The sequence below is a fragment of the Neofelis nebulosa genome, chromosome 9 (assembly GCF_028018385.1).
Source record: "Neofelis nebulosa isolate mNeoNeb1 chromosome 9, mNeoNeb1.pri, whole genome shotgun sequence".
Classification (NCBI taxonomy): domain Eukaryota; kingdom Metazoa; phylum Chordata; class Mammalia; order Carnivora; family Felidae; genus Neofelis; species Neofelis nebulosa.
The window spans coordinates 12,907,445-13,051,623 of NC_080790.1; the positions used below are offsets into that span (position 1 = coordinate 12,907,445).

The 144,179-nt window shown below is 39.4% G+C and overlaps 2 long non-coding RNA genes across 3 annotated transcripts; one reads left to right on the forward strand and one right to left on the reverse strand.

The window, feature by feature from the left end:
- Positions 1–15,562: 15,562 nt before the first annotated feature.
- On the reverse strand, positions 15,563–89,813 carry LOC131484397 (uncharacterized). Of its 2 annotated transcripts, none has more exons than XR_009248224.1 (3): positions 89,707–89,813; positions 51,989–52,079; positions 15,563–15,627 (listed from the first exon to the last, which is right to left on the reverse strand). It is a non-coding gene; the product is annotated as an uncharacterized LOC131484397 (long non-coding RNA). The 2 variants fall into 2 exon arrangements; XR_009248223.1 differs by lacking the exon at positions 89,707–89,813 and adding an exon at positions 53,433–53,635.
- LOC131484396 (uncharacterized) lies at positions 72,115–78,833 on the forward strand. The gene is made up of 2 exons (XR_009248222.1): positions 72,115–72,503; positions 77,448–78,833. It is a non-coding gene; the product is annotated as an uncharacterized LOC131484396 (long non-coding RNA).
- Positions 89,814–144,179: the final 54,366 nt, after the last annotated feature.

Sequence of the window (144,179 nt, forward strand, 5' to 3'; positions counted from 1 at the left end):
TCTCTCTTTCCCTCTTTCTCTGCCCCTCCCCTGCTCAAACACTCTCTCTCTCTCTCTCTCTCTCTCTCTCTCTCTTTCCCTCTCAAAAATAAATAAATAAACTTACAAAAAAGTGGGAATTGGGAAACTGAATGTGTGAAATGCCAAGCATAAGTGTGAAGCACTTATGTAGTAGTACCATATGGATTCTATGTCCGTATTGTTAACGATGCACACTGTTAGCCCTGGGGCATGACTAGGATAGTTGAGAAGCCAATGGAGAAAATCAAATGGAATACTAAAAAGAAAAAAAAAATTCACAGTGGGAAGGAAGACCAATACACAAGTAAAATGTGGATACCAAGACTCTTATAAGGCTCTTACAAAAAAGACAAAGGAGAATGCCAGAATGGATTGAAAAAAAAGAAATACTCAACTATATGTGATCAGGAAATGTATTTTCAAGTTGAGGAAAAAACTAATAGTAAGAGGATGCAAAAGATAATCCCATAAAAATAAGCATTAGAAAAATGGTTATATTTTTAAGAAACTAAATAGACTTCAAGTCAGCATTAAAAAAATAAAGAAGGCATATCACAATAATACAAACAGCCATTCGTTTGGAGGGAATAGCAATCATAAATATGTATGAATCTAAAAATAGTTTCAAAATTCCTGACTGCAAAAGTTATAAAATTAAAATGAGAAACGGACAAATTCACAATTATAGTTTTAGACTTCAACATTCTTCTCTCACTAATTGATAGAACAGACAATCACTAGGTATACAGAAACTCAGACAAATCCTCTCAACTAAATTTACCTAGTTGAAACTTTTTCCTTCTCAATTTATTGAGGAATAACTTATGTAAAACAAACTGCATCCATTTAAAGTGAGCAATTTGTGGAGTTTTGGAAATTGCGCATGTGTGAAGCCACTGCCACGCTCAAGATGGGGAGTGCCTCCATCACTGCGGGGAGTTTCACTGCAGTCTGAGTCTGTCTTCGTTCCAGCCCCCCCATTAACCACGGATCTGCTTTTTGTTCCTGTAAGATAGACTGCTTCTTGTATAACTGGAATTGCTCTGTGTGTATGCATGCGTGTTTATTTTTGCATGATATAAGCATATGAATTTTTTTCATATGTTTTGATGTGTTAAATCTGTTATGTCTGTTATCAATTTGGTGTACAAATTGGTCCATGTTGGGCCAGTGGGACTCTCTTGAAATTGGCTATTCTGGAAAGAATAGGATCCAGTTAAAAGATCCAAAAAGATATCGTCAATTGATTTTCTTTCTTCTTTTCTCCTTCCTTCCTTCCTTCCTTCCTTCCTTCCTTCCTTCCTTCCTTCCTTCTTTTTTTAAATTATTTTTTTAATGTTTATTTATTTTTGAGAGGGAAAGAGACAGAGCACAAGCAGGGGAGGGGCAGAGAGAGGGGGAGGCACAGAATCCCAAGCAGGCTCTAGGCTCTGTGCTGTCAGCACAGAGCCCAACACTGGGATTGAACTCGAAAACCAGGAGATCATGACTTGAGCTGAAGTCAGATACTTAACTGACTGAGCCATCCAGTGCCCATCTTCCTTCCTCCCTCCCTCTCTCTTTTTTCTTTTCTTTTCTTTTCTTTTCTTTTCTTTTCTTTTCTTTTCTTTTCTTTTCTTTTCTTTTCTTTTTTTTCTTTTCTTTTCTTTTCTTTTTTTTCTTTTCTTTTCTTTCTCTTTTCTTTCTTTCTTTCTTTCTTTCTTTCTTTCTTTCTTTCTTTCTTCTTTCTTTCTTTCTTTCTTTCTTTCTTTCTTTCTTTCTTTCTTTCTTTCTTTCTTTCTTTCTTTCTTTCTTTTTCTCTTCTAATTTATATCCAAGTTAGCATATAGTGCAATAATGTTTCAGGAGTAGATTCCAGTGATTCACCCCCTGTGTATAACACCCAGTACTCATCCAAACAAGTGTCTTCCTTAATGTCCCTTGCCCGTTAAGCCCATCTCCCCCTCATAGCCCCTCCAGCAATCCTCTTTGTTCTCTGTATTTAAGAGTCTCTTATGTTTTGTCCCCCTCCCTGTTTCTATATTATTTTTGCTTCTCTTCCCTTATGTTCATCTGTTTAAATTCCACATATGAGTGAAATCATGATATTTGTCTTTCTCTGACTGACTTGTTTTACTTAGCATAACACCCTCTAGTTCCATCCACATTTTTGCAAATGGCAAGATTTCATTCTTTTTGATTGCCAAGTAATACTCCATTTGTACATACATATACCACATCTTCTTTATCCCTTCATCTGTCAATGGACATTTGGGCTCTTTCCATACTTTGGCTATTGTCAATAGCACTGCTATAAACATTGAGGTGCATGTGACCCTTTGAAACAGCATACCTATATCCCTTGGATAAATACTTAGTAGTGTCATTGTTGGGACATAGCGTAGTTCTATTTTTAACTTTTTGAGGAACCTCCATACTATTTCCCAGAGTGGCTGCACCAGTTTTCATTCCCATCAGCAGTGTAAAAGCATTCCTCTTTCTCTGCATCCTTGCCAACATCTGTTCTTGCCTGAGTTGTTAATTTCAGTCATGGTCAATTGATTTTTAACAGAGTTCTGATTCAATGGGGAAAGCAACTTAAAAAAAAACAACAATAAGTTCAGAACCAACTGGATATTCATGTGGGAAAAAAAATGAAGCTTGATCTCTAACTTTCAGCATGCCTCCCAAAATAATAATTAAAAATGGATCATAGACCTAAGTATAAAATACAAAAGTATGGATTTTCCAGAAAAAAACCAGGAAAAATTTCTTAGCAACTTTGAGGCAAAGATTTCTTAAAACACAAAAAGCACTGATCATAAAAGAACAAACATCGATAAATTAGACTTCATCAAAATTGAAACCTCCAGCTCTCTGAAGCATTTTTAACAAAATACAAAGTCAAGTCAGAGATGTGAAGAAAATATCTTTCACACGTACATCTGACGAAGGAACCTTATCTATAATATATAAAGAAAAATATATATATAATAAAATACATATATAATAAAATATATATATATATAATATATAATGTATTAAAGAAATATATATATAAATATATATAATATATTAAAGAAAAAAACACTGCAATTAAACATGGACAAAAGACTTGAATGGACACTTCAAAAAAATATACAAATGGCTAGATGAACATATGAAGAGTTGGTACTCCCTCTGTAAAGCACCAGACAGTAAATATTTTATACTTTATGGGCCACACAGTTTCTGTTGCAACTCCTAACACTGTCATTGTCTAGCTATCGATAACACATAAACAAATGAACATGGCTGTGTTATAATATATCTCTATTTATGGATGCTGAAATTTGAATTTCTTATAATTGTCAAGTATCGTGAAATATGAATTTTTCATTTTTAACTATTAAAAAATATAAAAACCATTCTTGACTCATGAGCCATACTAAAGCAGGTGTTGGACTGGATGTGGCCCACAAGCAAGGCCAGGTTTAAGTTCATGTGCCCTTCGCAATCCACGGGGTCCTGCACTTAGAAAGGCTTCTTGCTTGGTTTCATGTTTTGCTGCTGTCATCTTGGAATTTTTCTTAACTTTTATGCAAATGTCCCTGTGTTTTTATTCCCTGTATTCTATGCAGCTGGTCCTGCCCATAGACCTCCCTTGCAGATGCCTGCTTTATGAATTGTTCATTAGTCATAAAGCAAATGCAGATTAAAACCACAGTGGGAATATCACTTCACACACACTGCAATGGCTAAATCATAAAAAGACAGTGCTAAGTGTGGGTGAAGATGTAAAGAATTTAGAACTAACTTTTAAGGGTGCCTAGCTAGCTCGGTCGGTTACACGTCCAATTCTTGATTTCAGGTCGTGAGCTCACGGTTTGTAGGACTGAGCTCTGCATCACGCTCTGTGCTGGGCTTGGAGCCTGCTTGGGATTCTCTCTGCCCCTCTCCCTCTGCCCCTCTCGGTCTCTCTACAATACCCCAAAGAACAACCAACCGACCAACCAAACAAACAAAAACCCTAAAACCCGAACAAAAAAAACCCCACAGAAAACAACAACAGAAAAATAAATGAGAACTTTAGCATATTGCTGGTAGGTATGTAAAATGGTATCATCACTCTGGAAACAGGTGGTTTCTTAAAAGTTAAATATACACTAACCATAGAAAAGCCAGTAGTCTCAATCCTAGATATTTACCAAGACAAACAAGTGCTCATGAACAGACTTGCATAGACATGGTCATCCATAGGTAAATGGATAAACAAACTGGCATATTCACACAGTGGAATACTTATCTAGTAATAAAAAGAATGGAAACGTGATACCCACCAGATGATTGGGATGACAAACATACTGTTGCATGGAAGACGCCAGGCACGAAGAAATACATCCTGCATGATTCCTTCTACTTGGAAGTCTGAAACCAGCAAAAAGTAACCTATCAAGATGGACATCAGGGCCAGAGGAATGAGGGAACTTCTGGAATGATGCACATGTTCTATGTCTTGATAAGGTAGTGGTTGCCTTAGGTACACATTTGTCTTTTCCCAGTGTTTGCATGAAACAACCCTCAATGTGATGAATAGCATCAGAGGGGTGATCTTGGGGGGACTGGCATATGCCTGGTCTGTGCTTCGGCACAGAATGTTCATTAACTGCCGTGGCTTTTAATTTCTTATGTTTGCCATACTTAGATTTCACTATCCTTTTCAAATATTAGCCAACATTTCTTTTAGATATACTGTATGCCAATAATTTCTCATTCCACTTCAATTTTTTTTCTTGTTTACTTCTAATCGGCCACACATTTGGATATCAGTAAACATTATTTCAGACCTTAGTGTAGACTATGGGAATAGACTCCCTGTCCCCATCAAGGAATTGAAAGGTCCTCCTGAGTGTAATGAAGAGACTTTGAAATACACATTCCTTTGCCAGACATCGGTTTCGTTTTCCTTCCCCTAAAATTTTGGGATAAAAAATTCCACATTCTCGCCTCTGAAAATGGAATAGCTGTGACTCTCCAAATTACAGTTTTCCTTGACGCCAAGAAAATACCAGATAGCTGGAATATCAAAAGGAGATACTTCCCAGCCCACCAAGACTGCAGGATGGGGGTCATTTGCGCTGGAAAATAGTGTTTGCAGTTTGCATGGTGATAGTCAATCCAATTTCAGAGACTGAGGTGAGAAGAGTTTGTTTTCTTGGGAAAGAGCTGTTCTTTCTTTAAAGGTTTATGAGAAATAGGTTTTTGTTAATGAGATGGAAAACTGCATATGGCCCTCACAGGAGCTGAGTCATTGTAAAGCTTGGAAAAGTTTTGTTGTTGAAATCATGTCCCAGTAGGGGTCAATCTGCTTGGGAGAATTCCAGGGCATTTGAGAACCTTCCTGCTTCTGGGGGCACTTCCAAATTCACACCCATTCTCTGGAGGATATGATCTCCAGGTAATAATATAAATTTCTGAGAAGATGGCACCAAGATTCTTGACAGGTATTTACCTGAAGGAGCAGATATTCACTGGGGAGGAAGGCAGGGAAGGAAGGAAGAGAGAGGAGGAAGGGAAAGGGTGCAGAGAAAGAAAAGAAAAAAAATAGAATCCAGAAAGTTTCATCGTATAATATTATAAGCATTTCATAGACTTGTTTGAATATTTTATTTTATTTTATATATATTTAAAAAATTTTTTTTAACGTTTATTTATTTTTGAGACAGAGAGAGACAAAGCATGAATGTGGGAGGGTCAGAGAGAGAGAGGGAGACACAGAATCTGAAACAGGCTCCAGGCTCTGCACTGTCAGCACAGAGCCCGACGCGGGGCTTGAACTCACGGATGTGAGATCATGACCTGGGCCAAAGTCAGACGCTTAACCGACTGCGCCACCCAGGCGCCCCTGTTTGAATATTTTAAAGGAAAGTTTCATCTTCTCAAAAATCTTTCGATATAGTGTTGCTAAGTTTTTAAAAAAATCTTTTCTTTTTCTTTTATTTGAGAGAGAGAGTGTGTGTGAGCAGGGGTAGGGGGGGGTAGAGTGAGAGAAAGACTCCCAAGCAGGCTCCACACTCAGTTTGGAGCCTGATGCAGGGCTTGATCCCACAATCCTGGGAAGAGTCCGATTCCACGACCTAAGCTGAAATCAAGAGCCACCCATGTGCCCTGCTAACATCTTCTAATGAACAAAAAATACAAACAGGAAGCCATGAAGCTCAGAGAAGTTAAGTAACTTGCAAATGGTATCAAACTAACCAATGTTGGGTCAGCTCAAAGCCCAAGTTCTTGCCCTACTCTTATGAGGGAAAGCTCTGGACCCTCTGCTTCCCACCATGGAACATGTGATCAATACATCAGGCTTGGAAGACAGCACGGTAACAGATGTTACAGTCTGAGCTGGATCTAAAAACCTAATTACCTGAGTCTGTATTTTTCTCCTGCTCATTTTGAATAGAACTCAGCAGCAGTGACATTTCCTATTTGCCTCCAGACACACTTTTATGAAATCTTTTTCTGGTGCTTACACATTTAAAAACGAGATGATGTGAGCTTGGTGGAACTGTTCATTATTTCAGCTTGTGTGTATTGACATAAGGTGTGTCATTGTCTGACCCAATTGAGACTTCTAGACCATCTCCCTTTTTTTTCTTTAATAAAGTTTGACAAACTCTGCACCAAAGGCTGACCACACTTTCACCCCCATTACCAGAAGGCATCTTACTGCTTCTTCTGCTGGATTCCCAAAGTATGGCCTCCCACTCAATGTGCTGCGTGCTTGCCAAGCAAACGTAAAACACGAATGAATTATACATCTCCTGCTTTCCCTTTGCTAAGATCAGAGGCCCCGGGAAGTCTCAGCACAAAGGATTTCCTTTTAATTCTTAGGAAGAATTGACACTTTATAGTGAAATTTGCCTAATGGCTGAAGGACATACTCAATACGTGCCCTATGATGACATTTACAACTCACTACAACTAGCCTCTGTGCTCACCTTTCCATGGAGCTACTCTCCTCCAGGTCCTCGATGATCTTATTTTTGCTAAATCCAAAACAAATTTTCATCCTCTTCGTAGTTAATCACTTTGCTGATTACTCCTTCCTTCTGGCACTCTACTAGGGCATCTATGGCAGAACTTCACCCTTCACCCTTCACCCTTCACCCTTCCTCCCCACCCCCACCAGTGCAGGCCCTTTACCTTGCTGTTCTCCAGGTCTCTTCCTGAGAGCTTTCTAATTAAATTTTCTATAGAAATTCTTATCCCAACCCTCAGATTTTAGGTAAAACCTATGTGCTGATAACTTTCAAATTGACCTTTTCAGCCCATTTCCCCCCATCCACCTAAGATCCTTGACTTTAATGACTCCTGGACACCCCAGTGCATGTCTGCATTTCACATGCTTCTCTGAGCTTGTCAATCCCCTTAAAAACCACTGTCCTATGCTTTCCTATCTTAGGGAATGCCCACCACACTATCCCCCCGAGCCAGAAACCTGAGAGCCATGCTGAACTCTTCTTTCTCTCCTACTCCCTTCTCTTACAGGTTCTCTCAATTTTACCTCCTATATATGTCTACTCTCTTCAAGCTTCGGTGTTTACCAAATGCTTTATTAAAATGTCATTAGAACTAGGTCTCTCTCAATTGCATCTTCTCTAAGTTGTTAACCCTTTGGCCGCCCGGAGAATCACTCCACATGCACGTCAGCTGCATGAGGGTCCTCCTAAATACTTTGATGGCTCTTTAGCACCAGCAGATAAGCTGCAAGCAGAATGAAGCAGACAGGATCCTTTCTCATCTGCCTCTAGCCTCCACCTCCACCTCTATCTTCATCCATACTCTGCTTCTCAACTGTATGAAGTTAATACTTCGAGCTGACCTCATCTTGTTGTTTGGGCTCCTATTTATACCAGTCTTAACTAAATCTTGTGTGAGACAGACCGAGTGGAGTTGACTGATCCCAGTGCCTGCCGGTCAGATGAAGCAAAGTGGCTGAAGTAGTGATGAACTCATGGGAAACTGAGCAGGAACCAAGATGGTACAAGAAGGAAGCAGGGGTGGCTCTTGTTGAGACACAAATACCTATGGGTTTCTTGCATTTATGCACGTCTTGTGAGCAATGACGCACTGACAACTTTTGATGTGGATGACTTTTTCAAGCTTGTTTCCATAGCAATAATAGACCTTTCTGGGGCAAAGGTCAGGCAGAATTGCAGAGACCATCATAAAATACTGGGGTTTCCTGAGTGCAGAGTTTCTTGCAAACAGCCATTTGCACATGCAGGCACCACCCACATCACCCACATCACCCTGTGGGACCTGGGGTCTGGAGGCTGGTCAAGAGGACGATGACATGGGCTACTGCTATTGCCATGAGTAACAAGTCAACCTTTGCATCTGACTCAGGAGTCTCTTATCTTCCAACGTGTCTATGAAACTATAATAGGATAACCTGTTCATTTGCAAGAAGGGCAAAATCTCAGACCCTTAGCAGTTCTTGACAGTTAAAAACAAATCTCATACCATCCATGGTTTTTGATGAATGTATTTTAAGGAAACATTTGTTTGAAGACTTTGGAGCACTACTAAGATCGAAGATTATCAGGTTCCAGATCTTCGAGGAAAAGGACACACAGAGAGGTGAGGTCACTGCAGCACTTTACCCTTTGAAATTGTTTGGATCCATTTGCCTCAGTTCAACACGTTGGGGAAAAATACAATAAGATTAATTTCTCTTCAAGGTGATTGTACATTCTGTCTTTGAAGATATCTTCCATGTATGTCCTGAAGCTTCTCGTCTCTTGATTAATCATTCCAGTTCCTCCCATGGACCTTCATGAGAAATGATTTGAGTCCATTATCTGTCCTGGTTTGCCCTTCCCAAAGTGAGTTTCGGTTTGTTATTATCCCATGCAGAACGTGGCACTCAGAAATGAAGGCAGTTCTTCTAGTGATATAACCGATGCCTCGGTAAGTATAACAATGTGTTTCCAGTGAAAAGAAGACATAATTCTGCTAAAAACATACAACAAAATATTATACAACGATGGAAATGGTTTTGACAAAGGTTGTTTATCTGTCTATCCATCATCTACGTACGCACCTACCTGTCTACCTACCTACCTACTAATACATACTGTATTGAATAGTATCCTCCCAAATTCATGTTCATCTGGAATCTCAGAATGAGATCTTATTTGAAAATAGGGTCGTTGCAGATGGAATTGGTCAAGTTCAGATCATACTGGCTTAAGGTGGGCCCTAAATCCAATGACTGGTGTCCTTACAAGGCTGTGTGAAGACACAAACACACAGGGAGACTGATGTGTGATGATAACGCCAGAGACTGCAGTGATGCATCTACACGCCAAGGACTGCCAGCTACTATCAGAACTATCAGAAGCAAGGACGGACTCTTCTCTGAAGCCTTTGGGGAGATCATGGTTCTACCAACATTTCATTTTGGAATTCTAGCCTCTAGAACTTTAAGGGACAAATTTCATTGTTTTAATGGTAATTTGTTGGGACAGCCCTAGGAAACTAACATAGTTTCTGGTAGTTTTATCCCTCTGCTCTAACAAATTGCCACCAACTAGTGGCTTCAAACAATATGAATTTATTATGTTATAGTTCTGGAGGTCAGGAATCCAAACAGGTCAGCAGGGCTGCATTCCTTCTGGTGGTCTAGGGGAGGATCTCTTCCTTGCCTTTTCCAGCATCTAGAGGTTTCACTCATTCTTTATTTCGTGCCTGGCAGCACTCTAGCCTCTGCTTCTGTCCTTAGGTCTCCTCCTCTGAATCCATGCCTCCTGCCTTCCTTTTCTAAGGAGCCTTGTGATTACGTGAGGCCCACCCAATATAGTTCAGGACAATCTTCCCACATCAGGTTCTTAATCACATCTGAAAAGACCCTTTTGCTACGTAGGGTACCCTATCAACAGAGTCTGGAGATATAAATGTCAACATGTCTTGGGGACTATCTTTATCTAGCAATCTAGCTATTTACACACATTTGCGTGAGAATGGGAACAAAAATGGGAAGGAAATGTCCCCAAACGTCAAAGTAATTATTCCTGTAAGATAATAAGGTTTGTTTTTGTTTTGCATATGTAGCAAATACATCAAATGTATGTGGTATCATTTTATGTGCCACATGTAAAATGTTGTGCCGGCATTTTTTAAAAAATGGAGATGTTGACCTGAACGCCACAGAGAATAACCCACATTCTCCCTGCACTTCAAATTCCACTTAGATCAGTAATATGCTAACTCAGGGGCTTCAACTTTGGGAAAAATCCCTGGGCCTTGGGCTAGGAGACCAGCTTTCCCATCGGACAGTTCAGCTGTTCTTTTTGATTCAATTCCATTGGATAGATCTTTATTTTTTCACTGGACTGCTGATTTCTCCTTTACGTGCTTCACAAATGCATTGTTGTCTGCTCAGTGTCAAGCACTCGTTTTCTAGGTGCTGCTGACGCAGAGATGCGTAACACATTCTTCCCTTGCTCTAGAAGACCACAGTCTAGCCAGGGACACAGTTGGAGAACAAAGACTGTGCCATAATATAGTAAATGTTGTGTCTTGGGCCGTTATAGGAGCAGAAAGGAGGTAGTGACAGCATGGCCGACCACTGATGGAGAGTCAGTGGTAAATGAGCAAGGTTAGGTTTATTTTTGATGAAACTAACACTAAAAATTCTGGAAGACACAGACACATTTCTACAGTTGTAATGATGACGCTCTTAGAACTACACAGGCTTTGAGGGATTTCAAGTGGCATAATTCACTAGGTGGACACACACAAGTAAGAGCAGACCTACCTCCTGGTCTAGTTCCTCAAAGTTGGGACTTGCCCAAGGCTCTCTTCCTCCCTCTTTCCTGTGCCTACTGAGTAGGAAGCACTCACCTCTTGAGCTGCCTGCAGAGGAAGTGCAGGTTGGCAGGAAGGCCGTGTCTTGTGCCTGTTTAGGTGAGTCCCATGTGGGCCTGGCTCTCAGAGGAGCGTCATGCAACAGGGGTGCCTGGGATTGCCACCATCCTCAAATTGTAGGTCACTCGCTTCACTGAGCATGTCTCTACCCCTGGGGCTTCCTGTCCACCTACTGAAAGGGTGAGAAGTTCCCTGGTGCACGTGCAGCTGGACCTGCTGAAGGAAGTGACCCACGTATTCTAAATCTTTGAAGACATGCTGCAAGTCAGCCGAGTTCAGTACAATACGTGCTACCCTTTGTTTCCGCCATGCAGCATAGTAATTAAGTCAGGAGCCAGACTACCTGGGTTCAAGTCCCGGTTTGGGCATATTTACTAATCTCTTTATGTTTTGGTACAAGCACAAAATAGAAGTAGGCTTGCGAAGCAGATTAAATTATGCGACGCATGTGAAGTGATCCGCAGAGTTTTGAGCACAGGATAAAGCCCCAATATGTGCAATCTAACATTTAATCCTCTATTCATTCAATCATAGCTGGATACGGAGCCCTTCCTATGTGCAAAAGATAGTGCTTCACACTTCGTAGGAAAGAGAAGATTTTCAAGGCCAGAGCACAAGTGTTCCATGAACACAGAATTTGATGGGAAAATAAGACACATACTCTAGAAATGGTGAAGAAGCAAAGGAAGGCATTTTACAAGGAAGAAATGAAAGCAGAGAGGTGAAGTGATTTTCCTGTGCCTGAAGATCCCTCCCAACTATATCTTCTCTCTGATTCCAGAATTGTGTCAAAGACTGCTATCACAGATAAGAGAGGCTACAGGACTTTAGAGAATGAAAAGGCCAGGGTAGTGCCTGTGGCCGGGGATGTGGGGGGCAGGGGGGTGTGTGGCTGGGAGGTCCTGGAAGGAAGGGGTGCAGGCAACAGTTTTAATGGCTCTGAGGTGATCCTGATATCCTACAATATAGTATTGATTTTGTGAGTACCTACTTTGTGACGTATGTTGTCCTAGCATAAGAAATGTATAAAGGTAAGAAATATATTCATAAATAATTCATATATTTATATGTGGAGGTAGAGAGAAAAATGAGATTTGCTATGATTTCCATTTCCTTTGTTGTTGCTCCTGCTGATTGTGTGTGTGTGTGTGTGTGTGTATGCAGTTCCTTCAGAAAAGCTGCACAGTTTATAATATACTCTTGGGTCTTGTGGTTACCACAGTATTCATAAATAATATACATAAACCTGTATTTCTTGAGGTATATACTTTTATCAGTATGCTGAATTTTTTTCTGAAAAACAAGGAAATCAATACAATTACACTTTTTCTTAATTTCCTCATTAAGAACATTGATGTCCTAATTTCTATTAATTATATTGTCTCACATCGTGTTAGTTTACAATGGTTATGCCTTTTCTGCACCATAATTTCCGTATTGTTTTTAACTCTGGTTCTCAATTTAAACAGACGTGATGTGAATTTAGTTCATTCACAGAAATGACATCAAAGTTCTGACTTCTTTTGTTTGATTAATCTTTCAAGTTCAGTAACTTACCAGGATATTTCTTGGCTTTAGAGGTATGTATCAGTTTTCTGAAAAAAAAAACAAAAAACAAAAAACAAAAAAAAAAAACAACAAAACAAAACAAAACGACAAACAATAAACAACAGCAGCGGCCTTTAAAACTTCACATGCAGATTTTCTGTATTTTAGGGAAGTATTTTCACATAATATATTTGAATATATTCTGTTTCATTTATGCTATCCTTTATTTTTAAGAAAAACAAACATGCAGAATTTCCATGTTCTTTTTTTTTTTTAGCATAGATTTCATTTTCTCTCCAATAATGTTGATCTCTTTGTAATTTTCCAATTACTTTTGCAAAATTTTTTCTTAAGCTTATGTTCTTCCATTTTGACTCTATTTAAAGCTGTTCTATTCTTGATGCTTTTAAGTTGTTTTTATTTCTGTACTGGCTTTCATTATTATCTTTTTTCTCCCCTGAGGTATGGAGTTAAATGTTACCACCTTCTGTGATCCTGAAATTTCTTAGTCAATCTGTTTTCTCTCCTATCTTGGGAAAGTACCTAAGAGTAAAATCTCTGGAAGAGCATATGAGAACAACATCTAACATTTAAGATAATGACAAAACATTTTCCCCCAAATGTTTCTGCCAAACTGCACATTCTAGAGCAATATCAGAGATCAAGTTAGTCCTGATCCTAACACTTGGATTGTATGACTTTTTTTTTTTTTTTCAAATTGAATAGCTCTTATATTTTCTACTTGGGTCTTTAATTTTGATATTTAAGTCCTTAATTCATGGGGAGTTGATTTTTGTATGACACGAGAGAGTCCACTGTTCCTGCACATGTATAAATAAACATTTTTTTTATCGCCCCGTGTCCATTTATTGAACAGACTTTCTTTCCCATGCACATCAGTCATACCACCTCTGTCATTCATCAGGGCTCAACATCACGTCCCATTGATCCAGTTGTCTACAACACCAGGTTGTCTTGATTACTTTTGCTTCTCAGGAAGATCTAATAGGAGATGGGGTGTATTCTCCATTCTTCTCCTTTTTCGTCTCCTCCTCCACTTCTTCCTTTCCTTTCTAAATGTCTTGGTTATTCTTATTCTTATTTATTTATTTATTTATTTATTTATTTATTTATTTAATTTCTCTAACATGTATTTTAGAATTTCACCTGGAAAATTTCTCCTCAAAACAAAAAAGATACCTCACATATCCAGGCCAGGAAATCAGAGAACAAATTCGACAAAGTATTTTCTAAAGGCAGATTCAGGGGGTACTTGATGATGTGGGTTAGCATAGGAAACAAGGGGCCATCCTGCAAAGGGCTTGAGAAAGCATGCACAGGGGATTATATTGTAAAGAGAAGTGGAGGTTTAATGAGAGGGAGCCTCAAGTGACAAACAAAGGTCGAAATTTCACTCTGCAAACCACAGAGGAGAGAATCCCTAAAGCTGTCTGTGTAGGCTAGTTGACTGATAGTGTTCTAGCAAAAAATACTTCTGAAGACTTTCGGAGATGTATTGGGGTAAACAAGATATTATTTAGAAACTTGAGAGGATATTCCAAGCCCTATGTTATTTACATTCTTGCTCCCTAACCCACGATCTGCCTCCAATCCCCATCTGGCACTGTTGTGGCAGTTCTGTGTCTGATGATTGCATTTGTTCGTCCTGTCCAGTATTCTAATCTGCTTGTCGCTGAGATTAATATGTTTGGTCACGTTTCACAAATGAGGAAGCGAAAATTCTGTGAGCCAGTGTGGATCCCTGCTGTCTTCTGGCCCATGTGGGTAGAGTGGAAATTGAATTTTGTTACCAAGAAACAAGGTAGACAGCTGCTGAGCCCTGGGGGACCATATAACCTGCCAGGATCCTTGCTACCCTCCATCTCAGCACAGCCAAGTCCACTTTTTGTTGTGTGTGAGCTCAGCTATGCATGAAATTTAATAGTTTTCATGGACAAATTTGGTCAGCATGTCCAAATACACCCAAGACTCTGAGAGAACAAAATAAGAATACATCGTTTTATCAATACTCCCAAGCAAAATAAAAAAAGATAACTAGTCCTTTCACAGTTACTTCATTTAAACAGCCTGACGTCATTGCTTTTCTCAGAGTGATGATTCATCAGCAAACACTCACGTCAGTAGAGTGTGTTGACCAGGGAGGAAGAAATAACAGATACAGTGAGAGATTGCAAAATCCATTTCTTCCTGATAAACCCACTGAGTTTCGACTTATCCAGCTTATGTAATGACAGGCAAAATAGGACAAACTCTCTGGTTTCCAAGGAAAAGGAAACTCAAGCATCTCACTCTGCATGGCAAGCCCACAGGAGCACACAACACACACAAATGCACGCATACGCATGGATATACACACTTCACACACTCACATAGTATTGTGAGACATATTGCAGACAATATATATGTATACATATGCACACGTACATATATAAACACACACAGAAATACCCAAGGACACATGTATGCAAACAGGCACATATGAAGGAAGGCACAGACCACACGTAAAGCACAAATACATAATATACTCCTTTAAAGTTCTAAAAGGAGACACAAGAGAAAATGTAATATATTTAAAAAAGGAATGTGCACTCACTGTGTGATTAATTGCAAATGCATTAGTGAATGGTTTGATATAAGATTTGTCAAACTTATGATGAATTCAAGGCCATTTTTCAATCCGATGTTGGCTAGTGAAGTTATATGCTTGAGAATGCATCATGTAATAGAATCCCATAACTTCATTGTGCTAACAGAAGTTGAGGGATTGATGAAAATAATGGGAGGGAGGAAGGTACCCGCGGGTGTCCACTATCTACGGGACCTGGCATTGTAAGGCTAGAACTTAGACAAAGCAAACTTTCAGGAAGAGTTTGCCCAACACTTTAGGAAGTATTAAAGCTGCCAGCAGTAAAAGAATAGGCAAACAACAAGGCATTTGATTGTCATATTACAACTCCCAAATGAAGAGTAAATGTGAGCGTGATGGGCTCTGGAGAGTATGATCAACATCTTCCCCATGTTGAAAATAAGTTGCAACATCCTCTGCTTTAAAGTCAGTTATGACATTAGTTCAGGTTTTACATAACTTGCAGAAGAGAAGGACCTCAGATGAGTGGCAGCATTTCTCTTGATACAACAGTACATCTGGAACTGTCGGAGGAATGTTCATATATTATCTCTTGATATTGTTGAGATCAAATTTCCATACTCACACAGAGCTCTCATTTCAAATAGAATTCAGTATAAACTCAGAAAATTTCAAACTTGCTACTCTCCTCTCAAGCCTATCTGGATTTTTCAAAGCAAAATGGATGAGATTCTTTTTTTTTTTTTTTGATAGCCATCTTATTAATGATTTCCTTTCCTTCCTTCCTTCCTTCCTTCTTTCCTTCCTTCCTTCCTTCCTTCCTTCCTTCCTTCCTTCCTTCCTCCTTCCCTCCCTCTCTCTTTTTCTGTCACAAACATGCCTTCCCTTAGAATACCCTTTGCAGTAAGCTAGAGGTAAGAAATACAGGGAATATGTATCTATCCACCTTATATATCTTTAGGAACACTGAGTTTCTGCTTGAGGCACTATGAAGCCTAGTTTTGGTCTAGTGGGAATCCCCGGGTTCTCCAGAAAAAGGCAAGGCCATTTTGGTAACATGTCTGTCCTGATAAGATGCTCACTCCCCTCGTCTCTACTCTCCATATAGTTCTGGATGGTTACAGTCTTTTGCTGGCTGAAGGATAAAATAAATGGCAAGGGAATTGGGAACTTACTGGCATTTAGGAGTTTGTAAAATATTTATGAAAACCTGAGTGGGTGAGAATTGGTCTGGGATATCGCCTAATCCTAAAGGATAGAGAAATATGAAAAATGGCTAATCAAATTTCTTAGGATCCAGGAAGACAAAGATATCTGTTTTAATTCATCTTACTCACAGGACTCCTGGAGCCATGATGATTGAATGGGAGAGAGGGGGGTCTAATTTATTCTAATAAGTATTCCACAGGAGACAAGGAAGGAGACTAAAATAATCCCAAAATACTCCAGAGGAGAAATGTTGAGCAGGAACCCTGAAAGAGATGATGTATCAGAAATCAATCAGTCCAGGGGCACCTGGATGGTTTAGTTGGTTACGTGTCTGACTTCAGCTCAGGTCATGATCTCACGGTTGGTGAGTTCAAGCACCACATTGGGCTGTGTCCTGACAGTGTGGAGCCTGCTGGGGATTCTGTCTCTCCCTCTCTCTCTCTGCCCCTCCCCCACTTCTATTTTCTCTTTCTCTCATAACGAAGAAACTTAAAAAAAGAAAAAGAAACCAGTCAATCCACAGAGAGGCTATGCTACACCGAGTGGGAGAAGATAAAGGAAGCAGAAAACTCTGTCCAGCCTGTGAAGAGGCTTGTGATACAGGTGCAGTGGGGCAGCAGGAAGCATCGCAGGCAATATGTGCTCCAGAAGTTCTGGAGCCAAAGGAAAAATGCTAGGTAGGCTGGAAAGGCTTCTTGGCAGATGTAAATACCAGGAACAGAGCAATGGATTGATAGAATGTTCCTAAGATACTGAGAGGCCCATTTTTGGCTGGCCCCAATATCAGTTTTGGAGTATTTGGAAACACAAAAATAACAATAGTTATTGTACATAAATTATGCACCAATTGTATGCCAGGCGCTGCTGTTTAGTTTTATATGTTATATAATGCTCACAACTTTATGAGAACTTGTATTATTAGGCCTATGACATATTAAAAACATAATGTTTTACCTGTGGAACTGGCCCAAGATCACACATCTGCTTGGGCTTTGTAGACATTAAAAGGATCATAACTCAGATTTTTTTTTTTTTTTTTTTTTACAAGCAGAGCTATTGAATAGTGGAATATATTAACCAAAACCTTTGGTCCTTGGGAGAATCCAAACAAATAGGTGGTGAGCTTGAGTTGTGAGCCTTTCTGTACAGGTCAAATTTTGAAATGAATAGGAGTTAAGATCATTGATAATTTTAAGCCTCCATGGCAGTCAACCTTTAAGTAAGAAACAAACAAAAATGAATAAATAAATGCAAAGTGAATTTTTATCTCAGCCTTGGCATAAACATTGCCTGGAAGATGTCTCCTCTATTCACTGGTGTTTCAAAGGCCATTTCTCTGGAAAGTGCTGGTGCAGTGCATATTCCATTTATAAATTCTACCTCTATATAGCTTGTGGTTAATTTGTCTGCAGACCTTAAATCTGGCAGAATTTTGTGAGCTGAGACTCTATGCAAGTATAATTAAGAGACATTTTACAATTTTAGGTTTTAAATGAAGGCTTAAGTGCAGAAAGATTTTTTTAAAGGTGAAGAACAGAAAAGTGCAAATTAAAGAAAATTACCCTTCATCAGATATAAAAGAAATACATACTAAAGTGGAAACTTTTGGAAACACAGAAAAGTAAAGATGTTAAAATAACCATGACCCTTAAACCCAACATCCACAGATAATCACTCTTAACAATTCAGCATAATCCCAACAATTCAGCAAATTCCTTCCAGCTCTTCGTTGCATGGTTGAAATAATATTTTCTAGAATAAGAGTTCTCAAACTCTTTGGTCTCAGAACCATTTTCCATCTTAAAAATTATTGAAGATTCCCAAGAGTTTTGTTCTTGTGTTTTGTTGATATTTACTGTCTGGTATTAAACTTGGCAAATAATTTAAACATTTATTTGTTTAAAATTGCAATAATAAAAGCAAAAATTTAGTGAAAAGAATGGCATTGTTTTAGAAATCTTTTTAATGTCTGACTTAGTAGAAAATAGCTGGATTCTCACATATGCTTCTGCATTCAACCTGTTATGATATATTGCTTTGCCTAAATATATGAAGAAAATCCAGCCTCACAGATACAGAATTGGAAAAGGAAGGAAAAAAAAAATTTTTTAATTTTACAGAGAAAGCACAAGTGGGGGAGGGGTAGAGGGAGGGGGAAAGAGAGAATCTTAAGCAGACTCCACACTCAGTGTGGAGCCCGACGCAGGGCTCTATCCCAGGACCTTGGGATCATGACCCAAGCTGAAATCAAGATTTGTACACTTAACCATCTGAGCTACCCAGGTGCCACAGGAAGGAATATTTTAATTGTTTTTTTTAGATACTCATGATGCTCCCTATAGACTTTGGAAAACTCCACTATACAGTCATAAGAAAAGGAGAGTGAACATGTAAATAATGTCATAGTAGTATTATGAACATAATTTTAATTCACATACTTCTTTAAAAAGTCTTGGGGACCCTTACCAGCTTCTCTATTAGACTTTGAGAATCCCTGCTTCATATATATTGTTTGTCACCCAACAGTATATTTTAAACATTATTAAAAGTAATTTAAATTAAAATCTGTTATAATTGATTTAACCGTCCCCATATTATTTGGGCATTTTGAATGATTCCTGCATATATTAACAGAAATAACACTGGAATAAATAACTTTTAGCCATAATTCTGCATCTGAATTTCATACCATGTTCCTTTAAGGCAGATTACGAGAAGTTGAAGATTGTATTTTATGGTACTTAATATATTTTACCAACTTGATTTCAAGAAGGATTTTACCACCTATTCGTCAACTATGATATAAGACAGATATCTGAGTGCTTAGCAGCACTGAATATATTACATAAATAATCTTTGCTCTGCTCTTAGGAAAAAATAATTTATATTTCAAATTCTTTGCACATGGATGCATGAAGTTGACTATATGCTTATTAATTACCAATGAAAATACTGTACATGTAAATATTATAACAGTAGGTTTCCTGAAATCAGTGTTGATCCATTCTACCACTGTGAAAAGTATTTATAAATCTGACCAAATACTGCAAGAATTTTCCCTAAGAATACACTAAAAGTTTTTTTTAATGTATTTATTTATTTTTGAGAGAGAGAGAGAGAGAGAGAGAGACAGAATGCAAGTAGGGGAGGGGCAGAGAGAGAGGAAGACACAGAATCGGAAGCAGGCTCCAGGCTCTGAGCTGTCAGCACAGAGCTGGATGCAGGGCTCAGACTCACTAACCGTGAGATCATGACCTGAGCCAAAGTCAGACACTTAACCAACTAAGCCACCCAGGTGCCCCTAATAATATAATATTTTAAGTGTGTGTGTGTGTGTTAGTTCGCAAGGCTGCTGTAACAAAGTTGAGTGTCTTAAACAAAAGAAGTTCATTTGCTTCCAATTCCAGAGGACAGAAGTCCAAAATCAAGCTGTGGGCAAGGTCTGTTCCTTCTGAGGGCCATGAGTGAGAATTTGATCCTTGCCTCCTTCCTACTTTCTGGTTGTTTCTGGCAATCATTAGCATTCCATGATGTACAGAAGCATCACTCCCATCTTTACCTATATCCTCACATGGCATTTCCCCTGTGTGTGTCTGTGTCCAAATTTTCCCTCTTTAGAAGGACACTGGTCAGATTAGGGACCCACTCGAGTCCAGCATGACCCCATCCTAACTTAACTAATTACATCTGCCATGACCTTATTTCCAAATAAAGTCACATTCTGTGGTTGTAGGAGTTAGGATTTCAACATAAAATTTTTGGAGGGGCAAAATTCAATCCATCACATATGACTCACAGACTGGCACACTTGGTGTAGCATAAAATTCACAGATTCGGGGTGAACGTTGATATCATACTCCCCTTCCCAATAAGAAATTTTATGGCTTCCTGTGGCCTATTTGAGCATAATAGTAATGTAATTTCCACTGCCACCACCACCATCCATTACATGGGTCCAAAATTTTACTAATTACAAGGAGTTTCTACACACTTGATATCACTTGACCATCTTGGCTACTTGAGCAAGGCAGGGTTGAGATTACAAAACCTATTTTAAAGGAATCTGAGGCTCAGATTGATTGCCTTGCCCAAGATCACGGTGAAAGACAACAGCTTCACCTTGTGTTTGGATCAGAGTCCGGATGCAGTTTTAAAGACCATAGCTGTAGATAACAGCCAGTCAAAATGGTCTTTTTTTTTTTTTTTTTAATGTTTTTATTTATTTTTGCGACAGAGAGAGACAGAACATGAGCAGGGGAGGGCCAGAGAGAGAGGGAGACACAGAATCAGAAGCAGGCTCCAGGCTCTGAGCTGTCAGCACAGAGCCTGATGCGGGGCTCGAACCCACAGACTGTGAGATCATGACCTGAGCCGAAGTCGGACGCTTAACCGACGAGCCACCCAGGCGCCCCCAAAATGGTCTTTAACAGAAACACACTTTACACATTAATTATCACAGGGATGGTGAATTAGCTTAAGTAAGAAAATTCAATATCCTAGAACAATTGTCTAAACTTCTAAAAAAACAGTTGCAATTTCTTAGGTTTTGTAATTTTTATTGTTATCTTAAGTTGTGTGGCCGAAGGTTACTTTTACAAGCTTTATATTCAGGCAGTTTTTTTTTTCTTTGTTTGAGGGTCTTGTTTCTTCCCATTAATTATCAGTAAATATAAGTATATGTAGGCAAAATAATCAGAGGCAATATTTAATCTCACATAAGACCTTTGCCCCATCAGCCTAATTTCTAAAAGCAGTGTTGGTTTATTATATTTCTATGGTTACAGAAATGTAAATATTCTAAAATTTTTTTGATGTTCATTTATTTTGAAAGAGAGGGGGTAGGGAAAGAGAGATAGGAGAGAGAGAACCCCAAGTGGGCTCTGCACAGAGCCCAAAATGGGGCTTGATCCCACAAACCATGAGATCATGACCTAAGTTGAAATCAAGAGTCAGACGCTTAGCTGACTGAGCCACCCAGGCGCCCTGTGAAATGTAAATATTCTATAAGTTCCACTTTTTTGATCATATGAAGAAAGGTAGTAGCAACAGTGTTTCCATTTTCCACTCGTGTCAAAAACGTCTCATCTCTACAATTGTCATTTACACTTGCAATATCAATATCAGTCGAAATCTCAAGTTTATAGTTTTTTATTCTAGTCACAGAGTCAGCTACTGGTAAATCTATTGGGAAAACTACAAAGGGAAGTCCATAAGAGCAATGTTACAGTGGCCAAAAAGAGCCCAGCTGTCCACTGTTACAGCAATGGATAAACACACTGTGACATTCTCAACTAGTGATATAAGGCAGTGAAAATGAGTATGGCTGAATCTCAGAAACAAATTATTCATTGAAAAAAGCAAGTCACAGAAGAATGCATGCAATATGAATCTGTCTTTATGAAGTTAAAACCCTGTAAAATTCAAGAATAGGTTGTTCAAGAACAGATCCTGATGTGTTCAGACCACAAAGAAAGGCAGGACAATGATGAAAACAGAAATCAGGATTGTGATTTTCTGTGCAGCAGGAGCAGGGGATGACCAGACAGGGAAATTCACTCAGGAGCATCCAACATACTCATAATGACCCGTTCATTTCAGATGCAAGATAGTGACTATGGGTATTCGGTTGCAGTTTTTCTTTTGCATATATAATATTTATTAAAAATGTATTTTAAATGAGATGTCTGACACATAAACTGTATCTGTGCTGGAAAAATAAGAGATAAGATACAGGTTGGCTAGTTGAATTAAGCATCCCTGAAAGCATCACTTCATGCCTGCTCCACTTTGGTGAGCACCTTCTGTGTGGGCTGAGAGAAGGAAGTTATAAATCAGGCCCAGTTCCTGCCTTTGTGGAACTTAGCCATGCAGGAGGTAATATTCACCTCAAGAAATAAGCGCGAGTTTGAAGCAATCTCTTTCTTCATGACATATCTAGGTTCTTTTCTAATGATCCGATTTGTAGAGGGAAATCAGTTCTGTTCACCTATGATTCACCTAATGCACCACTTTGAAAAAGCCTCTAGAGTCTCTGATCATGACAACTGTCACCTAAAATTCTCCTCCCATCACGTCACCGGGGCTTGTAGTATATACTGGGCTCTGTGCCTTAACCTGAAGGGCCATTTGCACGATCTCCGAAGTCGCCCAGCTTCTCCCCCTAGCTCCACCACATGGCCATCTCTGGCACTGCACCCCAGTCTATTTGCTTCTGCTTGCGGATCTGGACAGAATGGTGTGTGCAAAGAGAATGAGAAGGCCTGCACACCCCAGGTTGTCCAAGTGGCGTGCACGACTCCTTTTAGGTATCTAGTAAACTCTCTCTAGCACCTCAAAGCCTTTCTTTACCTTAACCTGGGATTGATATCCCTCACCTGTATCCTCCAGAGATCCCTACACCTGCCTCTATCAATAACATTTATTTACTACAATGAAAAGTAATTATCTGTTGATTTTCTGTATCCCTGCTAATTCTCTGAGCTCTCCGAAGTGTATGACTCTCAGGGTTTCATACAACCTATAGTATTCGTAACCAGTAAAACCAAATAGGCCATATGGCAGTATTTGCAAATAAAAAAAAATGAGTGATTCATCTAATTTGTTAATTTTCTTAATCCTAAAATGCAGGATGCACATCTTCTTGGAGGGAGTAGGAGTTGGACTGGCCTTTGACAGATAGACTTGGATTAGTAAAAGGGCAATAATATACCCAAAGGGGAACCACGTAAGAGAAAGTATAGACAGAAGAACTTGAGAGTTGTCTTGGCAACAATGAAAGCACCAGGCTGATGAGGTAGGAAGTTCATATCACTGTGGGGGATGACGATGGGCAGGGAGATTGGGCAAAGTGGGACAACAGTTGGGAATCAATCCTGTGTGAAATAAAAATGGCAATGAAGGACTTAGACCACTGGAGTGACCTGATAAAACTGTCACTTCTGAGTTAATAAGAGCAAAATGACTCAACATTGAGACCGGAAATGTCAAATCGAAGCTTGTCTTTTGGCCCTGATTACAAATACATAATAAGTCCTAAACAGTACCTGCCTCAGTCTTCCTTGAGGAGAATGCTTGGCAATTTGGGAGCAGCAGGAGAGACAGACTCATTGCAATTACTCTTTAGAAAATGAAAGAGGTAAAGAAGTAATCCAGCTGACAATTTCAGGGAAATTGTGAAGGGCCTGTCAGGTTGCAGTAATTATATGGCAGTCTTTTGTGAGCTGTGATGGAGGACGGTCTGGGTAAGGAGAAAACCTCAGCAAAGTAGCATGTTTTCCTCCATTTAACAGTTTTAGAAACAGACTATGTGATGATGATGTTTCTGTACCCCAGGCAAGCTTCTGGGGAGGAGGAAATGTCCTGAGGAGGGGGCCCCTCTCCTAGACTACCTGGAAAACGTGACATGACCTGCCTCTCCCCAGGCCTCTACCCCACACCCCAACCCCCCCCCCCACTTCCTCTTGGCTCTCATCTCATGGGAGCTGCCCCAGCACCGGCATGGAGGAGTTTAGTGAAGAATCGAGTCAAAGAATTATTTGGGGGCCGGCATGGAGGAGTTTAGTGAAGAATCGAGTCAAAGAATTATTTGGGGGCCGGCATGGAGGAGTTTAGTGAAGAATCGAGTCAAAGAATTATTTGGGGGCCGGACTGTGGGTTTCCATCACGGAGGGCAATGCTGTTGAGGGTTTAAATGACCTCCGAGTAACAGCACACTGCTCTCACTGCAAGGCAGAGATCAAGTTATTTTCACTGCTGAAATTGAGTTGATGCTGGAGGATGTGGCTGAGGCCTGCTATAACAATGAACCATCAGATACCACAGGGAAACTCTCAACCTCTTCATATTGGGTCCTGGACTGTAAAATTTACAGCATGGAGGCGAAGTGGAGAATGTGGACTTACTGAAAGTAGTGAGTTTTCAAGGAGAAAAAAGAAAAGATGGGACTTAACTTCTCATCCCTGGTGTCTTTTACCACATTGACAGCTGAGAAAAATCATTCCTCTTCCGAGCGACGTGTGATCCGAGAAGCAGACAGGGAGAGTCAGACTAGTGCAGCTCCCTCCAAAAAGAAGAAATAGGACTGGAAAGGTGTGAGCCCACCTAAAAAATCCTGAAATGTCAGTGTTCTCTGCATGGCTGGAGGAAGAAGGCGTTTTAATAGCTGGATGAGTAAATCTAGAGCCCTTATGGGTATCACTGAATTTGATTTACAGGTAGGGAGACAGGGAGGGTACAGAGAGGGTCAATTGCATTAAGGGAAGACATGAGAAGTTTCATAAAGGAGATGCCATTTGACCTTTAGCCCTAAGAGCCAAGTGAACATTCCAGACAGAACGCACAAAAGGCATGGGTTTTGAAATGGCACGACATATCTGGAAAATCACAAGTATCCTGTGTAAACCTGGGGCAGTGAGCGAAAAAGAGCCGAGATTATGTAAGTGCACAGGTGGCCGGGGAGAGGCCTTGTCGTCATGAGACGACCTTGTCCTGTTGGAAATGGAAGGACCGCTGAAGGGGTTAAAAATTATTTGCTCCCTGAGGCTCTCTGACATTTCCCTGATCCTTGAACCCTGATCTTTTGTTTGTTCCCGCCTTCAGCTCAGCTCTGCTTCCTCTCTGGCTGTCACTGTAAAAGCAGTTTATTTCAGTTGAACTCTCCAGGTCTTACTTGATGGTATACAATAAATTCTTTTAGAATTCAATTGGATCCTCTGACCTTTCACTAATAATTGAGTGAGGATTGGGAGACGCATAAGATGATAAAAACACGACCCTGATTTTAAGGAGCACCTTTTACGGTGCAGGAAGACGTGTGACTACAACACTAAATCTAGAACAAATCTAAAACAAATTAAATACTTTTGGAGCACAGAAAAGGAACCAGTAAAGTCTCTGCCTAAGACTTCTAGTTAAAGGGATTACACATAGAAATATCCACAGGTATGAGGGGGCAGTTTTATATGCCAGGCATGGTTGTCATATTAATGACCGTATTTATTTATGTCTGCTCCAACCTTGTTCCATATGTGCTGGTAATCAATTGGAACTTGTACATAGTTAACGGTGTAAGTCGATGAATGTCTGGAGGTCTGTGGGAGGTGGGGCCCGAGGACACCAACACAAATGATTTATTTCTGAGGTCACACTGAGAAAAGAGCTACAGCTTGCAGGTGAGGGAGAGGGAAGGTCAGGGAACTTCCTGCACTGGTGAGGTGGCAGAGATGACTCAAGCCCTGAGGACAGTGACCTGCAGCTGACTCAAGGTGTCTGGGAGTAAAACCGGGGGAGGGGGTGGTGGTGGTAGTCCGTGAAAGAATTTGGAAGGGACCAACAAGATTACTGCATGGCCTCAACGGAAGGGGAGAGCTTATATACCTCACCCTCTGGTTTACCTGATTTTATGGAGTCCTCGTGGCTTTGTCTCAGAGCTATAACTTGTAGATAACTAACTGGTAACCATGCCAATGATTCTCTCTCATAGATATGCAAACACATTTTGTCCAGGAGAGAGGACAATTGGTCCCCCAACACCTCCTTGGGGGGATGGAGATGCATATATATTTGGCTTCGAATTCTTTTTGGAACTGATTATAATATCTTTCTGGTTCCCTCATTAAATGAGTTAAGTGAAATCTTTGACATGTTAAATCTATATTTATATGAGAGTCATGATTTTGTCTTAAAAAATATCTTTTAATATTCCTTGTTAACTTGAACTTTATTTCTATGTGGGTTCAAGGATCTAGTCACCTTTCTCCTTAACCTCACATTTCCAATGTCAGGAAAAGGGCTCCCTAGTCCTCCTAGTTCATAACACAAGTTCATGTTGGCTAACCCAGACATCTGACAGGTGAGTGGGGGTCGTTTCATCCTCTCAAAATGTCTAAATAGACTATTTCTCCTGCCATTCCTTCCAGGGAAGAACATGTGTATGAGGTTAAAGCCTGAGACAAGGATTTCTTAGCTTGGCTTTGACTTTTGAAATGTGAGTAGCTTAATTTAATCGAAGAGTGTGTGTGCCCTAGCTGCCTTCCAATGTACTCACATCTCATGTTTTCCCCATTTATTTATTAGTTGTGCCTAGAGAAAATTTCCAAACCAAAAGAACACAATGGCCCATTGGGGAAGTAGTCTCAAATCTAAGCATTATTTACATAAAAAATAAAATCCAAAAGGTAGTTCACTGGGTGGAAAGAAATCTTATTTGGGGACATTCAAACAATGTTTCCATCTGATGTTGTATCCTGCTTGTACATTTGATGGCCCTCTCCTTTGTGGCTCAAGTGTGTCCCATATATTCCTGTCCGAATGGCTGTAATCCTTGACTGCATTTATTCTTTGATGTATCTGTCTCTGTCACTAAATTGTGAGGCCCTAGAGAACAAGAGACCTATTTGATCTTTCAACATTGAGCACAAGTTTGGAATATAGTAATTTTCAATTATGTATCTGTGTCTCTGGACAGGTCTCACAATTGAAAGTGTACAGAGCCAGAATCTACCCATCTGTAATTTCAACCCTTAGGGTGCAAATGTGTCCTTTGGAGTTGTACAGATCAAATGCGTTGTTCCCCAGGGTCATGGAGAGAAGGTGTGAGGATAAACTGTTACAAGAGAAGGCATTTAGAATAATGGAAGCCACTAAATTAGAATCTTTCCATGCATCCTCCAAGAATTGCAGAGACAGAAAGGAGAGTAAGTAAGACTTCACAATTAGCCCATGGCTGAAGCATGCTTGTGAGATAGAAAATAGTAAACTTCAATTTATATATAGGTTGAAGAATAAACTTTAGAAATAATGGGTTGCCTCTGGAGCTGATGCCAGAGCTGAGATCACCTGGGAGCACGTGGAAGAAAGGTGTGTGCGGTAGGGTCCCCTATGTGACAGAACATGTGCACCAACAAGTGTTCACAAGCAGAAAGCAGGACCCACTTAAGTAAGGACGAATGTGATGAGTGAAGATCAGAGCTACTGGGGAGTTAGCAATTCTGGAATCTGAGCATGTAGAAGGGAAAAGAGATGCTTATCGTACCATTCTAAATGTTCTGTATGTTTTCAAAATTTCCTCATTGTACGTAGGAAAACCATAAGGAGGCCACGAAAAAGCCCCAAAACAAGGTAGAGAGAACGTTCTGTGTGAACACAAGAGAAAGGTCAGTGCCCTTGTGAGCCTATACAAGAAGGGGGCTCTGAGAGGGGTCTGGAGGGAAGTATAATTATCTACTCAGCTGTTCTGGGAAGATATGGTCCCCCACTGACTTTTGACGTGGTGCCTGGGCACTAACCTGATCATCTGAGGTTTCAGACCTTCTTCAGTCCAGGGATGTCTGTCAATATAAATACTCTCCATATTCATCTGTCCTCCTGTCTTGGGTTACCTTTGTTCTTGAATTGGGGAAGCTCTGACTTGCTTCAGAGATAAAATTGGTGGAAATCACAGAGCAGCAACAAGTAAAAATTCCAAATAGATAATAGGAGCCAGCAGATTTTAGATTTTAAGTGCTAAAACAGACCTAAGGCTCGACTTTACTTCTGGAGCAAGTTACTAAACATGGAGAGTTAAGTGCCCTTCTATAATCAATTTTCTCTACCAGAGCCTTTTAACTATTGTATTAACTTGATATTTTTTTCACCTGATTGGAGAAATTATCTTTGCTCACATATAGCATAGGAAAATAACATTTATTCAGGACATGCACAGAGCCAGGCATCGTGGTAGGTGCTTTCTCTACATTTTACCAGAAGCTTCCCTACTTGGGTGTCACGGAAGCTGAGGCATCATCACAGAGTTGCAGGTGTGCTGAGATGTGGAAACTCTCCACCTCTGAAGAGTTTGACTAGGGACTGGGACAGCCAGAGCCCCTGGACCAGATATGTCAGGCCTCAAAGAGCCAGACATTTTTTCTGCATGTATGACACGAAAACATCTGGGACTCACTGTGTTAAAGCATTTATTCCTCATGGTAACCTGTAAGGTAAATATTACTTTCACCATTTTGGATATGGTGGGTTCAGAGGAGGCTCCAAGTAAATTAGTAGCTAGTAAATTAGCCAGCATCAGATCTCAACATCCATGGGGTGGAAAAGCCAGGAGTGCCATTGGGTCTGCCTGGTACCTAGAGCTGAGATTTTCCTTCACATTGTACTCTTCAGTTTACCAGGATGCTCTTAGATAGCCTCAGATCTAGAAGGCCTAGGACATCTCTGCATCATACTTGCAAACTCACAGAGGGCAAGGACTAAGATTTGGAAGGTGAAGTAATAAAGGAACTGGAAGGATCTCCTGGGAAGCATCAAGTTATGTATTGTGTGGGACTTTCTGGCCGAAGAGTATAGTTTGATCACAGCACACCAGTGGGAAGAGGTTGGAGACATAACTGCGTTCAATTCCTAGATGTCCTGAGTGACAGGTTAAGGAGACTGGGTGACGAAGCATGTAGTGGGGAGACAATGAAGCTTCTCTTTCCTGTAATTTCCCCTTCAAATAGTTTGTACTACTTGTGTGACTCAAATACAGTTCGGTGTCCTCTGTCCCTGGGTGGACCTAGAGTCATCTTCATGTGAATGTCCAGGCCATGTGATCCAGTGGGCTTTCCCATTCAATAGTGGGACACAGATGCATCCTCGGGGGTGTTACAGTCTCTCTCAAATTCGGTTAGTCTGCTCTTCCTCAGCAGCTGGACCAGTGCCCATGCTACTACCATTGCTTGTCCACTGCTTTCTATCCCATCAGGGCCACTGCCTTTGATGCTGTGCTGCCCCCCGTGTTTGCCTCTGACCTGCTCATTCTCCATCTTGACACTATTCACATCCCACTACCACTGCCTCTTGGCTTTGCTGATTTCCTTCTGATCACCTTCATTTGCCAGGACCTTCCCACTCCAGACCACTGGCCTGCCACTTTCTTGGACTAGTCTAACCTTGGGCTGACTGCTCTAGGCAGCCTCGTCACACATTTGATTCCTTACAAATCAGCACCCAAAGGTCAGCTGCTGCCCATGCAGCTACTGCTCCTCCCAGGGCAACAGCCCTAATTTAGGTTCTTTTAATCTACTAGATAGGACCCATCACCACACATGTGGGTTCAAGCAGCTGGAACATCGTTTCAGGCAACAGCCACCATGCTATTTCTCCCCTCTAATCCTCAGGCCCTGTTATGAAGCCCAGCTCAGTACAGCAGACTTCTTCTTCCCTCTGGGCAAATTGTCTCCATAAGGATCCACGTTCTTTCTTGAAATTTCATTCCACTGGGCTATTCCTGCCCCATTTACCAGATGTGTTTGAAGATGTGCTGGCACCCTAATCGTAGCACTATTAGAGTAATTTTCCCGGGAGGCGATCCAGCATCCATGTTCACAGGGGGATAACAGCAGTGAGGAAGTCACATAATTCATATGCATTTTTCTCCTTATTTCAAAAGCATGTCATGTTTATTGCAGAGGTTTTCAAAAACGCAGTAAAACAATAGGAAGGAAATGACTATCACGGATAAGTTACCACCCTGAGGTAAAAGCAGTTAACATTTGGTGAATGTCATTTATATTTATTATGTGGCTGCTATGTGCCCGGCATTGTGCTAAGCACTGGCACTACGTAAATAAATAAATAAATAAATAAATAAATAAATAAAAAAAACAAGAGTCCTACCTGTCTGCATAATGTCTTATAACCTGTCCTTTCTTTCATAGTATTATTTTATGAGGCCTTTTTTCTTTTTATTCTTTATTATTCCTTTTTCAGTTTTCTGAATTTCTCTTGAACCGTGAATTAGATCACATTCAGACCTCTGCCTTTCTCAGAATTGTCCAGAAGTCTTTCTTTTTCCTGCATTGCAGTATTTTTGTCCCGTACTTCCCTTTCCCACCCCACCCTCTTCAATTTGTTCTTAGCCAGTGATTCAGGGAACTGTCGTCCATGGTGTTCGTCAACAAACAGGAGGAATTGACAGACTCTGGCCCACTTCCTCCCGCTTGTATGCAGTTTGAGTCTTTCCCTTATATCTGTTTCCGGTGGCTGTGGCCCTTCAGCTTCCGGTGCTCAGCTTGTGTATTTGCTTGCTGGGCCGTATTCAGTGGAGCTGAGAGCCTTCCCCATCCCCAGTGCCTGGTACGTGCCCTCTGAGTTACTAGATCTTGTTGGGCGGCACGCCAGGGACTGTCATTCTCAGTGTGCCCTGTTCCCAGGGTGGCCCTTTCCCGTCTGCATAGTGTTTTCCTTGTGGAGTCTAGAATGGACCGGAAGGCAGCGAGCCCTGTTCCAGGTGTGCTCTGAGAGCTGCTGTGTACAGGTGTACAAATGACCAATGATTGCTCAGGGATCAGCACCCAACCGGCAGATGGACAGCCACTCAGCTTTTGGATTGGTTCAGATATTGGGCCAAATTCTCTGAATTTGGGGGTGGATAATGGGAGAAGTAAAAGTGTCTTTCTTTTTTTTTTTTAAATTTTTTTTTTTTCCAACGTTTTTTATTTATTTTTGGGACAGAGAGAGACAGAGCATGAACGGGGGAGGAGCAGAGAGAGAGGGAGACACAGAATCGGAAACAGGCTCCAGGCTCCGAGCCATCAGCCCAGAGCCCGACGCGGGGCTCGAACTCACGGACCGCGAGATCGTGACCTGGCTGAAGTCGGACGTTTAACCGACTGCGCCACCCAGGCGCCCCTAAAAGTGTCTTTCTTTAGGTCATCTCTATTTCATAAAATGGAGCAAAAGGCACATGTTCCTCTATATTGTTCTAAGCCCATTAGAGTTAACAGAGAATTCTCTCATTTCTGACGTTAGGTGGTCAGTCCGTCCTCATCGTCTCTGTGGTTACCTTCAGTTTCTTCTCTCTGTCTTTGTTCGTATTTTAGTTGGAAGTTGGGAGGGATGTCCTTACTCCCTGTAGGTCCTCATGTCACCCTCTCAACAATAAGAGTTGCTTTATTGAGCACTTACATGCCTGGTATTTTCTAACTACTCGAGTTACATTATCACTGCTGTTCTAATCCTGTGAGCTAACTATTACTTGTCCATCTTACAGATAATGAATCCAAGTCTGGGGGGTTAATAAAGTATTTGCCCAAAGACACTGAATTTGTAAGATGCACAGCCTGGATTCAAACCTCGGACTGTTTCACACCAAAGCCCTTGACATTTATTTTTTAATTTTTAAAATTTTCTTAATGTTTGTTTATTTTTGAGAGAGAGAGAGAGAGATAGAGAAAGCACGTGCAAGTGGGGGAGGCACAGAAAGAGAGGTGGAGACATAGAATCTGAAGCAGGCTCCAGGCTGAGCTGTCCACACAGAGCTGGATGCGGGGCTTGAACCCACAAACCTCGAGATTACAACCTGAGCCGAAGCCGGACACCTAACTGACTGAGCCACCCACGTGTGCTGACAGTTCTTTAATCTCTTGAGGTCTTTAAGGTCAATTATCGTGTTGAGTTATTTGGGGAGTTTTCCTCCAGTTATTCCTCTGGAAAGGAATTAGGATGGAGTTCATGCAAAATTTCTACTGATGCATGGCTGTATTGCAAGTGAAGAATGAGAACAGTCTGGAATATTACTGCTATTTCCCCTCCCTCTCTCTTTCCCCACCCGTCCTCCCTCTTTTCCTTCCTTTACGGCCCCGCTTCGTCCCTTTGACTATAGGTTCTCTTGCTACACTGAGTCCGTGAGCCGGTATTACCGACTTTTCGCATGCATAAAATTCCTAGCACAGTGCAGTTGGTTGGCCATAAGCAGGTTCAAAAGCACTGAAGTAAAAAGCGGCTTCTCTGCCATCTGAAAATGGAGCATTGCCAGAACCAGAAGGAGTTCACAACCGGAAGCAATTAATTGGTGGTGTTTTCCTGTGTTTGTGGGAAGAAGGGGATGGGGGATCTCCAAGGACCAGCAGAACAGTTGCCAAAGCTTTCACAAACAGTGGCTCAGCTCTGATGGGGCTAGCCGGTGCTCTGCAGTACCAACAGGAGAATGTGACTCACACTCAGGATGCAGGCCTAGGCCACTCCCTTCACATGAGGCACGACGGAGAAGGCTCCCTAGCAATGGCCTTGACCGGTGGGTTGAGAAGGCACACGGGATTACTCACGCGCCAGCCCTTCCTCCCGGATTCAGCGAGCGTGGTCGGTTAAATCACAAATAAAAAGAAACTATCCATTTTCTGCATGAACTCAATAATATCAAGTCTTTTATTTGCAGTTCTGCTGATTTTAAAAAGCAAATAGCAATGCCTGTGTCAGACGAAAGCAAATTAACTATTTTGGATTCAATAGCAAAGCCTACCCCTACGTGAACAAATTATAGTTATGTCTGATTAAAATAAAAAAAAAAAAAGAGCTGTTGACCGGTTGGTGAATGATTCCCTTTCTCCCAAAATGGACCTGAAATTTTATTTATATTCTCAGAATTTGCAGCAAGACCCTCTCCCTATAAGTCACCCCATTTATTTGCATTAATATATTCACATGCTTTACCTCACTCATATTGCCAACGTGCACAAATGCATGCACGGATATATTCTCATATAAAAGTCAGCAGATTGGATCCACAACCCACCACTGTATGATGAGTGCCCATTACTAGTCTTGGCTGAGCAGGCCGGGATCTGTCTACACATTAATTCATAGTGACAACTCACAAGAGTTCCCTTAGTGAACCTGTCACTTATCCATCCCATAAGGAAATCAGGTTGTCAGACCTGATAGCGGAAATGTATAACAGTATCTGTCAGAAATCTGAACCTACCACTCTCAAATAGACCTTCCAGAAAAACAACGGCCTTCAGGCCTAGAGGCCACTAGGAAACCAAGACATGCTTTAGGTCGTTTCTTGCGGAGAAGCGCTGTGCCTCCCCTCAAGACAGCAGCACCCTGTGAGACATTAAAGACCACAAATATCCTAAAGAAACTCTCTTTTTAATGTTTATTTATTTTTGAGAGACAGAGAGAGAGAGAGCGCGCGCACACACACACAGGCACTCTTGTGGTGGGGGTGGGGCAGAGAGAGAGAGAGAGACACAGAATGCAAAGCAGGCTCCAGGCTCTGAGTTGTCAGCGCAGAGCCCAACGTGGGGCTCGAACTTACAGACCACGAGATCATGACCTGAGCTGAAGTTGGACGCTTAACCAACTGAGTCACTCAGGCACCCCAGGAAACTCTCTTTTTAAATACCTAATTACTGATATATAATCTACATACCATAAAAACCACTCATTTAAAGTATAGTTCAGTGTTTTTTAGTGTCTTCACGGAGTTATGCATCCATCACCACTATGTCATTTTAATCACCCCTGAAAGAAATTCATACCCATTAGTAATCATATCTCATTCCCGATACTCACCCCCCCAGCCCCAGGCAACCAACATTCTACTTTCCATTTCAATGACTTGTCCATTGTAAACATTTTACAGAAGTAGAATTATACAATGCGTGGTCTTCTATCAATCGCTGGCTTCTTTCACTCAATATTATGTTTTCAAGATCTATCCATATTTTAGCATACATATATTAATACCTTGTTTTTTATTGCCAAATTATATTCCACTGTACTGATCGACTACATTTTATTTATCAATTCATAAATGAATGGTCATTTGGGTTGTTTCCAGTTTTTGGCCATTGTGAATATTACTGCTATGAAAATTCATGAACAAGTTTTTGTGTGGATGTTTTTCATTCTCTTGAGTATATATCTAAGAGGGGAATTGCTGGGTCATATGGTCATTATATGTTTCATATTTTGAGGAACAACCTAATGCTTTTCCAAAGAATCATCTTACATTCCCATTAGCAATGGATATGGGTTCCAATTTTCCACATCATAGCTCTTATTACTGTGTTTTTTTAATTATTATTATAGCCAACTTGGTGTGAAATAGTGTTTTTGACTTACCTTTACCTAATGGATAATGAATGAAGAAGAATGTTGAGCCTGTTTTCACGTATTGTATTGGCCATTTCTTTGGAGAAATGTCTATTCAAATTATTTGCCCATTTTTGAATTGGGTTGTCTTTTCATTATTAACTTATAACAGTTTTTATATATTCTGGATATAAGTCCCTTGTCAAACGTATGACTTGCAAATATTTTCTCCCATTCTGTGGGTCATCTTTTCATTTTCTCTCATCTTTGAAAGACAAAAGTTTTCAATTTTGATAAAGTCTAATTTATCTATTTTCTTGTCTCTCTTATGGTTTGAGTGCTCTTAAATAAGAAACTATTGCCTAACCAGATGTCATAAAGTCTTACTCCTGATTTTCTTTTAGGAAATCTACTGTTTTAGCTCTTAAATTGAAGTCTCTGGTCCTTTTTGAATTAATGTTTGTGTATGGATGAGGTAGGGGAAAAAATCCATTCTTTCATGTGGGTAGCTGGTCGGTCTGAGCACCATTTGTTGTTTGTACAACAACAGATATGGATAACCTGAGTTCCTTTTGAGGAAGAGGTAGGACAGTTAATTAACGGTAGGCTTCTTAAAGTTTACATTGAAATTTTAAATCATATGAACGAAGTAATGGAAATACACCAATGAATAAATAATTTCTAAGCCAACAGTTGCCAAAAAAATTTAAAAAGATCATTCTAAAAGAATACAGAAATGAGAAATAAAAACCAAAGAAGCAAGATAATAGTAAATAGAAGATAGACCTTAATAAAGAGAAAAGCAGAAAGTTGACAGAGAAAATATAAAAGTGATTTACGAAACAAAAAAAATGCTGGGTCTTAAAAAGGGGACAAAGGTGTATAAAGATTGGTTTAGAAGAAAGATAAAGTAATAATAATTAATATAAACAATTAAAAAGAAGTATAGAAAGTTATAAATGTATGTGATAAAATGAACAATTTTCTTGAACATTTTAAGTTATCAGAGATGACTTTAGAAGAAGTAGACAATACAGATTGACCTGTAAATAGCTAATAAATTGAAACAATAGAAAATGTCCCTCACTCAAAAGCAAAGAGGCCCATTTTACGAGGCAATGTCACTGCCTCTTCAAGGAATAATCTCTCTTACTTATACACTTTTTCTCAGCCTGAGGCCAGATAAGTGTTTTATATAAGCTTACTATCAACACCTGATAAGGCAATAGAAAAGAGGAACACTGTCAACCAACCATTTGTAAGTATATAAATATAAAATGTCTCTATGTTGACAGAAAGATCAAATGTATCACAGAAATGCAAAGATTATCCAGTATCAGAATGTCTTTTAAAAAAAGGACTAAATGAATTGCTTATTTCAATCTATGTAAAAATTACTGCAGACATAAAAATGCTCTCATTTGAACACAGATAGAAAGGTATTTCTGTTACCACATAAAGGCTCTGCAGCAAAAATGCACATAAAAATTATACTTAGTGAAAAAACTTTAGAAGCATTTCCATTACAGTTATGGGAAATATATGCCCACCTTCACTGCAGCTATTCAACACATGTTGTGAGGTTATAACCACCTACTAGGTGAAAGAAAGAAATGAGAATAAGGGCCAGAAAGAGACAAAAATGCTGTTATTTGCCAGATACTATTTTCTACAGGGAAATTCAAAATTCTACAAAGTACTATATTTAAGAATCTTCAGCTGGTTTTCCAAATAAAAGGTTAATAATAAAAATGCACTGTTTTTTTTCTTTTTTTGTTATCAGCAATAACCAATGTAAAATCCTGAATATTTTAAAGACATCAGAACATCAGTGAGTTTATTTTATTTTTTTAAATCTTCCTCCCTTTTCCTTCTCTTTCTTTTCTCTTTCTTTCTTTCTTTTTCTTTCTTTCTTTCTTTCTTTCTTTCTTTCTTTCTTTCTTTCTTTCTTTCTTTCCCTCTTTCATTTTCTCTTTCTTTATCTTTCCCTTTCTTTCCTTCTCTTTCCTTTTCTCTTTTTCTTTCTTTCTTTTTCATCTATCTATCTATCTATCTATCATCAACCTGTCTATCATCTATCTATCTATCTATCTATCATCTATCTATCATCTATCTATCTATCTATCTATCTATCTATCTATCTATCATCATTTGCGTGTTCCCTTCTCAGTCATTACCAGGAAAGACCCTGGAATGAGCATGAACTGTGTGCTTGCCTTAGGGAATAATAGAGAGGGGATAATAAAGCTCAGGCTCAGGAGGAGGCACATCTCATAGGAGAGCGGTAAGGAGGCCGCAGCAAAAGAAGCACTAGGAGCCTGTGCTGAAAGCAAAGCTCTCATTCCTCCAGGACCTTGTCGTGCTCCCCCTGCAGGCCAGTCAGCTCCCTGCAATGCCTGCCATGGAGTGGATGTGAAGGAAAGGGGAGCTGAGTAGACTGTGCAGCCTCCTCTGTGACAGTCCTCTGCGTAATTCTGCCCTGACTCCTAATGAGAATTAGCAGATGGAGGCTGGGAACACATTTCCTTAGGTGTTTAATTTATTCCTAATAACCATATTGCAGACATCTTGGGCAAAAATCAATCTCCTTTCTGTTTACATCAAAACCCTGATCTCAATTCACTGTCTTAAAATCACCGGAGTAGAACTTTTATATCGATATCTCATTTTGTTTAACAAAACCAAACAGCATAAAATAGTTTCTGCCCATGTGACATATACTTTTGGGAATCTTCTGTGAAGTAAAATTCTTTAGGTTAAAGGTATCTCAGGACTGTCTAATGTAACTACGAGCAAAATTCAGGCCAAACACATAGCCTCTCTCATAATGCCAAAATGATGTTCAGCAAATATTTACCTGAAAACAAGTAGATTCTGCATGTATTTTTCAAAATCAAAATCTCATTATGACCAAAGTAGATATAACTTTGGTTGAAAATGTAATCAATTATTGGCTTGACAGCAATAAAAATCATACTGAAATAGACATAACCCTATGAATCGGGATAAGGATAACCAACCTGAGTTTTATATATAGGGATCGTTAAGCAGTTAATTGCAGTGGGAAAGAGAAAAGGAGGACCTGGGATTTGTATCAAGAGCTGCCCCCGGATTTTGGTGGTAGAGGGGATACCAATCCAGTCCTATATGGAGTAATAACTAACGAACCTCACCTGGACTCAATGTCTCCAGATGTTGCTGGTGGATTCAGGGTAACAGTCAAACTCAGAGGTCACGTGGAGAAATGAGAGAAACTTACTCGCAGTGATACCTGGACATGTGGCAAGACCTAGATCTGTCTGCAGGCAGAAGGATCTCAGCCTGTGAATTAGCATTTCAATTCCAGAGATCAAATCCCTGGTTTGAGGAAGACTAACAAAGATAATGGAGTCTCTAATATAAGCTATACTATGATCAAGAAAAACACGGGCCCATCAAAAAGACTGGGGCCACTCACCGTATATGGCACAAGGTGGATCTTGAAAAAGGTAGTAGCCCCATTGCCAGATATATGATCAAGGTCAAGAACAGGAGAGATGATATGGATTTGGTGCTATGTATTAGACCGTGAGGCTGAACTGATACATGATTTTGACTGAATATGGTGTGGGGATTAGGGAAAGCTGGGAGGAAGAGCCTGGTGCCCAGGACCAAGTAGAACCCGCAACAGACTAGGTTAGAGTCGCTTAGGAAGATTTGACTCTGTGCTTACCTTCATACTAAATGCATCAGACTGACTCTTCATCCTTTCTAAGAAATTCTAAGGTTATTTCCTTATTGACCCCTGTATTTGGAAGCTGGCAAGTAGGTTCTGACACGAGGAAGAAAATACATTTCTGGAGAGATGAAGATATCAGATGAATGGTTGTTTCTCTTCTGTTTTTTTTTTTTCCACCCACTGAAGGGTGGGGGGTAAATTCTGGCCTGAGGAAGAAGTGTGGAGAAAAAGTTTTGTCTCACTGGAGGTATCTGTGAGGAGGGTAAGTTATCCTCCAAATCTAAAAGTGCCAGGCCCATCTCCTCATCAGTGATTTTGTGGTAACAAACATTTCTCTCCAGAAACACAAGTGAAATGCCAGAAGCTGCAGACGTCAGCTATTTCTGTTTCATGGATGAGTACCTTTCTATTTTATCACCTAGTAGAGAGTGGTTTCATCACTTAAAAAAAAATTAGAATTCTCTTTTTCCTCATGCAGTTTAAACCTTTATGGCACAGCCTAAGAGACACCCCCTCTTTTCCTGCTCCCTATATAGCCCACATACCTGGTAATCCTTCATAAAGGACTCACTTTTGAATTCACCTATGGACGTGGAACAACTGATAAGCTAGAAGCACCTTTTGAAAGCCATGGAAACTTCCTACTGTAACCAAGTCCATTCTGCATTGCATATTCGTGGGGTCTGAGTTCAGATATTTGAAAAGATTAAAGGGATTGCAGCATGTTATGAAGTCTGGACATTAGGGATGGGGTGCGATGGATGAGCTGTGTGAGACCACTGTGGTGGAAATAGTTTTAAATGAGGTCAGAAGGCCAACTGGATGCACATCGCTGCAAAAGAAACTTCCTTGAGGATCTTTTCCTTTCTCTGCTTTCTTCACTGTATCTCATTCCACCAGGGGCATCCCCTGTGTTGAGCCAGTTTCCTCCACGTGAACTAAAGGGAGCCCAGGTTAGTAGCATGACCTAGACACCGAAAAATCCAATGTGTGTCTCCTAAAACAGTGTATACCTAGACTGGTTTCTGTTTTAAATCTGACCCAGCAATTTATTTTAACTTGTCAGTTTAACCCATTTAAATTTATGGTGATCGGTATATTTGGACTTATTTCAAAATCTCGCTCTGTCATTTTTGTTCCTTTGTTGAATCTAGATCTCATTTGTCTCCTTTCATGCATTTAAAAATTATTTTTATTTGTCATTTCTTTTATTCTTCTCCCTCCAATTTAGAATTTATGGAGTCGTCATGTGATTTTACTGTGTGTATTTTTAAAAGCCTGAAATTAATGAAGGTCACATATCTCCCACTGATGCTGAGCAGTATAAGAAAGTCAGGACTTTTCACTGCACTCTCCCAAAAATTTAAATTGTGCCATTTTACTTCTATGGTGTAGCTAATATTACTATATATTAATATTAATATTGTTATCATTATTAAAAACGACAACATTCAGTAAGTTAACCCACCTATTTACCAACTTCTTTGCCCACACTCTTTGCATCTCAGAATTTCCTTCTGGGATAGTTTTTCTACTTCCATAGTATATCCTTTAGAAATGCTTTTTATGAAATTCTGCTGGTGAGATACTATCTCGTCTTTCCTTATCTAATAAGGTCTTTATCTTACTTCTTTCTGTTCTTGAAAGATTATTTGTTGGATACATAATCCTTGGCTGGAAATATATTCTCTCAGCTCTTTTAAAGTATTATTCCTCCATTTTCTGACTTATATTGTTATTCTTGATTAATTAGCCATGTGTCAGTTTAATTGATATTCCTTTGTAGGTGATCTATCTTTATGTTCTGGCTTTTTAAACTAAGTGTTCTCTTTGGTTTTGATATTTAAAGTTTTACCACAGTATGTCATTGAAATTTATTTATTATTTTTGAAATCATGATTTTTAGAAAAAATTTTTTAATGTTTATTTATGAAACAGAGAGAGACAGAGCATGAGAGGGGGAGGGGCAGAGAGAGAGAGGAAGACACAGAATCCGAAGCAGGCTCCAGGCCCCCAGCTGTCAGCAAAGAGCCCGACGTGGGGCTCAAACTCGTGGACCGTGAGATCATGACCTGAGCTGTAGTTGGACACTCAACCGACTGAGACACCCAGGTGCCCCTACCTTTTTTTTTTCAATCTGACTATTTTAATACTTTCTATTTTAAATTCCGTAAGATATTATAGTCAATATTTATTTAGACTTACCACACAGATACCTTTTCATTGCCTTCATTTCTTTGTCCGTCTTTGATACTTCCACTAAGCGGCATTTTTGTGTGTGTGCCAGAAGGACACCTGTTAATATTTCCTCCAGTGTGTGTCTGCTGGTGATGACTCCAATGGGTGCCTCTGTCTAAAAAGTCTTTATTTAACTTCCTTTTTGAAGGCCATACAACTCTACATTGGCAACTATTTTCTGTCAGCACTTTGAAGACTCCTTATGTTGCCTTCTGGTTTTCATTATTTCTACTGCAAAGTTATTTACAAACCTTAATGTTGTTTCTTTGAGGCTGACATTACCCCCCGCCCCCACTACATGCCTACCCTTGATTGCTTTTAAGCTTTTCTGTCTATTTTTCAAGAATTTTTATTAGATTCAACTTGATATTTATTTCTGTGTATGTCTCTTCAGTTTACATACTGCGCTATTGATTTTTTCTATCAAATATGACAATTATTGTATTTTTATTTTTTAAAAATATTTCCTAGTTATCTGCTGAAATTCTTAATCTGACATCTATTTTTTAATATATTAATATACATTTTAGTGTTATTAAATTTATTTTCCGATAGCTCAAATATCTGGAATATCTGTTGTCTGCTGACCATTATATGTTTTTCGCCTTGATTTTTGATGAATTTTTATCCTTCTGCATGCCCAGTTAACTTTTTTATTATATGCTGGACATTTCATTTTATATATGAAACATATAGAAATAATTTAAAGCTCTCAATAATATTATTGTTCTCTAGAAAGGATTTGTTCTTGCTTCTCACAGGCTATTGGGGTAGGAGTAGCTCACCTTGATCTAATCAACAAATGAGCTTTAATGCTGGACTTTATTTTTTATGGGGGATGGTTTACTTAACTATAAGTAAATTCCTAAACTAAAGTAAATTCCTAACTCTTTGCATCTTAACTCCATCGAGAGTCCCACCTGAAAGCCTAGGGTGTTTAAGCAACATCTTCCTTTTGGTGGGCCAAACTTCATTATTTTCTATTTTAGTTCCATGAAATGGCCAAAACCTCTAACCAGAGTTTTAGCTACATCCATAGATGAAGGAAGGAAGAAGGAAAGGAAGGAGGGAAGGAGGGAAGAGGAAAGGAAAGAAGGAAGGAAGGAAGGAAGGAAAGAAGAAAAGGAAGAAGGAAGGAAAAATGTTTCTCCTTCCACAGTATTATTATTTCTAAATTTCACTTGTTAATTAATATTTGTAAAAGTGCCTTCAAGATGAAAGAAATGATCTGAATAAGAGTCATGTAGGGGAGATTCAAAGAAACTGCTGAGAGATTATGCCCTTTTATTAACAATATTAAATCCTTGGTACAATATGCCCCTCTAATATGTAAGCTGATGATATGTCCACGTGGTGTTAAAATACAACAAGAAGATACAAGCAGCATGGTCCAGTCTGTTGACATGTGCCCAAAAGAATCAAGAAAAGACCATTGCTTTTACACACATTCATGAAAGCCTTCTCCTGGGAGCTGAGGAAATAGGCAGCTATTGACTGTGACCGTCTCGTACCAGGGTTGGAGAATTCATTGTCAACACTTGCAATAAGGTGTGAAGTAGAGAAAGGTCACAAAAAGTATCCTGTCAACAGGTAATTCTGTTTCTGGTCAGAGACAGGGGCAGCAGAGCCTACTAGTTCAGGAAGTTAAGTTCAAACACTCATTCCTACCTTATTTGTCTATTAACTATCCAATTCATTGTCATTGTTTTATGCTCACAAAATCTCTGACAGTTATTGTCACTTCCTCCCATTTAAAGATAAAAAATTTAAGGCTCACGGAAATTAATGACCTCCAAGTCAAACAACTAGTAAGTTCTGGAGCTGGAACTGAGCTCACACAGTGTTCATCAAAACCTTCTCTTTCATTGTTGTAAAGCCACCATCCTTCCCAATTGTCTGCTGGGGTGATTCTCAGCAGTGAGTACATAATTTTCATCTCTGGCAAGGGTTGAGGTACTTGGTTTTCTGCTTTAGTACCTCTGTCTATAGGACTGAGGACATATGGCTGAGGGGACATGGTGAGGGGATTGGAGGCCCTCGAGAATGGTAAGAAACCTGAGCCCTAACCCCTAAAATCTTGAAATGAGTTTGGACATGTCTCAAAATGAACATATTTATACCTAACTCTTAAGAGGAAGGAAGGGAAAAAAGGATGCAAGGAGGGAAGGAAGGAGACATATTGAGAGAGACAAAGAGAGAGACAGCGACAGAAAGAGACAGAGCGAACCCAATTCTTGATTTTTAGGCTACATTTCTTGGTGAACAGACCTTTATCCTCTTGTTCTCAAGATGATTTATAGCTTCATAGCTCCGTGAATCCACTGTGCAAGCACATGAATCACAGAACTCTTTCTCACTAAGGTTCTGTCCCTACGGAGAAATCCTACAGTAACTGGAGTTTTGAAAATAGAGCATTTAAATCATCTTTCCAAAAGTGCGAATGGAAATAGTCCCAGAGCACCCAGAACCTTCCACAAATGTTGAGACAAAGCTAACTGAAAAGATTACCAGGGAGAGTAAATGTGAGAGACGTGATTCCCCTTCCAGTAAATGCTTCTCTGGGAGAGGCACTCGTTAACTCCCACTGCAAAGTAGGCCTGCTGTCCAAGTCAGCAGTGAATTATGGAAGAAATGGTGCAGAACTTCACAGCCTGGAGAGAAAACCCCAGCTGCCCTGAAGTGGAGCTGTGAGATGATTCCTGTATTTCAAGGAGAATTATTTTCTTTTTGCCAAGTCACCGAAATAAACAATCACAGTTCTAAACTGTGAAAAACAGGAAGAAACACACTTGGAAGATTTAGTATACCCATTAGTACTCCCTGTAGCATAATGAAAGTAGTAAACATCAGCGCATTTCCGTAACACCCAAAGTTAATAAAACCATTTCACGTGTGTCGTCTTTAAGTTTTCCAACAACCTCTGGGAGAGAAACATTATGTTTTTTATATTATAGATGAGAACCAAATGTTCAAGTAGTTTTAAGTGACTTCTCTATGGTCACACAGACGAAAAAGAACGATGCCAGACCCAGGGTCCCTATCTTCTCAATTCTAGTCCCGGCTTTTAAATCCCAGTCATCGCTATTGCAGAAATGTCTCAGAAGCCACAACTGTGTTACCATAACCTTGAATACATTCATTCTTTACCTGGGTCCTTTACTGGCATTCCTTTAGGATTTTCCTATTTCTGTAATAAGTGTCAGAAAATATTCACTATGTATTTCCAAATCTGGTATTTTACAGCACGGGGTTCTCCCACTTAAGAATTTGGGTCTTGGAGTCAATATGTTAGAATCTAGGCTTTGACTTTCACTAGCACTGAAAACCTCACTCAACATCCAGAGTCTTTGCTCAAATAGGAACAATAACATTTGCCTTAGAATTCTCCTGCATCTCCAGGCCTTGCGAGCAGTGTGTGTTCAACAAATGGCAGCTTTTATTTTTGTTTCCACTCTCCATGTGATTATACATTGTACGCACACGGACCAAGGGTAGTCAACAGAGAGACTAGAAAGAGATGAGGACAGTACAGGGAAGCAGTGGGAACAAGTACCACAGCTGACGTACCACTGCCCCCCTTCAGACTCTCTCAAGTCAGGATGGGAGATAAACAACGCGGTTCTCGTTGACAGTGTTAGTTAGGACCCCTTCTCCTGCACCCAGTACATCTCTCGCTTCATTTGAGACCTTCTCCCCTCAATTGTTTTTGTTTGTGGTTTGTGTGTGTGTGTGTGTGTGTGTGTGTGTATTTTATTGATGTTTTGTTTTGTTTGTAATTCCCATAGTACTGTGAGCTCTATGAGACCAAGAATGTTTTCTTTTTTCTCTTACCAGCAGGTAGAAGTGAGCACTTGTCATATTCTTTAATGCTTCTTTTTAATTTTTTTAATTTATTTTTTGAGAGAGAGAGAGAGAAAGACAGACAGACAGAATCCGAAGCAGGCTCCAGGCTCCGAGATGTCAGCCCAGAGCCTGATGTAGGGCTCGAACACATGAACCGTGAGATCATGACCTGAGCCAAAGTCAGATGGTGAACCAGCTAAGCCACCCAGGCACCCCAGTACTTGTCATATTTTGACAGCTCAATACCCACTTCTCCTTCTCAATAGCTCTCTCCAATTCACACCCCCCTTCTCATGTGGTATCTCAGTGGAAGTTGGATCTATGTTCCAACATTTGATTATGTAAGCCTGAGGGCCAAATGTTTCTTCTCCTTTCTGCCTTGGACACTGGGGACAGGTGTAGAGTTTAAAGTCAGACAATGAAACATTCTATCCTGGAAGTCTGGACTCTGAGTACATGTCCCAAATCCACAAAAAATATTAGAATGTATTTCTCCCTCAGGAAGTATGTCCTGATTAGACTTGTTGACCACTGTGATACCATGGCTACTGTTTTACTTACAGCCCTCCAAACAGGCACTGGTTTCTGCCTCTGATATAGTCGGGGCATCCCCACCGTAACTTCACAGTCTACGCCATTTGCTTAGGAAGTCAGATTTGGTTGTTAGTGCTCGAAACCAGTGATTCCAAAACAAGAAGGTGTCAATATTATTTGAATTACATTCAGTTTAAAAGCATCACCTACCAGTTTACCAGAGAAGTTCAAGTTCTACAAACTATTTATAGTCACTTGGTAGTAGCTGGTGGAAGATTCTTTTGTATACCCATTTCTGATATCAAAGCCTCAATAAAACCAGAGGATAAAATGTTGAGTCCTAACTCACTGGGGGTGTTTTTATCAGAAGTTAAATTAATGAAGTTCAGATATACTGCTTTGTTAACAGCTGGTCTGCTGGCACACAGAGTTTAGAAGAGCTCAGACTTGTTTAGAAGTACCATTTCCTCAGATGGCTTTTCAAAACCTTTCAATAGTGCTTTTACCTATTGTTCCGTAGCAGTCAAGTCAAAGCTGAAATTCCCTACTTAACACACTGAGTGGAAAGACATTTTTATTTATTTATTTATTTATTTATTTATTTTCTTAGGATTCTGTTTTCTCTGACTAGATCCTCTCAACTCTAACTACTAGTGTAGATCAACCCATGATGATAATTGATTTCTCAAAAAATATACACAGAAACATTCTTGTTGAGACTCAGCATCTCTCCTGGAAAGACAGCATAAATATGTTGGTTGACAAACAGTCTCCTCAACATTTGTAAGAGATGCAGGATACAGAAGCCATTCCCCTTTGGCAAAAAGGACATTATATTAGGAAAAGCCAACACTTTATTGGTTTGGCCAAAGACCAAGGCAATAGTTTCAGGACAAAATCATAATGTGGAAAATTAAAAAAATATAGAATAACGTAGAATGTTACCAATACGAGTGAACGTAATTTCAGGAATGCACAAATAAAATCCAAAGATCACTGTGATGTTTACTGTGAAGGTGTAACAGAACCTGGTTAAAAATTTTAAAGTAAATAATGCAAGAGGAAAATATTTTTGTAACTTCCTATCATACCCAGAATGATATTCCTGGAAATATTACCAGACTAGGAACCAAGATATTCTGGTTCCAGTCCAGGATTTATTATGTGTCTCAAATTTCCCATTCGTAAAATAAGAGGGTTGTACATACTGATCCTTAGTTTTCTTACACTTCCAATGTTCATAGACACATATATGTCTCATGATACAGAAGAGGACATTGCTTCCGATAGGTGCTTTCATAAACACTACTGAGAACACAGTGTGGATCAGACACTGCAAGAGGCTTTATATTTACAAAACAGCTCTTGGCAAGATTACATATTCCAGGGGGAAATTACTACCAAGTAACAGTTACTATAAAAGAGAATGTCCTGATGGCAGACATAGAGGTAACCATAGGGCATGGTAGTAGCACTAAGGAAGATCACTTACCCGGGCTCAGGGTCCAGAGAATGTTCCTGGAAGAGATAACGTCTGTGCTGAATTTTAAAGTATGTTAGCCAGGTAAAGAGGAGGGACTAGAGTGCACCAGGCAGAAGAAAACAGCTTTAGAAACACACAAAGTGTGAAAAAGCCTTCTGTGCACAGGAAAAGAGAAGTAGCCCAGTACTTCACAGTATAAAATGCAAGGCTGAAAGTGGTAAGACATAGAAGAAGCTGGGAGGTAGGTGGCTTTTCTGCATGTGGCATATTCTATCATTAAGGCAATAAGGAATAGCTGAAGGATTTTTATAGAGGACAGCAAAATGGTTATATTTGTATTTATATTTTAGATCAGTTATTCACATGGAGAATTGATTTGACGATACCTAGACTAGAAGCAGAAGGTCCACTTAGAAGTCTTGATGGCAAAGTCGCACCAGATGGGTGTGAGAATGATACAGAGGAGTCAGTTTCTAGAAGCTGGAGGAGTGCTCTTCCAAGAAAATACAGTTGGTGGTCTGTACAGAATTGATAACTACATGGTACATGGGGAAGAAACCCAAGCATATAAGACCAGTTTTGCTGAGCTGAGTATCCAAGGATCAGATTTCAGTGAATACTGAGGCGTGGATGTGATTTTTAGGGCCGAATACTGAAGAGGAAAGTACATGCAGAGAAAAAGCCCCAGAAACTACCACAGGGATTCCCTTGAGTCTTTGGCTAAATACTCTGTTTAGGGTTAGACTCATGAGACTAGATAAAAGACAACTGTCAGAGAATGAGAAACTACTGGTGACCAGTAAGCTGCGCAAAACTAAAGCTAACACGGGGCTCACAGGTGTTCAAATTTCAACTTACCAGACTAGAAGGCTACGCTGTATTCATTATGGACCCTGGGAGAGTCACATCTTATTACACCTTAGAAGTAAAAATAAACTAGGTCTAGGATGGCCCACCTTAACAAACCTTAAACTCAAGTTTTGAAAGGATGAAGTTGATCGTTCAGTAAATTAACTGCTTGCCAAAAACAAATTTTAATATTCTTTAAAGTAAGACAATAAAATCTAGACACTTTCAAAATCTAAGAGCATAAAACGCACAATGTCCAGCATCGGATCCAAAAGTATGTAATCATCTTGATAAAGAAAAAAAAAACATAGTTGATACACTTCAAAATCCATTCTTGACACAGATAGGAACAGAAGCAATCTTTCTCAACATGATAAAGGGTACTTATAGAAGCCTACAGCTAAAACCATCCTTATTAATGATAAACCAAATACTTTCTGTTAAAGAATGCGAACAAAACAAGAATTCAGTTGTCTCTTTCATTTAACATTATACTCGAGGTCTTATCCAGTGTAATAAGGCGATAGAAGAAATAAAAGGAATTTAGATTGGAAAGGGACAAGTAAAACTCTCTTTCTCCCATATTTACTATCATAGACTACACCATAACCCTGAAAATATCAACCAAGAAGAACCAACAGCAGGGTGTAGTCTATTAACTTACTAGCTTTTAAAGAGTAAAGAAAAATCCTTTTTGTCATATAGATAAAATGAACAATATTAAATTATAGTATTTAGAATGTATCCTGGTAGAATAGAACTATAAACAAAGACAAGATAGTGGTTACCATTAAAGGTAGACTAGCGGTTAATTCTGGAGGGAGAGAGGAGAGATTGCGTGAAACAATGGAGGGGCTTCTGAGATGGTTGACAAAGTTCTGTTTCTTTAAAAATTTTTTTTAAATGTTTATTTACTTTTGACAGAGAGCGAGAGAGACAGAGCATGAGTGGGGGAGGGGCAGAGAGAGAGAGGGTGACACAGAAGCCGAAGCAGGCTCCAGGCTCTGAGCTGTCAGCACAGAGCCCGACATGGGGCTCTAACTCACAAACCACAAGACCATGACCTGAGCCGAAGTTGGACGCTCAACCGACTGAGCCACCCAGGTGCCCCAACAAGGTTCTATTTCTTGACCTGGCCGGTGAGAACAAAAGTATTTATCTTATAATAATTCACTAAAATATGCATTTATTTGTGTGGTTTTATGTATCTGGGTTTTCTTTTATAGTAAAAATGTAAAAAAAAAGTGAAGCCAAATACAACAAAAATGTGTTTGTATTTTATTGATATTTTAAATTTTTTTTTCCAACGTTTTTTTTTTTTTTTTTTTTTAATTTTTGGGACAGAGAGAGACAGAGCATGACCGGGGGAGGGGCAGAGAGAGAGGGAGACACAGAATCGGAAACAGGCTCCAGGCTCCGAGCCATCAGCCCAGAGCCTGACGCGGGGCTTGAACTCACGGACCGCGAGATCGTGACCTGGCTGAAGTCGGACGCTTAACCGACTGCGCCACCCAGGAGCCCCATGTATTTTATTGATATTTTAAAAAGCAGAAGAAACATTTGGATCCATTATAGGTGCCAAATATGGGGTATTTTATATCTTGAACCCAAACTGTTTTATGTATTATCTCTAAATGATAATGTGTGATGTCTTAATTAATTAATTGATTGATTTTTAAAAAAATGCTTATTTATTTTTGAGAGAGACAGAGAGAGACAGAGAGAGAGAGAGAGAGAGAGAGAGAGAATGCAAGCAGAGGAGGGGCAGAGAGAGGGAGACACAGAATCTGAAACAGGCTCTAGGGTACAAGCTGTCAGCACAGAGGCCAACACGGGGCTTGAACTCACGAACCGTGAGATCATGACCTGAGCCAAAGTTGGATATGTAACCAACTGAGCCACCCAGGCGCCCCAGTATGTGATGTTTTAACTACATTCATTCAACAATCACTTGATGAATATTGAGTGTCTGAGGTGCAGTTAGAATGATGAATGAGCATATTAAATATGCTTGTCCTCGTAAATAAAGACATGCAAATTAAAACCATACAAGACATTAAGTGCAGCAGAGCAGTACATATTAGAGAGTTATAATAGCAGCTACATGCTTGAGGACACCTCAGAAAATTTACACTGATAAAGTGATAGTTGAAGTGTATATTAAAGAAGAGGAACTTTCCGGGAAGATAAGGGAGCAATATTCTACACGAATGTGGTTTGAAATATCATGCGGTGCTTTTGGAAAACACAAAACATACATATAGTTGGAACACACAGTGTGTAGCCTGCCCGGGGAGAAGACGCAGCCGGTGAGAAAAATTACAGTGACAAAGGATCTTGTGTACTATGCTAAGCAGTTCTGGAACTATCCAGAAGAGAGAGAATTTCTAAAGGATTTGAGAGTCAGATAACCATTACTGTAACAATAACACCAGTATGAAAAGTGGGCTGGGTGGCCATTCGGAGGTCTACACCCGGCGGCAGCAGGCAGGGTGGAGAGGAAGATGATTTTGTTTTGTTTTGTTTTGTTTTTACCTAGGGCTCAGCGATAAGTACACTGTGGACTTAGAAGAGCCAAGACTGGTACAGTCTGAATTTTTAGTTTCCATAGTGGAGATGAAGTTTGGAAGACACAGTATGTTTGGATGAAGTCTTTGTGCTACTACACAGGCACTAATACCAGAGACTTGTAAAAAGCATGACAAAGATAATGAATACCCTTTTTAAAAAAATGTACCATCTTTCAGAAAGAAAGCAAAAATGCTGGTCTCTTGGGGTGCCTGGGTGGCTCAGTCGGTTAAGCGGCCGACTTCGGCTCAGGTCATGATCTCGCGGTCCGTGAGTTCGAGCCCCGCGTTGGGCTCTGTGCTGACAGCTCAGAGCCTGGAGCCTGTTTCAGATTCTGTGTCTCCCTCTCTCTGACCCTCCCTCGTTCATGCTCTGTCTCTCTCTGTCTCAAAAATAAATAAACGTTAAAAAAAATTAAAAAAAAAAATGCTGGTCTCTTCAAGGTGTGTTTATATTTTGGTAGAACATATATAATAGAAATAATTAAAATACTCTAGCTTGCATCTATAACAAAGAATGAATTCAGCAGTTCCCTGATTTCTACAGTAACAGGGTCCCCAAATAATGTCACATGCCTCAAAGAACTTGACTATCCAGGGGAATAATGCTACAATACAGCATGATATCAGAGATAAGGAGTTCTCAGAACTTTCAAATTAATGGAACTAGAACATAAATTCATCTGACATTTATTAAAATACACTTTCCAAAGTATACTTTCCTTTGTAAACTCTTCTCTGGTTTCCTGCCATCAAACTATCTTAATTCTCACATTACTTCATTTATGTACATTAACATTTGCCATATTTTATTCCAGTTATTGGTGTTCATGGCTAGTTCTTTTATAAAGGCACATATTATATAATTAAATGTCTATGTGTGTGTATATATAATATACATGTAAATATATAATTATGTAATCATCATCACCATCATCATCATAAACAGCGCCTAAAATATATAAAGCTTTTATTCTGTGACAAATATTTTTTGGAGCCACTTATTTATTTAATAGTCATGAGAACCTTATGAAAAGGTACCAATGTTAACAACTTCATTTTATAGATGAGAAAACTGAGATATAGCAAGGTTGAAGATCCTTCCCCAGATCACACAGGGAATTACCATTTAAACATAGTCCTGATCCAGAACATCTGCATTTAACCACTATTGTATTCTCTCTCATGGTCCATGATCTCCCACAACACTTCAGAGAGTACCAGATGCACAGGGGAAATAAACAAACATTTAATTAATAATTGAGCCACTAGCACAGGATAGAAATTGTGGAGTCTGTCCTCGCCAGGGGGAAAGATTATAGCAGCCTGGAAGCCCTAGGTTTCTAGCTCTCAGCCATCTCCTGGGGACATCTGATATTTGAAGTAGGGATTTGCAGACCAAAGCTTCAAATCTCACCTGTCCCCCAGGGGAGCAATGAGAATAGGAATAAGAAACTGGCAAGGAAAGTTGGAAAAAGATGCTGTTCTCCATTAGCTTGACTGTAGCAGGATTCTCGCACAGAGGGATGGGACACCAAGGCCTTTCTTTCCAAGAAGTAGCTTTATTCGTGCTAGCACAGGCTCAGCAGGTTAAGACCCAAAGGTTGAACCCTGAGCGCAATGAGGTGTAGCACTTTATGCAATTTCTACTGCTTTGTCTCCCGTGTATGGTGACACATACAGTCTGATCGGACACAGTCCAAGTTACAGAGTCATGTCAGAGCTATGCATACGTGTATAGAAGTTGACTGGGCCACGTTGCCTTCCTTTGTTCTGAGAAGGCCCCCACCACATTCCTTAGGGAAGGGCTGTACCTCTACCACATGACCATCTGCCCCAAATTATGAAAAAGGAAAGTGTTCTTCAATCCACCTGGCAAGTCACTGAAAGAGAGAGGAGCACAGGTGGCTCAGGAAGGCATGTCATTGAAATAGTGCATGTACAAATGGAACCATCATTAATGGGATATCTCAGGACAAATGATTTCCTTGCAGACACAAAGATCTGCCCCATGCCTTTCTTCCCCCAGTGCAACTCAGAGGGCTCTATGCAGTCATTCTGCAGCCAGAAGCCAAGTGGATGAATCAACTTCGCCTTCCTGAAAGCTGACCCAGGGTATGGAAATATAGAATGGAACCTTGGAATTGGAGGGACTTGTGGAGATGATCTGGTCCACATCTCGGAAAGGAAATCTACCCAGAATGGGAAGTAATGGCTAGGTACTTGGCAACGTGAGTGTGCCCTCGCTGCTGAGATTCCATGTGTACAAATAGCGTTGCTGTCAGAGAGGCTGCATCCACGCACACCGTCCCACTGTCCCCCTCCTGTCATAACTGGCACTGGTATTTGATGGTTCTCTTCTCCTTACATAGAGGGGAAAAAAATGTTAACTTGAAAACCACTTGTGTCAGTGCTATTTGTGGACAAATCCAAGTTTTCTGTTGCTTACCCAGTGAAGTGATTTCCTTCACATGGAGCCCAAGTTTGCATTTCAGCCATTCTGCCTTGTACTTTACAATCATACCAGTTATGTTAACTCACTTTTCCCCAATACACTCTTTCTTACCATATCCCTCTGCAGAATGTTGTCTCCATGCCCTTCCTCTTTTTATGATTGTCAGAATTGGTCTTACCTGTCAAAAGCCCACTGAAATATCTCCTCCTCTTGGAAGGTTTTTCCTTCCTGAGTGCCTTTTTCCTTCTTGTCTCTTCAGTATCTTGAATCTGTAATACAACACATCAGAGTCAAATACATCCTTTGTTCAAGTTGTCTGCCTCTACCGGTATTTTTTTTTTCTCTCTTAGTGCATAGCTTGGTTTATGGAACATGGTATTGGCCCAGTCAGGGTTTGGTAAATTACACTCAATTGACTCATAGTTGCTGGGAGATTGTGTAATATAATGGAAAGAGGACAGAATTTGAAATTGTAACATCTGTATCCAAATACTATCTTCAACACACTAGTTATGTGATCTGACACAAATTACTTAGTCTTGTTAAACTTCGGACTTTGCATATGTAAAATCTTGTTAAAATGTTTAACACACGGATTTATTGTTCAGACTAACCAAAATGCTATTTGCAAAAAAGTGTATTGTAAACTGTAAAGTTCTACACAAATCATTGTTGTTAAAAGCTCCCAGTTGATTTGCGATCATGTTTGACCAAGAATTGTTGCTTCATGGGCCAATATGCAGCTTTATGCTGTTACTTCGAACGAAACAAGCTGGCCGTATCTGCTTCCTCAGACAGACCCCCCACTCACCATATCACAGCTGGATAGAGCTTGCTTTCAGATTCAAAGCCTTTTTATAGCCACTTTGCCCGCAAGCCAACAAAACAGAACACACTCTTCCTGCTGCTAATCAATGCCACATGGAGTACAATGAGCAATTAAGCCCAGAAAAAGGAAGAGGACATTGATAATAGAATGCTTGATTACTGAGAGATTAGAACCTGAAATTGTGTTTGCGTTCTCTGTTGGAAGGTATAATTTAATTAGCTAACTTGGAAAGGTTGTAGATGTGACAGAAAACTAATATTCTGCTTCTGCAATTTCATAGCCGTTTTCTTTCAGAAAGGAGAAAAAAAAAGTTTCTGGATGGAGTCTCTAAACATACAGATGTTGGTACCTCCGTTTATCTACACCTTGGATCCTGTATTATTATAAGAGCTCTCACCACCCTGGCTCCGACTCTGCCACATCACCAGAGCAAAATGACCCCAGGAGCATGCCAGGTTGGATGCCCCCCTTTCTGCCAACTGCTCTGCTAGAACAGAGTTGGGAATGATCTTTCCCTAATTGCTATCACCTGGCTCCAAAGTCAACCATCAGGCTAGCTCTTCCGTACAATAAGGACCTTTTGAGTCTTCACTTCCCTTCGTCTTTCTAAGCCAGTCCTGGATTCTGACAACACGCCTGTTGCAGGTACACTGGGTGGCCTTTGACTAAAAGTGCAGAGTAAAAGGCCAGCTTTGCTCAACCAAATTCCTATTCACGTGGTGGGAATGGCATAAATCTTTGTCCACACCCCACATGTTAGGACTCTGGGTGGGAAAGGCCATGGGTAATTTACCTTTCGGGGAGTGGAATGCAAAACCTATCAACTTCCTTGGGGGTTAAAAGCATGAAGTGGCTCACTTCCTGGAAAATTTCACACATAGCAACAAGTTGGCTTTGGAGAGGCTAGTTCCAAATGGCTGTTTCCAAAGGACAGGACCAACAGTCCTCAGCTTCATGGCCAGAGGCCAAGACCCTGATATTCTAGTAGTTCACAGCAACTCCTAGAGAGAAGGAAGAGAGAAGTGGGCTTGAGTTGGGTTCTAACCATTGCTAGCTCATGAACAGGAAAAGAGTCTCACTGTGGTGCAACTCTTGCTTATGATTAATCCCATTTTATGGAAAAAAGCATATGGGAAAAGGAGCTGAGAGAACTTTATCCAAACCACCAGCTTTAGGGTATTTCATTGCTTGAGGGTAAACACCAGTAAGCCACATTTTGGGGAGCTTACTTAGAGAAGGTATTGGGAAATCCCAAGCTTTCATTATGAAGACCTGTAAAGAAACCCCAGAGGGTTTAATTTAGTTGGCCTTGCCCATCATGACTGATAAAGATCTCACAGAAATTTTCCGACTCTAGCAAGAATAGTCAGCACTGTCCAGCTATAAGAACATCTAAATAAGGAGATCAATAAAGCAGGGTGGCAGTGGTGGGTTGGGAGTAGGGTTGCCTAAATAGATAGGTAGATAAAATACAGAATACACAGTTAAAATTGAATTTTAGATAAACAGCAATTTTTATTTTTTAGGATCAGTATGTCCCAAGTATGCATAAGACACAATTTTCCTAAAAACTATTTGTTGCTTACCTGAAATACAAATTTAATAGGGAATCTTACATTTCCAATTGGGAAATCTGGCTTCCTTACTTGGGGAAATTCTTCTGTCCCAGAAGGTTGGAGGCTCTTATACTTGTTCTCTATTAACACCTGAGAATGGATTTTATGTCCTGCCCTTATCAACAATCTCAGAGTCACTTAGGGATCAGACTTTCTGGTTTTGGAATCCTATAGCCCCAATACCATCTTATAACCTTGGGCAAGTTAATTTTTCTGGCTTTGCTTTCTTCATCTATACAATGGGAATAATAATAACTGAGCCTGTCTTATACTGCTGTTGTGAAGATTAAATTAATACATTTGATGTCTTCTGAACAGTCCTAGGAACACAGTAAATACTCAGTAAATACTTGTTAAAAATGTGACTATTATTATTATCATAGCTAAGAGTAGTAAGGAAAAGGACGTTAGTATAGTAGACCATTAGTATTCTTGCACAAGGATACTGACCTCCACATCCCATGACCTTGGCCTACCAATACAAGAGCTTCTAATAACAAACTAAGTCATGGCACCATGAACAGATATTACACTCACATCTGGAAGGAAGCTGGTGCTTCTGTTAAGGCAGCAGCTACTTCTAATGCAAAAGCAGCTGCACATCGAACAAGAAAATGGAAACTGAAGTCACAGCTGAGAGGACATGGCATGGATGGAGAACAGGGTAATCTAGACTTCTCTTTAACGGTACCATTCATTAACCACCCTTCCAGAAAATCTGAAATACTGAGGTTCTTTTTTTCTGTCTTTTAATTAAACGTGTGCAGATGATTGAGTGACTTTCTCAGCCCAGGCTGACCCCAGCAATCTCCACTCTCCCCACCTCAGGGGAGGATCTCCACTTGCCTTTTGTCTTTACAGCAGCTCCCACTTTATCCATTCCTAAAGCCTACCTGTGTAGGAGGATACACTCTCCCCAGTGTCTTGATTTAATATTATTTCTAAAGATAAGCACATATGGTCTTTGGGCTTTTAAGAATTTTAGATTAACTCTCTAGGGAGGACTGAACAACAGAGCCCTGTCGCAGCGCCACCGTTGAATGACTGGAGCACCAGAGCTGACAGCTGCAATATGGGTCTGTCATCTGTCTCTGTCACCGACCGTGATGTGCTGTGCGGCCTGGCTGGTTAACCAGGCTGGGTCGTAGTTTCTGCACCTGTGAAAGGAGCATAATTCCATTCCTGCCGCTGCCCACCGCAAGGGGTTGTTGTGAACGTCTAATGGAATAATACACGTGGAAGAATGGTGCAGACCAGACACCAAAACGTTGTTGCTTTGATTGTTATGAACTCTCACAGCCTGTGAGAGACTGGAAGCCTGTGTGTGAGACGTTGCCATATGCTCTCTCACACGTTAGATCTGGGGCACTTATTCATTGCGAGAGCAACATTCAAATTAAAATTTTAAATTCGAGAGTGAACTGTGTTGTTTCTGAATCAAATATTTTCATTTCTATGGCCTGAGTGCGATCCAGGATATTGCCCTTGAGAGAATGCTACTCCCTCTAAGTGGATTTGCCTGGCTCGTACAGTGAGATCGGAGTGACAAGTGGCTATACGATAAAGAAGTATAAAATCTCTCTTGGTAAACTTTCCAGTAAGTCTCCCAAGATGATGCTCTAATTTCCTGTGGCCAAGGGTAGCATTCCCCCAAATTCCTTCTTTGCCAGAACTCCCAAGAACGCTAGAAATACAAGCAGAGCTAAATCAAAATTTTAATAGAAAAAAACAAAGTTTAACTTGATGACTGGTTCACACAGGCCGTCAAAACTTACTTTGCTTCTTCCCTGAGCTGCTGGCTTCACTGACACCACGAGGGTTTATTTCTGACTCACCTCCCATTCGCTCTCACCTGTCCCAGAGGACAGCACAGCGGGCTCCTGCCTCTCTCTGTGTCTCTTCAGCTGAACTGTGCTCAGTCTTTTGTGTCTCTCGGCAAAAACATACAGATAATTTCCAGAACTCTTCTCACATCTGTGAGATGGGAGAGACTGTAGTTTTTGCTTGTTTGTTTGTTTGTTTTTTGTCTGATTTTTATGTTGCCAATGCTCTTTTCTTTGAAGAGTCTTATTGATCTCTTTTGGAGCATTTCCTTTCCTTCTATCTCCTGAAATCTTCTCTCTGTCACTTTCTTATACTGTAATCATGGGAAGAAAGAAGGAAAGGAAGGAAGGAAGGAAGGAAGGAAGGAAGGAAGGAAGGAAGGAAGGAAGGAAGAGAGAGAGAGAGAGAGAGAGAAAGAAAGGAAGGAAGGAAGGAAGGAAGGAAGGAAGGAAGGAAGGAAGAGGGAAAAAAGGAAGGAAGGAAAGAAGGAGAGAAGGAGAGAGGGATGGAGGGAAGGAAAGGAGAAAGGAAGACTCGTTGGAAATTTTTGACATTCTTCTGGGGTCACATTTTGAAAAATATTTTATTACTAAAAATTGTATGTATCTAATGTGTACAACATGATGATTTGATGTATACACACATACATACACAGTGAAAATATGATTACAGTAAACTAGTTAACATACCATTTCCTCACATTATTACCATTTTGTGTGGGTGATGAGAACACCTGAAATCTACTCTCTTAGCAAATTTCTAATATTCGATATGAAGTTATTACCTAGGGTAATCATATTTTGCATTAAATGTCTAGACTTATGCATCCCACGCAACTGAGACTTCATACCTTTTGACCAACATCTCCCTATTTCCCCCTTGCTTCCCCCATTACTAGCTGTCAATTGTCTGCTTCTAAGTTTTTGGCTTTTTTAAGATTCCTCATGTAATATCATGCGGTATTTGTTTTTCCGTGCCTGGCTTATTTCACTCAGCATAATGACCTTAACCTCTCATTATAGGCACCTCATCCATTGTGGTATTACTCGGACATAGTTCTCTGGAATACGGACTGGTTTTCCAGTGTGGCCAAAATGCAGAAGCTTTAGAAGCAAGCAAACGACTCCTCTGGTCATGTTACCATCCTTGTGCTTAATGTGCTCCCATGGCTTTGTAGAGGAGCCATTCGCCAAAACAAGTGGCATAGTCAGAGGTAGGATGCTTTCCTCCAAATGTATCGTATCATTAGGTATGACACAGAGTCTTTATGGTCTGAGGTGGGTCAATGTTAGTGAAGCTTGATTCTGCACCACAACCCTAGTCTTAGTCTATTTATTTCAATGGCAGATTGAATTCTACAAGGCTCCCTTCTAGACTGAACCCTTTCTGGATCCTCCCAGGAGGGAATCTGGCACCGAAAATTAAAAAGCACAATCTGTCTCTCACTTGCCTCTCAGCACTCATATTCAGTGCTGCAATGTGACTGTCACTCAGTGGATCCAGGGGGTGGGACTGAGAAAGTGGGAAGACCCTGTCTGAGTAATCAGTAAACTGTTGGTGCAGGTGCTTCGGGACACACCTAAAATTGGAGCGCTGGCGGCACCTGGGGGCTCAGTACCTTAAGCGTCTGACTTTGGCTCAGGTCATATCTCACGGTTCGTGGGTTTGAGCCCTGCATCCGGCTCTGTGCTGACAGCTCAGAGACTGGAGCCTGCTTGGGATTCTGTGCCTCCCTCTCTCTCTGACCTTCCCCCACTCACTCTCTGTCTCTTGTCTCTCAAAAATAAACAAGCATTAAATAAATAAATAAATAAATAAATAAATAAATAAATAAATAAATAATAAAATGGGAACACTGGATCATGAAGCAGAAATTGAACTAGTAGGTGAGCAGAGATGGTGTGAGACAAAGAAGGCCTCTCATAAATTCATGGATAAAATCCCAACGCAAATTTATAAATCTGAGAAAGTCAGAGAAACTCAAAGTCTCAAAAGTCATTGTTCAGAGATAAGGAGATTAAAGAGCCCCAAGGTTTTTAGAGCAGATGACCAGGATCTCCGTTCTGTATTAACAATCGCTCGGCCTAGTGAGTATTTTGGAAAATGATTGCCTTTCCCACAAGAAGGACACATATGCAAGGAAAAAAAGTACATGTGGACACACACACGATATAAGGAAATAAACAAACCCATTTCACTGTCCTAGGAAAAGAGGTCCTCAGACCGAGGTGGGCTGAAACTAGGCAAACAAACAAAGGAACAACCACCACCTTGTCACTTATTTTCCAAGTGTGTGTCTTTAGGGCAGGCCTGGTTTCTAACACCTCATGCTCATCTCTTCCCTAGTTCACCTTCTGAGCTTTGAGGATGAAGTAAACATCTCACTGAAGTATGTTAACTGTTTAGTTGGCCTGGAGGGGAGGGGAGGGGAGGGGAGAGGGCATGGGATTCTCCACAGACACAGAGATTTCCTCTCTACTGGAGAAAACCTCATTTTTATTTTTACTCAAATAATTCCACTAGCTAGTGGCAGAGAACATCTCCTGCTTCTCACTAAGCTACCAGAGATGGGCTCTCTGTGACTCTCAAAATTTCCTTCTTCCCTTTACTGGGCGAAGAGCACATCAATCACCAGTGGCAGATAGTATATGATAAATTCATGACTCCCGTTTTTTGTTTTGTTTTTATTTATTTTTATTATTATTTTTTTTACAAAGAGTTGAATCTAATAAAGCAGAAGAGAAGCCCACTCTTGTAACCAAACTAACACCTGCTTCCACTTAGCAGTCAGGATCTCCTCATAAACATCATAATGCTTAACTCATGTTTGCAGCCACTGAACTAGAGTTGAGGAAACAGTGGGTTAATTGTACCAAATGCATAATAATGATAGTTCCTTCTACTTGATCTGCCCCATATCTTCATGCGCAATTGGTAATTGTTTTTCAAGAATGAGCACAATTGGCACCTTCTTTAGGGATCTTGATTTATTGACTCTGTATGTGGGCAGAGCTCTAAGCAGCCAGGTATCATGCTGAACGCCACAAGAGACTGATAGATTTCCAAAAGAATGGAAAATATTGCTCAGGAGAAATAGTCTTAGAAGATAAGGTCAGAGTGGCAGGCCAATTTCTCCATGGATAATGTCTTCAGTTGACATGATGGTAGAGGGTGGCTGCAATTGGAGAGAATTATGACAGGAGGCAGTGGAATAAAGTCTGGACATGGCTTTCATGAGCTTTGTCTAAGATGTTCTTTAGCGGCCTGCCATCATTCTGTGTGCTAGAATTATCTGTGTCTCATCTCTATATTGATCCAGAGGGAACTGTAATGTGTAATAGCTACCTGAAAAGGCAGTCTACAGATAACAAGAAATCTTCCCTTTCTGTTTATAGCGTTCAGCTATGCTTGAAGTTATTCTTTATAAGGTGCTACACAAAGATTGACTAGCAAAGAAGTTACCTCCAGACAGGGCAACCTCACAGTCACAACTCACTCTCTGCTCTAGTAGAAAAAGGTGTGAAAGCGCTTCAGTGGGGCAGAATATATCTGGGCTGTTATCTTTCTTTCTTTCTTTCTTTCTTTCTTTCTTTCTTTCTTTCTTTCTTTCTTTCTTTCTTTCTTTCTTCTTTCTTTCTCTCTTAAGTTTATTTATTTATTTTGAGAGAGAGAGAACAAGAGAGAGAGAGAGAGAGAGAGAGGATGAGAGAGAATCCCAAGCAGGCTCCGTGCCGTCAGACAGAGCCTGACATGGGGCTTGAACCCACGAACCATGAGATCATGACCTGAGCCATAATCAAGAGTTGGATGCTTAACCTACTCAGCCATCCAGGTGCCCTTGGGTTGCTTTCTAAAGAAGAAACCTCTAGTCCTGCTCTCTGCTCAAAGATAAATAAAACCTCCTTAAAATAGATTAACAAGACTGGAACAAGGACTTGGAAAAAACAGTGCTGGGTATTTTCATTCAGTTTTAGTAAATTTCTTGTTTCTCATAAGAAGCTAAATTCAAGATGGAGGAATTGTTATGAATGTCTTTTCATTTTTATTTTTATTTATTTATTTTTTTTAATGAGCTGTTCAGCCATGCACTCAGAGTAAATGCTTTCAAAAAGCATTAGTCAACTGGTTCATTGATTAGGAATGGAAACAAGAGTTCACACCAACACCAACCAGTACAACTCCCCCATCAGGATCCCTTCTCTGTCATGGTACCCTCTTCCTTTGGCTCCACTCTACTCCCATAATATCACCCTGGAGTCACTTGGCTGCTTTTTCAACTTTCCTCTCTCTGTCTCATTTCTCTGTGGTGAGGCAAAGGGTGAACATCAATCTGTTGTTTGTGTTTAAAATCTGCTAGCTAGGAGCCCACTTAAGGAGCAGATTAGAGGGTCTTCTGGCTTTTCTGGATCAGAGTCATGCTTCTGAAAATTCTAATAGGACTTGTTTCATTGTTCAGTGAGACCCAAACATTCTCAGGAGGCTTGCACCATGGTTGGCAAATGAAGTTAAGCACAGATATATAGGGAATGTCTGAATTCCCAATCAGGGGAAAAGAGCACTGGAGGAGATCAGACTTTCTGGGGCATGACTCCAGCCCTGGAATTAATATACTGTGTGATCATGACTGAGAGCCTTCCCATTTCTCTAAAAGGAGGAGGCCAAAGAGATTATTTCTAAGCATTATTCTAGCTTTGATATTTGTTTCTAATTGTAAGCTTCTTGGGCCAAGTCAATAACTTATTATTTTTTCTCAAATGACAGGATCTAGCAAATGGAATGCTTTCAATAAATATTTATCAAAAGAGTGAATGAAAAATGGAATTTCAAGTGATAATGGTATAGTAGCACTATCTGCCTCATTGTTAGCAATCTGATCTGTGGCCTATTGGCTGAAAATACAGCTCTGGTTTAGAGAACTGTTTCCATCCTTTAACTTTTTGTTAGCTCTTAGGGGCTACAGCTATATATACAGATCTGTGAGGGTTAATTTTACATGTCAAATGGCAAGGCTACTGTGCCCAGTTGTTTGGTCAAATAGCAGCCTAGATGTTTCTGTGAAGGTATTTTTTAGATATGATTAACATTTAAACCAGTAGACTTTGAGTGAACACATTACCCTCCATAATGTGAGTGGGCCTCATCCAATCAGTTGAAGGCTTTACAGCAAAGTCTGAGGTTTCCCAAAGATAAGGGAATTCTGACTGCAAACTGCATTCAAACTTGAGCTGCAAAATCAACTCCTCTCTAGACCCCCAGACTGCTGGCCTGGGCTTCAAATTTCAAATATTTCCCCCAAAATGCATCAGACAATTTCTTTTTTTTTTTTTTAATAGTTTTACTTTATTTTTATTTTTTTTTATTTTAGAGAGAGAGAGCACATGCGAGTGGGGAGAGATGGGAGAGGAGAGAGAGAGAAAAAGAATCTTTTACAAAAATTTTTTAATGTTTATTTATTTTTAAGAGAGAGAGAGAGACAGAGCATGAGCAGGGGAGGGGCAGAGAGAGAGGGAGACAGAATCCGAAGCAGGCTCCAGGCTCTGAGCTGTCAGCACAGAGCCCGATGCGGGGCTCAAACTCACAGACTGTGAAATCATGACCTGAGCCAAAGTCGGACGCTTAACCAGTTATGCCACCCAGGTGCCGAGAGAGAGAGAGAGAGAGAGAGAGAGAATCTTAAGCAGGCTCCACTCTTGGCACAGGGTCATATGAGGGGCTCAGTCTCACGACTCTGGGATCATGACCTGAGCCAAAATCAAGAGTCAGACACTCAACCCACAGAGCCATCCAGGTGCCCCTCAGCCAATTTCTTAAATCCCCTCCAACATACATTCTCTAATAGGATGTGACACATCCTATTACCTTATTGATTCTGTTTCTTTGGAGAATCCTGACTAATAAAAACACCTGTATATTTCTGATAAGAGAGGAACAGTTGGTAAACGTCCTTATTTGAATGTCCAGTGCATCCTGCTAGCTTTAAAGGTCATCTTCAACTCCTATAGCATCTTGCTGCTATATCCACTTTCTGGTTTACAACTATGTTTTAAAGCCAATGATTCCAATATTTTCTACCTCATATATTCTTGTTTGTGCAAAATTAACAGGTAAATGCTCACTCTAAGTTGGAAAAGTCTGGCAAGATCCTCCCTTGAACACCAGTGACAGTGTGTTCAAGGAATATAAAGTAGGGGTTCAGTGACCTATGTCTCTGTGGTCCTATGACATTTAATTCCACATCTGCAGCATCAGGTTGCCTATGAGGTGTAGTGGGTTTCTCCCTAGACTTTCCCCTCTTCTTGCCTCTTCTCCACATTTACTCCACAGACCCTTCCAGGATAATCTCAGCTACCGAACACATAGGCTTATAATTCCAGATACTCTTTCCATTCGCACCTCTCTTAAGAGCTTTATACTCCCTAGGGACCCCCAACACTTGAATGGAGCTCATCACCACCCAGCACTTGCACGGTGAGTGAGGGCATCTCTGTATCTCTGATTATTATATTCTGCTAATGGTTTACATCTCCCGCCCCATTAGCAGAGTGTGTTTTCCTAGCAAGTAAGATTGGAGTTGATTTTCTAAGATGTCCAGGATCTAGCACAAAGTAAGGTTTATTAATGGATGTGAGATGACTGATTGGCTATATGAACTTATTATATCCACATGTTCTGAGCTTTTCTTTGGCAAACAAAAGACTTAATGATTATGTATTCTAGGCGGAAACGGATTGATACATTTAATGAACACAAGTCACAGAGAGTCATGACGACTCTTATTTAAAATGTAAAAATGGATAACGTACGGGCGTGATTATAGCTCTAAATAAAGCTCGCAATTTATGCTTAAATCCACTCCCTTTGTACTGCGCCAATAAATCTAGGCACTAGATGAATGCTAAATAAAGGTACCATTTGGGATAAATGGTCTATAATGGAAAGGGCATTTTGAAGGCTATACCGAGCTGCCCAGGAATAACCTCACCGCTCGGGAAGGAAACATTTAGTACAGAACTAGTTGCTTCATGCACATTACCTGATTTATTCTAAAAACCAGCCTCAGAGGCGGTAGGTACAATGCCCCTGTCGAAATCTGAGATCCCGCAGTGCGGAAAGGCTCACACATATGGTCTGATACTTGCCGATGGTGGGTTGGGCTCTGAACCGTTTCCTGCCTGACATCAGAGACTGAGACGGCCCATTCTCCTCAGATGCATCATGAAGATACAGTTGGGGTTGCTGTTCTTTTACAGCCATTGGCTCCACGGGGACATAGATTACGCGCTTCTTTTGTTTTCCCTCCGTCACAGCGCCGGGCACAGTGCCTGTGTTTGGGAAGCACTCAGACATCCTATCACACACTTCCAGGTCTGACGGACCCAGGGCCACCTTATCAAAGTCGCTCTCTGAACGCTATCACATGCATTATTTATTTCCTATGGTTGCTTACTTTTGATACCGAACGATCCCTTCTGAGGAAGCCTCTTACATGTGCATGTGTTACCTTTATATTTTCCTGTTCACACGTTATGTGAGCCACGCAAATCTAGCAACGGGAGCGGAAGGTAAGGGGTGGGCGACACATTGTCAGCTGGCAGAAAGTGGGACCCTTTGTGTGTCCCGGTGAGAGAATATGGAGTCACTTCGAACTCCCTTACTAAGCTGCCGGTTCTCAGTAGAGAGCAGGCTTTCCTGAACCAACTTCCTTTGAATCTGACAGATTAATAACGGCCCACCCACAAGCGCTTCCTCACATCCTTTGACGCTTACTATTCTCTCTGCCTGGAAACATCTGCCCTGAGATGCTCACGGGGCTGTTTCTCTCAGTTCATTCAGGTCTCTGTTCAGATGGCACCGAATGAGAGAGGACTTTGTTGGCCACAGTTATTCAGTAGAGTCCCATCATTTTCTTGCCCCTTCCCCAGCTTTATGTTTTGCTGTAGCACTGCCTAGGGTCTGATATGTATTTATGTGCGGACTTGTTTATTATCTGGGTTCTTTCACTGGAACACAAGCTTCCTCAGAGCAGAGTGTGTGTGCCTCTCATCAGTGCATCCTCAATGCTGAAAAGACTGTTAGTACTTAGTAGGTGTTCAATAAATATTTTTATTTAAAAAACTTTTTTAATTTAAATTTTAGTTTGGTAACACACACTGCAATATTGGTGTCAGGGGGAGAATCAGAGATTCATCGCTTATATAGAACACCCAGTGCTCATCACAAGTGCCTTCCTTAGTGCTCATCACCTATCTGGCCCTTCCCCCCACCCATCTCCCCGCCGGCAACCCTCAGTTTGTTCTCTGCATTTAAGAGTCTCTTGTGGTTTGTTTTTCTCTCTCCTCTTCTCCCTGCCTTCCCCTATGTTCATCTGTTTTGTTTCTTATATTCTACATCTGAGTGAAATCATATGGTATGTGTCTTTCTCTGACGGACTTATTTCACTCAGTGTAATGCATTCTAGCTCCATCCACATCATTGCAAATGGCAAGATTTCATTCATTTTGGTGGCTGAGTAATACTCCATTGTATTTATATGCCACATCCTCTTTATCCATTCATCAGTTGATGGACATTTGGACTCTCTCCATAGTTTGACTATTATTGATAATGCTGCTTTAAACATTGGGGTGCAGGTATCTCTCAGAATCTGTATTTTTGTATCCTTTGGGTAAATACCTAAGAGTGCAATTGCTGGACCATAGGTTAGTTCTATTTTTAGTTTTTTGAGGAACTTCCATACTGTTTTCCTGGGTGGTGGCACCAGTTTGCATTCCCACCAACAGTGGAAGAGGGTTCCCCTTTCTCCTCATCCTCTCCAACACCTGTTCCTGTGTTGTTAATTTTAGCCATTCTGAGAGGTCTCATTATGGTTTTTATTGTATTTCTCTGATGATAAGTGATGTTGAGCATCTTTTCATGTGTCTGCATATCTTCTTTGGAAAGGTGGTTATTCATGTATTCTGTCCATTTCTTATCTGGGTTATTTGTTTTTTGGGTGTTGAGTTTTAAGATTTTTGGATACTGACCCTTTATCAGGTATGTCATTTGCAAATATCTTCTCCCATTCCATAGGCTGCCTTTTAGAATCATGGTCAATTCCAGTAACCTAAAGTCAAGTATTTGATGCTTAATAACCCATACGACCACCACCACCACCACCAGACACACACACACACACACACACACACACACACACACACACATCTTGTCACAACCATGAATCTCCAGGAAAGCATATAATACCTTTCCCTTGAGATTGGTCATTTGTAACCATGGAAAAGACCTTGAATGACATATTTTCAGAAGAGATAAATGAGCTACATTGGTTTTCATTTTATTTGACTAATACAGTGCATGTATTTTAAATTCCTCACAGTGCCACTCATTCTCATTGGTACAGGTATAAACAATGTTGTATTGGCAGCGACAAACATGATCTGCCTGCTGCTGGAAGTCCAAATTAATTCATCATGCCTTCTATACTAACGATCAGAAGAGAAAATTGCATTTCATGTTTAGACTTACCAGTGGTTAGGTGGTCAGGGGCTATTTTGAGTGGCAGTTTTCCAGTGCTGGAGAAATTGTAAAACTCACACAAACAAATGAACACACAAGAGGGAGGCATCTGGCTCAGGAACTGAAGATGTGAATCCTCTCACTAGCAAAGCACTGTTTTGTGATTGATTCCCTTTTCTACATGTTCTTTGGAAGCCTAATGCTGGCTTCAATATTGGTATGGCAAATGCAGAAATGGGAGCCATCAAGGGGACCTCCTCTTAAGTGAACCAACCTGCAATTGAGTCTTTAATTCACCGGTACTGACACAGGATTCCTGTTGTAACCTTTCGTCCTTTTTGTTTTCAAAAAGCAGGTGGGGGGCTCCTGGGTGGTTCCGTCAGTTATGCGTCCACTCTTGATCTTGGCTCAGGTCATGATCTCATAGTTCATGAGTTTGAATCTCACATGGGGGTCTGTGCTCACAGCACAGACCCTGCTGAGGATTCTCTCTTCCTCTCTCTCTGCCCCTCCCCTGCTTGCTCTCTCTCTCTCTCTCGAAATAAATAAACTTAAAATAATTTAAAAAATAAAAAGCAATGGTTGAAATTAATACTTTAACCTTTGGGAAAGCTGCAAACAGGGCAGTGAACTCATGTGGTCTGAAAAAGGGGTGCCCAGGTTGGTGCCAAGACTGGGCCATCCTTGCTTAGCTCCAGGGCTGTCCTTTGGGGTGGGGCGGGGGGCCTGGCGTTTGCGCTCTGAAGACGATGTGGTGTCAGGAAGACAGGGACTCCGTCCGAAACTAACACAGACACAGTGATCTATTCTAGGTATTAATATATGTTTGTCTCCATAGATACCAGATTAAAAAGACCAATTGTACAAATATCTTTTCCAAATGTATTCAAATTCTATCAGTGATTTGGTAAGCCTCCTAACATCTTATTCAGTTTCTTTCCTATTTCTCCTTTAATAACATGCAAATGCTTTATTAAGCCTTTAATAGAGATTCTATGAACAGAAATAGAATTTTGCCTTATTGTGAAGATATGTGTCTGGTTTTCTTCTGTGCGGTGAGCAGATAGGAGCATAAGGATTAAAATTCCCTCCTCATTCTAACGATGTACGTGTCTCAGAAAACTGGTTTGCTCTAGTAAGGAACACACAGCTACATATTTAGATACATTTAGATGTCAACTTGCAGAATTATCTATTCACCGACTGTGATGCATAAATAGGAACTAAGGAATTTTGAAAAAGCACAACTACCCCCCTCCACTTTCATGCGAGTACCTGCTTTCTGAAGGATGAAATACATGAGCTTCTAGTAATCGACATGTAGGCTTTTATCTTTCTTTGCTTAATGCTTTGACATGTGACCCTGAACCTCACAAATAAACCCTGACCCTTCGCCAGCTGGCCTGACCTCCCCCCCCACCAGAGCCAACTCACTTCTTACAACTTCCTAAAGCCAAAATTGGAGGGATGCAATGCTCATTTTTCTAGATTCTCCTTTGAAGAACTGAGGTCCACCGACCACAGCCTTGCAACTATTTGGATGTTTCAAAGTGGAGCGCGTTCACCAGTGTGGAGATCAAGTGAAATCATGTATTTGACTTCACTTGGGGATGAGTATTTCATCCTCTCTTATTTCAATGCATCCTTATTATGCACAACAATAGTCCCTCAAGTGTAAGGAAGACGTTTCCCTTTCCAAAATGTATCCTTACATATTTTATTTTGATCTTCAAAGGTACAGACACATCATTGTCTGGATTCTACTGAAAAGAAATACGAAGTATAGAAAAATTTTTAAAAAGAACTTTACTTGGATCCACAGAGCCACTTGTGGATGGAAAATGTGCAGGTCTAGAACCCTGGCCTGTAGATTCCTAATTCTATGCTGTGTTCATAAATATCCTTTTATCCGCGTCTCATAAATGGCCAGAAATTGAAGTTACAAATATAATACTATGTATTTTGTTTACAATGAATCCCACATTCACGTACTTTTCAAATGTCTTAAAATATAAATGGATAAATACACTGTAAACAAACTAAAGTGTATGTGTGTGTAGAGATACAGCACACACACAAATACACACTCGCACACAAACACTCACCGTTCTAATTTTGAAGCTGAATCCTTTTTGAATCATTTGGAAATCCAATGAATGCTGCCTCAAAGGTGTTCTTTTTGTGGGTAATAAAACAATATTAAAATTTCTATAGCATGAAGTCTGGATTTTTAGTCATTTTGCCCCCATTTAAGTTAACACAACACAATTCTTGATCATTTAGAGAGGAAACACATAACAAATTAATAAAAGGTCAGAAAATTTTAACAATTTGAGCAGCAATCAAGCACTCAAATTATGTATCTGTTAGTAATTATGAGTAGGTGTCTGTAGACAGCAGCTTCCTGCCAATTCTCGAGATACTTAATCAGCTCACAAACTGGTTTTTTGGGGGGTGGGTGGGTAACATGTTAAAAATGTATTAAAAAAACAGGACAAAAAAGGCATCTCTTCATAGGATTATTACCTAAAAGGACCTATAAGGGAATTCCTTGCTTCAGAACCATCCCTTCTAGATGCTCAATTAAATCACTGGTATTCAGAACACTGGAATCTATTTACTTTCCTTATTGACCAGACATCTCCGTGTTTCTTTTTCTCTATGTAAAACTGTATCCAGGGATAATAAGTGATTTTTAATCACCTGGAATGTGTGAAATATTTTTTTCCAGCAAAAACTTTATTATTGATAGTACTATTCACGATGCATTACTATTCATGCATCCCTCATATCTTCCTGATACATACTTTCGAACTTTACCCAGAGCCATCTTACTTTTAGCCCTGGATTACCAATTCCACAGTTTGCATGAAGTCTATGGAGGTGTGGTACAATTTGGGTCCAGAATGGTAGCAAATATTTATATACTGATAGATACATAAATATAAAGATATGTAGTATATATAGTGTCAATGTGACCTAGAGGGACTGTTAATTATCAAAATGAGGAGATGTCTTTCAAGTGGAGGGCCAAACTCCCTTGTCTCTTGTTTAGCAACAACATGCGTTATGTCTGTTACCATCAGGGCAGGTGTGGAGAAGAACGTGACCAACAAATTAGCTGCTCTAACTTAGGACACTGGACAGTGCTGTATAATGGTTAAGGCTACAAACTGAAGCCCCAGCCAACAGGTTTGAATCCCAACTTGGCTGCTTGCCAGCTCTGAGACTGGTGAATGGTTTTGAACTGTATGTCTCAGCTTCTTTATCTGTAAAATGGGAATGATGCTAATATGTACTTCAAAGAGTTATTGGATAGACTGAATAAGGTAAGACATGGAAAGGTCCATCTGTCTGAACCATGTACATCTTGTGAAGGAAGTTAATTTTTATCCAAGAGATAAACTATCGGATAACAGCATATGGGCTTGGTCTTTTCTTTTCCATTTAGAAAGCGATGGAAAAATGTTAAAATAAATTCATACTGGGAACACATCACAAAGCACAGTCTCTAAGGGACTATCTATCTCAATACCATCTCCCTCCTGAAACCATAAAGGAGCTTAGATTAGAGGTGAATCTGGGATTCTGAGCAATGACAGTCACTTTATGAGTCAAAATAAAATGAACTCAGATAAACTGGGTGTTGAAGGCACTTTCTGCCACTTCAATGCCATGTGGAATGGAACTCTAATTATGGGGGATAGAAGAAACCTATCACATCCCTGCTCATGCAGGAACACACACACACACTCCCCACATACATCATCATGACCCACACTATTTTAGCAGCTTTCCTTTTCTTGACACCTAGATATTCTCATATAAATCTATTTACCAGACAGCCTCCCATTTAGAACACCCGATTTCTTTAAGGACCTTAATTCTTTATACCAGGCTATCCTATACACACACCCTCTCCATTTCTGAAAAATGCTACTTTTTTTTTTTTTTTTAAATCATGTTTCCTTTGGGGCTTACAAAGTCTAAGCACATGCACAACCTCAACTGATCACATAGCAACCTTATGGGGTAAACAATGTAGATAGTTACCCCACAAGACAAGCGAGGCAACTAGAGCTCAGAGAGCCATACCTTGACCTAGGTCAGTCAAGTGTTAGATTCCAGGAGTCTTGGGACTGAGTCTACACCCTCTGAAACCTGTGTTCCTGAGCTTCACCCCACAGTCTCCAAGGTAAAAAACGTGAGCTTGCATTAACTTCTTCAAACTTCTCTCTAACCCAGGAGTTTCCTCAAGCCTCCAGAAGGGACTCAGGAAAGCATGGATTCTGGCAAGAAGTCAATCAAGCAATGGTCAATTCACATCAAGAGGTGAGATACCTGGACAATGGTAACACCCTACTGGCATACCTCTGCTCCAGGAAAACAGGTAAATAAACAAACAAATAGGTATTCAGGTTTGTTTGGTTTTTTTTGTTGTTGTTGTTTTCTAAAAAGAGAGAGGATATGAAACGAGAAAGATAATCTCAATTTATAATTCACTGCTTATGGTTCAAACCCCTCAGGCTAAGTTGACTGTCACGACTGCTTTCTTAACAAAATCTTGTTTTGCACCTTCCAGAATCAAAATAATCTTATCTTTCATTGCAGAAAAACAGGACACTTTGTTCCAACCAAATCTTTCTTTCTGATGCTTCAGAACACACTCTTTGTAACAGAGGGCCAAATTCCTAATTTTTAATCTCTTATCCCTCTCTTCCTCCCCACCTTGCTCCCTCCCTTCCACAACCCAGTGATCAGTCTCGACCAGATTCTACACAAGTTACGAGATCTTGGGGATAAATGTATATATAGCTTTTTTTTTTTTTTTTTAAATCACTATGCCATCATTCATGTTCCTTTCTTCTCTATCTACAACCCTACCTTCAAATATCCACTGAGATGTTTCTTTTGATTCTTCAGAGGCCCTTGCCAATGTTCTCTCCTGGGAAAATAGAAGCTCAGTAACTTGGCAAGAGAGTTTGGCATCACTGAGATCTTCAAGGAATGGAAAGGTAAGGAAAAGAAGGGTAAGACTAATAGGCAACAAGTGACAAATAACAGGTCATATCAGAGTATGGTCAGTAGATTTTCTCAGTTCATTGACTGAAAATCAATGCTATAATGTTAATGGTCTCATGCCTCTCATGCCTCTTATGAGAGACTATTAACATCATAGCATGGATTTTTATGAATAAGCATAAATCAGTTAGAAGGATCTTGAAAGGGTGTGTGTGTGTGTGTGTGTGTGTGTGTGTGTGTGTGTAAATCACACTATTGACACTATAGGGCTTATACCTCTGTGTAGCAACATATTACTGAGGACCCATTCCTGCCTGGGGAATGTTTGAGCAGACTGCTTAGCATGACAAATGCAACCCAAATGTATCATGAAGATAAGAAAAGCTCACAATGGCTGTGTCTAGGAAGGGCCCAGAAGACACTGAAAAACCTGCTTAGTGTTTTCCCCATGGCCCTATCACTGTAGGATCAGACAACAGTGCTCACACCTGCCTGACACTGGGTGATTTGCAAAACACCCTTCTGCCCAGCAAGGTGGGGGCTGGTCACTCTTTGAATAGTCTGGGTCTGTGATGAGAGGCTGTCCCCAGGAGGCTGATTAATGTCCATGTTTACTTCTCACTCCAGCAGTTCCAGTTGATACAACCAAGAAACCAATGACACAAAACACCTACCTGTGAAGAAACTGCAGCCCCTGCTTTGAAGCCCCACATTGGGCTCACAGAGAGGGATGGCTGTTACTCCACTGATGTTTGTCTGATTCGGATGCATAATGTCCTTCCCAGCTGGAGGGGACCAACCCAACAAGAGCTGCCTGCATGTCTTGTACGCTTTGTGGGTCTCCATTCCCCAAAAGCAAATCTTCATTTGCAATTTAGTAATTGCTTTAGAACATCAACAAATGGAGGATTTGATGATGTAACAATAATTATTGAAATGTGCTGTTGGCTAAGCACATTCGGGATCAGACTGCTGTAGATTTGAATCCCACCTCTGGAATTTACCTACAATGAGACGAGGCAAGTCATGTTACCTCTGTAAGCCTCAGTCTCTAATATGCCCAGTACTCTCCCCACTGGAAGTCATGACTATCTGAGGATCATGTGATTACTTAGAAAAGACAAAGATGTAGGTAGGACATTTCATGTTTGAGGACATTTCATTATCCTTATGAATTCAAGAGGTTCTACGGGAGAGAAGAATCTCACTGCTCATGTTCAAGACAGTCAATTTTGACCTATATTCATGTAAGCATCAGAAGGAGGCCCTTTCCTAAGTGTACACCATGTAAAGCATAAATGGTTATCTTTTCAATAGCCATGTATTATTTTATGGTATCTGTGTCTCTGACAATCACAGAAGCTTAGAAGTGGAGAATAATATTGTCCTTGTTTTTGAAAGCTTAAGCTAATCGAGTTGTATTTGTAAAATGGAAAACTAATTCCCTGTCAGGTAATGAAAGCCCACAGGATAGGTCCCCCTTAATAGTAGAATGACTAACGTGATAATACATAGATGTGTCTGTCTCAGAGTAACTATCAAACTCTCAGGACTCAATGGGAAGTAGGAGAGAATTCTAACGTGTCATAATCTCCCCTTACTATTGGAATGGGGACAATGGGCATCTCCTTTACCTGCTTCAGGTATACCTCAAGAGACTTCAGTTAGTAAAACCTTCCTTGCATCTCTGCATTACTCCATCTGCCCCTCCCCACTGAAGGAGGAATCAACTGTCTGGCAAATCTGGAAACAGGAACAGCCACCAAAGCAAACCTCACCTCATTCTTGTTGGGATATGCCTGTGTCTGGTCTCTGCTCCACCGTGGGTTACAGGACTTTCCCCCTGAGAAGGAGACCTGCTATTTCAGAGAGACAACTTTACTAGACAGGTAACTCTATCTATTTTAGGGCTCAGTAGTATCAAACTATCACTGCTAAATGTGTAAGCCATTTTCTCACAGCCAACAGTTTTGAAGCTGGCATTTTGATCTCTATTTGTCTGCCTTGTCTATCTCTCAATCGATACAGAACTTGGGTGGGGACAAGAGGGACACTATTTTTTTAAATTGCCATAAAATCCAGCAAATATCATTCTATTCTGATTTAATATTAAAACTTTGTAAAGTTAATATGCGTCAATACTTTTTTCATCTATTGGAGGGGGATGGTAAAATGACCTTATGTACAGTTATAGGATAAATTATAAAAACCCATACCATGCATTCTCAACAGGAGTGATATTACCTGCCTTCGGCATACATCACTCACGAATTTCACTGGTCACCTTGACTAGCAGCAGGGAACTGGTCATTGTAGCCTTGTTCTAGCTGGGAGGCTGCCCAAGGAAGGAAGTTATAGAGTTATGGGCAAAAGTTTCTTCCAGAAGTGGTTCAGAGAATTCCCAGTAATCACAAACAAAGTCCAAACCCTTTTAAGAGGCAGGAGTTGGTCTAATCTGAGGAAGCGGGAGTTTCAGCAGTGTGGTACAAAGGTAAGAGACAGGGCAAGACCAAGATTATGTTCAAGAAAGCTTTCCAAATGTCGAAAGGGAAATTTGAAGTGATGATGATACTGCCATCTGTGGGGAACACGTAGTGACCACACACATCTCATCTAACCCAATCTTAGGAGCTCTTTAATCTTTGCCATATTCATGACAAGGACATGCCCAAGCTGACAGGGGTTCCCTCATCAGCTGAGCCTCAGGTGCTAAGCCTGATGAGTGGTGCTAGGCCATTGAGCTGTGGGGTGGTTTCTTATGCAACCATAGCTGATGTAGAAGTGTGTAAGTGATGAGAGTTACTAGTCTAATGTTATAGAATGTTAATAATGTTGTGAGTAGCTGAGTTGAGATTCACAAGATGTTAACACTTCAAAACTAGTTCATATAAGTTCTATATCCAGACACTGGACTAGTTAGGATGAAATGCATGTTTTGCCCTTGAAGTTTAGCTGGGATACAATACAGAGGTCTCACATGGACTCCAGAAATCCAGAAAAACCAAAACTTGGATTCTCAAGGGATTAATACTGTAATGTTAACATTAACACTGTAAGCTCAGTAAGGACAGAAATGTATCTGCCTTGTTCGTTGTTTTATCCTCAGCACCTAGTATAGTGTCTGCATAGATTAAGTGTCCAGTTGAATGAATTAATGAATGAATGACATCATTCACTATATAATTTCAAGTTAGTCCATCGGATATTCTTTCCTGCTTTGTCAAATATTAGTTGGCCATACATTTGTGGGTCCATTTCTGGGTTCTCTATTCTGTTCCATTGATCTGAGTGTCTGTTCTTGTGCCAGTACCATACTGTCTTGATGATTACAGCTTTGTAGTATAGCTGGAAGTCTGGGATTGTGATGCCTCCTGCTTTGGTTTTCTTTTTCAAGATCGCTTTGGCTATTTGGGGTCTTTTCTGGTTCCATACCAATTTCAGGATTATTTGTTCTAGCTCTGTGAAGAATGCTGCTATTACTTTGATAGGGATTGCACTGAATATGTAGATTGCTTTGGGTAGTATTGACATTTCAACAATATTTGTTCTTCCTATCCAGGAGCATGGAACCGTTTTCCATTTTTTTGTGTCTTCTTCAATTTCTTTCATAAGCTTTCTATAGTTTTCAGTGTGTAGATTTTTCACCTCTTTGGTTAGATTTATTCCTAGGTATTTTATGGTTTTTGGTGCAACTGTAAATGGGATCAATTCCTTGTTTTCTCTTTCAGTTGCTTCATTGTTGGTGTATAGGAAAGTAACCAATTTCTGTGCATTGATTTTATATCCTGCAACTTTGCTGAATTCATGAATCAATTCCAGCAGCTTTTTGGTGGAATCTCTTGGGTTTTCCATATAGACTATCATGTCATCTGTGAAGAGTGAAAGTTTGATGTCCTCCTGGCCGATTTGGATGCCTTTTATTTCTTTGCGTTGTCTGACTGCAGAGGCTAAGACTTCCAATACTATGTTGAATAACAGTGGCGAGAGTGGACATCCCTGTCTTGTTCCTGACCTTAGGGGGAAAGCTGTCTGTTTTTCCCCATTGAGGATGATATTAGCACTGGGTTTTCATATACAGCTTTTATGTTCTCAAGGCATGCTCCTTCTATCCCTACTTTCTTGAGGGTTTTTATCAAGAAAGGATGCTGTATTTTTTCGAATGCTTTCTCTGCATCTATTGAGAGGATCATATGGTTCTTGTCCTTTCTTTTATTGATGTGATGAATAACGTTAATTGTTTTGCAGATATTGAACCAGCCCTGCATCCCAGGTATAAATCCCACTTGGTCATGGTGAATAATTTTTTTAATGTATTGTTGGAGCTGGTTAGTATCTTGTTGAGGATTTTTGCATCCATGTTCATCAGGGAAATTGGTCTATAGTTCTCCTTTGTAGTGGAGTCTCTGGTTTTGGAATCAAGGTAATGCTGGCTTCATAGAAAGAGTTTGGAAGTTTTCCTTCCATTTCTATTTTTTGGAAGAGCTTCAAGAAAATAGGTGTTAACTCTTCCTTAAATGTTTGGTAGAATGCCCCTGGAAAGCTACCTGGCCCTGGACTCTTGTTTTTTGGCAGATTTTTGATTACTAATTTGATTTCCTTACTGGTTATGGGTCTGTTCAGAGTTTCTTTTTCTTCCCGTTTCAGTTTTGGTAGTGTATATGTTTCTAGGAATTTGTCCATTTCTTCCAGATTGCCCATTTTATTGGCATATAATTGCTCATAATATTCTCTTATTATTATTTTTATTTCTGCTGTGTTGGTTGTGATCTCTCTTCTTTCATTCTTGATTTTATTTACTTTGGTCCTTTCCTTTTTCTTTTTGATCAAACTGGCTAGTGGTTTATCAATTTTGTTAATTCTTTCAAAGAACCAGCTTCTGGTTTCATTGATCTGTTCTATTGTTTTGTTTTGTTTTGGGTTTTTGTTTTTGTTTTTTTTTGGTTTTGATAGCATTAATTTCTTCTCTAATCTTTATTATTTCCTGTCTTCTGCTGGTTTTGGGTTTTATTTGCTGTTCTTTTTCCAGCTCCTTAAGGCATAAGGTTACTTTGGTCACTCAGTGAAAGGTGATAAGACCATTAAATTTAGGTACAATTTAATGAGAACTACAAATATTATCAGATTATTAAATGCTAAGACATTTCTCAAGAACCCTCCAGAAAAAATTAATCATTTGTAACGTCAAGTCCTCACTTTGGTGAAGTCCTTGGAAATGAAATTGCTCTTTCCCAGCAGACTGCTCTATAAATGCCAAGCTTACTGCCTGAATTCATTCTAGGTTATGCTGCCTGAAGATGATGAGATTGCTATGTTGGACTTCTTTGGAACAGATGGGAGGGTTGCTTCAAATAGTGTTTTCTTTTCCAATCTTTCATCAAACATTCTCTTGTCCCTATTTTTATACTGAGATCTAATTAGCATTTTATCTTTGAATTCAATTTCACAAAAGACATGAGAAAGGCCTTAACAAAGATTAAGTGAAATTGTGATTTATTTTTATGTTTTGTATTTCCTTTTTATGTGCTCCATTCCCTGCTGCCCCTGACAAGTTCTAAGAGTTGAAATAACTCTATGGTGGGTTTTGCAGCTAAGTAACTGTTTGATCTTAGGCCAGTCATTCAACATACCTGGGCTTCAACTTGGTACATTTCTAATTTGAATAATAAAAATGCTGTGTGGAATTAAATTTGAGGTCCTTTTCTTCTCTGAAGGATTTATGATTCCATGTGTGAGGGGCCACTAGGTAGAATGAATTACTGTGCTGTGAATCAACCTTGCCTTGAGGTTGAATGATCATAATTGGATTATCATTGAAGAAACATCATGAATCAGGCACTGCTCTGGAAAGGCAGCAAGATAGACACACAGTGAGGATTCATATGGATTTGGAGGAATATCTAAGAAAGAACAAGGGGTCCAAATATTGCTATTTCTCTTGAGTCAGAAAGCAGCCTGATAGCATTTCGAGACTGGCATGTTCTAAAAGGTCCCAGAGACCTAAGCTCTTTCAGTTTGCTTAGAACAAAGGTAAACTCAGAGTATTTTCACAAATGTGGATTCTTTGTAAGGACATGAAGAGAGAGGGGAAAAAAAGATATTCTTTCAGCAGTGATATAGCCATGCCCCAAAGGCAACCAGAATGTCACGATATATTCGTAACTCTGGCATCACGGTCTCCAATGATCTGCAAGTTTAGACAGAGTGCAGAGAGAAAATATATTAGAGCATCTATTTATGTTTTTTAGCTTACTATTTATCTTTTTAAACTTTGAATGGTTTTCTGATAACACATATCATAAATAAGGATAGACATCTAAGTCATATACACATAAAAATATATTATTAACTGTATGTGGCAGAGAGACTCATGCTTGCCAAATAGCTACCTTACATTTCCCAGCCCTGTGTAATTAAATGGATTTATCTAGAAACTCTTGGAAAACAAAATTTGAGCAGAAGTGACATGTGTCATTTCCCTGTTGAAGCCATGTAAACCTCACCATAATTCTCCAGTCTCCCTTGCCTCTGGCTGTAACTGAGGAGTCTGCATGTTCTAGATGCGTGTAACTATAAACTGGTGGATCCATCTATCAGCCTGGGTCTCTGAGTAACTACATACAGCAGAGCTCCCACTGGCACTGGAGAAGAAATGTATATAAGAAATAAAATACTGTTAGTTTAAGCTACTGAGATATTGGAGTTATTTGTTATTGCAGAAAAGCATAACTTTTCCTGACTAATAAAGGATGCCTACTCCCATTTTGGGGGGGGGGGGATAGAGTGAAAAATTTATATAATTTGTTTACTTTTGTTTTTGCTAACACTGTCTTTAGGTTTCCCAAGTGATGCAACCTGACGAGTTCTCCAATCTGTAGATGCCACTCATCCTTACTGCAATTAACTGCGGTCAAGGTACCAGGCTCATGAAATGAGAAAAGTCCTTTTTGTGATCACTTCGGCCATTAGGGGGAGGGACTTTTGGGAAGGGACATGTTACTTCAGGAATTTTCAATTGAACACGATTCATCAGTTTCACACAGAGACATCAAGTCCAGGAAGAGAAGCTAACAAATAATCTTGCACTCAAGGACCTTATCTTTGTCAACTCTGTGGTCCAATTTCTCATAGATCTTAATCAGCAGAAGGCCTTTAATAAGTGATTTGTGAATGAATGGAAAGTCTGGATGAAGAAATATATGCTGGAATCAGTGGCTTTCGCAAGAGGAAGGTGGCAGTGTATTAAGTACGAGGGAACTGTCTTTGGCAGAAGGCCAAACCTTTGGGAATGAGGTCTTCTTAATGAAAAATTCTGCAAACCTGTTTCAATTCACACATTCATTCAACAAATAGTTATTGGGTGCCCTTTAATGTTCTCAGGTCACCTTCCCAAAATAACTGCAATGAAAATGTTTTCCACTTTTTCCTCTTCATCTAGAAAGATCTATTTTAAACGGTGGGATTGTGGATTTGAGCACTGCTTTTTGAACACAGTCACGAATCCAGGCATTTGGTCCAGGCAGTGCCGGGAGGAGAATGGGTAATGATTTTAACAGAGCCTGCTGCAAACGCCTACTCGTTCTTCCACAAGCAACTAATCTTAGGTCTCAGCAATGCAATATCCCAGTGAATAGAGGGATGAAATGGACTAAGAGGTGAAATGCTGCCAACAACAGAAGCCAGAAGTACCTCACTCTTCAAGGATCTCTCACTGGTGTCAGCTTGGGTCAGAATGGTGCTGCAGTGGGCTGGTGCTGGGTGCTACTCTGACCTCTTTGCCGGGGACCAGGATGAGAGCTGGTGCTGATAGCTCTTAACGTAATGCCTGGGCAATTTCCTTTTGAATAGAAAAGGAAATGGGTGAAAATGCTCTCTATGTGCTTTTAGTAATGATGTGCAGAGAATTTTAAACAAGATTGTAAAGGTTTAACTTTAATAATTCATCAATCAAGACACCAACTACATGCTTGGCAGTAGGTAAAGACCCAAGCGAAATCAACACAGGACCCTGTCTTTAAAAGCTTTATATTTTTACTGATGGTTACCAAAGAAAATGATCAATGGATAAAAAGAATCCAGAACAGAAAAATGGTATCAGTATTGATGAGCAGAAGAGTATAGCAGACAGGAAGGCAGACTGTGGAGGAAAGTGGCTGAGTAGCTTGGGTTCAAATCTCAGCTCCAGCACTTAATAACAAAATAGACCGAGGCAGTTTATTTAACCTTTGTGCAATTTTCTCATTTAAACTATGAGAATAATATGAGTACTTCAAATCAGAACAGATGAAGTGTTTAGAAATGTGAGTAGCATGTGGTTAGGAATGACTGTTAGCTATTATTAGGGCAATTGAGATGTAGAGGGATATTATTTTGGTTGATTATTTTTTCTCATCAAATAGTCTTCCTGTATCATTATCTTCTTGTTAGAATTTGGTTAATCTGAGGAACTTTACTGAGTTAACATAATCTGTTATGGTACATCAAGACCACTGGTCTGGAATTCTGGCAGCAGGGATTCACTATCTCCATGGCCTCCAGATAGATGAAGGGTTGTCCCAATGCTTAGCTCTCTCCTGGGATCACAAATTGTTCTTTTGAGAAAGAAAGAAAGAAAGAAAGAAAGAAAGAAAGAAAGAAAGAAAGAAAAGGGCTTCTTTAATGAAAGGCTAAAACCTTCATTATGCACCTCCTTCTATCCTCTTCAACCAAAATTGCCTCTCTTCTCTCCACTGATCTAAATTCTGTATGTCTCAGAATCCAGGGGTCTATGCAGGATCTATATTTAGGGATGAGGTGGAAAAAAGGAGTGAATTTTTCAGTTATGAATTATCTCAGTGAATCTCTATATGCCCCAAACCCTTCTGAGAGTTTTAGTTAGAAGTGAAAATCTGGTCCATTCAGAGCATACAGCCTCTCTATGTCCCGAAGATTCTTTCTGATGATAGATTTATCACTGGTTCAGCTTCTTCATTGGCCAGATCAGCCTCAAGAGGAATTGTTAATGAAGGCTGTCTGTGTCCCTGAGCTAGCCCTGCCTATCACCTACTTCTTTGTCTTAGGGCTTTTTTTTTTTTTTTTTTTTTTTGTCTTAGGGCTTTTGATTATTCACCAACTTATGTGACCAAGGCTTGCTCACCTGATGCAGTTCACTCATACTGATGATGGCCACCACATCCTAGTGTCTATTGTCTTATTTGTTAGCATCATTGGTCAGGATGACTCCATCCTTCATGTAAACCCTTCATAGTAAACCAGTGCACTGTCTCCTCTATTTGACCTGCTGCTTGAAGGTCAGTGGAATAATCTCTCTTTAGATTTCTCTGACTTCATTTAACAACTCATCTGATAAGGTTGGGACAATCTCCCCTTTGGTTAACTCGAAGCCAATTGATTGGGGACCTTAATTACATCTTCAAAATCCCTTGAGCTTTGCCATGTAAAGTACGCTACTCATGGGAGTGATAAACCTTCATACTCACACATCCTGCCCATATTCAAAGGGAAAGGATTATACAGGGCAGGAATCTTGGGGGCCATTTGAGATTTCTGCTTACAACAGTTTGGAAAGATCTTTAAACAAGTATGAAGATCCAGCACATTTTTCCATTTCATTCTCATGAATACTTTTTTTCAGTTTTTCACTTAACCATGCAAATTATAGTAGGCCTGGCATGTGGACTAAATTAAAGCCTAGTTTGCACTGTTGCCAACCACAGCCATAAAATGGAGTCTAGTCTGGGACACAGGAGATTTATGTTTTAGTCACATCCCTACACGCTGAGATGCAGAGTATTCTCAGGGGATAGGCTGTATCTCACTGAATTTCCATTTCTTCCTACTTGTTGGACACACTATTACCAGTTATTCTTCCAGCTCTTAGGTTCTTTGGTTCAATAATCTCTATGTTCTGAGGTATAACTGTTTGATGACAAATCCATGATGAAAAGTAGAGTAAGTGGGAGAGGGTAAGATGAGCCAAAGACCATCAAAGATAAGAGAAACGAATAGAAGATGAAAAGCCTGGAGTCAACTCCTCAGCATTGTCCAGAAAAGGCAGGTTCTGCTTAGGCTTTAGGAACCTGGGTCCTCCCCAGAAAGGTCTTGTGAACATCTCAGGAAGCCAGGGGAATATATAGGTACTCCCAGGCCACAGACTTGCCCTTTAAGCCTGAAGCCAAAACAACATTTTTCCTGCTAGTATCTGAACGGAGAATGTGAATGTTAGCTTTGCCATTTTCATGGTTAAATGGTTTTATGCTGGGAACTTTGAAGCTAGAGGTTTGCATAAATCAAATTTAAAGACAGATTAGATATCCCCAACTCCCATATGTACAAACCTCAATCTTCAATTTTCAAAGGGCAGTAAAATTTCTTAATCAGCCCACATATCTCCATGGTTGGAACAGTTCCCACAAATATGACAGCAAGAGTTTTCTATCAAAGCTGAATCTGTCTGGGGGATGATCAGTTTGCAGGCTTTCCTTCAAGTGTGGCCAAGCTTCAGTTAGGATAAATGGCAGGGGTTGGCCCTGGGATGGGTGGCCGTGTGATACAAGGGTAATTGGATATGGCTGCTCCAAGCCTGAGATGGATTTAACAGACTAAGAGCTCTGGAGGCAGCAAACCTGACTCAGAAGTTGGCTGTGACTTTGTGAGCCCTGGGACTTATTAACTGACCAGTTTTTCCCTCTATAAAACAAGGAATAATTATAACTACAAATTGCATGGCCTTACAGTCATGGGGTCACTATTGCCCAAGGCTGACCCTCAGCCCTGCATGTTCTAATTACTCATTAGGGTTGCCATGTTCTTGAATAACCACTGAGGTCAATAAAGTAAAAGTTAATAATCACTGAAGCCAGTCTGTGATGTGTCAAGCACTGTCTTAAGCACTTTGTACATGTTTTCTTTTATACATAACCACATGTTATAGATTGAATTGTGTCTTCCCCCAAATTCGTATGCTGTAGCTTTAATTCCCAATGTGAATATTTAGAGACAGAGCCTTTAAGAAGGCAAATAAAGTTATATGAGGTCACGAGGTGGGTCCCTGATCCAGGAGTACTAGTGTCCTTATAAGAGGAAGAGACACCAGGAACATGCACACATAGAGGAAAGGCCATGTGAAAACATGGTAAAACACAACCATCTATAAGCCTGGAAGAGAGCTCTCAGCAGAAACCACCTGCCAATACCTTGATCTTGGACTTCCAGCTCCAGAACTATGAGGAAATCATTTCTGTTGTTTAAGCCCCTCAGTGTGTTGTGCTTTGCTGTGGCACCCCTTATCTAACTAACACAACCTTCTAAGATAGGTGGCATTTCTATTTTACAGAATTGATTGGGGCTTAGACAGGTGAAGTCAATGGTTTCTCATAACACAACTCATGGCCACTTTACGAATGTATACAGGTAGAGGCAAGACACATGCCTCTTTTTGTACACGGAAACCACACACTGCATACCTCCTTCAACTTTCAGCCCAGGGTCTGGAACATAGAAGTAATTTCATCAACAAGAAATGAAGTATTCCTGATTCAACTTTTTGATCAAATTCCTCTACACTTAGGTTTATGTGGTTGGCAGCCAGCTCCTGGTAGCTTCACAAGAACATGTGTGAAGAAATTCCCATTAACGTTTTCTAGATTTTGTTCAGAAAAGTTCTTTCTGTATATTCTGTTTAACTATTTTTATTTTATTATTTTTTTAATGTTTATTTATTTTTGGAGGGAGAGAGAGCGTGAGCAGGGGAAGGGGCAGAGAGAGAGGGAGACATAGAATCTGAAGCAGGCTCTAGGCTCCGAGCTGTCAGCACAGAGCCCGACATGGGGCTCGGGCCCACAACCCGCAAGATCATGACCTGAGCTGAAGTCGGATGCCTAACCGACTGAGCCAACCAGGTGCCCCTCTGTATATTCTGTTTAAATCAACACTTGGCTTAATAGTTTTCCAAAGACTTTTTTTTTATATAAGCCAAACAAGGAGGATGTTCCAAAACTTTCTAAGAAAAAAATCCTCTGGATTCAGGGTCTGCTTTTCTCTTCTTTGCAAAGGACAGACATTACAAAGGGGTAAGGAACCGAAGGACGTGTTTGTCCCTTCCTCCCCCATTATAGGGGCAATCAAATACATGACCACAGGGGTGTACTAAGGCCTAAAACAATTGATAGCACTTGGGCACTAATCACTTTATATTTTCATGTCACTCTGCTGTACCAGAGACAGTTGTATCCATCCTTAGGTTTCAGGCAAAAGTTATAGAGGTCTAGGAATGCTTAACTTACCCTAGCAGTCTCTCCTCCCTTAGTTTTCTACCATATCATACAAAAGAAGATTCTGCTTATTGAAAGATTTCTTCACATTTGAGAAAAGCATTTTAAATAAGCTCTGGTTTGGGGTTTCTAACATTTCCCTGTTTATGCTGCAAACAATTTTGAGAAAAATCCTTTAGACTTAATATCAAGTTGCCCTTCATTGCCTTGTTGATTTTGTTTTTTTTTTTTTTTCTTTTTAGAGGGAATGGTTAGCATTCAACACATGGATCTCTAAATAAACTTTGTAGGGGCACCTGGGTGGCTCAGTTGGTTAAGCATCCGACTTCAGCTCAGGTCATGAACTCATGGTTCACAAGTTCAAGCCCCATGTCGTGCTCTGTGTTGACAGCTCAGAGCCTGAAGCCTGCTTTGGATTCTGTTTCTCTCTCTCTCTGCCCCTCCTCTGCTCATGTGCTCTCTGTCTCTCTCTCTTAAAAATAAATAAATATTTAAAAAAATGAATTAAAAAAAAAAAAAACTTTGTGCAATCATGGCCAGGACATAACTTCTTTTGCTTGATTGGGGAAAAAAATGCAGAAAAGTTGACTGTTGGGAGGCCATGTGTTCCAAACACTTTGAGATGACTTAAGAGTTCCCCCTTCAAAAGTCTATCTTTAAATCACGACGGGAAAACCATTTATCAGAAATACCAATGTGCTATATGCTCAGGCTTGAGTTCCTAGAAAAATTGGAACAATAAATCATCTTTTTTTTTCCTATAGAGTCCATCAAAACTCCCATATAAATCATGCCATGTTTAAAAATTATATGTGTAATGAGGTATTCTGAAAATGGCAGTTCAAACTCAGATCTCTTAGTTATAAAGCTAAAACACCACTAACACAACCAAGTGAGATATCTGTTCATTGTATCTTCCTTAAAGTGTCACAATTTGATACATGCAGAATAAAAGGATCATTTTAAAAGGTGTATCACGTATAATTAATAATCAAAATATGCTAGAATAAGGATATAATTGAGTAATCTGCTCATTCTGTACCCTTTTCATACATGAGCAACCCAAGACTCTGAAAATTTAAGTAAGATACTCAAGGTCGCACAACTAATCTGTGGGGGAATAATGCTCTAGTCCAGCTTCCTTGTTGCTGTAGTCCAGCTACTTTATGCCTTTGGGTATCAGAGGTTTGGAGGGTCATAAATTCTCACTCCATGTGACACCGAGTGCTCTGATATATAGCTTACTGATCTCTCTGGACATATCTTAGCCAAGCAAACCTAACCAATATGCTATATTTGACAAAAACACAGAAAGCATAAGAGAGAAAACTATTTTTTCTAAACAGTGTCTATAATACTGAAGATAGTTAAATCATAATAACTAGGGAGGCAGGAAAATTGTACGTGGTTTGCTTTGATCATTTCCATGGTCTGTGTTGTAACATTTTAGGACAGTTCAAATGCAATAACAGCTGAAATAAAAATGCATTAATATGAAACCACTAACAATAATCCTGAAAATCTGGATTGTAAATATTAACTATAATTTTACTATGTTCAGAATTTTTCCCAAGGAAATGTAAGGGTCTAAAGATGAATAAGAAATAGTTCTTCCCATTGAGGAATGTCTGACCGAGGACATAAAAGAAATCTATAGAGAACTAAAATCAAACAGGAAAGGATACAGGCCATAGACTAGATGCGAGTTCAAGGTGATGGAAACATCAGAGAAGAATGTTATCAACATCGATTTACCTTATTCATGGCAAAACTACTCAATTTTCCAAAGAGCTTTTCAATTGACTGATTTTGAAACTTTTTATTCTCCAAGCAACATATCCCCAGCTGGAGCAACACAATAAAAATAATTGATAACAGCTTTTCGGCACTGCAGTAAGAGTCCTGTATCATAAACTTACTTAATCCTCACAACTCTATGAGGTATGTGTTCCTAATAACCCCATTTTTAAAGAGGAGGAAATTGTGGCTTAGTGTAGTTTAGTAAATTGCCCAAATTTGCACAGTTATTAAGTAGGGAACAAAGATTTGAACTTAGGCAGTATGAATCCTACACCCACAGTCTAAGCCCCCCACTGTACACACCAGTACTAACAGTCACAAAAGATTTGAATAACTCGGTTGACTTTCTATATGTTGTTATTAAAAAACACAATAGTTGAAAATTAGTGGCAGCTCTCATGAATAATGGCCTTTGTTTTGGACAACTTGATTTGTAGACCGCTTTTCTAGCATAACTATGGTAGCAATTATTGACTATTTGATGTTCTATGAATGTATAATAATAAAAATGTAAAATATGCTTATAAGAACTGATTTTGTTCCTATTATCTGGTTTAAAATAGATGAACATATGTCTGGATCATTCAAAAGTGATAGCCTATCACTAAGAAATGTATTTCAAATAAAGATAAAGCATTTTCTGATACTTCTACCTCATGGGAGAAATTTCTATTGACCCTGCACTCCTTCGTAGTCTGAAGATATAAGTTCCAAATGAGTAACATCAGCTGAGGGTCTTTATTTGAGCTTCTGAAGCTCAAAATGATATGATCAAAAATGTCTCCAAGTATTGCCAAATGTTATGATTCCTGTTCATAGACAAAAGTCAAAGGAAAATCCATAAAACTGAGTAAATAATCTCATGTTGTTACTGACAGCTTTCTCCACACTGAGCTATTTAGGTATTAAGTGTAACAACGGAGAGCCATAGAAATATAGAGATTCTGTGTTTTCGGTTACATTGTGACCTAGAGAACAATGACCCTACTCATACTTACAAACATACATATTTATTGGGCAAGAATTGGCCTGCAGTTATACTGCTATAATCTCTACTTTACATATGAGATTACTGAGGCAAAGAGAGGTGATGTGACATGTGCCAGACCACTCAAGTGTGCGTTCGTGTGTGTGCCCGTGTGTGTGTGTGTGTGTGTGCGTGTGCATGAGTTGCACAGTGAGGAGAATGGAGGAGAAGGCAGAATGCAATATCTGGATTTCTAATGAAATGTTTGTTTTTCCTTTTTTTAAATTTATTTCCTTGGAGACACACATATTTATGGTCCACAATGTTGCAGCTGTAAAATATGGCCTAGTCTGCTCCTCTCGTTGAAAGATGAGTTAATACAATGGGACATACAAAATCTGAATGAAACATCTCCATGACAAGGTCACAGTGATATATACAAGTTAATAACAGCTGAGCCATCAGATAAATGCTACTGTCTCCTAAGTTTCTGTAAGATCCCCCTAAGAACTAGATTTCTCTTTAGCAGGACTGCCTTCACTCTCCCATGATGACTGGACCCTTGAGGTCCTCTGACAAAGAGAGGTGTACCTATATTGCAACGCTTCTCAACATCTGGACTATGGACATTTTGGACTGGGTAACTGTTCGTGGTGGGAGACTTTATTGCACATTGAAGGAGATTTAACCATTATCTGGCCAGTTTTCACCAGATGTCAGTTGTGATGATCAAAAATGTCCCCAGGTATTGCCAAATGTTCCCAGGCATGATGGGGTAGGGGGAATCAGCCATGTTGAAAACCTACTTCACCACAATACGATTTTAAAAGTTGAGCTATGGTTCCCATTAATAGTCATAGCTATGTAACCTCAGGCTGGATTACCATTGGCTGAATCATACTTTCAATCTAATATCTATAGAGCTTTGAACAGGTATTAGATATGGTGTACATTCATATGTTGTGTCTTGCCCTTGAAGAACATTTTACATAAGTACATAAACTTCATCACCAATAATGAATGTAGTTTTTACAAGTTTGTAATCTACATAAATGTAGGTAATTTTTTCACCGCATTAAGTCTTAATTTTTACTCTATATTACAAGGATTTTTTTCATGTTTTGATGTGGCCTATATAACCTTTATTTTATGAGCCATCTCATGATACTCCATTAGACAATGATTAATGTCTGCTCTATTTTAAAAATATCGATCATGGTTCCAATTATTCACTATCGTAAGTAATACCTCAATGAACACTTCATATTCATGTCTCTTTGAGAATAGTCCCAGAGCTAATTAGTAGGCCAAAGTGTGAAGATATTTAATAATATGTGATGCAGAGTACTGTGAGGTTTCTAAGGAATATAAAAGCTCTGAGTTCAACATAAGCATCACATGGAAACACTGGTTTTCCTGCACCTTCTAAAGCACTGTTAATAACCATGTTGAGTACTTACTATGACAGTGCCCTGTTTAAGTACTTTTAATGTGTTGCTCATTGATACTCATCCTAATCAGATATAGTGGGTATTGTTATTAGCCCTACTTTACAGAAAAGAAAACTTAGCAAGCAGAAGGTTAACTATCTTGCTCGAGTTCACACAGCTAGCTTGTGGCAGAACTGAGATTTAAACCCAGTCTGGTTCTAAAATCTTTGATCTCAGGGGTGCCTGGGTGGCTCAGTAGGCTGAGTGTCCAACTTCGGGTCAGGTCATGATCTCAGCATTTCGGATTTCGAGTCCCGCGTTGGGCTCTGTGCTGACAGCTCAGAGCCTAAAGCCTGCTTGGTATTCTGTGTCTTCCTCTTTCTTTGCCCCTTCCCTGCTCGTGCTGTCTCTCCCTCTCTCTCAAACTAAATAAACCTTGAAAAAAATTTAAAACCTTTGGTCTTAAATGTTCTGCTATAGAAAGATCCCCACACTGCTCTCTACATTTTGCTCACAGGAAGACTATGCAGACAGGATGGCAAGATCCTTAAAAATTAAGGTTTCAATCTATAAAATTAACATGTAATGAATGAAATAAAACTTATGTAAATGCCAATGTGAAGGTAGTGTCAATAGATATTAACGTATGATTTAGGTATTGTAAGATCCTAGATATGAACCTCAGATTCCTAATCCCAGATTTAGTTCAATAGTACGGAACAGAAAAAAAGTCTCTTTACGATCACTGTTGGGCTTTTGCTCTGGGATAGATGTGTACATTAAAACTTATGCTTTCACTTTAAAATGTTTCTAAAATTTCTAAATGCATTTTCTTAATATTTTATATAAAGATGAGTTAATAACAACCTAAAAAATTGAAGCCAATATTGTCATATATACTATCATTGCCCAAGTTGACTCATATATAATATTAGAACCTCGGTTTATTCACACATTTTATCACATTTACACTAAAATATAAGCTTCATGAGTGCGGAAACTTTCTCATGTTTATTATTCTTTCTCCAGTACACTTTACACCAGCCCTAGCACATAGTGGCTACTAAGCAAATGTTTTTTGAGTGAATCGATGAGTCCTTGTCCTATGCCTACATGATGTACTTACTGAGGGATACACCCATGAATAATGTTCCATCTTCACTCTCAAAAGTCTTATAGTTTAAAAGGAATAAGTATGCAAGAAATGAGTACAAAGTATTATGGAATATATTAAAATAGAATATGATAATACACAAGGTTCCAAGTAGTACAGAATGTGGGATGATATACTGGGAAGAAAGGATTAATCAACATTGCAGAGCTTAGGCCTGGATGGGAGTTGAAAAGAAGAAAAAGTTTCCTGAGTTGTCAAGGAAATACACGGAGGATGTGGCCTGGAGATGGAAGGCAATGGATAAATGCATGGAAGCATGAGATAGAATGGTGTGTTCAGAGAATTCTAAGTAGTCCCCTCTTACAACCAAATACATGGCAAAAAAAAAAAAAAAGATAGAGTACTATATGGATTAAAACATGACTTGTCTAATCAATGGCATCAGGAAGAGAGCAGGTTGTAAAATTTCATAAATCAGTGAGGAACCTATTTCATTCTTTAATTTGCAAATATTCATTGAGCGTCTACAGTTGAAGGCACAAGCCTAGACCCTGCGGAAACATGAGTCTTGGGGAGCAAGACAAACGGTAATCTATTTGCATGGAGGTTAATTTCTAGGAGATGGAGACAGACAAGACAATGAACAGGTAAAGAAAAGTTAACAGTAATTTTCAGTAGTCAAAAGGACAATGATGAAAACGAAACAATGATATGTAAGAAGACAGGATTCTTCTTTAAATTGGGTTATATGAGGCCTTCTGAGAGGTAACATTGAACGGATCTCGTTATTTGGAAAGAACCAGGTACACAAAGATCTAAGGACACATGGTTCTAGGTAAAGACAACAAAAAGTGCAAAGCTGAAATTAAAGGTAAGGTTGAGCTTGGCATATTTGAGAAAAAACAGAAGAGAGGGTACCCGAATTTTAGTCAGCAGAGAGAGGGAAGAAAGGTAGTAAATGAGTTCAGGAAGGCAGTCAGGAATTCAGTTTTAGGCCTTAGTACGGTATTTGAATTTCTTTTTCTAAGTGTTCCTAAAAGTCACTGAAAGGCTTGACACAGGAGACTGCACCATATAGAACAGATGTAATGCGTAGTACCAAAATCAGAGAGACCAGTTAGGACATGATTTCCAGTAGTCCATAAGAGATGATGGCGGCTTGGCAGGATGGAGATAATAGATTTGGCGAGTGGCGGCACCATTTCGTGGGACTGATCAGTACTACTGACCGTAGGCAAATGCTTATTTGCAGGACTGTTCTGGTCAATTAGTTACAGATAGATTCTTCAGAGAAAGCCGGTTTACTCACTGTCTCCCTTTTTTCTCTCCCCAGCACTGAAATGCCAGGCAACTATGCTCTCTGAGAGAATCATCTTCTCTGTGACCTGGTTCTGCCTTAGGAAAGAGAAGCTGACTCTCAGAATCTTACAGAAACAATTACACTCACAGAGGCTCTGGATTTTGCATTTCTACAAGACATGGTTTGACTATATGGCATAGGGTAGTGCTTACCTCAGGGTCCTGGTGGAGCGCCTGGCATACTGATTAGGACACTTTGCAGTGATTCGGCATCTCCTCCAGCCTCTTACAGGCTTCTGTCTTTGGAACACCTGCAGACTTTGGTTTAGAAAAGCACAGTGATTAGCCCCCAGTGTCCTTTTCAGGCAGAGCTTTACTTAATTAACCCTCTCGTAATGTTTGCCTTATAATATTGGCCTGATCCTCACTCCTCTCGACTCAGAGGAGACAGTAAATGAAGAGACAACAGTGCTTTGAGACCTCCCTGTGGCCATTTCTTCATGCAGGCCTACAGGGCTCTTCCTAATCTTCGCAATCCCTGAGAATCCAATTTCCATGACATGTCCCTGGAAATCCTTCGTAGTCCCAAAATAGCTTACCATTTCTCAGAAAAATCTAAAACATTGGTTATTCTATTTTTAAAGACTTTTTACCATAACATACAATACATGCATACAAAAAAAAAAAAAAACCACACAAAATGCATTGCTTAGTCAGTTATTAGAAGGTATACCCAAACCAACCCACCAAGCACAACTCAGGTCAAGAAAGAGCACTTTGTCAGTTAACACAGGAGTCTCTTCATATACCCTGACCCAAACATTACCACTAATCCCATCTTTATAGTCACTTCTTTATAGTTCTATTTCCCAAGTGTGCGTCCTTATGGTCCATAGTTTAATCTCCCAGTTTAAAAATGTGTCATGTCTTTTAAGTCTATTTTAATCTACAGGTTCCCTCTACATCTCTCTCATTTCCTTGTATCTGGTGAAAAAAACGGGGTCGTTTTGCTTGTAGAGTTTCTCACCATCAAGGTTTTGCTGATTATGTACTCCTGGTAGAATTCAACATCTTCTGCCCTCTGCATTTCTTGCAAATTAGCAGCTGAATCCAGAAGACTGATACATTTCACGTTCAATCACTTTGGCAAGACTAGAGGTGGCATAATGCTGTTTTGTCATGAGGCACAACATGTGTGTGTGGTCCCTCTTTTTATTTTGAAGTTTATTTATTTATTTTTGAGAGAGAGAGCACGAGTGGATGAGGGGCAGAGAGACAGGGAAAAAGAGAATCCCAAGCACACTGTCAGCACAGAGACTGACTCAGGGCTCCATCTCAGCAACCCTGAGATCATGACTTGAGCCAAAATCAAGAGTCGGAGGCTTAGCCCACTGAGCCACCCAGGTGCCCCGGTTTTCACTATGATATCAGCAAATGTTGATGCTTGTACCTGCATCAATTAGTTCATCGGGGCTTGCAAAATACTGATATTCTAACTCTGGCATTTCTTTTCCATTTATTAGTAGGATTACTTTTATAAACAGAAAATGTTTCATATGTTTTTTGTGTACTTTAGTGGCACAGTTCATGTATAGAAGGTAGAATAAATATTTGATTATTTCTTTCAACTTTTAGAAAGAGGTGGGGTTCAGGGTATTGCTTCACAGGGCTCCTCCTGTCTTGTCTCATGCAGTTCACAGATACAGCAGTCTCCTTTCTGAGACTGCCTGGTTTTGTCCCCCCCACCCCGCCTTTATTTAAAATTCTTCTGCCTTTCCCTCTTCTATTTCTAACCTGCTCAACACTGAATCTTCTCTTAAGCAGTTTCTACTCAGTGTGGGACCCTGTCCTGGAAGGGAGCATTTGGTGACTTAGTTTTAAAATTTTTATGGCAGCTGGACTGCAACAGCCCCTTCAGGCATAACTATACACTCTGCTACTGGAGAGGACAGACCTACACTCAACTTCCACTGCTGCCCTCAGATCGGTTCACAGCATTTTCAGGCAAATGCCTATTGGCTAGTTTGAGATTCTAGTCTCAGGGTCCCTCTGATACCTTGTTGCTTCTCTCTGCTGATGTCAACACAGATACGGATGCTACTCAGGTCCGAAACTGTCGCTGGCTTGTCCTCACATGCTTGTACTTCGGGATTCATGGAGATACCTGTCACTTAGTTTTGTCGTAAATGTTGTCCATGGTTTCGGTTTTGCTATCTAGTTTTTAGGTTGGTTTCATGTGGGTATTCAGAAGGATTAATAGACAAACAGAAAAGCTATGTCTCTGCTACAGCCATCTTCTCAGAACTCCCTCCAATTAGTCTAAGTTTTAGTTCATACCCAAGCATCACTGCTGAGGTTCTAGATATGTTAGATTGGTGAATGCCAAATATGTAATCCTGATATTCCACATGTCTCAAAAGTCATCATGATACTCTCTTTAAAAATTCCTCCAATAATAATTCAATTAGTCAACCAATTTAACTAATCAGTACTCATACTATGCGTGATGTAGAACCATTGGGTATTAACGATGGAAGAAAACAAAGTAACTTATTTATTAATTCATTTACTTATGCACTCTTCCATCAAACATATGTGACTAATTACAGACAACATACTGTGACCTAGGACAAGAAGAAGATATGGCTCAACTTTTTCACTATGATAGAAATAGTCCCTTCGGCACATATGTCGTAAGTGCATCCGCTGTGTCATCTTTTATGCTGTGTCCTGCTCTAGGGTCACAGTGAATGTAGAAACTCTGTGGCCACATCAGGATTTGCTACCTGGGGAACATCATAAGGCTTCTCTGAGTTATACCCTCAAGATGTGCATAATAGTACTGTTTACCTAAAGGTGTTTTTTTTAAACATTTTTTTTTCAACGTTTTATTTATTTATTTATTTATTTATTTATTTATTTATTTTTGGGACAGAGAGAGACAGAGCATGAACGGGGGAGGGTCAGAGAGAGAGAGGGAGACACAGAATCGGAAACAGGCTCCAGGCTCCGAGCCATCAGCCCAGAGCCTGACGCGGGGCTCGAACTCACGGACCGCGAGATCGTGACCTGGCTGAAGTCGGACGCTTAACCGACTGCGCCACCCAGGCGCCCCTAAAGGTGTTTTTTTTAAATGTGTATTTATTTATTTCTTTGAGAGAGAGAGAAAGAGAAAGGGGGGGAAGAGCAGAGAGAGAGAGGGAGACACAGAATCCTTAGCAGGCTCCAGACTCTGAGCTGTCAGCACAGAGCCTGATGCAGATCCCACAAACCGTGAGATCATGACCTGAGCTGAAGTTGGACGCCTGACTGACTGAACCATCCAGATGCCCCTACCTACAGGTGTTTTTAAAACTTAAATGATGTAATAGTTCAGGAAGCATTTAAAAAAAAATTGTTAACTGCCTTCCACATGTAAATTCATCAATTTCGTCTTTTAATAAATATTTAGTATCCACTATGTGTCTGGGGTTATATTAGGCTTTGAGGTTACAACCAGTGACTGAGAAAAGATTCTTGCTCTTGCTTAGTGTCCATTCTTATGGAAGAAAGACATTAAACAAATACATGATCAACGTCTCTTAGGTGATGAGTGCCATGATACATTTACAACAGGATGAGGTGATCAAGAGAAGCCAAAGTGCTCCTTAGGCTCAGTACTTATGCCAAGTACTTTGTTTTTCTTCCAAGACTTCAATAATAAAAAAGGAACCTGACATGCTGAGATGATGAGGGTATAGAGTGTGGTAGCCAGAGGAATAGTTGGTTTAAGGCTCAGTCAGGAATGCATTCAATATGACTAAGGAACAGAAAGCTGGTGGGCATGGCCAGAGAGACTAGGAACCTGAAGCAGAAGATGAGGTTGGAGACAGGCAGCTGCTAACTGGATCATGAAGGGCTTCCTACTTCAGAAAAAGAAGCTGGATTTTTTTTTTTTAAGAGAGAGATAGAAACCGTGGAACACTTGAGAACTCAGAATCACTTCAATAGTCCAGATAAGAAATGATAATATGACAAGAGAAATGGTAGTGGCATAGATTGGGACCATAGCAGTGGAAATGAAGAAAAGAGGCTTTATTAGCAAAATGTTTTGGATATAGAATCAAGAGGACTTGCTGATGCATTGTGTATGAAAGATTATATAATGTGAGTAATCAAGGATAACTCCAAAGTTTTGGCTTAAGAAATTGGAAGGATGGGAAGCCATTTACTGAGATAGGAAAGAACAGAATGGATGAAATTTTAGAATGAGCAGAAGTAGCACTTGGGGAAGAATCAAGAGCTCTGTTTCAAATATGTTCATTTTTAGATGCATATTTGACATTTAAGTGGATATGGCAAGGAGGACTTAGGTATATGTGTCTGAGCCTCTTGGTAGAGGTCAGAGCTGGAGATATAAGTATTAGATCACTGACATGTAGATAGTATTTAGTGCTAAGTGAATTGAAGAGGTCACCTAGGGAGAGAGTGTTAAAGAAGAGGCCTCTAGATTACAATGAGCAAAGAAATTGGAGAAGACTGAAAAAGAGGGGACACAGAGACAGGGAAAGAAACAGAAGAGTATAAGGTCCCAAAAGCTAATGGAATGATGGATCTCAATAAGAATGGAATCATTATAGAATGTTGTAGAGAGTTTGAGTTGTGGGAAATCAAATAGCTATGTCCTGGTTAAGGAGATTATAGGCAAGGCATTATACTGCTTTCTGGCCTTGCTGAAAACAGTGGACCAGTATCTAGTTAATGCATATAGTGGGGTTGGGTCTTTGCCTGTGTCTTGAATTCCTTAGACCAGGTTATCTATGGAATATCTTATCTTGTTCTCCACCCTACTTTTGGCATCTGCTCTTTGGTATTCTTGGGAAAACCTTGGTTTTTTTTGCATGCTTTCTATACATTTTTACTGGCACTTAGCCACTGACATATTGTGCAATGTTTTCCCTATGGTGTATGCCTAATAAATGTTGGAGCTTGAGAGCAGCTTGGGGAAACTTCCCTTAGCTTCCTTCTCACCTCTCTTGACTTGTGGAATCTTAAGTAATCCTTTCTGCCATCCCGGGCTTTGCTGGACAAAGCCGAAAGCGAAACCCAAAAGTCGAGTGTTGAACCCACAACGGGTGTCCCTGACGTGATAAGCCAAACCCACATTGAGTAAATTAAGGGTAGAGAAGTGACGATGTGATTTGGCATCATTGAGGTCACTCTCTTCAGAGAGAGCATTACAAGCAGCAAAACCAGTGACAATGCAGAGTTTAAAATTAGTATGTGTCCTCAGACCCTTTCCAGATGTAGGGCACCAATGAACTACTTCCAAAAGTAAAGGTTAACTTGGCTTAGAATTAATATTAATTTCTAGACAGCTGTAGAGGGCAGAAGACCAACAATCTAGACCCCTTACTGCTGTTTTGTCCAATATGGTAGCAACTAGCCACATGTGACTGTTTAAATTTTAAGTTAATTAAAATTAAATGTTATTAAAAATTACTCATCACATTTTAAGTCAAGTGACTACAATAGAGGACAGCACAGATATAAAATACCTCTATCATCACAGAGAATTCTATTAGCCAGTCCTTCCCTAGAGGATGAGGACAGATCCCTCTTCACTGACCTTGACTGCTAAAGGAAACAGGGGCTTTGGTGATTTAATTAAGGAATTACAGAACAGGGAATCTGACTACATCTCAATCGTCTCCGCCTGCTCACAGACTTGTGAGATACACTGACCACAGCATAGTCCTGCATGATTTACAAGAATGGTTGCAATGAAGAAAGAAATGCCACAGTGAAACAGACCAGCAGTTATGAGGGGCCATTATCCACAACACAAATGAGAATTATATCAAGAAATTTATCTTGACCAGCTAGGTGTGCCAAGGCACTGAGACAGTTGGTGCCAAGCCACTAGCCTCAAGTTCCAAGTAGAGTCCCAAGAGAGAAAAGAGAACAAATTGGTTCCTTTGGTCACATTAAATTGAAAAGTCACTCATTACATGGCTCTCTGTATGCCCTTGTCTTCTCCTGAGGTGTCCTCTCCTCTCCTTCCCTTCTTATTGCCAACACAATCAAATGCTTTCTTGTGCATGAAGCCTCCCATGATGCCCCTCTTCATTGCGTTTGCATGCCACTTGTATAAGTTATGCAGAACTTGACATACTGTGGCTTTTCATGTAGACTTTTGCAAATGGAAAGAGTTTAGACTTTGGCAGAAAGCCTTGGATATGAATCCTGATTTTACCTATCAACTTGCATTGTGATTCAGATAAGTTACTTTTCTAATCTAGTTTTCCTCTCTGTAAAACTGGAGCATTGAGGCCTCTTTGGAAGGACTTTGAAGTTTCAGATGAGATAATGTGTGAGAATGTCTGCAGCACCATGCCTGACAGAGTGTGGAGGCTGCAGGATCAGATCAACCCTTCTGCCGTATTTCTCCCTACAGCAAGGGTTGGCTAGGAAGCTAACACTGCTCTTTGGAACTCCGTATCACAAGATTCTTTCCAGGCTTTTCATTTGCCCTACTGTATAACTACTACCTGAGAAAAGCACGAATTAATTCAGAGGTTCACAGATATGCATGAGGTAGAGATTAGTCTTGGCCCTCAAACATGTATATAAAGAAACAAATGATCCATCGGGAATTTCAACTTAATTGGGACCGAGTTATGTGTTTATTCTTCTAATGTATATCTGACCCAATGACTTGAAACTAAGTTCTAAAGAATAAGCCTCAGAGTAATATCTCAGACTCAGTGAATGCTACCCAATAGAACTTTCTGCAGTGATGAAAATGTTCTGTATCTTCCCTGTCTGATACAGTGGCTACTAACCACATGTAGCTTTGGAACACATGAGATGTGGTTAGTGCAAATGAGAAAGTACATTTTTAATTATATTTAATTTTGATTATTTGAAATTGAAATTAAATAACCACATGTGGCTAGTGGCAAACATCTTGGAATTCACAGCTTTAGGATATTAGGATGGGGAGGCTTCAGAGATCGGTAAGTCCAATCTCCAATTTACAAAGGTAGAACAACAAAAGAACAAATATTTCCTGAGTGCTTGTCACATGCCAGACCCTATACTAAAGACTTTCATGTTGTTGCCTTTTAAGATTCCTGATGGCCTCATGAAGTAAATATCGCCAACATTTTACATTTAAGAAAATTCTCTTAGAGGCACATGGTTATGCTTATTTCAGTTAGTCTAGGCTAGTGAGGATAGAGAGGTGTGTGTAACTGATGTGGGTCACCCTATATAAATTTCAACCTCATGCACAAGTCAGTCCCTGTCATACAGGAGCCTACAAAGAATTGGAAAGTGAAATGAAAAGCCAGTATCAACATCATGACAGTAGAACAAGTGAAGATTCCTCTCAATCACCTTCACTCTCCTGTCTCTTAATTTTCAGCCCCAGGAAATTTATCTTTATGTCTCACCCAATTTCCTGGCAGCCATGCCTGCCCTAATTATGTAACACAATTTTTACTGCTAGCCTAAGCAGGACATAATCAGGTGGTAGAACTGCTTCAGAAATATGCTGATCGTGCGCGGAAAATTAACAAACCGTTCCTCTGGCACCAGTCAATCCCATTAGCTGGACCTCAACTCCCATACGCAAGGAAAATTGAATGCTGACAATTCTATCCAACACATTAGAAAGTTTCTTTCCATTTATTCTTATGTCAACTCTTGGGAACTCAAACCGAGGTGATTGATTTGTGCAGTGTATTGTTGTGTCACCTCACTCTTCTATCTGACACCTGTTCCCATATCCCTTTTCTCAAGGCACAGTTTGAATGATATCTTTCTCCCCATCCTCATAACCCTAACATTTCAGACTTTCTAACTGTCTTGGCTTATAGGTGGCAGACTGTGGGACTTTGGGGGCCTCCAAAATCACATGAGCCAATACCCGTAACACATCTCCTCGTCTATATTCTATGGGTTCTGTTTTTCTGGAGAACTCCAGCTAATGCAATGTGGTTGTATTAGAAAATGACATAGCTTGGGGCACCTGGGTGGCTCAGTTGGTTAAGCGCTGCCTTCGGCTCAGGTCATGATCTCACTGTTTGTGAGTTCGAGCCCCATGTCAGGCTCTGTGCTGACAGCTCAGAGCCTGGAGCCTGTTTCAGATTCAGTGTCTCCCTCTCTCTCTGCCCTTCTCCCACTCATGCTCTCTCTTTCTCAAAAATAAATAAACATTAAAAATTAAAAAAAAAAAAAGAAAGAAAATGCCATAGCTTCACTCTACTGTCGAGAAGCCACCTCCAGTCCATCCTGTATGGATTAACAGGCAGAGAAGAGCCTTGATGGGAGACCAAGAGGATGATTTCCAGGGGGATGCCTTTCTTCCAGAGGACAGCTTCAGGCTCCCCCTGAAGAAAGAGAAGAGGTTTTGCCCAAAAAGTCAGAATTAAGAAGTCTTAGCACCACAAACACATACTCAGAATCAAAGGAAACATTCCAAGTGTGAAAAAGATAGTTCATTCACACTAAACAGATCAAGAGGCTTCAGGAGTGGGAAAATGTTCATGGTGCTGAAACACAACATATAAATACTGTTCCTGGAAAGAGAACACTCAAGGCTCTCATGGGCATGTCTGGAAAGGTGTTGAAAAATCAGGGAGGCAGAGACATTGCAGCTGCTTTGAGAAGTAAATGACCATCTCTGAAACCGGAAATAGGGAGCATGAGAGCAGAGTCAGGAATAAGTTCAGAAGTTAGAGCTATAAGGAAGAAGAAAAATGTTTCCTTCTTACAACCACTGCTGACACACGAAAGGTGGTACCTTAATTGTTGTCACGTCATGACAGTGGAACAGCACAGACACAAGAGTTTGCAAGGTTTTCACTCAATGCACAAAATTCCCAGGATGTTTGGCTTTTCTGGAACCCCAGGGCCTGTATCATGAGCAGCCCTCACAGCCTCCCTGCCCTGTTCCTAAAGGTCAACAAGGCCCACAAGGCTGTGGCCCCAATCCTTCCAGATGCTTCTCCATGAGAAAGTTGGAGACATGTTACCATTGTTCTGTTCACATATTGCTCTCCCCACAGTATATTAGGGTGGCCCAAATTATCATGTTAAGGTTTAAGAGGACCCAACTCTCATAAAGAAGAGATTTATATAAGATCCAAGATAATTCTTACCAGAGCAAGGTGAAATCTGCCCGCATGAATGCATAGTCAGGCATTTCTCAACAGGCTTTAATATAAAACAGTGAGAAAGGCCAAATGAAGGAACACCTTATCCGCATGCTTATGGGATTAGAGCTTGTTATTCACACCAATTCCCTCTCATAAATTGGTTTCCAGAGTCTGATATTTTAAAATCAAATCAGGTCTCCAAAATCCATTTTAGGTTGATAGTCTCAACGCTGACTTGAATTGTTTTCTGATCTAGAAATGGAAATCTTAAAGACTCAGCCATGCTCTGCTTAGGTTGCCTGGAAACTTCACCTGAATTAAGATTCCCATGCCTCTCCTTTGGACAAAGTACTACAGAAGGTCTTCTACACAGGGTGAATGTCTCCTTTCCCTCACATCCTCATGGTTTATCTTGGCACATCAGGAGAGTGCATTCATGGACACAAGGAGTCCAAAGATCTGCTTTTTTAAAATTCTTGATGACGTTGGGTTGGCAGAGAAGCTATTTCCAATTTTCCTGAAGAATAAACCAGATGAAGGGAATAAGAGTTCTGAAATAAGTCAAGTGGCTACATCCATCTTAATTAGCCTTGCCCTGGAAATGGGGCCATGAGAACTGGAAGTACAGATGCCATAGTTGAGGGCAGTTTCCACATTTACACCGGAAGATCTAAATGTGGTATACAAAGAGACACATGAACATGGACTCTCAAGCTGAACTTGATTAGCAGTGGGCTAATTACACAATCCCTGTACACCTCTATTTCCTCATGTGTACTTAGGTAAAGGTAGCTCTAAGCATTCTTATGGGATAAAATACACATAAAATATTTAAATAGGACTTTGTAAGAGCAACGTAAATATTAAGTATTTGATTTATCATTTTTATTCTTGTTGTTACATGGGACTTTCTAAAAATACCTGCTTAAAATAGTTTGGAGCCATATTAAGACTTTGTCATTAGCCAACATCTTTATTCCACCACTGCAATCCTAATTCTGTTTCTGTATCTTTTTCCATCTTTTCTGTAGTGTACTGAACAGGAAAATGCCCGTATACACTGAGACACAGGATCTAAATTTTGGCAAGATGTTGTACTGGTTCATTCATGTAACACTTTTACAAATAACGTTTTAGAATGGATTATGTGCATATCACTGTGCAAACATTCTGGGGGTGACAAAGGCAAATAGATGTGGTTACATTTTCCAAGTGTCTATAGTCTAGATAAAGGACAATAAATAAATAAGAGAAAAATATACCTAGCACTACAAGGCAGGCCATGCCTAATGTCAGGTGAGTGGAAAGGACTTTTTTTTTAAGTGTTTTTATTTATTTTTGAGACAGAGAGAGACAGAGCATGAGCAGGGAAGGGGTAGAGAGAGAGGGAGACACAGAATCCGAAGTAGGCTCCAGGCTCTGAGCTGTCAGCACAGAGCCCGATGTGGGGCTGGAACTCACAGACTGCAAGATCATGACCTGAGCTGAAGTTGGACGCTCAACCGGCCGAGCCACCCAGGAGCCCCTGGAAAGGACTTTTAATGCAGCCTAGATCAGTGCTCCAGCTGGACTGTCCTGGCCCTCAAAAACTGGTAGAATATGAATGAGTAGGTGATGGGGTGAGTACAGTCCCATTATAGTACTTTTAAAGAAACATCCACGTGAAAACAGCACAATATGATGGCAGGTTGGTTTAATTTTTCCTTCTTCTTTTTTTTTTTAAAGTTTATTAATTCACTTTGAGAGAGAGAGAGCACACACAAGCAGGGAAGGGGCAGAAAGAGAGACAGACAGAGAGAGAGAGACAGAGAGAGAGAGAGAATGAGAGAGGGAATCCCAAGCAGGCTCCATGCCACCAACATGGAAACCAATGTGGGGCTCAATCCCATGAACCATGAGATCATGACCTGAACTGAAATCAAGAGTCGGATGCCAAACCAACTGAGCCACCCAGGTGCCCCAAGTTTAATGTTTCCAGTAAAATCAATTTCAGCTTCATACTTTCCTTTAGTTATTTAGACATGATTTATTTCAGTCATTTGAGCATAGACGTAATATATGAATTAAAATCTTTACCTTTTAAGTCCAATTTCTGTGTTTCCTTAAGGACAGTTTCTAGAGAATGCTTTTTTCCTGTGTATGGACGATACATTCCTGTTTCTTTGCATTTCTCATAATATAAATTTTTGTTAAAATTTGTATATTTAAAAATATGTGGCATCTCTGATTTATTTATATTTATAAATATAGATTTATATTTCTTCTCTCCGCCTTGTTTATTGTTTTTGGTTGTTCTTATTTCTACTGTTTGTTTACTTTTGTTCTTTGCTGGGTGTAACCACTAAAGTCTTTAATCAACTTAGTGATCACCAAATCCTTGGACAGAGATATCTTTTCATCTCTTGCACCAACACATCTAACACTTTGTTATGAGGCTCTGGGTTTGTTGGGATGTGTTTTGAAGTCTCCAGCTGTCAGTTTCCAACTCTGCTTTAGCCTTCTCTTCCTGCTCATCCAAAGCCTTCAGGTCAGCCAGAAGCGAGAGATTAGGGCCTTTTCATGTCTTCCTAGGCATTTGCACCGCCCCTCACATGCATGTGGTGGGTTGCCAGATTCTCAAGAATATGTCAGAGGCTTGCAAAGCTCGCTATGAACACTACATTCCCCAGTTTTTCCTTTTTAAGTTCTTTGTTCTGCCTGTTGTTAGCCACAGCTGGTACAGCTGCCCCTGCTGCCCACAATGTAAAATTCCCACTGAGTGTCTCCAGAGAAGGTCCAAAGGAAAACAATGGTTTGCACTGAGAAAATAAAGATGTGCCCTGAGAGTGGGTATGAGATGTCAAATATGGGTCCAATCTTGATAGTTCCCTGAGGATGGGATATTGGGGTGATCTTCTAGTCTGTTCTGTTCCCTGTGGTGGCCGACACGCTGCTAGTTTTCACAGCTGGGGTCGTTGTGAGGTTGTCAGTCTTTAAGGCCATCACAGAACTGGAGAAAGGGGAATGAAAACTGGCAAGTTAAGTTGCCAAAAAGCTCACTATTCTTATTGAGATCCAGTTGTTCTTCCCAATTGTTTTTCTTGAACAAATAGTCTTTGGATTGTTGCAAGCTTTTGGTTAATTTCCAGAGTTATAAAAAGTTGCTATTGACATTTTGGTCCATATTCTAGTTACTGGTATGCAGGAGCATATTTTTTTCAGATGTCTTCTCTGTTCCATCTCAGACGTGTTCCCAATGGTTGTATATTTTGTTTTTTCACTATTTATGCAAGTATATTTAATTGTTTTAATGCCACAGTATAGTTCCATTTGCTGTTTATAGATACTTATGTTGCTTCCACTTTCTTTGTTATCCTTATAAAAAATGCTGAGATCATCATCATTCATACCAGACCAAACTGTCTTACCCCTTGAACACATCTCTGTTCTTGTCATTCTGATTCAGCAGCTGGATCCAGCCCTCCTTCTTGGACCCTCATGTGCTGCCACCTCTGCTCTGTGACCCAACCCAATCATTACCTCCTCTGCAAGATCTCAGGGTTTTCCACACAGTATTTGCTGCCCTTGCGTAACACTTAGCTTTAATTTCTAGTACAACATTTATCGCATGGTATTGTACTGACTTGTATGCATGCTGATATCTCACCTAGACTCAGGTCTTTGAGAACAGAGATATCTTCTGGTTTATTCTTTACTCTGAGTCCTTAAGGGTATTAACTTTCTGTGCTCTATCATCCTCTTATTCAAAAACTGCTTCCCAGAATTCCACCCTTGTCTTTTAAGAATTTATTTAATATGTGTATTCTGGGCATTGTATGTTTAAGCCAATGCATTGCCCAAAGGTGATTTTTACCTTACCAATAAAGCCATGTAATGCAGACTGTTCTATATGGTTCCCAGAATTCTCTTAGCTTATCCCTAGCCTGTATCATTTTGGCTTTGGCCTTATCTCAATTCCTGATCCCAGGATTTCATTTCCTTTTATACTTCCATTTGAACATGGTACCTAAGGTGTTTACTGTCTTGAACCATGATCTGGGTCTCTATATTCAATGCCCAATCCCATTCCTGCTCTCTCTGCCACCCTCCCTCTGCTCTCTGCACTGGCTCACCACAGGAGACTAGAACATTCTATGGCAAAATCAATTCTATGGCATACCGGGAAGAGGAGGAGTTCCACAGGGTGTTGGCAAATCATAGGCACAGAATTATAGCCCCTGGAGAAGGACATCAAATCTAACCATATGGTATGTCAGATCTTTTCCCGATCTGGACAACGTATGGAGAATCAAAGGATCCTCAGATAACAGACCAGTGACAATTTTAGAAGTGCAGGGTGGTAGGGGGTGTCAGAGAGAGAGCCAGGATGTCCTAGAAATCTGGTCTAAAATAGGGCATGGAAAAATAAAAGAATTCAGTCTTCTGAGTTTGACACATGGCAGGGTCAAATACGTTGGCAAGTTTCCGATGGGCTATCCCTCTGGCCCCTGAACAATGACATCTACTTTGTTGAGGCCCAGGTGGGACTCCCACCAGCCTGCATTGCCCTGTAAGGTCAAAATTCCAGGCACAAAGGGAATTTTTTCACAGGGTGTTCAGGGGGGTGTAGCTCCCTGGGAACAATGAAGAATCACTGGGACCTTGTGCCATCAGACATAAAACAATAACTGCAATTTCAAAACCCTTTAGGTTTGAGTAATAAGTCTCTCTTGTACCCTGACCATTTGACTTCCTTTTCGTGCCAGAGTAGCTGGCAGGTAGGTATCTGTACAGTAACCGTACAGCATTCATTAACTTGCTTATCTGCCCTTTATATAAAAAGTGCTGCTTGTCGGACAAAATGTAGAAGAGAATATAGTCTGCTGATTTGCTGTATAGAGAGAGAAGGGAAAAAAAAGATTTAAATATTCTCTGTCACTTGGCAGTTTCAAATGCTTCATTGCATCTATTCACAACAGAAAGAACTGAATGTATCTAACAAAAAGGTGCCTGTCCTTTGATTACTGGTTCTGGAATGGTCTATTAGATTTCCTGATGTGGGCACTTGCTTAAAATGCAGAAAATAGTGTCCATCTATTTTCTTCTTGATGTTCACTGCAGTTTGGACATAATGTTCTTTTTTTTTTTCCTTTTTTTTTTTTTTTTTGGTATGATAATTACATCAGGCCAGTCAGCCCTTTTATGTTTGATGGGCAGGTCTGAGCACTGAGGCCAAACATAAATATTTTGAAAATGAGAGGAATAGATAGCCTTCTAGAGTAAAGATAGTCCCTATAACTATTTTATTCAAGAAATAATGAGAAAATATAAGGTCCTTGAAGTGCTGAACACTATTGTTTGTTGTTTTTTTTCCCTTTGTCTACTTTTCCTTCTGACACAGATGGTGAGATAGCATGAGAAGTGTTAGCTGTAGATCTTATTTTAAACTGCCCTTAGAAGAAATGTACCTTTTTCTGTTATTGACTCATCTATATCTATATCTATATCTATATCTATATCTATATCTATATATCTATCTGTATCTATATCTATCTATATCTATATATCTATCTGTATCTATATCTATCTATCTATAGATATACATATATATATATATATATATATATATATATATATATATATTTAAGGGGAAAAGCATCTTCTCTGAGGAAGCAGGTTTTCAATAATCTGAGGTCATTTTTTTGAGGCTTAAGGTTAATTACTGGAAAATCAGTGGGATTTCAATCACGGATCGGATTTGGTTATCATAATAAGTAAGACACTAGAATTTTCTGAGTTCTTCTACAGGAAGGGGATTACTGGAAAAGAAGTCCATTCAACTAATAGACCCGAAACAGCCATGTCATCCCCCAAATGTTGGAATTTCTCTGAGAATACTGTAGCATGATAGGGTAAAACTCCATTTATTCAGTGGATGATCCGGGCCATCGAGGGAGTGCTTCAGGAGCATGGAACTTACCCTAGTAGTGCCAGAGCTATTCTTTTTGAAAGATTTTAAAAGGAGAAAACTTTAACATTCTGAGGAAAATGTTTCTGAATTTATTATACCTCCCTCAAGAGGGAATTCTCTTGAAATCCAGTCCCATGGCTTGAATTATGAGTATGGTAAAAGGCTTTTTAAGGTCAAATACGTTTGGGCAATGCTGAGTTAAACAATTCAAAAAAGAAAAAAAAGGCTTATTTATTATTATATGTATTAGTTTGTATGCTAATAGGCAATGCAAATCATCTAAAGGCTTACATAAAATGCAGTAGTTCAAACCCTTATCCGGCCATAAATTCTGCTGCTTTTCAGCAATTCACTGCTAAGGGACTGCTATGTCATGAAATACGCTTACAGAATCTTTTCATTATAATCTTCCCTGCCTTTTAAAATAAACTACACTGAATATTTCTCTTCGTGACTAATATATTGTTGGTGATCAATAATTTCGAGTTGTAACAGATGAATGACCTTAGATGCTATTGAGGAATATGGAGTGATTTCTCCTTACATAAATGCGAAATAGTGATGTGTGTGTGTGTGCGTGCGCGCGCGTGTGTGTGTAAAAGGAGGCAGACAATGTTGTTCTTTTGTATGTTCATTTTTTTAAATTTTTTTTTCAACATTTTTTATTTATTTTTGGGACAGAGAGAGACAGAGCATGAACGGGGGAGGGGCAGAGAGAGAGGGAGACACAGAATCGGAAACAGGCTCCAGGCTCCGAGCCGTCAGCCCAGAGCCTGACGCGGGGCTCGAACTCACGGACCGCGAGATCGTGACCTGGCTGAAGTCGGACGCTTAACCGACTGCGCCACCCAGGCGCCCCATCTTTTGTATGTTCATAAAGAACATAATTCTATTGGTAGCTGTAAGTCATGTCCATGACTCTGGTGTGATATTTCTGTCCCTTTGGGCAACTGTCTGTGCGCATGCCTGTAGCAATGTCTTTACCACCTGTTATTTTTCGTTCTTCAGTTGCTGCACATTAGGAAGCCAAATAAAGGGTAATTTGGGAAAATAGCATAGGGGAGGGGAAAAGGACAAGCAGGGCCATTGCAAATCACTTAGAATCCTGCAGACTTGACTTCAGAATCTGGCTCTGCCCCTTTCCAGCTGTGAAACTGAGAAAAACATACGGCCACTGTGAACCTCTGCTATTTCGTTTACACAGTGAAACCAGTGGCATGTATAGAGTGGAGAAAGCTGCTTCCTTTCTCCCTGTCTTCCCACCTACCCTAGGTTCTTCCACAACCCATGAAAGGAGAAGTTTCTCATCAAACAGCAGGTGGAGGTCAGGGCCTTTTTCTCAGAGAGCCCATGTGGGCACTGACACACCCAATAATGAGATAGTATTTTTCCATTTCTTTTCTGCCGCTTTTCACTGTGTTTTCAGAGTCCAATCTGGAATCTCTAAGGAAGGAGAGGTGCTCTGTAGAGATGCACTTGCTCTAAATTTTGGTCACATTTCCACCAAATGTCACAAATCCAGTACATCTAAACACACCTCCCTCACAGCATCACAGGGAGAGTTAAATGAAGATTCTACAGCTGCTGCTGGTTCTTATCCACCAGGAAGAACTCTTCTTATTATAACTCCTTCTCAAGTATGAATTCATGAACTCCAAATAAGGTTCAGATGATCTCTTGCATAAATAAAGCGCATGTGCTTTTGTGTGAACATCACAGATCATAGCTATGTTCCAGATTAAACGCCAGAAGAAACAAGTATTGTCATATTCTGCATTTACCATTGGTATCCAAGAAAGGTTTAGCTAAATTTTAGTAAATATAATACATAAAACAGAAAAATTATTCTTCTTAACCATGTCATTTAATATGTTCTATCACAGGGGCGCCTGGGTGGCTCAGTCAGTTAAATGACTGCCTCTTGATTTTGGCCGAGGTCATGATCTCACGGTTTGTGGGTTTGAGTCCCACATCAGGCTCTGCGCTGACAGTGTGAAGCCTGTTTAGGATTGTCTCTCTCTCTCCCTCTCTCTCTGCCCCTCCCATGTGTTCTCTCTCTCTCTCTCAATCTCTAAAATAAATAAATACACGTAAAAAAATTTAATATGCTCTATCATAAATGATAGCCTCATAGAAGGGTTGCCTACCTGTGACATCACCCCAATTAAAATATTTGGAACCACAGATTATATTAGGGCCTGTTCTTAAACAGTTTTAATTGAGTCACTTATTACCTATACATGGGATATACTTTTCTCCCTCTTTAACCTATATTGTTCATCTATTTGATCAAGAAGAATATCATCCCCTGGGCCATGGGTAAAAAGAAATATTCCAGTGCCATTGTGTGGGTTAGTCTGATCTATGAATTTGGTGAATAAATGTAAATGTTAAGAGAAATGCTCTGCTCTCTTTGTCCCATTGTCCTGATAAAGATTGGATTTGAATTTTTAAAAATAGAAAACATAGCATAGAGCTTGAGATAGAATATTAAAAAAAAAAAAACTGTTGGCCAATGGAATAGAAATGACGGTACCTTCTTCCCCCCCACCTTTTTTTCTTTGATCTATCCCTGCCTTTGGCAGATCTAACTTTTTTTGTTGTTGCTAAGAATTTAAAATTTCTTACAGAATACTCTGGGAGAAAAAGCTCTTTATAGTGTCCAGGCAAGTGAGAAAATGTAAATGATCCAGGAAAGTAAACCTTACAGTACGATGCTGGTATAGCATTTCGAATTTCATGTCAATTATCTATTTCAGTTAAAGTTCAATGGTTTTTATTGAGAATTATTCTTTTATGACCTTAAACAATAATAACACTAAGTAATTTCAGATAAAAATCATGTGTTATTCATAAAGGAAAAGTAATCCTCTCTTACATTTTCGCCTTGCTCTTTCATTTATAAAGCTCTCACATGTGACCTTTCACCTGAACCTCATCGCAGCCTCGTGTGGACAAGCTGTGATAAACATGAGGTATTTGAGTACTGAGACATCAAGAAACTTTACCAGTGTCATCCAGCTATTGAGAAAGCAGCATGGACATGTATGGAAATAGGTCTAGATTTCTGGTTCTCACATCCTTTCACTTCCTTTTTGAAAATTAACAACACGCATTCATACACAGACCATGTACTATCGTCGGCCTAGAGGCCTCAGGGATGTTGGAGGTGAGCTGCTCTCTGCTTTGGGGAGTTTCATTTCAATAAGGAGAAGGTGGACTAAAACCAGGTAATAAACACATGTAATAATATCAGATAGTTACAAGTGAGGAAGAAAAAAAATAACTGGGGGGTAGGGACAGGTCCTTGGCCAATATATCTAGGGAGGTCACTAAAGTGTATCGGCTAGGAATCCCACAATGTGAAAATCCCAATTAAAGTAGTTTAAAGTATAGGAACATTACCTTACATAATAAAACATGGAGGTAGGCAGTTCCAGGATTGGTCGACTCAGCAGTAAAACCATGTCAGGGTCTGAAATGTTTTTGGCTTTCCTCTCCTGGATACATAATGGCTACTACAGTTTCAAGGACCAGGTCCTCATTTAACATGACAAATGAAGGTGTGGGCTTTCTTGTTTCTTTCATAAAGGCAAAGGAAATTCATAGCTGTAACTAGACTGTTTCACTAAATGACTAGGCACCATAGACTAGCCATGTCGATAAATAAAATTATCAATCACAATAGCGTATGAGAAGGTGACCTATAAAATGTAAATTCCACTCTTGAACCCCATTATCTCCATCCTTCCAACTTCCTCTCTGGTTCCTACGCCAGCAATCCCTCAACCACTGATCCTATTGACTTTGTGCTTTTTTTTTTTTTTTTTTTTTTGGTAGTTTGGTAGTTTATTTTATTTTTTTAAATATATGAAATTTATTGCCAAATTGGTTTCCATACAACACCCAGTGCTCATCCCAAAAGATTCCCTCTTCAATACCCATCACCCACCCTCCCCTCCCTCCCATCCCCCATCAGCCCTCAGTTTGTTCTCAGTTTTTAAGAGTCTCTTATGCTTTGGCTCTCTCCCACTCTAACCTCTCTCTCTCTCTCTCTCTTTTTTTTTTTCCTTCCCCTCCCCCATGGGTTCCTGTTAAGTTTCTCATGATCCACATAAGAGTGAAAACATATGGTATCTGTCTTTCTCTGTATGGCTTATTTCACTTACCACGAATTCAGCAAAGTCGCAGGATACAAAATCAATGGTGACTTTGTACTTTCAATTCTTCCCCATATGCCTTTATTCCTTCAGTAATTCAGCTTAGATTCCATGTCTCAGCACTATCAATGCTCTAGCACAGACACTCATGTCCTCTGGACCTCCTTCCCTCTACTGTGCTTGTCTATCAAGGACCCAGTCTTGGTGAAATATACCATTCATTCCATTCCTGGACATGAATTATTGAATGTTACTGGATTGAAATCATACAACTCTATTGACAGGAATCATTTCCTATTTATGACCACATATTTCAAATGGTCACTCAATACTGCTCAATGATGTCACTGCATCTCTCTACTGAATTCATTCTCCCACACAGCAAGATGGCTATTTCACACTTTTTTTTTCTACTCACAGCTTGAAGGACTAATCACCACTGTCAGCTGATCATCTCCAGAAAGAAAAGAACGGTACTGCAAAGAAAGCTACCTCATTTTCACAGGACCAGCCTATTAACCCACTAGCATCTGAATCACTTTTTTGACATCTTAGTAAATGGAAGATGCAAGTTCTGATTTCAATCCAAACCCTCCACTTACCCCTGACTCCATCCCATCTTACTTGGTATGGATCTGAGCTTCTATTTTATACATCTCCTCTCTAAAGGACCACTCCAATCAGCACACCAATGTGCTTCTGAAACTCCAAATTGCCCTCCAGATACAATTACGTTTCTCTGTTGCTCTTAACCTCAAAACCCTTCAAAATAACGGTTAATACTCCCCCTCAATGTTGTTCCCTAATATCACCTTCTCAACCTACTTCTAGGCTTTTCTACCCCTCATACCACTGAAATAGCTCAATCATTGCACCAAAAAACTACGTCTTGCCAAAGGCAATGATCAATTTTCAGTCACCTTTATTTGACTTCTCAGTAGCATATGACTGGGTTGATCTCTCCTTTTTGAAATATTCTCTTACCTCAGTCTCAGGAAAACTGTCCTCAAGTTGTTTTCCTTCTATTCTAGTGTACCTTCCTTCTCAACCACCTTTCACGCATCTTTGTCCTCTTCCAATTTAAGCGTTGGGATGACCCGAGTCTATTTTCTCTACCCTTTTCTTTTCTCTCTTCTTTATTTACACCCTTCCTAGGTAATCTCACTCAATCCCAGCCACCAAATTCCCCCAGACCAAACATCTTCTTAGATTTCATGCTCTGATATCCTACTGCCTACTCAACAGCTACACTTCGGGGCATTACAATCATCCCTGTCGCAATATGGCTGGAGTGACAGTGTCGCCACTGTCTGCCAAATCTGCTTCTCCTGCAGCCCCAGCTCCAACCCCATTTCAGCATTCCCCATCTCTCCCATCCAGTCACTCAGGCCCAAAATTCATTTTCATCTTTCTCCTTCTTGCACACCCCAAATTCAATCCAGCATTAAGCTTTGTTGCCACTACCTCCAAAACATACCTTAAATCTGAACGTCTCTCACCATCCGCCATTCTAGAGCAGTAGCACCAATCACCACCCCCACCCTATCTCCCTGGACTGTCTGATTGCCTGTGCTCCCCGAGAGTCATTTCTCCCGTCACAGCCACAATGATCTTTCAAAGAGCAAATTATGTCTGTTTGCTCCTGCTGAAAACTCCACAGTGGCTGTTCATTGCACTTATAATGTAATCCAAACTCTGTCCTGGCAAGTTGCTTCTTGATCTCTCTGTCTCTTACCTCCCTTTCTGACATCGTCCCCTCTACTTTCCCCCTTTTGTTCACTCCACATTATTCTATTTTATCTTTGTTATAACATTCTTCTGTTCCCTCAAATTATCTTAATTATTAAATTGCCCATTGTTTATAAATATAGTTTACTGTTTATAAGTCCCCACTTGAGTATAAATTCCATATGTACATCTTTTCCATATACCCTGCTGTCTCCCAAGTACTTGGATTGATCACTGACACATGAGTGAAATATATGCTTGCAATGTATCTTCTGTTTGGTCACATTTGGTAGAAATGTAGATAAAGGAACTATTTTGCTTTCCTCTGAACTTGACTATAAGAAGACAACAACCCAACATTACAACAAATGAAAGTTGACACCCAATCTTGCTGTGGGGACACTGGGGGTTGGAAGGATCTGTGGCAAAGAGGAAGGTATGCATCTCACACAAAGGGGAGACTGCTATTCAGCATTAGGCACCAGCCACCCTGCAGGAACGTAAGCCCAGTGTCCCAATATGCTTAATTTTATTTTCTTTTAAGGAAACCTTCAATACTGATTTTAAGTGGTATCTCTAGATTTATAAATATTCAAAATCAACTCAATTCCTTAAAAAAAAAAACCTGTATGAAAACTGAACATAATCCACGTGCAAAATTATTTTGGTTTGTAGACTTTCATTTTGCAGCTTTTGCTATAGGTAATTTCATGGGCAAGAAAGAAAAACGTAAAGAAACTTAGTGTAGTGTCTTGGCTGATGATGAGAAAAACAGTGGAATCTGTAGGCAACTCAAAGAAGCTTTGTTTCAGAGTTTTACCCCTACATAGGGCCTGACTAAGCATTTTGGAGTTGGTCTGAGGTCTGAAGCCCCTACCTTCACAAGCAACTTTCAAAACAACAGAGATATTTTCTCTTCCTTCAGGACACTGGTTGCTGTGGTCTATGAAAGCAAAAATCACACAGAAACAAGAAGAGGGTAAAAATAACTAGAGGCTTATAAGGGTGGGGATAGGGGCAGCAGCACAGAAATCAGAATTCCTCACCTACAGTTCAAGGGGACTGGGGCACTCATCTAATTTGGCTCATACTTGCGTTCAGTATCTCCATTCTGTGACCAGAATAATGTTGAAAATTTATCTTGAGAAATATTTAAAATCACATTAATAAAGAACAAGGAGTATGTATTTCCTTTTCCATTTAGACACCCTGCAAAAGTATTATTGTTACAACTCAGTTCCCTTTCATCTAAATAAACATTCTCTGGCACTTTCCTATGGCCACACACAGTATTTGTTGCTGTAAAAACTGCTGAATTAAACAGTATACAGACAGTCCCTGACTCATGATGGCTCAACTTACAGGTTTTTGACTTTACGATGGTACAAGAGCAATGTACGTGTTCAGTAGAAATCATACTTCGAATTTTGAATTCAGGTCTTTTCTTGGGCTTGCATTACACTGGGCAGTGGCAGTGATTGCACCTCCCAGTCAGCCAGGTGATCACTGGAGCAAACCACTGACAACACTTTCACACATATACAAGGATTGTACATGTACATGAATACATATACAGTATTCAAGAAATTGCATGAGATCTTCAACCTTTACTATAAAATAGGCTTGTGTTAGATGATTTTGCTCAGCTGTAGGCTAATGTAAGTGTTCTGAGCACATTGAAGGTTATGGTAGACTAAGCTATGATGCTGGGTAGGTTAGGCATATTAAATTCATTTTTGACTTCCAATACTTTCAACCTATGATGGGTTTATCTGGATATAATCCCATTATAAGTCAAAGATTATCTGAACAGACTTTGCCCTTAATGAGAAAAATATATTCTCTACCCCTTTTCTCCCATGTCAGTTGGGATCACTCCCTCATCTCTAGAGCCCCTTTAAAGGAGAGTTGGACAGAACTGGTGGCAGTTAGCGAAGACTTCCACGTAAGCGTTAATTGATTTATTATGTTCATGTCATGTTTCTATCACCTTGATTGTAAGCTTCTGGAGGGGAAGAACTGAGTTTCAAACTTCTCTTTTTTACCTTAAGGACCTAGTATGGGTTGGGCCTCCAGGATTTTCTCAATTATCCCATGTTAAACTTGGGACAGCTTAAAAGTTTTGTGGTAGCCAAGGACACTGCCTCTGGCTTTCCCAGGAAAGGGAATAAGGGCACAGTTGGTCAAGCTTCTTCTTTTCTTCTTTTGTAGTTGTTGTTATTCCTCCTAATGTAGGAAGAAGAAAGTTCATACTCCTCCATGGAAATCACAATCCTATTTTTTTTTTTTTTAGCTTGGCTGGCTCTTTTCAGAATTTCTGCAGAAATTCCACCAAAATTTATACCTTCCAGAGTATGAACTCCATGGAAAAAGACAGTTGATTCCACAGTTGGGAAGTTTGGCTTTTCTCAGGGCTATGAAGTTTAAGAGGACCATAGTGGTATGTGTTCCATGTCATTCCAAACTTGAACACTTATAATGAATTCCACCATTGGAGAAAACTAACCTGCTTTCAAAATATGTTGAGATCAAGATACTTGCTAGGTACAAATGGTAGGATGAGCCTCCAAAATGACAAGAATTGTCTCTCTATTCAGAACAGGCAGAAAGAAAGTGTAATGGAACAATATGCTTGGAACTCTGTGTGAGCCCTCCACCAGTGAAATACTGTGAATTACCAAAGCCTTTAATTAATGTATTTAGCACCTTTATTTGGCAAATTAATCTGTTTAATCCCATTTATACCAAGGGGCAGAGAGAAATGAAATGACTCCGAGTCATAGAAGCCGAGGGAAACAGGCTTAGCCCATAAGTCAGTCTTACCTGGACCATTTGCAGAAAAAAATACTGGGTCTTCCCCCCCCAGAATCTATTTCAAGCAATTCCCTCTCTGATGTGCTTGTCAGTGTCCCTTCTGCTGCTATGCATGAGGAATGAATGGGAACCTACAGAGTAGACCTAGAATCAAAGAGAAAGAAGGCTTTGTTACTCTTCAAGGTTCAGCAGAAAAGAAATGCCCAGAAATCATGGATGACCTCAGCAAAACTGAGCTTTATTTATATACCTGCAAAGGAAAGAAAGAAGATCGAGGTCCCCAAATGGTCTTGCTAGGCAGCTTCATACATTACATCATCTGATTCTGTTCTCTCAACAACACTCTGGCATAGATCTATTAACCATATTTTACACACGAGTAAGCCACAGCTCAGAAAGGTTAAATAAAGCAGAATCTATTAATTAACAGTATGTGGCCTGAAATAATTCCATAGTCCATCCTCAGCAGGACACTGTTCAGCTTCCACACAGCAATTAATAAGCTGTGCAACCTTGGAAAAATTACTTAGTGTCTCTGTCTCTATAAAAATGAAGGAGCTGGAGTTATCCATTGTGGATAAAGTGATGAATGGTGCAACCTACAATGGGAGAGACACATGAGCAAAGGCATAACTACCCAACTGGTAATAATGCTTGGGATAATGTATAGCACAGGCTATTAAGAGAGCAGAGAGGTACATTTAATATAGCCTAGGGGTTAGAGAAAACTACTCTTGAGCTCAACCTTTAGAATTTGTAAGATTTGGGGGATGTGGTGAGAGGGATATCTAGTAGAGGGAATAGCTTCAGACAAAGGTGTTGAGAGATACTCAGATAAGCATGTCAAGAGTAAAGCAGGGAGGGGGCTGGATACTCTCAGCTAAGTCAGTAAGAGAATGAAGGTTCTGTATACAAGAATGTTTAGATATTTTGCCTTGAAAAGGAAAGGAACTGGGGCACCTGGGTGGCTCAGTTGGTTAAGCTTCTGACTTTGGCTCAGGTCATGATCTTGGGGCTTGTAAGTTCAAGACCCACATTGCACTCTCTGTTGTCAACACAGAGCCTGCTTTGGATCCTCTCACTCCCTCTCTCCTCTCCCTGTCTTTCTCTCTCCCTCTCTCAAAAATAAACATAAAAAAGGAACCAATAGAGGGTTTTAAGCTGAAGATAATTCTGGGTGCTGTAAGAAGAATGGATTGCAGAGTTTGAGACTCAAGGCAAGGAGACCAGTTAGGTGACTGTTGCTTTCTCCAAAAAATAAATGAACAAGAACACCAGAAATTGGGCTAGGGAAAGGAAAGAAAGGAAAACAAAAACAAAAACAAAAAAAACCTATGATGACCCAGTTAGTAAACGCACTCTGTCAATAGACAGAACAGGTGAATTACAAAGCAACGGTGGAATGATGGATTCCAGAAGAATTTGAAAAGAATTCTTAATACTTTGAGATATTAACTGGCAGTTAAGCATAGAGGATCAGGGTTCTGGGGTCAGGGAGACTTGGGTTTAAATGCAACTGCTGCTACTTATCAGCTTTGTGATTGTTAAAATATTACTTAACTCCTCTGAGGCTAAATTTCCTCATATGTAAAACAGAGAAAGGTAGTAACACCTATCACATGAAGTTGTTGTAAGATTAAATAAGGAACAAAATAAAGACATGTAAAGGACTTGGCACAGTGTCTGGCACATAGTAAATGCTCAAAAAATAATTGTGTTATTATTATGAGCCAGAAAACTCCCGTTAACTCTCCACCCCCAAATCCAAATAGCAGCAGGACGGCATTCACATACACCACCCATGATTATTGCTTATTAAATTCATCAAGTAAACAGTTCTTTTGAAACTTCTGAAAACAGCTTTTGCAAAGAATTTCCAGTGCCAATGTCCATGGGCATTCCAGTTCTATTACATCTTTGCTTATATTGGACATTAAAATCTCAGTTCCTTTTTTTCTCTCTTATTCATTATAGTAGGTCTTTATATACAAAACACTTTACTGTGCCTGTTCATTGACTGTGCATACAATAACAGGACAGAATAGGAAGGTGCTGGTGAAAACCAAAGTGAAATGATTAGAGATTGATTTGAGTCAGCAGTGAAAAAATAAGAAAGAGGAAAAAAATCTCATAGAGTGTCTGACTTTCCAGGTCTCTTCACCAAGACAGGTCTGTGCAAACTGTGCCTGGTTCCAAACTTAGTTACTCCAGCTCTCTGGCTCCAAGTAGGGAATTGATGAAATGTTATCATCATTCCATATTGTACTTTGGGAGCTCCAGCATTTATTTAGAATGAAGTTGGAAGAATTGGAGGAAGTAAAAGCCAGATTAGAATTTGAAGACAGGCACAACTTGTTCTGAAACTGTCAGGCAGCTCTACAGACAAGCCCCATGCAATCTGATAATCAGCTTACAACTGAACTGTTCAGATTCGTGATGAACTTTACCAGATCTTCTTCTCTCCAAGCTCTACTAAAGTTGACTGATTACAGTTACAAAGTTTGAACCGCTAAGATTCTCTCTAATTGTGGTATATAATTCATAAGAAATGTCACTTGAAAATCAAATATGAAAGTACAGTTACCTCCTAAGATACATTACTAACATTAACTTATTCTATGAGTTTTTCCAAATAATCAATGCATAAAATATGCGAGATATTCAATCAGGCATCTGAAAATATTCTTCTTGCTATATTCTTGACTAAAAACTTGATTTAAGTCTCCATCACCATCTCTTGGATTATTAACAGTGTTCTCACTGGAATATCTGTCTCCACCCTGGTTTTAATTACCAGGGATGATGATGATGATGATGATGATGATGATTCAGGGTTTTTTTTAAAGAGAAGTTTTAGGTTGACAACAAAGTTGAGAAGGAAGGTACACTGATTTTCCATATACTCATCGTCCCATACATGCAGAGCCATCCCCATTAGCGACATCATTCGCCAGGGTGGTACATTTGTTACATTTGATAAGCCTACACTGAGTGACATAATCACTCAAAGTCCATAGTTTACGTTACAGTTCGCTTGTGGCACTGTACATTCTATGAGTTTAGACAGATCTATGACATGTGTCCACACGGCATGCTTCTCAAGAACAAATATAAATCAATGCTACAGTGGGAGTTTTATAAGTAAGGACATTGGGCCAAATGGTCATTCAACTAATAAAGCTACAGAAAGCTAGTTTTGAACATGTAGGAACATAGGAAATACCATATTCTTGAGTTCTTTCTGAGGAATATATTACAGGATGGGCTCTAGCCTACTAAGGGTTGATTGAGGGAAATTTTAACTTATCCCAATAAAAAGTTAAACTATTTTACTATAGCTTGGTAAGTTGATACTAAAGTCCATGTGGAAACATTAAACATACAACAACATATAATATAGTTATAATAATACAGTTAAAGAAGATTTATGAGGGAAAGAGAATTCATTTTAACAGATATTAAAACACACAGCCACACCTACTAAACCATACTAATGCATGAGTAGATAGAAGATTAATGGAATGAAATAGAAAGTCCAGAGACACAATGTATTACATATAAAAATTTAGTACTTTAAAAAGGTAGTGTCTCATATCATTGAGGAAAAGGGCTTTTAATAGATGGTGTTAGAATAACTGGATAGCCATTTGAAAAGTTTAGGCTAGAACATTTTCTCACATCCTACATAAGAATAAATTCCTAATATATCCAACAATGTAAAAAAATATAAAACTATTTGAATATTAAAAGAAAAATTCTTCTATAACCTGAGTGTAAAAAACAGTGATCCATTATACAAAATCCAGCTTCAATTTGAAAAAAAAAATAAATTTTACAACAAAAATATTTCAAATCATGGTATAATAGCAAAATCACAAGAAAAATGGACAAGTTGGAAGAAAAACATGTTATGTGGGGCATCTCGGTTAAGCGTTGGACTCTTGATTTCAGCTCAGGTCATGATCTCTTGGTTCCTGTGATTGAGCCCCAGGTTGGGCTCTGCACTGACAGTGCAGAGCCTGCTTGGGATTCTCACCCTCCCTCTCTTTCTCTGCCCCTCCCCTGCTTGTGCTCTTTTTCTCTCTCTCTCAAATTAAATAAATAAACTTAAACAAAAAAGAAAAATGATTTATGTATCACAGATAAATGACTAACAGCACTAAAATATGAAGACTTTATTTTTAGTTGGTAGGGAGTAGACCAAAAATGAGCAAAGGACATCAAAAAAAATCACAAAAAATGTTTTTTAACATATGAAAAGATGTTCAATTCTATTCATAAGATCAGTGCAAATTTAAAACCACACTAAAATATCATTTCTCACCCATTAGATTGGCAAGAAATCCAATAGCTTGATAAAACACACCATTTGCAACACTGTAGGAAAACAGTCACTCATGCAATGTTTATAGAAATAAAAACAGTATAACAATGGAGAGAAATTTAGCAGTATCTAATAAAATGAATGTTCATTTAGCCAGAAATCCACTAAGAATTTACATCTTAACCCAGAAATCTGCTAAGGATTTATTTGATGCTACAGGTCCAAAAGCAGGAAAATAAATTTGCATAAGGTTATTATTTGCAACATTATTGGTAATTGCAAGGTGTTTGAATCAACCTAAATGCCCAAATACAGAAGAATTGCTAAAAAAAATTGTATTACATCCACCCCAAGTAATGCTTCACAGCTGTAAAAATGAATAAGGAAGGCCCCCTGAACTGAAATGGAATGAATTGCAGGATATATTGTAAAGTGAAAAAAAAAAAAACAGCAACAACAAAGAAAACCACACAGTATATATAGTGTGCTAACTTTGGGGTAAAAAAGAAGATAATATAATAAGATAAGATACATATACATGCTTAGTGTTGCAAAACGCCAACATAGGAAGGATAAACCAAAAACAGTAAACTTGGTTATCTGCAGGGGATGAAAGGAAAACTAAGTGGAAGGAATAGGGGAGGGAAGACATTTCTGGTGATATATCTTTATTTATTTATTTATTTATTTATTTATTTATTTATTTATTGTTATTTTTATTTTTTTTTGCATAGTTTTCACTTTATTTTTTTTCAATATATGAAATTTATTGTCAAATTGGTTTCCATACAACACCCAGTGCTCATCCCAAAAGGTGCCCTCCTCAATACCCATCACCCACCCTCCCCTCCCTCCCACCCCCCATCAACCCTCAGTTTGTTCTCAGTTTTTAAGAGTCTCTTATGCTTTGGCTCTCTCCCACTCTAACCTCTTTTTTTTTTTTTTTTTCCTTCCCCTCCCCCATGGGTTTCTGTTAAGTTTCTCAGGATCCACATAAGAGTGAAAACATATGGTATCTGTCCTTCCCTGAATGGCTTATTTCACTTAGCATCACACTCTCCAGTTCCATCCATGTTGCTACAAAGGGCCATATTTCGTTCTTTCTCATTGCCACATAGTACTCCATTGTGTATATAAACCACAATTTCTTTATCCATTCATCAGTTGATGGACATTTAGGCTCTTTCCATAATTTGGCTATTGTTGAGAGTGCTGCTATAAACACTGGGGTACAAGTGCCCCTATGCATCAGTACTCCTGTATCCCTTGGGTAAATTCCTAGCAGTGCTATTGCTGGGTCCTAGGGTAGGTCTATTTTTAATTTTCTGAGGAACCTCCACACTGTTTTCCAGAGCGGCTGCACCAATTTGCATTCCCACCAACAGTGCAAGAGGGTTCCCGTTTTTTCACATCCTCTCCAGCATCTATAGTCTCCTGATTTGTTCATTTTGGCCACTCTGACTGGCGTGTGGTTTTGATTTGTATTTCCCTGATAAGGAGAGACGTTGAGCATCTTTTCATGTGCTTGTTGGCCATCCAGATGTCTTCCTTAGAGAAGTGTCTATTCATGTTTTCTGCCCATTTCTTCACTGGATTATTCGTTTTTCGGGTGTGGAGTTTGGTGAGCTCTTTATAGATTTTGGATACTAGCCCTTTGTCCGATATTTCATTTGCAAATATCTTTTCCCATTCCGTTGGTTGCCTTTTAGTTTTGTTGGTTGTTTCCTTTGCTGTGCATAAGCTTTTTATCTTCATAAGGTCCCAGTGATTCATTTTTTCTTTTGATTCCCTTGCCTTTGGAGATGTGTCGAGTAAGAGATTGCTACGGCTGAGGTCAGAGAGGTCTTTTCCTGCTTTCTCCTCTAGGGTTTTGATGGTTTCCTGTCTCACATTCAGGTCCTTTATCCATTTTGAGTTTATTTTTGTGAATGGTGTGAGAAAGTGGTCTAGTTTCAACCTTCTGCATGTTGCTGTCCAGTTTTCCCAGCACCATTTGTTAAAGAGACTGTCTTTTTTCCATTGGATGTTCTTTCCTGCTTTGTCAAAGATTAGTTGGCCATATGTTTGTGGGTCTGGTTCTGGGGTTTCTATTCTATTCCATTGGTCTATGTGTCTGTTTTTGTGCCACATAGTTTTCACTTTAAAAAGTACGCTGGTGCTATACACCTTAACAAAATACAATGAAATCAACAAGCCTGGGATAAAACAAAATCATGTAAACAACAAACGAACCCTACTGTATTTCAAAACACATAGACGCCTCTGGTAGGAAAACTGCAAGAGTAAATGAGGTTGTTTTACTCATTTGTAAATGATAGTCCAGCCATTTTCATGAAGAATTCGCGCCCCTTCAGCTCCCCACTGTTCACACGAGAAAGGGCTTAAGGAGCGAGGGTGCATTCGCGCGTGTGTATGGGTGTGCCCTGTGCATGTGAAGCACACGCGGAGGAATGAGTAAACAGAATTGGACAAGTCTAACTTCAAATCGCAGATGTGGGATTTGAGGAGAGTAATGTAACCACTAGTTAGATGTGGTTGGGCACGAATACCAGCTAACCTGGTTCTGACTTTTTCATCTTGGACACCATATTTAACGTTCTTGAGTCTTAAGTTTCTTCTTCTGTAAAATTACACTTGATCTTAGCCAAAAGGCCGAGAAGCGATTCTTGTTCTGTAAAACTAAAGAACTAGTCATACCTACATCCTAAATTTAGGGCAGGGACTGAGTTCATTTATGCAAATAGATGAGGTAATTCATGGAAAGGATTTCACTGGAATGTAAGCACCACAAAAAGTCAGATTCTTTTGCATTTTGTTCACTGCTGTGCCTTCAATTCTAGACCCTGCCTGGCACACATCTGGTGCTCATCCCACATCTGTGGGATGAATGAATAAAAGCCTTTTCCTGTCCCTGACACATGAGAGCTATGCAAATGTTATATGTGTTGCCATTATCTTCATAATTATGAACATCCTCATTATTATTAATGTATATATAGGTGTTCTGTCTTCAAAAAAAAGGGAAAATGTACAGCCCTTTTTAAATGCACATGCAATATTGCATGTCATTGCATAACATAAAGAAGATTGACAACTGAGGAGTCATCTGGGGAAAAAACCATGATTGGATGGCAGAAAAGAGTATATTCAGTTCTTTTTTCTTTCTCTCTCTCTTTCTCTTTCTATCTTTTATACTCAGTCCTTTCTTGACTCATATTTTCACATTTGTTATTGTGGTGCCTCCCCTACCCTGCTCTCCGATAGCTTGATGAAGGGAAAACAGAAAGAAAAAAGCAGCCAGAAGCTAAAATTCCCCATCTGAAAGTACAAAAATGAGGTCTCAGTTCTCAGTGTCAGTAATTGATCCCTTTGATGTTTTATGTTAGGAGAAACTCAGGCCCTGAACAGAAGCTCCTGATCTCATTAGGGGGAAAGTAAATCCTTTCGAAATAAGTCTTCTCACAGCTTAATAACTTAGGTTTCAGTTCTCCTTGAGAAAAATTCTTGGCTAGATTGCACCCCAGAGCCATCTTTCTTGCAAACTCTGACATCTGAACCTCTGGACTGAACAATGAAATGGCTTGCAGTTGGAAAAGGAAATGTCTTTGATGGAAACCCAAACCCACGCTGTCCATTGTCATGCCAGCATGGTTCAAATCAAGAAATGTTTTGTTTTGGCTCTGCTCAGTTAAGAAATTATTTACTTCGGAAAATGAGAACTTTTAGAATAAAAATAACATGTTTCATAATGACAGGTGGAGGTTTGTGCCATGAAGACCAACATGGACTCAGGGCTCCTATAAGGGAAAGACTTCATCAGGCTTTGAAGAGTTTTATCTGGAAAGAACCCAGGCCTAGGTCCAGCTCTAATGTTAAAGGACTAGTTATATTGGGCAGGTCACTTCTTCTAGACTAATTGCCTCCTTTTTAAAATACTAAGTGGACAAAGGAGGCAAGTTGGACTAAACGTGTCTAAAGTTCCTTTCCAGCTTTTCAATAACTACAAGAGAGTTCAAAATAGACACCACAGTTGGCCCACAACACAGCCCACATGTGGCAATGGCTTGCCAGCTCCTCCTGCAGTGGTGACCCTTGCTAGCATTTTCATGCCCGTTAGATCCACTTCACCTGGAGAATTCTGATTTCCCAAGCTTAAATCTCCATTCCTGCCACTCACACCAGAAAGCCTTCTTAGTTCTTCTGGACAAAATTCTCCCTGTGCCACCAATTGTGGCACTTATGCTGGTCTTCAACACTTTTGCTGGTCTGTCTCCTTCCTGTTTGGTGATCCCAGAAGAAGAGGGCCCTGTACTGCACACTGTGTGTTCCCTGCTGTGCCTGGCCCAGGCAGCTCACATGAGTAGCCTCAATCTGCTTCCTTCCTCAGTAAACCCATGCATCCTTTCTCCGCAGGTCTCTTTCACGCGTCTTTTACAGTGCCCTAAAATGACTTTCCATTCCATTCACAATGTGACATGCTGTCTTTTGTATACCTAACTGTGTGGTATATTAAGTTCTTTAATTTTAGCCTGAACAAAACTTTTGTTAAAAAAATGCATTTGTTCATTTGGAAATCTCTTGCTTTGGTGGGATTCAAAAATTTCAAATATCTAAATTCAAAATTTCTCTTACTGAAAAGTTAGCATTTTTGTTTGTTTGTTTCTCTTTTTCTTGAAAGATAATTCCTCAGACCAACAATCATTTGAGTGATGAAACAGTGATGTGGGGAGAATCAGCTATTCCCTCCCAAGATTTGCTCTTTGGATACTCGGGTATGCCTCCCTTTCTCTACAGTCTAATCTCAGGTGGGTGGGACATTGAACTTGATGACTTTTTGCCCACAGTCCAGGTTGTGGCTCTTTTTGGAGCCTTCCCCTGCGTTGGCAATAATGGGTGTGAAGCTGGCCTCAACCCTTGACCATGCAGCAGCATGGAACTAAGTTTGGGGTTAGTAGATCTCTCGCTACCCTTGTTTGATTTATTGCATGTTCCGTTGTATAAATGTGGAATATGAAGGAGGTAGAACCAATATCAGCCCAAGGAAAAGCCCTATCTTCACTCCAGCTTTTTCAGAGAGCCCTACATTTATGGTGGTAAGAAGAGTGATAGTCAAGTCTACCATGTGCTTCTCAGCCCTTAATGAAGCTTGTTTTTGATACCCATTCGTCTAGTTGCCCTTGGTTGTATCCTTCCTCTAGAACTTTTGAGGGGAGAAGAGATGAGCTATAGGCTGATTCTCCAGGGACTGATTATGAGAAAACTCAGAGGTTCCTCTTGTGCCTCTGGACTCTATAGCTTTTGCTACCGTAATTCTTAGTACAACAGGCAGAGAGAACGCTGGCCAGGAAACCAGGAGACAAGGCTCTAGCTCTTGACCTTTTGACTTCATTTTAGTGTAAATGAGAAGATGGAGAAGAAGGAATGATAAAAGGCGTGTGTGTGTGTGTGTGTGTGCATGTGCATGTGTGTGCATTCTCCAGTTTCATGAATGGCTAGGTCTAAATACAACAATCTGAATTCTCTATTATTCCACAGAGTATTTTAATGGGTTTGTTTTGGGGGGACGAGGAAGACAGAAGGCAGTTATTTCCAAAGATGAAATTATACTTGTAGCAAAGAACAGACTGTTTTAATGGTTAAAACACTTTTATTACTAAAAACAAGCTTTCCTTTGAACCAACAGTTAAAAACAAAAGGAAAATGCTTAGTAAACCCTAAATCATTAAATTATTAGAAGCAATCAGAATAGTTCTTACACCCCCTTAATTAATAGAGAATGAACAAGCAATTCAGCTGTGGGTGGAATTTTTACTTTAACTCAATTTAAAACAACTATATATATATCTACATAGATAGATATAGATATAGATATAGATATAGATATAGATTTCTTTGTTAATTCTAAAATAAATGCACTTATCTCCATAAATCCTAGGAGTATGCACCACACCTAGAGCACAACACTTGATGGATACAATTGTACATAATTATAGATATAGCTTACTGAAATCTCTCTCTCTTCCTCATGCCCATCAATTTTTACGTGGCAGGCTGTGAAGTGAACCTGACGAAAGAATAGAGTCTTAGGGAAATATGTATGCTGTATTATCTAGGACAATGTCCAAAAGATGTGTGAATTCCTGCACCATTTTCCCCAAAATGTTAATTCCATTCAAGAGTGTTTAAGTGCTGCCATTCCCATTGCAAGATGTTATGTATTCCAACAGCTGTAATTATTATGTTATTCTAAATAGTGAGCCAAACATTGCCAGCAACTTGGCTACCCATGATCTGAAATCTGTGCTTTGGGTTTGCCAAATTCTACTTTCTCCAAATGATGATTCTTGAGATGCTTGTTAACATTTCTTAGTTCTTTTGCAAGATAAACCTTCTCAGATATTTCAACTGCTTCTTAAAGCTCTTAATTCAAGTATATGGTACTGTATGATCATCTTGTGAATATGTTCCAGTTCCCTGGATGTCCCCCACTTCTGGTTTGAAAATGGGTTTATTGTTTAATTTAAATTCTAGATTCCCACTACCTGATATGTTAATAATTTAACTGTTGATTGTCTGTTTCTCCAACTAGGATATAAGTAAGTGCCATGAAAACAAATATTGATTGTGTCCCTTGCTATCCTTACTGCTTAGAATAATGCCATCACATAGCAGGTGCTCAAGAAATATTTACTGTATAAAACTGAATAAGTGACTGTACCATTTTTCAACAATATGTTAAATCAACATGTTAAACTAAAAATTAAAAAGAGCTGTAAATCATCCACAATTTCATAACCCAGAAAAAAATATTCAATAACAACTTTCCTGAACTTCGACACCTGAAGGCCCGACTATATATATAAATGAGAGTTTTTTAAAACCCTGATAGATAGAATCATAGAAATATTTAATAATGAAAACACTTTTAAATTTATAGAAATCAGATTATACACTGCATGTATGTATGTATGTATGCATGTATGTATGTATTTATTGAATTTTAGAGAGATCAAGAGAGAGAGAACATGAATGCAGAGAGAGAGAAGGGAGAGAGAATCTTAAGCAGGCTCCACACTCAATGCAGAGCCCAATGTGGGGCTCTATCTCACAAACTGTGAGATCATGACCTGAGTGGAAATCAAGAGTTGGATGCTTAACTGACTGAGCCACCCAAGTGCCCCTACATGTTGTTTTATAATAAAAGTATTGAGCTTAATTGTAATAAATTTTACAGCTGTAAAAGAAAGTGAAGCAAGTAATTTCCAACATGGAGAAATATTTGGCAAACCAGATAAATGTCTTTTCATTTCAAGAGATATTTTTTAAAGGTCCCCTGGAAGCTAAGAAAAATGAATAGCAAGAGCATCCATCAGAGTGCCTGCATGACTCAGTTGGTAAAGCATCCGATTCTTGGTTTGGGCTCAGGTCGTGATCTCATGGTTCATGAGTTTGAGCCCCACATTGAGCTCCATGCTGACAGTGCAGAGCCTGCTTGATATCCTCTCTCTCTCCCTGTCTCTCTCTCTCTGCCCCTTCCCTGCTCGTACTCTCTCTCTGTCTGTAAATAAATAAATGTAAAAAGAAAAAAAAAGAGCATCAACTTACTCAAGTAACAACAACAACAACAACAACAATAACAAAACATCTTTATGATGTTATCTGTTATATCTGTTATATAACATATAAATATCTGTTATATTTTTCATTAACTTTAGGCTAGATGATTGAACTTCCTGATATGAAAGACAGTAATGATCACTGTTATACACAGTTCATTTCTGCTCCTAAACAACAACAACAACAACAACAACAACAACAATAACAAAACATCTTTATGAGTTAACTTTAGGCTAGATGATTGAACTTCCTGATATGAAAGACAGTAATGATCACTGTTATACACAGTTCATTTCTGCTCCTAATTTCACAATTTCATTATTAATGGAGTTCAGGGTTTTTAAGATGTATATTCTGTTCACAATTCATAATTCTCCCTGTTTTTGGTTTTTGTTCTATACCTAATGGGTTTCTGGTATTTTCATCCTGGTTTCCCTTCTCTCTTAGATCTTTATCTCGAGTTCTCTCTGGGTGGCTTTGACTGTTGAGTCATTAATTACAGAAGGTCTGTGAGGGCTGTTTCCTCACGTTCCTTCATATTAGCAAATTCTTGCCTGTGTACCTAGATAGCAACATGACTGGATATGATATTCAGAGGCTACATTTTCTTATCCTCAACCATTTTACCTACTTCTATTAAATGCTGTTGTGGGGAAATTTTATATCAGCCAGATTGCCCCCTCTCTTAGGTGACTGCTCAGTTTTCTCTAAAGACAAGAAGAATTTTTTTTTTTTTGCTCATTCAATTCAGTCACTAACCTAGAATATCACTGACTTTCAATTAAAACACATCATTTCTTTGTGTTACACAGAAGATTTTTTTCATCTGAAAATTAAGTGCTTCTTTAATTTCTGAGTTACTTTAAAATAACTTTTTGATATATGATATCAATGATACTTGATTTTATCATATATTTTATGATATATATTTTTTCTATTTTTCATTCTTAACATTTTTCCTATAATCATTTTAATATTTTGTCTTTCTTTTTACATCCCCTTAGATATTTCAAATGCTTTCTTTATGCTATTAGCTTGATTAATTTAATTACTCTATGATCTTTTCTTAAATATATATATTAGATCAGTCTTGGAATTTTAGTATGTTCCCTCAAGTTGTCATAATCCTGTCTTTGAACTTATATTTTATTGAATTCATTTTCCAAAGTTCTTATACACTATAAGCATCTGACAGCATTTAGTCTCTCTTTCTCAGCTTTGTTTTCCTCCAAATTATGTTCTTTCATTTTTTAGATGCTACTGTTATTTTTTAAATATGTTTTTGTTGCATGTTTGAGGTACCACCTTTTGATTTCTGTTATCTCTGCCCAGCCTTCCCATTTGTTCAGTTGATATAGCTGTGTGTGTGTGTGTGGGGGGGGGGGGGGTTGACACGTTTCCTACCTTATCTGGGACTATTTGCCTATTTTTTGATATGAAGTTTGAGGATTTGTTGTTACTTTCTACCTATCTTACTGATATCTGAGGAAGAGTAATCAGCATAAATTGTAACTCTCGCTTCATCTGGTAGTTGCCCATGGACTTTTGGCTATGCTTTATCTCATTGTTTCATGTTTATGGTTTCTCATTCATTCATCACCCACTTGGACACAGAGCCTGGGATTTGGCTTCATTCTGACACCTTTACTCAGAGACCTGGCTTCTGTACCCAATTCTTTTGTAAACCTGGCACTGAAAAATGAACACAAAGTTTAACTGTGCTCCGGCTGTGCTATGCACATTGATGTGTTCACCTTCTTTGCCCTAGACAAATGCCAATGTTTAATGTTTCTGTTTTCCTTGCTAGGAGATCTCATCTGCTGACATATCTTGTGTACACACACACATTCATATATATACACACACATACAAACACACATATTCATTTATTACATATATTATATATCATACATAATATATATATAATTATTTTTATAATGAAATAAATATGTAAATGATATATATATAAAATATATAATATATACCTATACTATATATAATAAATGATTACAATTTCCATGTCTTCAGCCAAGCCATATATTCTGGATTTTAAACTTGCAAATCTAATTGCCTCTGTATATCTTCACCTGGTTTTTTTCCCCAGGTGATCTATGTTCAATATACATTAACTTCAACTCTTTCTCTCTTGAACCCCTCAAAACTTTCTCTTTATTGCCTATGTTAACACCTTCCACCCAGTCACCTACCTAATTCATCTCTGCTCCTCCCTCTTCCACATACTCTTTACTTTTAATCAATCATGAAATATGATATGTTTTATCTGTAAAATGTCTATTGAATTTATATTAATTAAACTTAATCAATCTGTGTACAAAAATATGTTTACACTAGTGTATAGAAAAACATTTTTAGGATAGACGAGGTTGGGAGAAATGCCAAATTATCATGGGAAAAAACATAAACCATGATATATTCACACACCGGAGAATCGTGGAGCCGCTAAGATAACTTTATGAAAGTACTCAATGGCACAAACATCTCTGATAAAATTGCAGTTAAAATCAGGGAACAAAGTCTACAAATTATCATCTCAACTATATTAATTATAATTATTCATAAACTTACTAGAAGTAATAATTATAATTATTCTAATTATTCACAGGTTGCTTTTGTTTTCTCTATGATGGTGATGTTTTACTCTTTTCTACATGTTTCTTATAATAAAATCAATCATTTGTAGGATGTTTACTATATACCAAGCATTAAACTAAGTGATTTACTTACAGTTTCTTAGTAAATTCTCAATTGTCACGCATTAATATATAAAAAGAAAAAAAAATATTATAAAGATATTTCTTAAATGCCTTTTCCTCCCTCTCTGCAGTAATTGGTTTAATTTAGAACCCAAATGTAGAGCACAGTGATTCCCAAATGTTCTTTGTTCACTATGCCCTTATGCCTGGGTAAGTTTTCTGCAGCACACCTAAGCCAAAAGAAACATAACAGTTATGTTTACTCAATATTTGGTTCAAATAATTTAATAAGTATTTATGTCCTAACAACTAAGTGATCATTTAGAAATAATATGAATTTAAAGAAAAATATTTCTATTTCATTTTTTTAAAGAAGATTTTAAAAAATGTTTATTTATTTATTTTTGAGAGACAGAGAGAGAGAACACAAGCAGGAGAGGGGCAGAAAGAGAGGGAGACGCACAGAATCTGAAGCAGGCTCCAGGCTCTGAGCTGTGAACACAGAGCCTGATGTGGGCCTCAAACCCATGAAACATGAGACCATGACCTGAGCCAAGTCAGATGCTCAACTGACTTAGCCACCCAGGCACCCCTACTTCATTCTTAAATAACCAAAGTTACTTACTAATGGGATGTGCACGCCTGTTGGGCTCTGCACATCTTTTTAAGCCTTTTACCCTTATTTCCTGTTCCATGTTGATTTTCACATGGTGCTTACTTTTTATCCTAGAAGCCTCCCAAAACCCAGCTTCACATACATATAGCATCATGGTAAGAACTGTAGATCAACTTCATGTTGAAACTATGAACAAGATAATTGTTTTGTTTCCCTGCAGAATTCCTACAACTTGGCTGAGGCACCCTGGGATGCCATGCACAAAGTTTAGAAACCATGAGCACAAGAGTTGTTTATACGTATCTCCTCATCTTCCTCACTATCCTCTATCTGGAGAATTTTTATCTCTTCGTTTTAGCCCCAAATAACAGTCTTTAGTTTTATCAAGGTTCGATGTCAAAATTTTTAGATGTGCCTCAATATTTTGACTATCAATTTTGTGATCTTGATGTTTCTATCAATTCTATCAAATTTTGGCAGCACACCCATTCTTTATCCAAATTATTGCTCTGCTGGATATTTAGGATTCAGCTACTATTGTCCTCTCTCCAGTCGACCCAGAAGGAAAATTTAAGGACTTCACCTTGAATGTATTAAGCATGAATCCATCTGTAGTATATCTGAGAGTGGATTACCCCATTGTTCTACAGGAGATCACAAAATCCTCACTAAATGCCTTGCTACATCTTCTAATGTGTCAAATTAGTTACATTATTGGAAAAATAGTTACATTTTTTCATTCATTATTTCATTCATTAAAAATATTGTTTTTAGCACTGAACAAGTCCAGACACTATTTTGGTTGCAAAGAACAGAAGTAGAATCTGTCCCTCCTCTCACAATGCTCATGGGAGAGAGACAATAATCAAATAATCATACAACTGCATGTAAAACTCCACCTATCACAACTGCTACAAACAAAAGATATGTGGTACCAAAAAGGCATTAAATAAAAGATCTGGGCTAATAAAGAGTTTGGGGTAGGAATGGGAGGATGTGCCCAAGTAATTATTCGCTTGAGATCTGAAGGTTATGCAGGAGTGAATCAGGAAAGAGGTGGGGAGGAAGTGATGTGCCAGCTTGGCTAGCGGCAGGCAGTGAGGGAAGCAAGGTGCCAGGTGAAGTGGGAGGGGAAAACAGGGCCTGGACCAGGCAGGAGAAATTAGTCACGTACTCCTTGTTAAGGAGTTTTGTCTTCATCATTTGAACCAAGTGTTCTATGGAAGGGATGCTTTGACAAATTTGCATAAAAAATCACTCTACATCTTAGAGCGCTAACTGGAGACCCCACTACTGTCTACAGATCTTCAAGAATCCACCCCAGGAATTCAGTGAACCCATCTCATAGGCCTCAGAGGACCTTCATCAAGGCCAAGTGGCATGAGCTACTTTAATGCAGCTGAAAGGTCTCTTATAACCCGTCTGTGTATGTGAGGCCCTCTCCCGGCCTAACAGAGATGTCCTTGCCTTATACTCTGAAGATCAGTGTCAAACTAGGGACTGTGCTGGGTGACTGTGGACCCTCCTGTACCCAGCAGCATCAGCACGGCTACTCCTCTGAGTTACTCCCATGCCCACTGAGGCTGGAGGACACCCTCATTTCACCAAATCTGACTCTAATTGAACATTATTTGAGTTTGATCCTCACAACCAACTTGTAGAATAGATACCACTGTTATATCTGTTGGATGTACCTGGCCACTGCTTTTATTTCTCTGCCTTGATGAGCAGCAACCGATACTCCCATGTCTCTCCAGAAGAACTGAAGAAAAATCCTACTCTGCACTGATTATCTAGAATATTATCTGACACAGTAAAATACTGGAAAGCAAAATGGGCACCTTCCTTTTGAGTAGGACTTGCCAAACCTACCAGAGGTCAGTTACTCATTACAGGATCCCACGTTACCACTGGTCATGGCCCTCTGTTTAGATGCTTCACCACAGTGTGCTCCACGGACCAAGAGCACCCACACCACCTGACAGCCTGTTAGAAATGCTGAATCTCAGCCCACTTGTGGATCTACTCAACCAGATGCCCGGGTGATTCATAGGCACACTGAGGTTTGAGGCTTTCTACTTTGGAGCACTCTTTCTCAGACATTGACAAACACCACAATTGATGTGGGCCACTAAGAGAAGTGGGGTAGAGCCCGTGCCCCAGGGTATTTACCAAGTTCTTCAGATAATTCTGATAGAGACCAAAGTTGGAAAAAACATAGCTTTAGAAGACACGGGTGTGTAGGAGAGAAGGTGCTATAGTGGCAACAACTGTTTGTTTGTTTGTTTTGCTTTTAAAGAAGGTGTGGATCTTGATTAAGTCACAGAAGGAGCAGTGATCTGTGGGAAATCACACCACTGGGCACTGGAAGCCTAGATTAAGTTTCCTGCTCTCCTGCAGATGAACTTCAGGAAGGGGAATGACATGGCAGCAGCCATTCTTACGTGGTGGCGGTGACTGCAAAAGCTGCTGTAGCTCCCGGGTCCTGAGCTCCGGTGGTGTGCCCAGAATTCTGGCACCCAACTGGTCATGTCCCCAGAAACCCAGCTGCTGACTTCTCTCTCCACTAATTCATAATCTGATTTCTAATAACTTGCTTAAACCTCTGAGCCTCAGTTGCACTTTCATGAACGTGAAAATACAAGAAGGGGATATAGTCCCTCATGGGGCCCTTATATTTACTTTTCCCACTACCTGGAATGCTCCTCCCATCAGTCAGCTGAAAGGTCAACTTTTTCAGAGAGACTCCTCTAAAGACCCTGTGGATATTAGATTCCCTCCTCCTCTTGCCAAGGGCATCCTTTATCCTGTCATTCGGATTCTCTATCATTGCATTAAAAAAAATGACAGACCTTATCTTTTAAGATTAGAGAAAAGTGGAGCAGCAAATACAGAGCTCCTCTATCCTGCTCCTTCTCCACATCACACAGCCTCCTATTATTAACATCTGACATTAGTGTGTGCATTTCTTCCAAATAACAAAACAATATTGATTTATTATTATTAACCCATGTCCATAGTTTACATTAGGGTTCACTCCATGTGTTGACAAATGTATAATGTCATACATCCACCATTGCAGATTCATGCAGAATGGTTTCACTGCCCTTAAAAATCCTCTGTGTTCCACCTGAATCCCTGGCAACCCCTGGTCTTTCTACTGTGTCTTAGTTCCATCTTTTCAGAATGTCGTATAGTTGGAATCATACAGTATGTAGCCTTTTCAGATTGGCATATATATAGTTTCTGAATATTCCATTATATGGATGAATGAACCAGAGTTTAACCTATTGAAGGAAAACTTGATTGCTTTCAGTCTTTAGCAATTATGCATAAAGTTGCTATAAACATTTGTGTGCAAGTTTTTGTGTGGACATATGTTTTCAACTCATTTGAGTAAATAAATACCTACTAGTGTGATTGCTGGATCATATGGTAAGACTATGTTTAGCTTTATAAGAATCTGCCAAACTGTCTTCCAAAGTGGCTGCACCATTTTGCATTCCCATCAACAATGAATGAGAGTTCCTGCTGCTCTATTTCCTCGCTAGCATTTGGTGTTGTCAATGTTTTTTTTTTTTTATCTTAGCCATATCATTGTGTTTTACCCTAATTAGAAATTATCTTGTTGATTTATTTGGTTACGGATTTAATAGTTGTCTCCCACTCACCACTAGGACAAGAGTGAAGATTTTGTCTTCTTGTTAACTGGTACATTTGTAAATAGACTTAGTAGAAAAAGAAGGCCAAGCTCACTGGAGACATGCAAAAACACATAACTAAAGAATGACTAAATGGATAAATTAACCTTGGGAATTGTGAAGGAGTTGACTGTTATCTTCATTGATTCCCACACCTACCTCATTTAGTCCCAACTTCCATCAATTCTTTCATTTTAGTCTCTCCTTATGCATTTCCCTCTTCCCACTATTATTGCCAACTCCCTGTTCCCTACTTTGGACTTGCTGTTGGAATTGGGGGATGAGTACTGCACTATTTTTATCGAGCATAAATGCAGCCCCAGAACTTTAAAACTAACTTAGTGCTATTTTTTAAACTAAGATTTCTATTTATTCTCTGGGTTATTCTTTGATAGGAGGGCATAGCCTGGTTTTCCCTTGTTCCTGCTAATTTGCTATTTTTGAGGGAAAAATGGAATTGGCAACACAAATAACTTGTTTTCCATATCTCCAAAGGTTATAACTACTACAAACTGATGAGATGAGAGTGTTCTTCATTCCTCATCCATCATAGACACCACACATTTTCACCAATAGCTTTCAGGGATCAGGCTGGACAAGACTCAGGAAACACATATTTGGAATGGTCACTGGAGCTTGGGATAATCATATCAATGAGTTATCGTTGTTTCTAGATGTCATTATAGCTGAACCTAGACTGCAGCTGGGTTTAAGTTGAGACCATTGAGATCAACCAAAGGTACAGGAAAAAAAATTAAGAAAAAGTTAAGAGGAAAAGAAACTAACCAAATTTTTTTTGTGCAAAGCTGTTCCTCATGTCTATTGTGGCCTTCATAGGATCCAATTAATCATCTTAATATCTTTGGGCAGGTCACATGGTAGAATGATCAGTAAAACAGGATTTCTTCTCTGGCAACAACCTGCAGTGTGACTTTAGAGAGGTCATGAAAATTTCTATTATTAAGAACATCAACTTCAAGGGTATGGGTGGATAATTCCATATTGTTTCCTCCGGGACTGGCCAAATACATTTATCAAAGAGAATTTAACAGCAAGAACGAATCCAATGCAATTTTGCTAGAGCTTCCTTACCACAACTTCCTGAATTCACTGCAGAGTTAGGAGCCTACTTCTTTTTTTTTATTTTATTAAAAAATTTTTTTTTCAATGTTTATTTATTTTTGAGAGACAGAGACAGAGCATGAGTGGGGGAGGGGCAGAGAGCAAGGGAGACACAGGATCTGAAGCAGGCTCCAGGCTCTGAGCTGTCGGCTTGAAACCGCAAACTGTGAGATCATGACCTGAGCCAAAGCCGGACATTTAACCGACTGAGCCACCCAGGCGCCCCAGGAGCCTATTTCTTTTTTCATATATTTGGGAAGATTGAGACCCAGTGAATGAGAGACATTACCAAGGACATGCAGTGACTGTGTGGCAGAATTAAGACTAAAACCCATAACTGCTGGCTGTAACTCAATGCTTCTTCTTGTACCTTCCTCCAAATAGTCTTTTTATCCTTTCTGGCATGGTATTCAAAAGGAAAATGCAACCATTGCCCCATCATCAACAGGACTCATCCATAGTTCCTAAGGGATGGTTAGTCATGTGTGCTGCTAATAATTAAGGTAGCCTAGGTCTTATCTCCGTTTTAAGATAGAACACATGAGCCCTCAAGGATTCTTTCTTCTTCACAAGACACCAAGTCCACCAGTTGTTCTGTACTTCTTGAATGAGACTTTCTAGAAGTGCCTGTGGCTATCCAAAAATAGCCTGTAAATTTAAAAACCATATTATTTAAGAAAAGGATTATTCTTTGGACCTTTTATAAAATGGGAGTAGCTCAGGCAATGAACATTTTGTTTTTGTTGTTGTTGTTGTTGTTGTTGTTGTTGTTAGAGATTTAATTTATTTGAAGAATTCAGCACATTCCAAATTCAGAAAACTTTTCAATGTACAATTAACTGTATTTCAAAATCAGGCTTATTCTATTGATGAAAGCACTTGCTTAAATGTTTAGCTTCCTTGGAGTTCCTTGGAGTTCCTTGGAGTACTTGAAAGCAATAAAGAATCATTGAAAATGTTCTCCCCAGAGTTTTCACCCATTCAAAATGGTCTCTCTTCAATTAGTCCAACTTTATGAAGCTCTCTGATGATAACACACTTTCCACATGGAATCATATGGAATCTTGGATTTGGAGACATCTTGGTAATCATTTTATCTTACTTATTTTCTCTTGTGGGACTGGAAGACTAAAGAGGAATGACTTTTTCAAGGTCTCATAGTAAGTTTCTTGGTAGAACCAATGATATTTAACATGCCCTATGATTTACATATAATCACTTTTAGAAAGGCCTTTTTTTCTTGTTTTTTCCTTTGTTTTGAGTTTTTCTTTAAATTCTAGTTGCTTGATATACAGGGTAATATTGGTTTCAGGAGTAGAATTTAATGGTTCATCACTTACATACAATACCCAGTGCTCATCACAACCAGTGCCCTCCTTAATGCCTATCATCCTTTTAGCCCATCCCCCACCCACCTCCCCTCTAGCAACTCTTGGTTTGTTCTCTATAGTTAAGTGTCTATTTTATGATTTGCCTCTTTGCCTTTTTTTCTTTCCCCTATGTTCATCTGTTTTATTTCTTAAATTCCACATATGAGTGAAATCATATGGTATTTGTCTTAGAAAGTCCATTTTAAAGCACTCATGAGACAGAATAATCTTCATTTCTTTTCAAAGATCTGAAGCCTTCCTAAAGAAACAGGATCCAGACAGCTAAATGCATGAACAGAGTTTGGAACCTGCTGTCTCTGAGTAGCACATTTGTAATGACTATAGAACCTTGTAGAACCTTGTTCGGTTAATTAGCATTATTTACAACAAAACAAAACAAAACAAAACAACAAAACCCCCAACCTCTCTCTTCCTTTTACCTCTCTTCATTCTGGAAACTCTCTCAAATGAGAGGAAACCTTTGTGTCTTTGTTCAAACTATTTTCTTACCTCTTTCTGACAAATTCTTCTTTATTCTGCCAGGTTTATCTCAAAGGAGATGTCTTCTGTGAAGAGATATACCCCCTTCCTGGCCCTGGGCAGCTATTAGTCTCTTTTCTCTGCTGTCCCTGAACTTTGCATGTATCTCTGTCACAGCACATTGCACATTATTTTGTATTTATTTCATACCTGTCACTGTCTCACTGAAAACTGTGAAATTCTACAGATCAGGAGCTAAGTCTTATTTATCTTTTATCCCCAATGCCTAGAACATGGCAAGCGACAAAATAATATGTGCTCCACAAATATTGTTGAATTTCTATCAACACCCATTCATTCATCTCTGAAATATGAAACAGGTCCAGTCACTGCTATGAGGTCTCATTGACAGGTTCCTTTTGAGCCTTTGAAATTGTGAAGGTGAGAACAGGTACAGAATTATCTAGCTCACACTCCGAAGATCTCGTTCTTTAAAATGAAACAAAGGGATATGTAGCCTGTTAGATGTTGCTTTCTAGTCAGGAGAAAAAGTGACCTGTAGCCAAAATAAGTTGGTAGAAAATAACAAAAGTACTTTTTAGCACCTGTGAGCATGGAGTCTCAAATCAGTTCTTGTTATATTCCTATCCCCACCCTCCTTCCATGGCTCAGCATTTAATAAACATTTACTATACGCCAACTTTCTCACAAGACAGTGTGAGAACAGAGAAAAGGGATTAAGAAGTTCTCAACTGGTTTTCTATGCCATGGATTTGCTGCCATAAACCAAGGATTTAAAATAAATTATTTCGTTTGTAAGACATGATTTTCCTGTTTTTGCAGAAGATAGTATTAGTCTTAGAGGGACAAGTTAGTTTGCCAAATATTGTATAGCTCTTGATTACTGGCATTGGGGATTTGAATTAATACCTGTCTGAGTTCAAAGTCTGTGCTTATTTCACTGCAATTTAACATTAAAGAGAAAGACACAGCCCTTGATCTGAAGGAGTTCGAGATAAGAGTGGGCACCTGCCACACAGGATGGCCAGCCATCAGGTATTAGCTTGCCTTCTACCATTTGCCCTCAGTTACAGAACTATGCAGACCTCAGTTTGGAGAAGCTAGAAGAGTCTTGGAAGGCTGCCAGCTAACCGTTTCAAGCAGAAAGTCTGGCCAAGCCCTTATTCTTTAATTAGTAGACAGGACATTAATTATCACAACCATAGGGCAGAATCAGCTCTTTATCTACGTCTGAGACTTTCTCCTGGCAGCATGAAAGTAGTGAAAATACAGCTCTATGGGCTCAAACTGGTACCTGTCTGCAAGTCCTTCTGTAAGGCCCTGACTTCTTGGCTTCTGCATATCTGCTGTGTTCCCCATCCTCAGCTAGTTCACTGTCCTGCCATTGCTATACATATTGAAGTAACTTCTCTCAGAGAGACGGATTGGCTTGACAAAGTATGAATATAAAGAAGTACAGAGAGTCTTTATATCCATACTTTGAATATGAATTCAAATTCATATTGTGAATTTGAATTCCTCTCTAGAGGAATGGTAGAGAGGAATGGTGTTGTTAACCTGTATGTCTAGTGTTATGGACAGAATGTGTGTCCCCCACCCCCCACCCCAGCCCCGCCAAATTCATATGTTGAAGCTGTATTCCCCCAACATGATGGTATTTGGAGATGGGCCTTTGGGAAGTAATTAGGGTTAAATGAGGTCATGAGGTTGGTCCCCTTAATATAGGATTAATGCCCTTATGAGAAAAGATACCATAACACTGACTCTCTCTCTCTCTCTCTCTCTCTCTCTCTCTCACACACACACACACACACACACACACACACACAAAGAAGAGATCATGTGAGCACACAGCAAGATGGCAGCTACCTACAAAGCAAGAGATGTCCCCTAATAACACCTACATTTCAGTTGTCTTGATCTTAGAATTCTTGGCCTCCAGAACTGTGAGAAAATAAATTTTGGTTGTTTAAGCCACCCAGTTAAAGGTATTTTCCTATGGCAGCCTGAACTAACTCAGACTTCTGGATGGGCAGATTGGGGCAGGACTGTGTGTGGGTTGATGGTTAAGTCAAGAAGCCTGGAAGGTTCCAAAAAAAAAGATATTTAATGAGAAGAGCTACCAGATAAGACCTGGGATTTATGATGACCCAGATAGAATGGCCATATCTGATAGCTTAAAACTCTAAGATCCTCCCTGCTTCTTTGTATTTTGTTCTTCCCAGGCTTTATAGAGCATCTCCTCTGGGAAGAGCAGTGTTAGCAGGTACAAGACTGAAAGTTGGATAAAACACTGACCTTGACCATCAAGGAAGCAATCATAGAAGAGCAGGTGAAAATGGGATGGGTGAACCTGGAAGGTGGCTGAGTGTGTAAGTGGCTTCCTGGGGTTTTATTTTAGAGTGCTACTTTTCAAAGTCCTGCTCTAACTCCTTTTCTGCCATACCATCTACATGCAAGGATCCTGGGCTCGGGGGTGGGGGGGTGGGCAGGAATAAGTTACCATTGTCACCTAACTGTGGGCATGCTGCAAGGACCAGGCAGTGACCAGTCCTTGGCCCTCTTCCTAACAGGTGTTGATTTATGTAGAAGCAAACAGCTTGCAAATGATAAAAGGTGAAACTAGGACTTGGTGGCTACCATGTTGAACACTAAAGCTCAAGGACTTGATGGCCTCTCTGGGTTTGCCCCTTGGCATTGCTGATTAGATCCCAGGCAGTGTCTGGGGCTTGGTGCCCACTAGCTGCTGTTTCTTTAGGAAACACATTCATTGCCAATCCTAGATGATGCTAGAACTTAAATGGGAAGGAAACATCGAATGGAGATTTCATTTTCAACAAGAAATAAGGAAATAAAATTATAAAATATTAGGAATGAACTGTAAGAGAGAGGTCTGGAAACTCTAGGTGGGGAACTATAATCCCCTATTACACCATTCACAAGATCATTTGAACAAATGGAGGGAGAATCCTGCTACTGAAAGGGGAAATTGAATATAATAACTATTTTCTTTAATGCAAAGTATTTTACCAGTATGCAGATTTTATATTATATCACAGTATTTTAAATATTCAATAAAAATTATAAAAATGTACTCAGGAAAGTAAATGTAAAAAAATTAAAAGTTTAGATAAAAGGACAATAAATCAGGATATGGATAGAAATACAGGTAGATGTAACAGAAGAGAGAATCTATGAATAGAACCAATTCTCTATACTAACTTTATGCAAGCTAAATATACTCTCTAAAAAAGATAGGAAAAGGTAATTCAGCAATTCAGTAAGTGCTATTTAAACAACAAACCGAAATAAAATTTTGACTGTAAATTTAGTTTGCAACCAAATACATTTTGGCTAAATTTGGACTTAAATACATACATATATATATATATATATATATATATATATATGAAATTATATTACTAGAATAGAATATTTATTAAATTGGTGGGTAAGTCACAATTTCTAATCTCTGAAGCAATAGATGAAATCTGAAATAAAAGCAATAGTAAAGACTATGAAAATAAGTGTTTAGAAATCAAGTTCTTTAATCTTGGTAAGATTAAAAGGGGGGTTGTTTATGCTGGTTCTATGGCATCATAGACTTTAGGTTATGATAAAGAGTTCTCTTAGGCTAAGCAAGAAGCAATGAAATGGCCTAGGAGGGCTTGGGACCTGGCCAGCAGACAGCTGAGGGAGGCCACCCACATGCCTGTGGGATTCAGGGCCAAGTAAGAAGACGGTCAGGCAAGATGGTGGAGAGGTGGTGTTTGGACCATGTGAGGAAGCAACCACTGAGGCAGATGCCCAGTAGTTTCAGGAGATTGATTACCGTGGGAGAGGGAGCCAATAACTAGCTATATTGGGGATAGTGAGTGAAGGATGGAAAAAATCAAAATTAGAATGAAACCCATAGTGTTGGATTGGAATCCGAAGTATTGGTGTGAACTCATGGTTCGCATGGGCTCAGAACTTCATGTTAACTGGTGAATTCTCTCTTTTATCTGTGAGATCTGATTGCTTAATTTGACAGACTAGGCCTGGCTTTGGGGGAGGCACAGAGGATGTGAGGAGGAGAGAGAGAACAGGGAGAGAGAAGAGGACTCACAATTAGCTTGCAAAGCAGACACCATACTCCCTAAGAGGTAAATGCCCTTTGGGCTTGAAAACTGATCCCTCACTTCTGAGCATGAAGACATTCCTAGAGGTATAAGCCAGTACATTCCTCTGCTGACTCCCTGTGCATCATTCTTTTTTCCCTGGTTTCAGGGGAAGTTGTGTGTGAGGAAAGGTGAGCATTACTCCTGCCATTTTTCCTCTTAAAAGTATTTCAACCGAGAATAACTCTAGTTTGGGTATGCTGGAAATGGGAATCTGACCCTGAGTCTGGGCAGAGCAATATCTGAGAATATCCTCACTCCATTCCTGCCATAGCACAGAGATGCTAGGGCTTGCAATTCTTGAAATAATGAAGGCAATAACTCCAAAGTCTCCTCTGAGAAGGAGCTCTAATGATAACCATCTCAGACTTATTTATTCCATGTCACTGCTGATGAATTTATAATCTTCAGATCTTGACACCATTCACCATTCAAGGAGGATGGTAAAGAGAAAATGAATTTTTTAGAACACCACACAACATTGGCAGGGTCTGCTACCCTCTGTGTGGCTGACAAAAGACACCGAAAGATGATCTTTGTCTTTCTCCAGGAAGGCAGATGGATTCTCCAAAATGGTGTGTCTCCAGCTTCCTTTTTAATGAAGACAATGGAAGAGGTAGCCTGGACTAGAAAATCTCATCAGGAGTCTCAGGATCCACCTAGTCTCTAGAAATGGAATATTCTGCCTCCAATCACTCACTGAGGCCTCAATCTCTTCTGAAGGCAAGATCATAGATTTTTTTTTTTTAATTACTTGGTGAGAGCCTGAGTTTGATAGATAGATTGAGAAAGCAGGAAGATACTGGCTGTCATCATGGGTAGGAAAGAGAAGTAGAGATGAGTTCCATTTGTTTGATTTTGGATAATAATGCCCAAATAAACCCTTTCTGACATGTCGCTGAAGCCTAAAAGCCTTTAATCAAAGGATAAAGTTTTAGTGAGAAACTAAGCTTAAATTCAAATTCCAGGGAATAGATCTATATGAAAATATCACAGAGAACTGAAAATGACTGACTGGTGGATATTTTCCAAGCACAGGTTATAGAAGTATAATAGGAAATACTAAGGGTGATGACATTTTAGAAGCAACAGACATAGCATGTCCTTCCACTAAGAACTATACAGAAAAAGCAAATCAAAAACTGAAGAATAGAAAAGAAACGAGAAAGAGTAAATTAAACCATAAGTTTCAGGGTTTCAATGTTATTCTATTCTGAACCACAAGAAAAATAACTGATTAAAAACACTCCTCCAATTCATTTTGTGCTGATAATATGAATTCATTACCAAAAGCTAATAAAGGTAGCACAAAGAAAAAAAAACTATTTTAGTTTACCTTACTAAAACAGGTGCAATAATTTTAAACAAAATATTTTTAAATTAAATCCAATGGCATATTAAAGAATAACATATCAAAATAAGAGGATTTATTCCAGGAACACAATCATGGTTTACCATCAGGAAAATCTATAAACAGGGGCACCTGGGTGGCTCAGTCACTTAAGCATTTGACTCTTGGTTTCTGCTCAGGTCATGATCTCACAGTTCATGAGTTTGAGCCCCACATTGGGCTCTGTGCTGACAGCATGGAGCCTGCTTGTGATTCTCTGTCTCCCTTACTCTCTGCCCCTCCCCTACTCACTCTTTTTGTCTCTTTCTGTCTCACAATAGATAAATAAACTTAAACAAATCTGTAAACATAATACCTTATATTAAAAAAAGAAAGAGAGAATAACCATAAAATTATGTCGGTAGATACTGAAAAGTCACTTGAATCTAGCAACCTTCTCTAATAAAAATGCTAAGTAAATTAAATCAAAGGCCGACAATTTGCAAACAGTAGCAATGAACATTGGTATAAATAGTTAAATAATAAACCTACTTCCATTAAAATCAGAAATAAGACAAGGATCTCCTGCATCACCACATATTTTTGATGTTTCTAGCTAAAAGAGAGATGAAAATTAAACTAATTGATCATTATAAAATACTATGAGAGGGGCGCCTGGGTGGCACAGTCGGTTAAGCGTCCGACTTCAGCCAGGTCACGATCTCGTGGTCCGTGAGTTCGAGCCCCGCGTCAGGCTTTGGGCTGATGGCTGGAGCCTGGAGCCTGTTTCCGATTCTGTGTTTCCCTCTCTCTCTGCCCCTCCCCCGTTCATGCTCTGTCTCTCTCTGTCCCAAAAATAAATAAAAAACGTTGAAAAAAAAAATTAAAAAAAAAAATACTATGAGAGATACCTAGAAAAAAAATTAAAAATGCTAGTCAAAATAAAATTAAAATCCTACTTGAATAGTAATATAATCATATAAAATGATATATATCTAATATATACACATAAATTCATTAATTTTTCATTCAACAAATATTTTTGAATATTTTTTTATGCCAGGTATCGTTTTGAATACTAAGAATACAGAGGCAGATAGCAGCTTCTGTGGAGCTTATGTTCTACTGGGAGGGAAATAGATAATAAAAAGCTTTTAAAAATCAATAGAATATCATATAGTGAACACTGTGATAGAAATAAAGCAGGTTTGTAAAATGAGCATAAATAGAGAGAGATTGGGTTAGAGGGGGTTCTTTATGTGGGAAGATCATGGAAGGTTCAGCAAGGAGATACGATTTAGGTTAGACATGCATGGCAAAATTCCACCATTTTATTCTTTTTTAGTTTTTATAGCATTTTATTTATTTTTGAGAGACAGAGCATGAATGGGGGAGGGGCAGAGAGAGAGGGAGACAGAATCTGAAGCAGGATCCAGGCTCTGAGCTGTCAGCACAGAGACTGGAATGGGGCTCAAACTCACGAACCAAACTGTGAGATCATGACCCGAACTGAAGTCGGTTGCTTAACCAACTGAGCCACTCAGGTTTCCCCATCATTTTATTCTTAAGAATAACAAATTAGAAGTCCCTTTACATTGGCGACAGATCTCTGAAATGTATCTAGGTCAAATTTTACCAAAATGCTTTGTACTTTGGTATAGTCCACTTGTTTATTTTTGTGGCCTGCATTCTTAATGTATCCATGAAATCATTACCAAGACAAATGTCATGATGCTTATTTCCTATGTTTTCTCTAGGAGTTTTACAGTTTGGGGTCTTAAGTTAAAGTCTTTAAACCATTTTTAGTTGATTGTTCCATATGGCGTAGGGTTTAATTTTTTTCTGTTGCATGTGAATATCCAGTTTTCTCGGTGCTTTTCCCCATTTTTGGCACCCTTGTTGAGTATCAGTTGACCATATATGTGTGGGTGTATGTCTGGGCTCTATTCTTTTCCATTGTTCTATATGTCTGCCTTTATGCCAATACCATAATACTTCAATTATTAGAGTTTTGTAAGATATTTTGAAAATAGAAAGTATTATGCCTCCAGCTTTGTTCTTTTTATCAAGACTGATATTAGAGGTCTCTTGTAGTTCCATATAAACTATAGAATTATTTTTCTATTTCTGTAAAAAAATACCATTGGCATTTTAATAGAGATTACTCTGAATCTGCAGATTGCTTTGGATACTATGCACATTTTAACAATAGTAAGTCTTCTAATCCATGAACATAGGAAATATTTTCATTTGTTTGTGTCTTAATTTCTTTTATCAACATTTCTGGATTTCAGTATACTTCCTTAGGTACATCTATCTCTCGGTATTTTATTATCTTGGGTGCTATTATAAGTGGGACTGTTTTCCAAATGCCTGTTTCAGAAGGCCTGTTATTAGTATTTAGAGACACAATGATTTGTATATGCTGAGTTTGTATTCTGCAGCTTTCCTGAATTCATTTATTCATTCTAATAGGTGTTTTGGGGGGTAGTCTTTATGGTTTTCTATATATAGGATCATATCATCTGCAAGTAGGGACAATTTTATTTCTTCCTGGTAGATTTGTATTCCTTTCATTTATTTCTCTAGACTAATTGCTCTGGCTAGGACTTTCAGTATCATGTTAAATAGAAGTGGGGATGAGAGTTGGTATCCTTGCCTTGTTCCTGCTGTTAAAGGAAAAGCTTTTAGTTTTTGCCTTTGAGTATTGTACTAGCTGTGGGCTTTTCATATATGGCCTTTATTTTGTTGAGGTAATTTCCTTCCATTCCTAGTTTGTTGAGAGGTTGTTATTTTTTTTTCTTGTCATGAAAGATTGCTGAATTTTGTCAAATGCTTTTTCTGCATCTTTTGAAATGAAAAAGAGAGAAGACTCAAATAAATGAGATCAGACGTAAAAAAAGAGACATTACAATTATGCTGCAGAAATAAAAAGGGTAAGAGACTACTATGAACGACAATATGCCAACACACTGAATAACCTGAAAGAAATGGATAAATTCCTAGGAACACACAACTACCAAGATTAAATCATAAAGAAGTAAAAGGTCGAACACACTTATAATTATTATGGAGATTGAATTAGTAATCAAAAACCTGTCTATAAAGAAAATTTGGGGACCAGATGGCCTCACTGGTGATTTCTATCAAACATTTAAAGAATAACTAATGCCAATCCTTCTGAAACTCTGCAAAAATTGAAGAGGATAGAATGCTTCCAAACATGATTTTAAGGCAAGGATTACCCTGATACCAAAGCCACAAAATGACACCACAAGAAAAGAAACTGCAGGCCAATGACTTTGATAAACATGGATGCAATATTCTTCAATAAAATACTAGTAAACCAAATCCAACAGTACATTAAAAAAAAATCATACACCATGACCAAGTGTGATTTATCTGTGAAATGCAAGGGTAGTTCAACATTTGAAAA